Below are 144,179 nucleotides of genomic sequence, written 5' to 3'. Positions count from 1 at the left end.
TCTTCTCAGCATCTTCACCAGGAGTAGATTCCATCTCAAGAAATCACCCTCAGGCTTCCCTGGTGGCTAAGTGGTAAAAAGAAAAAAATCCGCTTGCCAATGCACGTAACACGGATTTGATCCCTGATTCCAGGAAGATCCCACATGCCTTGGAGCAACTAAGCCCATGTACTACAACTATTGAGTCTGTGCTCTAGAGCCTGTGAGCTGCAACTACTGAGCCCACATGTCACAACTACCTAAGCCTTCACGTCCTGGAGCCCAGGCTCTGCAACAAGAGAAGCCACTGCAGTGAGGAACCCGAGCACCACAACTAGAGAAAACCCTTGGGCAGCGATGAAGACCCAGCGCAGCCAAAAATAAAATAAATAATGAATTAAAATTGTTTTAAAAAGAAATCGCTTTCTTCCCTCATTCATAAGAAGCAACTCTTTATCCACTAAAATTTTAAATTGATGTTCCAGCAATTTAGTCACATCGTCAGGCTCGATTTCTAATTCTGCTTCTCTTGCAGATTTCATCACATCTGCAATTACTTCCTCCACGGAAGTCTTGAACTCCTCAAAGTCATCCATGAGGGCTGGAATCAACTTCTTCTAAACTCCTGTTAATGCTGATATTTTGACCTTTTCTCATGAATCACAAATATTCTTAATGGCATCTAGAATACTGAATTCTTTCCAGAAGGTTTTCAATTGACTTTGCCCAGATCCATCAGAGGAATACTATTTATGGCATCTATAGCCTTATGAAATGCATTTCTTAATAAAACTTGGAAGCAGAATTACTGTACTCCTTGAGCTATAGACTGTAGGGTGGATGTTAGCAGGCATGAAAACATTTATCTCATTGAATGTTTCCATCAGAGCTCTGGGTGACCAGGTGCATTGTTAATAAATATTAATATTCTGAAAGGAATCTTTTTTTTTCTGAGCCATAGGTCTTAAGAGTAGGTCTCAACCCTGGGCTTAAAATATTCAGTAAATCATTTTGTCAGCAGGTGTGCTATCATCCAGGTTTTGTTGTTCCATTGATAGAGCCCAGGAAGAGTAGATTTAGCATGGTTCTTAAGGACCCTCAGATTTTCAGAATGGTAAATAAACATTGGCTTCAACTTAAAGTCACCAACTACATCAGCCCCTAATAACAAGTGTCTTTGAAACTTTGAAGCCAAACATTGACTTCTTCTCACTAACCCTGAAAGTCCTGGGTGGTATCTTTTCCCTAGAGAAGGCTGTTTTGTCTGCGTTAAAAATCTATTGTTTAGTGTGGTGGTGGTTTAGTCACTAAGTTGTGTCCGACTCTTGTGACCCCATGGACTGTAGTTTGCCAGGTTCCTCTGTGGGATTCTCCAGGCAAGAATACTGTAGTGGATTGCCATTTCCTTCTCCAGGGGATCTTCCCGAACCAAGAATTGAACCCAGGTTTCTTGCATTACAGGCAGATTCTTTACCAACTGAACTACAAAGGAAGCCCAGATTGTTTAGTGTATCTACTTTCATTAATTATTTTAGCTGGATCTTCTACATAACTTGCTGCAGCTTCTGAGCCTCAGCACTTCCTGCTTCCCTTTGCACTTTTATGTTATGGAGATGGCTTCTTTCCTTCAACTTCATGGACCAACCTCTGCTAACTTCAAACATTCCTTCTGCAGCTTCCTCACCTCTCTCAGCCTTCATAGAATCAAACAGAGTTGGGGCTTTGCTCTGGATTAGGCTTTGACTTAAAGGGATGTTGACCACTGAAACTTTTTCCATATCAGCAATAAGGATGTTTTGCTTTCTTATGATTTCTGTGTTTGTTGCAGTGGCACTTTTAACTTCCTTCAAGTACCTTTCCTTTGCATTCACAACTTGGCCAACTGTTTGATGCAAGAGGCCTAGTTTTCAGCCATTCTCAGGTTTCAACATGCCCTCCTCATTAAACTTAATCATTGCTAGCTTTTAGTCTAAAGTGAGAAATATATGACTCTTCCTTATCACCGTAGGGTTATTAATTGGCCTAATTTCAATATTGTTGTGTCCCAGGGAATAGGGAGTCCTAAGATGAGAAAGAGAAATAGAGGAAAAGCTGGTCAGTGGAGTCTCAGAGCACATATGTTTATTAAGTTTGCCATCCTATATAGGCACAGTTCATGGTGCCCCAAGACAGTTACAACAGTAACATCGAAGATCACTGATCACAGGTCACCATAACAGATATAGTAATAATGACAAAACTTGAAATATTGCAAGAATTACTAAAATGTGACACAGAGAGATGAAATGAGAAAATGCTGTTGGAAAAAAATGGTGCTGATAGACTTGCTTGACACAGAGTTGCCACAAATCTTTAATTGTAAAAAATGCAGTATTGGAACTTCCCTGGTTGTCCAGTAGTTAGGATGCATACTTCCACTGCAGAGGGCACAGGCTTTATCCCTGGTCAGAGACTAGATCCTACATGCTGCAGTTAAGATTGATAATCCCACGTGCAGCAACTAAGATCTGGCACAGTCAAACAAATTTAAAAAAAGAAAAAGAAAATCAACATGCAATTAAAAAAATACAGGACATGCAAAGTGCAGTAAAATGAGATAATCTTGTACTTTCTTTTATCAATCATCTACATATGTAACTATATAGTATCTATCTCCGTATCTCTTACCTACCTATAGCTCTACCTCACTTTCTGTCATCTATTTATCTATCTCTGTATCTATTCATCCATCTATCTATCTGTCTATCAGTTGAAGAATGATCTGTTTCATACAACTAGAATATAAGCCCCCAAATAGTAAGTACTTTGCCCTTAATGTTGATTATCTTATTGCCACAGCACTTACCTGGCACAAAAAAGACCAAAAAGTATTTACTAGAAGAATAATGAATAACTAGAATATGATTTTAAGGTCTTTGCCATCCCAGTCACGCTTTTCTGCTTGTTTTCCTGTTTACTGATTTTCTCTTTCTAACTTCTACCAAGACAAAGAAGATCCCCACCCGCCATAAGATTAATACTGCTTGCTAGACCATATACTTCTGGTCTCCTATGAGGCCTTCTGAGGGTGTAAGCAGGAGAGCGCAAGGCAAATTTTATCAGAGTTATGCAGAGCTATGCAGGTGTTGCAGTGGTGGGCCCAAAAGTGTGTCTTAAAGACACAATAACTTTCTGTTTTGTTTTGTTTAAAACAGGCTTATTTAGTTTAATTTAGATGCTGTAAAATCCACCCATTCTATTGTAAATCTTGTTGAGTTTTAGGGAGTTCATACAATTATTCGGCCATTGCCACAGTTCAATTTTAGAACACTTTCATCACCAGAAAAAATTCCCTTGTTCCTATTTGCAATCCATCTTGCTCCCACCCTCAGTCTTAGGCAATCACTGATCTTTTTGTTTCTATAGTTTTGCATTTTCTAGAATTTTCATATAAATGGAATCATACAATATGTAGTCTTTTGGGTCTGCCTCCTTGCATTTAGCATAATGCTTTTATTGTGTGTAGTACACTACCCTATAGATGTACAACATCTTACTTACTGACTGGCCATTTGGTAAACACTGTTTCCAGTTTGAGGGCTACTGTGAATAATACTCTTTTGTGACCCCATGGACTGTAGCCCGCCAGGTTCCTCTGTCCATGGCATTTCCCAGGCAAGAATACTGGAGTGGGTTGCCATTTCCTTCTCCAGGAGGTCTTCCTCACTAAGGTATCAAACCTGTGTTTCCTGTATCTCATGCATTGGCAGGTGGGTCCTTTACCCCTGAGCCACCAGGCTATAAATTGTTTTCCTGGTGGTTCAGTGGTAAAGAATCCTCCTGCTAATGCAGGAGATACAGGTTTGATCCCTTGTCCAGAAAGATCCCATATGCCGTGGAGCAAATAGGTCTGTGTGCACAGCTACTGAACCTGTGCTCTAGAGCCTGAGAGCCACAACTTCTGGTTTCATGCTGCAACTACTGAAGCTTGCCTACCTAAAGCCCATGCTCCACAACAAGAGAAGCCACTGCAATGAGAAGCCTGCACAACGCAACTAGAGAATAGCCCACACAGCAACGAAGACCCAGCACAGCCATAAATAAATAAATAAATTAAAATCTCGTGGCTCAGCTGGTAAAGAATCCGCCTGCAATGCGGGAGTGAAGTGAAGTGAAGTCGCTCAGTCGTGTCCGACTCTTTGCGACCCCATGGACTGTAACCTACCAGGCTCCTCCGTCCATGGGATTCCCCAAGCAAGAATACTGGAGTGGGTTGCCATTTCCTTCTCCAGAGGATCTTCCCGACCCAAAGATCGAACCCAGGTCTCCCGCATTGCAGACAGATGCTTTAACCTCTGAGCCACCAGGGAAGCCAACGCAGGAGACCTGGGTTTAATCCCTGGGTTGGGAAGATACCCTGGAGAAGGGAAAGGCTACCAGTATTCTGGCCTGGAGAATTCCATGGAATGTACAGTCCATGGGGGTCACAAAGAGTCGGACACGACTGAGCAACTTTCACACACAAATCTTAAAATACTGCTATAAATATTTGCATACAGGTGTTTTTGTGGACATGCATTTTCGTTTCTCAGGGGTAGATACTTAGAAGTTGAGTTGTTAGGTCAAATGATTAGCACAAGTTTAACTTTTTAAAAGTGCCAGATAGTTTTCCAAAGTGGATGTCTTAGTTTATAAACCCATTAGCAGTGTGTGTGTTTCTTCGAATCTTCACCAATGTTTGGTCAAACTTTTTAACTTTAACCATCCCAGTAGGTATGTAGTGTCATATCCTTTTGGTTTTAATTTGTATTTCTCTAAAAAGAGAGAGAGAGACTTAATAAGAATGTATTTAAGATTCCAAATGAACCAGCACCAATTACATGAAAGCTTAAAGTTATAAAACAGTTTAATTTTTATTTTCTATTATTATAAAGTGATCAAAGATTTGAAGAGAATATACAAAGATGTTAAACAGTATTTTATAAAAGTCCACAAAGTACAATAAGAGAAATGTTTCAAATCACTTTTTTTTCCTGTTTTGGACATGTCAGAAAGTGTATCTTCAGGTTCTAGGTCTTCTAATTCAGCGTTTCATCTTCCTAAGAGAATCTTAGTAGAAGAGTAGAAAGAGAAGAGCAAGAAATTTAGTGGCGCTTGGTAAATCCTTAAACTTTTTAAAAGATATAATCTTGAAACATATGAAGCTAGAGAAAAAGTAAAATAAGCAATTTAAAATATAATCTTCCTTCTTTGCAGGGACTGAATTATAAATGGAATCAAACAGTATGTACTCATTTGTGTCCTGCTCAGTATAGTTTTGAGATTCATCAGTGTTAATATGAGTATCAATTTCTTGTTATTCTGATTCTTATTGTGCTTTTAAAAACAAAAAAAAAAAATCACAATTTGTTTATCCATTCTCCTATTGGCAACATTTTGTTTCCAGGTTTAATTATTATGAATAAAGATGCCATAAACGTTACTATAATGACTTTTTGTGTACATATATTTTCATTTCTCTTGGGTGCTTGAAAGGGGAATTCCTGGACACAGAGTGGGTATATTCTTTACTGTAAACTCCCGAACAGTTTACCAAAGTAGTTGTACCATTTTATCCCCAACTAGCAACGTACACAAGTTCTAGGGGCTCCATCTTACTGCTAACACTTGATATTTGTCATTGCCTTAATATGTAGCCATTCTAGTGGATGAGAAATGGTATCTCATGGTTTAAATTTGCATTTCTCTAATGAATAATGAGGTGTTCATACAAATTTACATGGTATTAACATGAACACTGATAAAAACTGTTTTGTTTGTACTCAGTTCAGTTCAGTCATCAGTCGTGTCCGACTCTTTGCGACCTCATGAACTGCAGCATGCCAGGCCTCCCTGTCCATCACCAACTCCTGGAGTCCACCCAAACCCATATCCATTGAGTTGGTGATGCCATCCAGCCATCTCACCCTCTGTCATCCCCTTCTCCTCCTGCCCCCAATCCTTCCCAGCATCAGGGTCTTTTCCAACAAGTCAACTCTTTGCATAAGGTGGCCAAAGTATTGGAGTTTCAGCTTCAACATCAGTCCTTCCAATGAACACCCAGGACTGATCTCCTTTAGGATGGACTGGTTGGATCTCCTTGTAGTCTAAGGGACTCTCAAGAGTCTTCTCCAACACCACAGTTCAAAAGCATCAATTCTTCAGCACTCAGCTTTCTTCACTGTTCAATTCTCACATCCATACATAACTACTGGAAAAACCATAACCTTGACTAGACGGACCTTTGTTGGCAAAGTAAAGTCTCTGCTTTTAACTACTGATTCATATATTTTCTTTTTTGAACTGTTTGTTTTGAAATCAAGTCTTTTCTTCATTTTTAAAAACTGGATTTTCTTTTTTTATTGACTTGGAGGAGTTCTTTAGTTGACTTCTGTTTGAGCTACGCTATACCTGCTTCTGTTATTCTTATACAGTCAGTAAGAACTTGTAACTTATAACTGCCCAGTGTTAGTATTGCTATGAAGAATGAGGGGAGAGAGAATACTGGTATGCAGGGGTGCAGAGGGGCAGAGAGAGAGCTTTCTCTGGAGGCTTGAGAGTACACTGGATGGTCAAGAGGAGCCAAGCTGGTAGCAGGCAGGCTGAGTGAGTCATGGAAAGAGACCTACAGCCACTCTCTTGGAAGGAGTTCCCTAAAATGGGGACTTCTTCATTTTGGGGAGGTGCTGGACTTTCATGTAGCTCCAAGAACAGGGACTCAGATTAAACATATATGTATATGTATGTGTACATATCTGTGTATGTATCTCTATTATACATGTATATGTATTAGATATATAAAATAGCCAGAATAAATATACATATATATATATATATCGCCAGAGGCTGGTGTACTTGGATTCTTATGTTTTAAAGACACAATTCAAGCACTTAAAAAAGATTTTTTTTTGCTTTATTAAAGTATAGATGATTTACAATGGTATGTTAATTTCTGCTGTACAAAGTGATTCAGCTATTCATATATATATATAGTATATGTATTATTTTTCCTATTCTTTTCTATTATGGTTTATTACAAGATATTGACTATAGTTCTTTGCGCTATACAGTAGGAACTTGTTTTTTATCAGGCCTTTTTATAAATGACCTAGAAAACTAATATGTGACCCAACTTCTGCCTCTGTGAACTCCCCAAGGAGGGCAACAAATTCTTTCCAGAGTTTTTTAGAATAGAGAAAATTTAACTGTGATGCTATAGAACATTGGCACCTCTGTTATGTTCTCAACTCTCCTCTCAAAAGTTGCTTGCTTAGGTTACAAGTACAATTAGCAAACTATGTTTTTCATGTATGGGTGGATATAAAGCTAGTGGACGTGATGGAATTCTATTTGAGCTATTTCAAATCCTAAAAGATGATGCTGTGAAAGTGCTACACTCAATATGCCAGCAAATTTGGAAAACTCAACAGTGGCCACAGAACTGGAAAAGGTCAGTTTTCATTCCAATCCTAAAGAAAGGCAGTGCCAAAGAATGCTCAAACTACCACACAATTACACTCATCTCACACACTAGCAAAGTAATGCTCAAAATTCTCCAAGCCAGGCTTCAACAGTACATGAACCTTGAACTTCCAGATGTTCAAGCTGGTTTTAGAAAAGGCAGAGGAACCAGAGGTAAATTGCCAACATCCATTGGATCATCGAAAAAGCAAGAGAGTTCCCAAAAACATCTATTACTGCTTTATTGACTATGCCAAAGCCTTTGACTGTGTGGATCACAACAAACTGTGGAAAATTCTTCAAGAGATGGGAATACCAGACCCCCTGACCTGCCTCTTGAGAAATCTGTATGCAGGTCAGGAAGCAACAGTTAGAGCTGGACATGGAACAATAGACTGGTTCCAGATCAGGAAAGGAGTACGTCAAGGCTGTATATTGTCACCCTGTTTATTTAACTTATATGCAGAGTACATCATGAAAAATGCTGGACTGGATGAAGCACAAGCCGGAATCAAGATTGCTGGGAGAAATACCAATAACCTCAGATATGCAGATGACACCACACTTATGGCAAAAAGTGAAGAACTAAAGAGCCTCTTGATGGAAGTGAAAGAGGAGAATGAAAAACTTAAAACTCAACATTCAGAAAAGTAAGATCATGGCATCTGGTCCCATCTCTTCATGGCAAATAGATGGGAAAACAATGGAGACAGTGAGAGACTTTATTTTAGGGGGCTCCAAAATCACTGCAGAGGGTGACTGCAGCCATGAAATTAAAAGACACTTGCTCCTTGGAAGAAAAGTTATGACCAAACTAAACAGCATATTAAGAAGCAGAGACATTACTTTGCCACCAAAGGTCCATCTAGTCAAAGCTTTGGTTTTTCCAGTAGTAGTGTCTGGATATAAGAGTTGGACTATAAAGAAATCTGAGCGCCGAAGAACTGATGCTTTTGAACTGTGGTGTTGGAGAAGACTCTTGAGAGTCCCTTGGACAGCAAGGAGATCCAACCAGTCCATCATAGAGGAAATCAGTCCTTAATATTCATTGGAAGGACTGATGCTCAAGCTGAAACTCCAATACTTTGGCCACCTTAAGCGAAGAACTGACTCATTGGAAAAGACCCTGATGCTGGAAATGATTGAAGGCGGGAGGAGAAGGGGACAGGGGATGAGAGGGTTGGATGACATCACCAACTCAATGGACATGAGTTTGAGTAAACTCCAGGAATTGGTGATGGACAGGAAAGGTTGGCATACTGCAGACCGTGGGGTCGCAAAGAGTCAGACACGACTGAGTGACTGAACTGAACTGAACTTAGAGACTTATTATTATTACCGGCTTTAATGTGACTGTGGCTTAAGTCTTATTATTTTTGGACTTCAGTCTTTACTGTCATTATTAGATCTGCTGATCATCAGTCATTTCAGAGCCAAGACCAATAAAACACCAGAAACTGAAATACAAAGGACTGTATAATCAACTCTGTTATTCAGGGATTCAGTAATCCAAGTCCCCAATTTAGAATTTATTAGAATTTCCCCATTGTATATGCATTCGAGTTTAACTCTGTTGTGTCAGTAGCAAAAGATTTGGCAAAGCAAAACGATAAGGTTGCAAGAGGAATGTTCACTCAACTAAAGTAAATAGTAGAATGAGAACATTGGGAACTCATCAGAGGTTTCTATGTACTTGAACAACTAGAAGCATGCATGTATTACACAGATACCACAATCTATTTTGTCGATTTAGCTTCCTCTCTGTCTCCTTCATTAGACAGTGCTTGGTTGAGGGCAGGAACAATGCTCGAGCACAGAGTAGATACTTAGCAGGTATTAGCAGGTTCTTCCATGTGGCATGGATGGCTCATGTGTTATTCAGATTCAGGGATCCCTATATATGTTTATGTGTGTGTGTGTGTGTGTGTGTGTATAAAACTGTCTCTGTAGGGTTCATTGATCTGTAGTCAGGAGTGCAAGAGGTTTGTTGGAGATAACATTTGTAAAAGATAACAGAGGGGAAGAAGCAGAACTGTGCAGGAAAAACCTCAGAGCCTGATCTGAAAGTGTGTCGGAGGACCGGCTGGGAAGCTGTAGAACCAAGACTGTCCCTCAGAAGAAGTCCCCATAGGGCAAAAACTACCAGGCTCAGTCTCCCACCATGCTGAAGTTGTTGGCCAGGGTCTGCTGAAAAGGAGCAGCATGTCCTTAGCTCACAAGATTATCCTTAGGCAGATCCTGGAGGCTGTCAGCTAACAGAACTCCGGGCAACCGAGGAGCATCTTTTTTCTTGAAGGGAGATCTGAGTGATACACCTCTGTGCTTGCCACAACTTACCAAGATCATGACTCCCCACCAACTATGCAAATTCAGATGTGAGGCAACTGACCCTGTCTACCACTTCTCAGAACATCTCCCCATTTCTCTTCTGACGAGGTGTGTAGGAGACAGGGAACTCCGTTTTGCAAGGGTGCCCAGTGTCCCCAGTGTTGAGTTTATGTTATGATGGTCAGTCAACCAGTTGGAAGAATCTATGAATTGCCACTGTAGTCCACCACCAGTAGGAAGTGCCAAACCCAGCCAGGGCAGAGAAAGATTTGAATGGCATCAGCTGACCCCCCAAATCCCCTGACTGACTGATCTGGTTTGCCCTGGTCATTTCAGTAACCTCAGAATACCAAGGCCTCACATTTTACACAAGTGAATTTTATGGTCACACCAAGATGGAATTTTATTGTATCTTTATTTTCAATTATAAAAGTCAAATGTGGCTTTTGTAGAAAATTTACACAACCTATTCTAGGGACTAAAGCAAAAATCATTCATAAGATCACCTCCCAAAGGCAATTATTAGCAATTTTGTGTTTTCTCTTTCAGTCACAAACATAAAATATTCCCCATCCCCTTGTTTGTCAAATGTCATGTACATTTCACAAAGACAGACCATTCTTGCACATTTTTTACCACATCCTGAGGCTGGGTTGAGAAGTTCCCAGCACTAGAGACAGATGGCAGAGTGGCTTAGAGGAAAGAGTGTGGGCTGAAGGCGGTGGAGCAGTCAACTTCCAAAGCTGTATTTTACTTCGAGCACTCTTTGAGGGTAGAACTGAGGGTCCAGGGGCCTCATCACGAAAGGACTTCTTCCCTCTCTTTGGCTTGGAGTCAGGTTGGGCTTATGAATGTTTTACAGGTTTTGGAAAAACATGGGGCTAAGGCAAACTCACGCTTTAGGTTCATGCATGTGTATGACCGTCAGCCATGCCGTCACACAGAGTGGCAGACTCACTCATCTAGCTAGCTTTTAATAAGTGCTTACTGTGTGATTGAACACGTTTCTTGCCCTCAAAGAGTATAAAGTCTAGTGATGGAAACAGAAAAACTGACCTTAAAAATATATCCTGTTAACCTCTAATTAGTGAGAGGTACATGGTACCATGAGAAAGTAAAGGAGGGAGTGTTTATCTGCACATAAATGTCAGGTCTCCATGACTGATAGAAAGGGGCAGTCCAGGATGAGACAAGACCATGTAAAGCACAAGAGTGAGAGGTGTTCTTGGGGAAGATACTGATGCTTAGTGAGATAAAAAACTGCCTGCCAAAGGGATGGGGGTCTGCTCTATTAATTTCATTGAATTAATAAAGCAATGACTAGGAAGCATTTTTTTTTTTGCTCAACGAGGCCCAGCAGTGGGACAGCCAGGGCACCAGGCATGTCATCCAGTTATATTGAGTGGCTGAAGGGCATGTCCTTGCTAGTTAGGGCATATCCCTGCTAGTTAGGGCCTGACAAAATGTGGTCCACTGGAGAAGGGAATAGCAAACCACTTCAGTGTTCTTGCCTTGAGAACCCTACAGACAGTATGAAAAGACAAAAAGATATGACACTGAAAGATGAACCCCTCAGGTGGGTAGGTGCCCAATATTCTACTGGGGTAGAGTGGAGAAATAGCTACAGAAAGAATGAAGAGACTGAGCCAAAGATGGCATCACTGACTCATAGGATGTGAGTTTGAGCAAACTCAGGGAGAAAGTGACGGACAGAGAAGCCTGGTGTGCTGCAGTTCATGGGTTTGCAAAGAGTCGGACACAACTTAGCGACTGACCAACAGTAAAAGCAAGAAACTTCACTGGTGGTCCAATGGCTAAGACTCAGGCTCCCAATGCAGGGGGCTCAGGTTCACTTCCTGGTTAGGCAGCTAGATCCCACATATCACAGTTAAAGATCCAGCATGGCACAACAAAGATTGAGGATCCCATGTACTACAGCTAAGACCTGGCACAGCCACATAAATAAATTAAAAAATTTAAAAAACACGACAATGACTGATTGCTTGTTAGGTGTTGGGCTGGGGGTACAAATTAAATAAGATGGAATTTTAAGTCAAATCTTATTGAAAATGAGCCAGGAGACATTGATTGAGACCTAGCAGAATCCATAATTCTGGGAGTTCCACTATGGCAGCTTCAAAGTCCAACTCAAGCCAGTTATAATAGTTTCAGTAATACCAAATTCTTGGTCTTCCTGTCCAAGAGAAGTTACATCTGAAATATAAAAATTAACCAAATAATTTAGCTTTTAATACCTTTTAAACAAACTCTTTCAAGGTGTAGTTTTAAAACATATCTAATGCACATATACTGTTGCAGGCTGAATTGTGTTCCTCCCCAAGTTCATATATGGAATCTTTAACCCTCAGTACCCCCAGAATGTGACTAGAATTGGAAATAGGGCCTTTAAAGAGGTGATTGGGAGAAAAAAAAAAAATAAAAGATGACTAAGTTAAAATAAGCTGTTAAAGTGGACCTTAATCTGATCTGACATATGGCCTTTTTTTCAGTTTTCTTTTTGCTGTGCTGGTTCTTCACTGATACTTGTGGTGGATTTTGTCTAGTTGCGATGCTCAGGCTTCTCATTGCAGTGGCTTCTCTTGTCGCTGAGCACAGGCTCTAGGATGCTCTGGCTTCAGTACCTGCAGCACGCGGGCTCAGTAGTTGTGGCTCTCAGGCTCTAGAGCTCAGGTTCAGGAGTCGCGGCACCCAAGCTTGGTTGTTCTGCAGCTTGTAGGATCTTCCTGGACCAGGAATCAAACCCATGTCGCCTACATTGGCAGATGGATTCTTAACCACTGAACCACTAAGGAAGTCCCAACATGTGTCCTTTTAGTGTTGGAAATTTGGACACAAAAAGAAAGAATAGAAACATGACCACACAGAGGAAGGACCACGTGGAGATCACAGCTTGAAGGCAGTCATCTGTAGACCAAGGCGGGGGTGGGGGGGGGTGCCTCAGGAGAAACCAACACCTTGATCTTGAATTTCCAGCTTCTGTTAAGTCACTCGGTCTTTGGCATCTGGTAGAGCAGCCCTGGAAAACTATATTAGTATATATGTGTGTATATGTATATGATCTGGCAGATGTGTACCTGCATTTTAAAGTATACTTTTGCTTTTTTTGTGGTTAAGAGTACTTCATCCTGTACAAATCAGGAAACTTGCAGAATTTTTGAGCAGAGTAGTGACAAGATCAGATCTCTGTTCTAGAAAGAGAATTCTGATGTCGGACAGGAGACTGGAGGGAAGGTGCTGGAAATCTAATGAGGAGGTTGTGGTTCTAAACCACCACCATGAGAACCCTGAACACCGTAACTTGAAAACAGCCCCTGCTTGCCACAACTAAAGATAAGCCCTTGCAGCAACAAAGATCCAACACAATAAAAAATAAATAAAAGACAAAATTATATTTTAAAAAAAGGCTGGTGATTTGCTTAGGGCCTTTTCTTCCTTTGGGTCTTGATTTACCCATCTGTAAAACAGAGAGGGGAAGAAAACTAATATTAAGAGTAACTCTGTCCTGTTAGGTACCAGACACTATATACTCATATACTCATTATCCTATTCAATCCTCTGAATAAATCTGTGAAATGTTACTCCACATGTTTGATAGATGAGAAAAACTTAGTTTATCCAAGAAGGCAGGGTTTAAACTTGAGTCTAAAGTTTCATAGCCCATGATTTCTAAGGTGCCTTCCAAGAACAAAATGCTGTAATTCATGTGTCTGAAACATTTGTCTGAATCAACACTGATGACTTATCAAGCTGCACTAGTTAAGACAATAGATTTTCCAGTGATTACCAAGCGGCTCCGGAAGAACCACTCACCCTTTAGGGAAATGTGGTTTCTCGCTGGAAGAGAATGTAGCACATAAAGGGTGGCCAACAATCAGTTTCTGCACAGCAGATGGCATTTTCTTAGGTTGAAATTATAGAAATCTTGAATTTGGCAAATGCTCTAGGCATTGTGAATAATGAATGCTCTGAATCTTCGATTGCTTTAGGAGTGGAACAGGCATGTTAGACCCCCAGCTAAAGGGGCATCTTTCTTTATCGCTAATTTTTAAAATATTTATTTTTTATTTATTTAACTGCATCAGGTCTTAGGTGCAGCATGCGAGATCTTCAGTCTTCGTGTGACATGCAGAATCTTTAGCTGCAGCTTGCAACTGTTCCCTGACCAGGGATTGAATCTAAGTCCCCTGCATTGGGAGCGCAGAGTCTTAAGCTACTAGACCACCAGGGAAGTGCCAAAGGGGCATCTTTTGATGTTGCTGCTGAAAAGATCGCCTTCTATATTGACACAAAGCAAAGAAGAATAATCCAGGTGCCCCAATCCCAAGGCTAGTGTCCTTTCATTGTTCTCAAGTAGTTTATGTGCTGGTTGGAAAAATATGTACAGTACATACCTGTTCATTCGTTCACTCAGTGACTCAAAAGCACTTTGGGGGCCCTTTTGATGTGTCAGCCCTAGAGATATAAAAGTAAGGTTTCTTATGAGTTCATTGCGTGCCTCCCAATTCATATGTTGAAGCCCTAATCCCCGCACCTCAGAATGTAACTGTATTTGGACATAGAATCTTTAAGGAGGTGATTATGTTAAAATGGGGTCCTTGGGAACATATATGACTGTTGTCCTACAAAGAAAGAAATTAGGACACAGACACATAACAGACAGAGGGATGACCATGTGAAGATGCAAGACGGTGGCCAACTGCAAACCAGGGAGAGAAGAAACCAACGTTGCTGACAGCTTCATCTTGGCCTCCAGACTGGTGAGAAAGTTAACTTCTGTTGTTTAAGCCCTCCCGTGTGTGGTATTTTGTTGCAGCCACCCTGGTAGACTAATAGTCTTCCTACTTTGAGGAACGTTCAAGGAAACAAAGAAAGCATTAAGCCACAGAGGGGTGCCCAGGAGGCAGGGCGCCCAGAGGTGGGACTTCAGCTTCAGACTGCAGAGGGCGGGGGTCAGGAGACAGTGTCTAGACAAGCATCACAGCAGCAGAGTCCTCAAAGATTTGCAGGAGGTAACCAGGAGTCAGTGTGAGCAGAAGCAGAGGGAACTGCTGGAGACAAGAAAGAACGCGGCACCTGTAGGCAACAGCAGGTCCTTCAAGATGGAACGATGGGAGAATTCGTGAGTGTGGCTGGTTGGTTCTGACACAAGCGCAGTAGGAGTTCAGAGACAGGAGGCATTATTAAGGACAACAAGGATGATATTTTTATAAGCACTTTACAGTCTGTAACATGCTTTCTCAGACCTTCTTTCTCAGTGGCAACAGGAGAGCTGAACCATCTTATACTCCTGGCAAATGAGGCTCAAGAGGCTGAATGGCTTGGCTACAGCCTTACAGGAAGTTAGCGGCAGAGTCGAGTCTAAAGTTCAGGGCCTCTTCCTCCCAAGTCCAGGTGGGATGGGGGTGTCAGAGGGCCAAGCTGAGCTGTTTGCTTGCCTCTGACTTTGCTCATAGGGCTGCACACAGAGCAGCCTGGGGAAAGAGACACCCAGGTTCGGTGGGACCTACAGCATGGGAAGAAACTGGAGCGGAACCCCGCAACACTTAACATACCACCATCGGGGGCAGAGAAGAGATCGCTGGCCTGTGCTTATCTTCTCACTCATCCTGTCCCTCCTGAAAGGGTGTCTAAGGTCCAGTGGAGGCAAGAGTAATGACATGCCCCTCACCTCTCCCTGCCCTGCTTGGCTCTCAAGCAGGACATTTTGTAACTCCAGGAACCCTATCTAGAGATGGACATTGTGCAATATGGCAGGAGAATCCCCTTAGGACTGATGTGATAGGTGAAAGGAGACTCAAGAAGTACTAGGTGTTTTACAAATACAAGGGAATATTTTTATCTGTTTGGGATGGCTTGCATTTAGGCCCCTGAGAAAGGGAAAAGGAAAGGATCTGAGCACTCATTTCTCCCCTACTCCTTGTCTGCTTCCCTGGAGCAATGCTGTAGGCATTCACCCCCACCCCTACCTCCCCCATCTCTTGGCTTTAACTGCTTTCCTGGTTCTGGCCTGAATATCAACTGCCAGTGCCTGGGTTTCTTTGGCAGAGGGCGCTCTCCAGAGGGCTTCCCAGGTGGCTCAGTGGTAAACAATCTGCCTGCCAGAACAGGAGACTCGGGTTCAATCCCTGGGTCAGGAAGATCCCCTGGAGGAGGGCATGGCAACCCACTCCAATATTCTTGGCTGGAGAATCCCATGGACAGAGGAGCCTGGTGGGCCACAGTCCATGGGGTCGCAAAGAGTCAGACCCGACTGAGCATACAAGCACAGGTTTCTCCAGACTCTGGTGACCGTCGTGCCCTCACCCGCGCAGACTGGGACTTCCAGGGAGTTCATGCCCCCTGGGAACAGCTCTCTACTGTCCTCTAATGGGATTTGGTGGATAAGCACCCCAGCTCCTTCCTCTCTTGTAGGGTAACTACACTGACTCCCAGAGTTCTCCAGCCAGATGAAGCACTGTTTGTCCATAGTGGTGACTTAATATCACAACAGTTGTGGGCGTCTGCTCCTTCCCTGTCTCACTTCCCATTCCTCTGCCAGTGTCTCCCAGAGTCACCTTTCAAACAGGCCGCTTGCAGTCCCATCTGTGTCTCCCGGTCTGCCTCTGAGGAAACCCAAATGAGGACAACCCCCCCCCGTCAGACAAGTTTTTTGCTGCTTTGGACATTGTGAAAGGGGATGGAGAAGCAAAAAAGGCAGAGATACCGACAAATCGTTCATTTATTCAACGTTCTTCACTTAGCATATACTTATCAAGCCTTGATCTCATGCCAAGCACCATGCTGGGGCCAGCTGGAAACCTCATCTCCTCAAGCTCTGAGGAACTGTCCTTTACTCACGTCCTAGTCCGCACACCCAGGCCAGCCCTATCTGCACTGGAGGTGGGAGTGGTACCAGGAGAGGCTTCATGGGAAGGAGGTGGGGGCTCAAAAGTGGGAGGAGAACTTCTCCGGTGTTCCAGTGGCTAAGACTGCTCTCCCAAAGCAGGGGGCCCAGGGTCCGTTGCTGGTCAAAGAAACAGATCCTGCATGCCACAACTAATAAATGAAAACAAATACATCTTTTTTTTTTTTTTTTGATTGGGAGGAGGAGAAGACAGAGATTCTGGGAGCCTGTGTTGTAAGGAAGAGATGATATGAGTAAATGAAGACCAGTGGGTGGGAATTAAACTCACTTCCCCAGGGGGCAAAGGCTCTAGGTGAGTACGTATGTGTGGGCTTGGTGAGCACCCGATTCTTGGGGTCATGAACTGCCAGGGCCGGGAAGGGCCTTAGGGGTCACAAGTTGATCTTCCTCATTTTAACCCCCTGCCAACTGAGGACCAAAGAGGAGAAAAGAGTTTCCTCCGTCCTTTATGCTGTGAGTGTTCTTTCTGTGGTGAGAAACGGGCTAGATCAATGTTTCTTTTTTTCATTATAGCCCAGGAACCTTTTCAGACATTTTTCCTAATCACCCCCTCCAATGAAATCTCAATACCACAGATATTTGGTTATCTGCTATATACTATAAGTCTGTTTATATGTTATATACATACAAAGAGCAACATTGTTTGGATCCCCAAGAACCAATATTTGCCCCCATGGGGGCGATATTGCCCTTGCTGAGAATGCATGAGCCAGAGAGACCAAATGTGGCCAGGTTACTGGGTCTGGAATTCAAGCTGAGATACTGGATTTGGTGCAGTAAGCAATAGGGAGTCATAGTAGCTTCTTGAGCTGGGGAGATGGAGTGAGGAAAGAGGTGGAGAACTTACCCTATGTGATAGTATCCATTAGACACTCCGTGCCTGGTGGTTTGCCAGTATTGCAAATACTATGAAGAAAAAGGCCAGGATTGACCTACACATACTACTATTTATAAAATAAATTTTCCCTGGTGGCTCAGATGGTAAAGAATCTGCCTGCAATGTAGGATACCCGGGTTCAATCCCTGGCTTGGAAAGAGCCCCTGGAGAAGATAATGGCTACCTGCTTCATTATTCTTGCCTGGAGAATTCCATGGACAGGGGAGCCTGGTGGGCTATAGTCCATAGGGTCACAGAGTTGGACACAAATGAACAACTAACTTCTAACGTCTATATGTAACATAGTTGACTAATAAGGACCTACTGTATAGTGCAGGGAAATCTATTCAATACTCTGTAATGGCCAATATGGGAAAAGAATCTAAAAAAGAGTGGACACATGTGTATGTATAACTGATTCACTTTGTTTTGCACCTGAAACTAGCACAACATTGTAAATCAACTATACCCCAATAAAAATTTAAAAAAGAGAAAAAAAGCCATCATGGCCCTCATATGCCCTCAAAAACTAGAGAAAGACAGTGTTAAATATAAACACAATAATTAATTTATTAGAATTGTAATAAATATTACAATCAGCTGTATTTTTGTTTTGTTTAACCAACATCGATATACTCCTTGTTGTGTCCCAGAAATGATGCTAAGCACTATATTAATATTAGCTCATTTAGTCCTATGCGAGAGGTATAGTTATTATACCCATTTTACAAATGGGAAAACTGAAGCAGAGAACGTGCCTTGCCTCAAGACACATGGCTTGTAAAGGTAGAGCTGAGATTCAAACCCAGCCTGGCTCCAGACTGTAGTTATAAATGACTACACTATAATCTGAAAAATATGGTACATATGTCTACATATGTGTAACTATAATTCAGGTCAAACCAGACATCTTATGATGTCAATATAGATCGAAAGACCTCTAATGGAGCCAAAGGCTGAAAGGTGGAGATGGGTGGACTGGAAGATATTTAATATCTGCTTGACTCTAAAGTTCATTATCCCAATAGAATTTGAAAAACAGGGTGAGAGTTAAGACTCTCCCAACTTGGCTTGTGTAACCAGAACAAGTCAGTTGACCTCTGGCTCCCTTCTCAGCAGTGAGTAGAAGAGGCACACACCTCTGCACCATATGCAGAAGAAAGATAACACAGGGGCTGTAACTAAGTCACACACACGCGTCTTCAGTGAAGGACACATGTGCCCTTGGACTTAAAACTGGTGAGGCAATGAAGCCAAAAACATGTGCCTATGCTTTACTATTCAACCACCTCTAAAACTCTTCCTCCACTCTTTTGGCCATTTTAATAAGATTTTTAAATGAATAATTTTAGCTTACATAGGACTCGTATACCTCCCATAGCCTGTAGTTTCTTCCTTAATTAAAAGAAACTGTTTTCCCTAATAGTCTTATCCTATTGCTCTAGAAGGGAGTCCAAGATACCAGTTTGAAGGACAATGAGCTAAACCCAGAAGAAATCCCTCTCTAAACCTATCTTCTTGTTGCTGTCCTATCTTACTTATTGAACGCCTACTACATGCCAGGCATTGTGCTGAGGGCTGGAAATACAGAGGTCAACAATTCGTAGTCCTACTCTTTGGGCATTCACAAATGTGTAGGGGAGACGGATAAGAATAGAAGTCATTGCAATGTAGGGGATGTGTTAACATATATATACATATACCACAGGCTCACAATGGTTTTTAAAATTTTATTTATTTATTTTTCGTTTGTGCAGCTTGTCATGTGGGATCTTAGCTCCCTGACCTGGGATTGAACCTGTGTCCCTGCAGTGAAAGCATGGAGTCTTTTTTTTGTTTAGCATGGAGTCTTAATCACAGACCACCAGGGAAGTTCCTCCATGATGTTTTTATCCCATAGATTTTGCATTTGTTGTTCCCAGGGCTGGGAGTGTTTTCTGGGCATTTTGGCAGGCTTATTCCTGTTGGGATAGAGCATAGAGCAAGAGTCCCTAACCTAATAGAGACATATCAGAGAAGGCTTCCTGGAGAAGAAAGCGTGTGTAGGTTGAGACTTACAGGACTGGCATTCAGACTGGATGCCATCATCTCTGATTAGTCTTCCTAACCTCATTGGCTCAGTGAGGTGTTCCTCTTTTGTACTCCTTAAACTCTGGCTTATTCCAGCAAACATATTTGTAACTGCTGAGTAGATAGCACTTATCAATATCTTGTGGGCTTCCTAGGTGACTCAGTGGTGAAGAATCTTCCTGCCAATGAAGGAGACTTGGATTCAATCCCTGGGTCAAGAAGATCCCCTGGAGGAGGAAATGGTAACCCATCCAGTATTCTTGCCTAGGAAATCCCAAGGACAGAGGAACCTGGTGGGCTACAGTCCATGGAGTCATAAAGAGTCGGACATGACTGAGCATGCACACAATGGGGCAATGGCAATATCTTGTAATTGCCTGTGGACTAGTTATCGTCTCTGTAGGACTGTGATCTCTCTGATAGAAAGGGACATGTAGATTTACTTTTATCTCCATCAGTGAGGAGAGGTCTTGCCATGGTAAGCCCTTAGTAAATGTTTGCAGATTCCAAGATGCATGGAGGTGTGGATGGATGGATGACCAGTAGGTAGATGGGAGCATGGAGGAGGGAGTGAATAACAGTGCTTGTATAGAGGTAAGTGAATAAGTTGGATGGAAGGATCAGTAACATTCTCATAGAAGTGATGACTTTGAGTTAAGCCCTAAGAATAATCTAGTGCAGTGCTTTTCAAAATGTAGTGCATTTATGAATCACCTGGGGACATTATTAGATGCAGTAACTAATTCAGCAGGTCTGGGGTGGGGGCACCTCATTCTGCATTCCTGACAAGTTCCAGGTGATACTGCTGCTGGCCCTCAGACTGAACTCTGAGTACCAAGGATGCTTGGGGAGTATGAGTTTGGGGATGGAAAGAAGACAGGAAGAGGGGAAGATGATCCAAGCAGGTATGACTGTTGGGAACTATGCTGGCTCTGCTGTGGTGGAAGCAGGGACCCTAGTGCACAGGCTGGGGAGGATAGTGGGGTAAAAGGGATAGCATAGTGGACACCCAGAACTGTTTTCAAGGGTATTGTTACCAAAAACTGGGTTCACCTCTTGATGGGTGTTGACCCAATAGACACAGCTGAACCAAGAGGGAAGGGGGGAGGGCACAACTTTTAAAAGAGTGACATAGCCCAAGGACACAACATAAACTGGTCTACAACAGTGGAGAATGACAAATAGGTCCAAGATGGCAGACAAGTCAGTTTCCACTAAACCTTAAGCCTCAGTATATACTCATTGCCCATTGGAACACATCAGTACACTAAAGAACATACCCACAAGTGCTGTGACAGTTCCAAGCCTAACCATAAACATCAAAAAGTGTGCAGAGGCCCGATTCCTGGCAATTGTTATCCCTTCCCCAAAATATCTGGAATACTCCTACCACTCATTAACCTATAAAATTGTTGTTGCTGTTCAGTTGCTTAGTTGTGTCCATCTCTTGTGACTCTATGGACTTCAGCACACCAGGCTTCCCTGTCCTTCACTGTCTCCCAGAGTTTGCTCAAATTCACTTCCATTGAGTCCTTAATGCTAACTATCTTTTCCTTTGCAGCCCCCTTCTCCTTTTGCCTTCAATCTTCTCCAGCATCAAAGATTACCCACCCCTATAGAAACTAACACCCCATACCCTGGGGCCACTCTCGCCTTCTGAGATGGCCCATACTCAGTCTGTGGAGTGTGTCTTTCTCTGAATAAATCCACCTCTTACTTATCACCGTGTCTTTCATGGAATTTCTTTCTTCGACAAGACCTCAAGAATCTGAAATTCATTAAGTCCTGAGACCAGGTATAATCTCAATTAAAAGACTGTGGGTTCAAGTCCCAGTCTGAATTACAAGGTTTCACAACCAAGCCAAAGATTAGGAGCATGAAGGACCTATTATAACTTACAGGGAGTAAGAGAAAACCAGGGATCTTCCCCTAGGTATTGTTGCCCCAACAGCAAAATGGAGGTTTAAGCATATTCATGAAGGGGTTTGCACAGAGGAGAATTCAGAATAGAAGTGGGGCAAAAGTCAACAGAATCCATGCTTTAGTTGATTAAAGTCAGGAGGGTCAACATCATTCCATCTTCCACCTGGGTCGTGGCCTTAGTTCCTGTTCCAAAATATTTGTCCCTTAAAGATCCAGAACCCTGCCCCAAGGTCACACTATTGTTTTTTGACTGCTCCTCCCTTGTTGCAGCATTCCCTTGCTTCTCTTAGGATCGCTACTTACTGAGACCTGTTCAAGGGTGAGCATTATGGTCAGGCTTAGATCCAAAATGGCTTAGGCCAAAATGGGTTCTCTCTCTTTATAAAAGTTTTTTAAAATAATTAATTCAGTTCAGTTCAGTTGCTCAGTGGTGTCCGACTCTTTGAGACCCCGTGGACTGCAGCACACCAAGCTTCCCTGTCCATCACCAGCTCCTGGAGCTTGCTCAAACTCATGTCCATAGAGTTGGTAATACCATCCTACCATCTCATTCTCTTTCATCCCCTTCTTCTCCTGCCTTCAATCTTTCCCATCATCAGGGTCTTTTGCAATGAGTCAGTTCTTCACATCAGGTGGCCAAAGTATTAGAGTTTCAGCTTCAGCATCAGTCCTTCCAATGAATACTCAGGACTGATTTCCTTTAGGATTGACTGGTTGGATCTCCTTGCAGTCCAGGGGACTCTCAAGAGTTTTCTCCAACACTACAGTTAAAAAGCATCAATTCTTCGGCGCTCAGTTTTCTTTATAGTCCAACTCTCACATCCATACATGACTACTGGAAAAACAATAGATTTGACTAGACAGATCTTTGTCAGCAAAGTGATGCCTCTGCTTTTTAATATGCTGTTTAGGTTTGTAGTAGCTTTTCTTCCAACGAGCAAGCATCTTTTAATTAATTAGTTAATTTTTGGGTCTTTGTTGCTGCACACTGGCTTTCTTTAGTTGTGGTGAGCAGGGGCTAATCTTCATTTCAGTGTGCAGCTTCTCATTGTGGTGGCTTCTCTTGTTCCAGGGCATGGGCTCTAGGCATGCAGGCTTGAGTCATTGCAGCACACAGGCTCAGTGATTGTGGCTCATGGGCTCTAGAGCACAGGATCGGAAGTTGTGACACGTGGGTTTAGTTGCTCTGGGGCATGTGGAATCTTCCTGGACCAGGGATTAAACCCATGTGCCCTGCACTGGCAGGCCGATTTCTATCTGCTGCTTCACCAGGGAAGTCCCAAGATGGGTTCTCTTATGTCAAGAAAGTGATGTCTGGTTCTCTTTCTTCTGAGATCCCCTAACCTACCTGCTTACAGTATGGGAAAGTCATGCTTTCATGGAGACACAAGGAGGTTGGAAGCAATGAACATGACACCCAAAGCTGAGATGAGGGAAAGGCAGGCAGAGAAGGGAACTAGCGTTTCATAAATACCTCTGCATCTTTATCTGTATCCTGATCTATAGCCATACCCGCATCTATCAATCATACTCATTTTGTCCTCACGTCCATCTTGAGAAATGCAGAAAATGGTGACTCTTTTTCTTCCTTCCTTTCTTTCTCTTTCTTTCTTCCTCCCTCTTCCCCCCATCCCTCTCTCTTCCTTTCTTTGTTCCTCTCTCCCTGACTCCTCTTTCTCTCTTACCTTTGCTCTCTCTTCTTTATTGTTCTTTGTGTTTAAGCTGGTTATTCACTATAGCTGCTGCTGCTGCTGCTAAGTCGCTTTAGTCGTGTCCAACTCTGTGCGACCCCAGAGACGGCAGCCCACCAAGCTGCTCCATCCCTGGGATCCTCCAGGCAAGAACACTGGAGTGGGTTGCCATTTCCTTCTCCAATGTATGCATGCATGCTAAGTCGCTTCAGTCGTGTCTGACTCCATGTGACCCCACGGACAGCAGCCTACCAGGCCACTCTGTCCATAGAATTCCCTAGGCAAGAATACTAGAGTGGGTTGCCATTTCCTTCTCCAATTCACTATAGCATCTTTCTCTTAGTGAAGCATAGGTTGCAGATAAAATTCCCATTGTAAGTCACACAGAAAATCTATCTTTTTATTATCTCAGTTTATTCTATTGATCACAGGGGAAGAGAAGCATGAATCTTAAGCATTGAAAATAAATATTATAATATTTGAAAAAATATTGAATTAAACAAAAGAAAAGAGAATGGAGATTCAGAAAGCTTAGGTTACTTCTTCAGATTTCACAACGAGTGACAGAGTTGGGATCCCAGCAAGGGCTAAGTAAGATGTGAAGACCCAAACAAGGAGACGGAAGTTAAGAGATGGGCTCTCAGCCCAGAGGGGAATTCACATATAAATAAGAAATCTACAGTCCTCTCACAGTGGCAGAGGCTACATTAGTAAATCAGAAGACATAAAGTCTGGGATCTGAGGATGGTGAGGGCAGGAGCCCAGAGCTCTTAGTAGATTCAGGGAGTCGTGCAATTCCAGATTGCCTGACTCCGGCAAAGCAAGAGCTGAAGTTGGAGGAGCCTCTGCTGTCCAGATGGCTAGAGGATTCCACAGCAAAACCTACGAGAGAAGAGGCCACGGTGGAAATTGGGAGGCCTGGTGAAGACAAGGGAGACGGAATGAGGACTATTTTATTAATGTGGTTAACGCAAGGATGGGAGAATCTAGAAGGGAAGAAAGAGCCTTATTTAACTTTTTTTTTTTTTTTTTGGCTGTACTGCTTGGCATCCGAATCTTAGTTCTCTGACTAGGGATCGAACCTGTGCCCCCTTCAGTGGAATTCTGGAGTCTTAACCACTAAATTGCCAGGGAAGTTCCCCCAACTTAACTTCTAACAGTGTTCCTTTATTTTGTCAAAATTGTTGAGTCCTGCCCCAAGGCCCCAGGTGCAAGACCTTGTATCAAGGCCACAAAAGCGGAGTCCAGAACCAAGGTCACCTCCGAAGCAGACTGAGCCCCTTTGTCACTGTTGCCGAAAGCCCTCTGCTCATCAGTAACAAGCTTCCTGACTCCAAATTAGGCAAAGATGCCCACTCCAGTACTCACCCTACAGTGCCCTCACCAGTCACCTAACACCAACCTTCCAGCAGGAATTTTCTTTGTCGTGAGGCTATAAAAATTGGCCACTGACCCACAAAAAGCACTGGCTCTTCCCTGGTCTGTCAGGAGGTCAGGCCCCTGTGCTCACAGTGCCCACATTATCTCTGCTCTTTGTTCTTAATAAAATCACTCCCTTCTGAAATGTTCTATATCTGGAAGTTCTTTTCTAGCCTATGCTTGGACTGCCTCAATAATAGTAAAATCACAACCTTCTTAAGATGTGTATAGATTCTTTTCAAGCTGCACAGTGCAAGGCTCTCTCCACCCATTCATTCATTTAATGTTAAATAAACACTACCCATTGGAATAGGAAATGGCAACCCACTCCAGTATTCTTGCCTGAAAATTCTATAGACAGAGGAGCCTGACGGGCTACAGTTCATGGGGGTTGCAAACGGTCAAACATCACCAAGTGCGCGTACACACACACACACACACACACAGGCGCTACCTGTGTGTTATCTGTAAAGTTACAGGCAACTTTAAACTAAGAAACATCTAAAATATGTTTATTTAGGAATGAAATGGATTCACTTTATTTGTAATGTGAACTCTGTTATCCCAACCCACTGTTATGACCCATTTAGAACCTTTATCAGAAAAACAGAAGACATATTCAGAAATCAATATTTTTTACATAGTTCTGTATATATTAGGAACAAGTAGGAACTTCTGAAGTGAACATAAAAATAAACTACATCCCATCAAACATCAAAATGACAGTGTTTAGAGTGTGACCCATGCACATGGGCCCTCCCAAGTAGGATATAGAACATGAGAAGTCATGGATGAAGAGACCAGGATGCTGGAGGAATCATATATGTGTATAAATCACAAGAATAATGATGGGAACAGTGTTGGAGAGGGTCACAGAGAATCAGGAGTTAAGGCAGGGACCCAGTGTTGGTAGATGACTGCAATCAGAAGGGTATTAGGCAGCGCAGTCTGATGATATGAGATTCACTGCTGGGGATTATAGGGTTCTTTCACTCAGAGGCTGAAAATAGGAATCTGATGACAAACAATTGGTGGCTCAGACTGTAAAGAGTCTGCCAACAGTTCGGGAGACCTGGGTTTGATCCCTGGGTCGGGAAGATCCCCTGGAGAAGCAAATGGCAACCCACTCTAGTACTCTTGCCTGGAAAATCCCATGGACAGAGGATCCTGGTAGGCTAAGAGTGGCAAAGAGTTGGACACGACCGAGCGACTTCACTTAACCTTAACCTTATTTTATTTAACAGGTGTATAATGCTTATTATTATTATTTAGAAAGTTAACAGCTTTTAAAAAATGTATATGTATTTGTCTATGGCCAGTCTTAGTTGTGGCACATGGGATCTTTAGTTTTGACATTCAAACTCTTAGTTGCTGCATGTAGAATCTAGTTCCCTGACCAGGGATCGAACTTGTGTCTCCTGCATTGGGAGCACAGAATCTTAGCCTGTGGACCACCAGAAAAGTCCCTACAGTGCTCATTATGAATCAGGCATTGTTCTGAGAACTTTTACAAATATCAAACCAGTCCTCTGAGACAGGTATTATATACTATTTTACAGACGAGAAAACTTAGACATACAGAGCTTTTATGTCACTACTTGAACCTTAAGAAACATGTAAACCATTCAACTAAGCCCAAAGAAGTGAAAATATTTGTGCAAAGCCAAAGAGTTACAGGAAAGGATTAGAACTCCTCTCTTCTGAGCATCAGCGTGCCGCTTTTTAAGTACAGCATCTTGTCCCCTGTTCACATGTAAGATTTGAGGAACAGTTGTGTCATTTCTTTGACAGCCTCGACAGGCCTTTGTGGCTCCACCAACCTTTCAAATACCATTTGTGCACATACCCCATTGTACTACGGATATTCATTTTCTTGTCTTTTCCTACCAGACTGAGCTGCCGGTGGGCAGCAACTGTGTCTTTCTCCTTTCTGAATGGGCAGCACTGAGAGTAGCAACCAGCTAGTGTGAGATGCTCTGTAATATTTATTGAGTAAGTGAAAGGATTAAAATCTCAGAAAACCCATCTAATTATTTCCTGCTGTCTTGCACTGGATTTATCTTTCTGACTCTGCGGGAACCTGGAAGCCTTAGGCTGTCACCTGCCTTACAGGATGGTTCTCTATCCCGTCGATGTTTCATAACTGCAGATTGTGTGTGGTGTGTTCTTCTAGGCCTGGCACTACGCCAGGGAGGTAGCTCCCTGGTCTTTTGCAGAGCAGTCTTGATCGTCTGTTTTCCAGATGTCTTGGTTCTTGGGTCTTGTTTCCTTCACAGAAGCACCAGGAGTGTCTCATATTTGTCTTGGCCTCAGCTTTTCAGACTTTGTCATGTCCTTAAGTGATGAAGTTACATATGTAAATGTAAAAATTAAGATAGAAAATAAATTAAATTTAAAAATTAAATTTAAATTATATTTATTTTAAGTAAATTAACAATCTATCAGGCTTTGTTTTATGTCTTAGGTACTTTGCATCCATTTTTCATTTAATCCTCAGAAAATTTCTATGGATAAGGTGTTGTCATCCTCATTTTGCAGGTGTTGAAAATGGAGGTTCCAGGGACTTCCCTGGAAGTCCATTGGTTAAAAGGAAGCATTTTCCTGAAGGGGGTGTGGGTTTGATCCCTGGTCAGGAAATTAAGATCCTGCACACCTCACAGGGGAGGAAAAAAATAGGAAAAAAAAAAGGAGGTTCCAAAGTGACGGATCCAAGATTATAAATTCAGTAAATGGTGAAGCCCAGATATGTATGTGGCCAAAAATTATGTTCTTTTTTCTATATTGTCTCAGGTGGCATATTGTCTCAGTGGTAAAGAATTCACCTGCCAATGCAGGAGACATAAGAGGTACAGGACATGGGTTTGATTCCTGGGTCGGGAAGATCCTCCAGAGGAGGGCATGGCCACCCACTCCAGAATTATTGCCTGGAAAATGTCATGGACAGAGGAGACTGGTGGGCTACAGTCCATGGGGTTGTAAACAGTCGGACATGATTTAGTGACTGAGCACAGAAATGGTAAAGCCCAGATATATACATGTGGCCAAAAACTATGTTCTTTCAGCTATAGCATATTGCCTCAAGAGGCAAAAAGTTAAAGCCTATGTCACAAAAACTGTTTGGGGAAGACCTGCCTGGCTATGTGCCTGTATTTTTTAACCTCTGTTTCTGGCTGCACCCTGCGGCATACGGGATCTTCCCTGAACCCGCGCCCTCTGCTGTGGAAGCCCAGAGTCTTAACCACTGAACTGGTACAGGGAAGTCTGTACCAGTCTTTCTTTCAGAAAGCCTCAGTGATGTGAGGGACAGTGAACTCTGGCTGAGTTGTCAGGTTTGGGGTAGGGGGACTGCTAGTGAAGCTAGCAGTGAGCTGGACCGCATTAGCCAACGTTGACAGCATACAGCGTGAGTGTGCTCAGTCACGTCTGACTCCTTGCAACCCATTGGACAGTAGCCTGCCAGGGTCCTCTATCCAGTTCATGGGATTTTCCAGGCAAGAATACTGCAATGGTTTGCCATGCGCTCCTCCATGGGATCTTCCCAACCCAGGGATCGAACCCAGGTCTCTCACGTTACAGGTGGATTCTTTGTCGTCTGAGCCATCAGGGAAGCCCATACAGCATGAGAGTCTTGCTCTATTTGGTGAACAAGACAGATACATTCTCTGCCATCTGGAGTTCTCAATTGGGTAGTTTTCTTTGTTTATTTTCTCATTTGCTTGTTTTTCAGCTCTGGCTGTGACAATTAAATTAGGAAACTAACAAGCAAGAGAATATATAGAGAAGTAAGACCAGAATAGTAAGAGACTTTCCTGTTGAATAGTTAAAAGCACTAAGAAGAGATAACAGAGAAGACCTAAAGATTAGATATATCCTGAGTATGGCCAGCATGAATGAAGACAGCCAGAATTAAAAAAAAAAAAAGAACGTCCTCATAATTAGCAATGGACTATCTCTAAAAATAACAAGCCTCCCATTACTGGAGGTGTCCAAGTAGAGATCATAATCGTGTTTCAGTGACATCTTTTTAAAAAGATTACAATCTCTACTTGAACACCTCCAGTAATATTTATCTAGTTATTTATTTTATTTGGCTACACCAGGTCTTATTGGGACATGTGGGAGCTTTGATCTTAGTTGCGGCATATGAGATCTTTAAGTTGTGGCATGTGGGATCTAGTTCTTTGACCAGGGATTGAATCCAGGCCCCCTGAATTGGGAGCATGGAGTCTTAGCCATTGAACCACCAGGGAAGTCCCAAGTAAGCAGTGTATCTGGGGCAAAGAGCATGGAATCGGGAGGTTGATAGCCTGGTCATAGTAATTTATTGGCAGTGTGATTTGGAAAGTTCATTAGCCTATTTCTACTTCTGTGAGCTGGAACAATGAAGCCCCTTCTTCCTAGGGATATTGTGGGGATTATATCCAATGACAGAGCACATAGCTGATCATAAACCCTCAGAAAATGGTGTAAAGTGGTATTAGTGGTAAGTGTATTGGTAGCGGTGGTAGTAGATGGCCATTAAGCACCTTCCAAGTGTATTGATTCTGTGGTTCCATGTTTATTCCAAGTGAAATTTTACAAAAATGATTTCTGAAGGTTCATGATCCCATCCAAGCCCCGTGGCTAGGAGAGAGCAGAAGAGGTAAGGGGCCAGAACCTCCTGTTGTGGGCTCTCAAGTCCCCACAAAGCTGCTGACACAGTTCCTTCAGTGAGGTAACAGAGAAAAATGTCTGGTTCTTTGGGAGGATGTATGTTCCCTTGCTGAACCAATAATCCTTTTGCACTTTATCTATCAATGGTCACATGTGGCAGTTCTCTATGACATTTGCTTTTTAGGGAGAAACACCTTCAAAGTTGGAAGCAAAAAGAGAAGAGAAAGAAAGAGAGAAAGAGAAAAAGAAAGAAAAAGGAAAGAAAAAAAAGAAAAGATTTCTAATTGTGAAAATCAAAGTATAACCCAATGAACACACTCCTGTTATGAACAGCAAGGGCCCCAAGATCTTCCTGAATAAATAGGGCTCTCCCTGTAGGAAATGTGATCTGATTTTTCCTCTTCCTTTGCCATGAAAAAATTCCACTCCCACTGCTAGCAGCTCCTTTGGCTAAGAGCCAAGAGGCAATCAGTCTGCCTTTTTCTACTTTTCTCCTTCCCTATAACACAGAGTTCTGATGGATGATTCCAGAGCTTGGACTTCCACAGTCCTCAGTCCTGTCGCTCAGCAGGCTGGTCAATTAAAAAAAAAAGATTTATGCAGCCTAGCCAGAGGGTTTCAGTGTCTTTTTTCTTTCTTCTCCAGGTGTACTGCTTTAACAAGCTAACCAGAGAGACTTTAGGAAAAGTCAAAGGGATCCTGCTTGTTAAACTGTGTTTTTAGATTTAAAGCACCAGTTGAGTGCTTTAATGTGTGTGTATGTGTGTGTGCTGGTAAATTTGGGGTTTTCACTTTGAAGTACAAGTAATGCCAACTTGAGGCAACAAATCAAACAGTACCACTGTGTAAAAGAGTCAACAATATCCCCTTCTGCTTAATCTGCCTTTCCCCCACCTCCCATCATAACAAATATGAACACTTTGGTATGGATCTCTTCACATCCTTATCTATGCATATTATACACACACACTTATATATATATAAGTAGTGAAAAAGTGTTAGTCACTCAGCTGTGTCTGAGTCTTTTCGACCCCATGGACTGTAGTCCATGGAATTCTCCAGGCAAGAATACTGGGGTGGGTAGTTAGTCCCAGCCCAGGGATCAAACTTGGGTCTCCTGCATTGCAGGCAGATTCTTTACTGTCTGAGCTACCAGGGAAAACTATATATGTATGTGTGCCTATATATAAATATATATCCACATATTTAGAGATTTTTGTCATACTCTTTAAAAATGAGACTTATAAACTCATAAGACTCACTTGTTTTTTCTCACCTCTATTTCATTCAAACCCCTCCAGGAAATACATATAGACTTAACATTATTTTTATACATAATATCCATAGTTTGGATAAACCATATTTTATTTATATATTCTCCTATAATAAATGCCCAAGTGGTTTCTAGTGTTTTTGCCTTATGCCACTTCAAATAACATTTTGTGTAAAAGATTCGTGTATCTATCTTCTTACTTATTCATCCCAAAAGTAGAAGAGACTTTGAGTTTCTGGGTTCACCTGAGGATTTTAGATATTACCAGACAGAAGAATTCAGTGCCTAGCAAAACACATAGCCCTTTGGCGACAGCTTTTTCCTCTTTGTTGGGAAAGAAGCCTGGAAAAATAATGTCCCTTTCTCTTCCTTCCCCACACCATTATTCTCCTGCAGTAGAATGGGCAGGGATAATATGTCCTTTGTAATTCAGCAAGGAATAAGAATTACCCGTTTGCAGGGCTATTAGAGGATACAAGAGAAGCCCAAATTAAACAACCGCATATTCCTCTAGTAAGTCTTTTGTTCCTTTTTTCTCCTTCATGAAAAAGCAGATCATATGAAAGAGGAGGCAGGGAAAGATTGTGCATTTCTGGGCTTTAATAGGCAAATAGTTAAACGATGGCACCTGCAAAACCATTGGGTTATTCCTCATTCAGTGTCTGAATATGTCTTTCTTCTCTTTGCAGACCAGAGGAGAGAGGGGCTGAGATGAATGAGATGAATCACAATCAAAGTCCTCTTTCACTATTATTTTTGAGTTTTCTCATCTCAGACACATTAGAGCTCAAGGTTGGAAGGGGCTTTAGGTTATCTGCTCTGTTCTTCCCATTGTATCTGGACTCATCTTTTCCTAGTTTCTGCATTTCTCCTTAACACGATTGTGATCTTTCTTTCTTCCTCCCTCGGCCCTTCAACAGTATACTTATTGAAAGCTTCCTGTGGGCTAGACCCCAAGCTAGGCTCTGGGGACAAAGATGAAGGCAGTGACCCTGGCTTCAAAGAGCTCACAAATAAGGAGAAGAAAAATCAATAGGCTTAAAGTTGTAAAGGAATGACAGAGATAGGTGCAAGTAGGGCAACGCAGAGTACAGAGGAGAAGCACCTCACATGGTTGTATCGAGATGGGTGCAAGTTAAGGCAACACAGAACGCAGAGAAGCACTTAGCATAGCTGTAATAGCTCGGAAGATGGGCAGTGACAAGAGGTTGGTAAGATTAAGTTTATGGAATAGAAGTTTGCCAGTGTAAGCAGATAGGAATGACATTCTTGACATAAGAGAATCAATTTTGACCTAAGACATTTGGTGATCTAAGCCTAACCTTAATGCTTGCTCTTGAACAGGTCTCAGTAATCAAAGATCTTAAGGGAACAAAAGCATGGAGGAACAGAGAAAAGGCCATCAAACAATGCAATGATAAAGCGGAGTCCTGGAAACTGCCTGGCAGTGTAGTGGTTAAGACTCTATGCTTTCAATGCAGGGGTTGTGTGTTCAATCCCTGGTGAGGGAAATAAGATCCCTCATGTGGCATATACATGTGGCATAGCCAAAAAAAAAAAAAAAAAAGCAGAGTCCTAGTTTTGTTGCAGGAAAGGGGACCCCTTCCAGGGCCCGAAACTGGGCTCTTGTCTAACACTCGGAAATGAATTGCCTGAGGAGACACATCTGCTGACAGAGCAAGAGATTTTATTGGGAAAGGGCACCCGGGTGGAGAGCAGTAGGGTAGGGGAACCCAGGAGAGCAGCTCTGTCACGTGACTTGCAGTCTAGGGTTTTATGGTGATGGTATTAGTTTCCGGGTTGTCCTTAGCCAATCATTCTGACTCAGAGTCCTTCCTGGTGGTGCATGCCTTGTTCAGCCAAGATGGATGCCAGAGAGAAGGATTCTGGGAGTTGGTCAGACAGGTGGTGTCTCCTTTTGACCTTGCCCAAACTCTGCTTGTCGGTGGAGGCTTATTAGTTCCCTGTTCCTTACCAGGACCTCCTGTCGTAAAACAACTCATGCAAATGCTTACTATGGTGCCTGGCCCGGGTGGGTGGTTTCAATCAGTGTTCTTCCCCTAACAGTTTCTCCTTAAAGAAGGGCTATACAAAATAATATATCTTTGAGTTCTGCAGGAACTGAGGCCCCTCTTCCTTTTCTTAAAAGGAACTTTTAAGAAAATTAAATGTACATTAATTTTTAAAAACATCATCCTTGTAAAGAAGGGGGACAAAAAGAAGCAAATGTAGAAAAATATGAGAAACCTATTGAAAATGTGTCCATTTCCTCAGTATCCCTTGACTCCCCCATCCTGCAACACAAAATTAGTGCAGCTCACATTTTCATCAAAATTCTGCTGTAACTCAAAAAGCAATATGGCTGGAAGATGGAGGAGGAAATGATGATGTTGACCCTCTTAACTTCAATCCACTAAAGACTTGGTCTTTGTGGACCTTTGCCCCAGTTCTATGCTGATCTTTCCTCTGCTCAAGTCCCTTAATATGCAGGTACCTTTAGCTTAAAACTTCCCCAGTTCTGCTATGTGGGGAGGCACTCCTTTGGGAAAGATACCTGATGTTTTCACCTTACTTGCTGCAAGTAATAATAAATTCTTCCTTGAGCCTCCCCTGGTGGTCCAGTGGTTAAGAACCTGCCTGCCAGTGCAGGGGAAATGGGTTTGATTCCTGGTCTGGGGAGATTCCACATGCTGTGGAGCAACCAAAACCTGTGTGCCACAACTACTGAGCTTGCACTCTAAAGCCTATGCTCCGCAAAAAGAGAAGTCACAGCAATGAGAAGCCCTCACACCAGAATTAGAGAGTAGCCCCTGCTCCCCAAGACTAGAGAAAGCCCGAGTGCAGCAACAAAGACGCAGGGCAGCCAAAAATAAATTTAAAAATATAAACAGATAAATCTTTGAGGTAAAAATTCCTTCCTTCTGGATATTTGGCCTGGTTGTTTCTATTGGCTTGACACTCACCAAGAGGCCAACCCAGTTTCCAGGTAATATTTCCACTTCAAGAAAAGAAAGATGTGCATCTCACCCATCTCAGTTTACTTTGGTGCATTTACAATGGGGTGTAAAAATATCCAAGCAATGGGTCAGTTTAAAATATCGGTGAAGGTGACTCTGCCGACTGGATATCACTTCCTTTTCAAATCAGATGATTTCTAATATTTGTTTTCAGCAAAACTGAAGGAGAACTTAATCAAGTTGATAGTCAATAGGTCATTAACATTTTTTGATGAAATATAACTACGTGATTCTTGATATGAAACCAAGCAGGACGCTGTGGTCTTCTCCTGGGTACAAATATTTTTCATGTCCCCCATTTCTTGTTTGTAGGAAATAGGCTTCATTCAGACTCCTTGACCTTCCCTGAGTTCCAAAGGGCAGATTCAAACAGTTGCTAATCAGGAAAGGAAGTGACTACAGAAACAAGGGAGGAGCAACCAAGAAATAATAGCATATCCTTGGTACAGAACTCTGGTTCTTCTTCTCTATATCTTTGCTATATCCTCAAATATATATAACAACATTCAGAGCTCTTCTGCAGTAACTAAGGCCCTCACCCAGGTTGAGGACCATAACTTCAGGCTGAGTACAAGATTCCTAGAACACTGCCCTGTTACCTCACCACCAGCCGATTAGAAGAAGAAAGTCTGCATACAGTGGAAGATAACACCCTCCCCCAGATGAAAGTGAAAGTGTTAGTCACTCAGTCGTGTTGACTCTTTGTGACCCCGTGAACTGTTGCCCACCAGGCTCCTCTGTCCATGGGATTCTCCAGGCAAGAATACCAGAGTGGCTTCCCATTACCTCCTCCAGGGGATCTTCCTGACCCAGGGATCAAACCCAGGTCTCCTGCGTTGCAGGCAGATTCTTTACCATTTGAGCCACTAGAGAAGCCTCCTAGATGATTCTCCCTTTAAAAACTTTCATGGTTGGGCTTCTTTGGTGGCTCAGTGGTAAAGAAATAGATGGGTTCCATCTCTAGCGCAGGAAGATTCCACATGCTGAGGAGCAACTGAGTCTGTGCACCAGAATCATTGAGCCTGTGCTCTAGAGTCCGGGAACCACAACTGTTGAAGCCCACTTACTCTAGAGCCGGTGTTGCTGTGAGAAGTCCTTGCTTTGCAACTTAGAGTAACACCTGCTTGCTGCAACTAGAGAAAATCCCAAGCAAAGCAATGCTCAGTGACATCCACTCCTATCTACCTATTTATCTATCTATATTTTAATATTTATTGGGCTGTGCCAGGTGTTAGTTGTAGCACGTGGGATCTTCTGTCTTAGTTGCAACATGTGGGATCTAGTTTCCTGATCAGAGATTGAACTCAGGTCTCCCACATTGGGAGCCTGAAGTCTTAGCTACTGAACCACCAGAAAAGTACCCCCATCTCTATCAGGAATGAAACTGGAATGCAGCCTTTACTCTACCAATAGTTTGTATTAATCCCTGGATTTACGAACTAAATGAAAACACAAAAATTGAACTAGCTCAATGAAAGATGAATTTCTAATACAATTTGCTTTCAATATGTAATGATTGTTTATCAAAATTTCAACACACTTTTTTTGTCAGTGAAATTGGCTTGTTTTTGCTTAACAAGATATTTATGGTTTTTCTTGAACTGGTTATTTTTATTAAGACAGAACATCAGACATGAAAACTTTTTAAAAGACCCGTGTGGAAGGGTGATCAACAAATGGCTTTGACGCCTAAAATAAATCACAGTAGAATACAATTTTGAGGGAGAAATGAAAAAGAGAAATGAGTCCAAGGACAGAAGGGAATAAAGCAGAATTTCTAGCCATGATAGACCTGTTCATGTATTTTTTTAAAGCAGATAATCTAGATACAAACTCACTTTTGGTTTTAAATTCTATGGGCTATATCTTCAAAAGTGATTCAGCCCTTCCTCTCAGTCTCTCTTCCTCTAACTTGGGTCAGAAGAGGCCAGTTAGGTCTCAAAATAGAAGTAAACCTTCTGCCCAGGGGCCCCGCCTAGACTCCATCTGCTGCTAGAGGGACAGGACCTGTTAGATGCTGGAAAACCTGGCACCCAGCTAACAGTAAAGAAAAAAGTGTGTTGGTAGTATTAAAGAAGAATAAATTTTGAGAAACTATTTTGAAAAGAATGGTAAGATTGAAACCACAGAAGTTATGGAAGACAAGCAGAGTGAAAGAGAGGATGTGGCGACTTCATGGGTCCTGGAGGGAACTTGAGCCATAGTGGTAACTTCACTGGAGTCAACTAATAGAGGTGGTGGCAGCAAGGTAGCTATGAAGGGCATAATGGTAGATACATAGATTTGCAGCTGACGGTGGCAACTATGGCAGATGGTAGTAGAGGGGACTATGGACCAGGATGTGGAAACCAAGGTGGAGGATAGAATGTGGCAAAGAAAGAGAAAATTTTGGCAATGTTAGCTATTGTGGTGGTGGGAACTATGATTTGGGAAATTATAATGGACAATGGCAATGAAATTATAGACCAACGAAGGGGGGCAGCCTCGATGGCAGTGGATGTGGATCTGGATGTGGGGGTAGAAGTAGTGGATATGGTAGTAAAGTTTCTAAAAATTTGGCATAAAAGAGCTACATTTTAGCAGGAGAGAGAACAAGGAGTTGTTAAGAAATTTGCAGAGTACTCTGAGACAATGTACTAGAGGAACTACAAAAATCTGTCATAAAAGGAAAGATGAATGATGGTCTTCCATAGTCACAAAAGTTACTCCAGCTTAAACAGGAGACACTGCTTGTTTAGGGATGTCATAGTCAGTTGGCAAAAAGGGCGCTTAATGATTAATGTAATGTAGTGTCAATTAGATGTACATTCTTGAGCTCTTTTAACAGTCACAGCTTTTCCCTTTTCTTTTTATTGCATCAGGCACATGGCCCTGATTTCCAAATTGTGGTAGCAGTACCAGAAAGTTTTTTTTTTAATTTAAGGAAATTTTAACTACATCCCTACCAAAGAAAGGTGATGCAATGTTTTTAAAATGTCAATATTTATAATACTGAGGAAATTATAGCCTTTGTAGTTATTTCAACTAATGGCAAACCATTCTAGATGTCAACATGGAAAGGTACAAGGGGAACAAAAATATTTAAAGACCACAGGTACAGAGATAGGAGTACACAGGCTTTGCTGGGAGGAGGCATAGAGACTGTCTGGTGTGTGTCCTTGGGCAAGTTACTTTACCTCTGTTCAGATTCCTCCTCTATGTAGGCAAGCATAACAGGGATTTGATAACAGCACACTTATAGGAAGATTAAGTGAGAAAAGATACATAAAAGAGCATAAAATGTGGTAGATAATAAATAGTACCTCCTTCTTCCTCACAACAGAGCTGCAGGATGGTATTGATTGATTCATTCAACAGCTATTTTCAGCACCCACGTGTCAGTCACTATTCTAGGTATTCTAGGACCTGCAGACACTAAGGTAAACAAAGTCCCTTGGACATGGATAAGAGTGGGCTCTTGGAGCCAGATTGTCTGGATTTGAATCTACTCTTTACCAGCTGTATAATCATTGACAACTTAATTTGTCTTGGTTTCATGACCTGCAAAACATGGATCTATAATCGTACCTCAAAGGGTCATTGTAAAGAGCTGACAGTATGCCTGTCAGACGGTGAACCCCTCAGTAAATGTTAGCTGTTAATGTGATTCTCCACAAAATTTGCAGGCTCATGTGGAGAGAAGAGGGGAAAGAATACTGGTCTGCGTTTTATAGATAAAGAGCCTGAGGGTCAGAGAGGTTAAGTAAACTGCCTAAGTCAAATAGATAGCAGGGTGGAGGTGAGACTTCCTCCTCTGTCCATCAGGCTTCAAAGCCTACAGTACTCAGCTATTTCTATCTGACTGAGTGAACTCTTTCATGGCCTGTCTCCTCTGGGACATTCCCCTTTGCAAATTCCATTGGTGGGGGCAGGAGTTTTAAAGCGTTGTCAATGGAGGACTTAGAAAAATCCAAGAAAACAACTTGTAAGCCTCCAGAGCTCTTCGTTATCAAGTCTGTCCACTACAAAGTCTAGTTTCTGTCCCTTTGGATAAAAGAGCGTCAAACAAGTCCTAAGGAAGAAACTCAGTGTAAGTGTTAGGAAACATGCCATTCATGGGGGTGGTGACTGCCTGAGATGTGATACTGGTCTCAACTGGTCTTCTGCTTGTCTGTTTTAAATTTAAAATGGTGCCATGTTCCAGGCACTTTCCAACATAATGAGGATATCAAGTCACATACAACAGTCTCTGCCTCTTCACAGTACTTGGAGCACTGCAGGGGAAACCAGAAATCCTTGCACGAAGTGCTGTCTCCTATGATAATGATGATGGGAAAAGCCAGCAGCAGGACTCCTGAGAAGGAGTGAACTATAGGGCCAGGTGAGACTCCAGAGCAGGCATCATGTAAACTGGATCTCGAGGCATGATTAGGAATAGAATCCTATTATATTATAGAATATAGAATTATATTATAGAATATTCTGGGATCTGAACAAAGATCTGAAGAGAAGGAAGGAGAGTTAGATGAAAGGGGATGAGACACACGGTGCAGGAAGGAATTTGGTTGCAAGGTAAGAGGATGCAGCATCATGATGGCAGGGACTGCTCTGATGTCTCAAATGGTGCTTGATACATAGCTCAGTTCAGTTCAGTTGCTCAGTCGTGTCCGACTCTTTGCAACCCCATGGACTGCAGCACACCAGGCGTCCCTGTCCATCACCAGCTCCCAAAGCTTGCTCAAACTCATGTCCATCAAATTGGTGATGCTATCCAACCATCTCATTCTCTGTCATCCCCTTCTCCTCCTGCCTTCAATCTTTCCCAGCATCAGGGTCTTTTCCAAGGAGTCAGCTCTTTGCATCAGGTGGCCAAAGTATTGGAGTTTGAGCTTCAACATCAGTCCTTCCAATGAACATTCAGGATTGATTTTCTTTAAGATGGACCGATTAGATCTCCTTGCAGTCCAAGGGACTCTCAAGAGTTCTAACCAATACCACAGTTCAAAAGCATCAATTCTTCGGTGCTCAGCTTTCTTTATAGTCTAACTCTCACATTCATATATAACCACTGGAAAAACCATAGCTTTGACTAGATGGACCTTTGTTGGCCAAATAACGTCTCTGCGTTTTAATACGCTGTCTAGGTTGGTCATAGCTTTTCTTCCAAGGAGCAGAGTCTTTTAATTTCATGGCTGCAGTCACCATCTGCAGTGATTTTGGAGCCCCGAAAAATAAAGTCTCTCACTGTTTACTTTGTTTCCCCATCTATTTGCCATGAAGTGATGGGACTGGATGCCATGATTTTAGTTTTCTGAATGTTGAGTTTTAAGCCAACTTTTTCACTCTCCTCTTTCACTTTGGTCAGGAGGCTCTTTAATTTTTCTTCACTTTCTGCCATAACTATAGTGTCATCTGCATATCTGAGTTTTTTGGTATTTCTCCCAGCAATCTTGATTCCAGCTTGTGTTTCACAGCCTGGCATTTCCCATGATGTATTCTGCATATAAGTTAAATAAGCAGGGTGACAGTACACAGCCTTGACATACTCCTTTCCCTATTTGGTACCAGCCTATTGTTCCATGTCCAGTTCTAACTGTTGCTTCTTGACCTGCATACAGATTTCTCAAGAAGCAGGTGAGGGGGTCTGATATTCCCATCTCTTGAAGAATTTTCCACAGTTTGTTGTGATCTACACAGTCAAAGGCTTTGGCATAGTCAATAAAGCAGAAATAGATGTTTTTATGGAATTCTCTTGCTTTTTTGATGATCCAATGGATGTTGGCAATTTGATCTCTAGTTCCTCTGCTTTTTCTAAATTCACCTTGAATAACTGGAAGTTCACCGTTTATGTACTGTTGAAGCCTGGCTTGGAGAATTTTGAGCATTACTTTGCTAGCATGTAAGATGATTGCAATTGGAATGGAAAGAAAATTGACCTTTTTCAGTACTGTGGCCACTGCTGAGTTTTCCAAATTTGCTGGCATATTGAGTGTAGCACTTTCACAGCATCATCTTTTAGGATTTGAAATAGCTCAACTGGAATTCCATCACCTCCACTAGTTTTGTTCATAGTGATGTTTCCTAAGGCCCGCTTGACTTCACATTCCAGGATGTCTCGCTTTGGTGAGTGATCACATCATTGTGGTTATCTGGGTCATGAAGATATTTTTTTGTATAGTTCTTCTGTGTATTCTTGCCACCTCTTCTTAATGTCTTCTATTTCTGTTAGGTCCATAGCATTTCTGTCCTTTATTGAGCCTATCTTTGCGTGAAAAATTCCCTTGGTATCTCTAATTTTCTTAAAGAGATTTCTATTCTTTCCCATTCTGTTATTTTCCTCTATTTCTTTGCATTTATCACTGAGGAAGGTTTTCTTATCTTTCCTTGCTACTCTTTGAAACTCTGCATTCAAATGGGTAAATGTTTCCTTTTCTCCTTTGCCTTTAGCTTCTCTTCTTTTCTCAGCTATTTGTAAGGCCTCCTCAGACAGCCATTTTGCCTTTTTGCATTTCTTTTTCTTGGGGATGGTCTTGATCACTCCTGTACAGTGTCATGAACCTCTGTCCATAGTTCTTCAGACACTCTGTTTATTAGATTTAATCTCTTGAATCTATTTGTCACTCCCACTGTACAATCATAAGGGATTTAATTTAGGTCATACCTGAATGGTCTAGTGGTTTCCCCAACTTTCTTCAATTTAAGTCTGAATTTGGCAATAAGGAATTCATGATCTGAGCCACAGTCAGCTCCTGGTCTTGTTTTTGCTGACTGTATAGAGCTTCTCCTTCTTTGGCTGCAAAGAATATAATCAATCTGATTTTGGTATTGACCATCTGGTATGTCCATGTGTAGAGTCTTCTCTTGTATTGTTGGAAGAGGGTGTTTACTATGACCAGTACGTTCTCTTGGCAAAACTCTGTTAGGCTTTGCCCTACTTCATTTTGAACTCCAAGGCCAAATTTGCCTGTTATTCCAGGTATCTCTTGACTTCTTACTTTTGCATTCCAGCCCCCTATAATGAAAGACACTTTTTGGGGTGTTAGTTATAGAAGGTCTTGTAGGTCTTCATAGAACCATTCAACATCTGCTTCCTCAGCATTACTGGTTGGGGCATGGACTTGTATTACTGTGAAACTCAATGGTTTGCCTTGGAAAGGAACAGAGATCATTCTGTTGATTTTGAGATTGCATCCAAGTACTGCATTTCAGACTCTCATTGACTATGATGGCTATTCCATTTCTTCTAAGGAATCTTGCCCACAGTAGTACATATAATGGTCATCCGAGTTAAATTTGCCCATCCCAGTCCATTTTAGCTCATTGATTCCTAAAATGTTGATGTTTACTCTTGCCATCTCCTGTTTGACCACTTCCAATTTGCCTTGATTCATGGACCTAACATTCCAGGTTCCTATGCAATATCATTCTTTACAGTATTGGACTTTACTTCTATCATCAGTCACATCCACAACTGGGTGTTGTTTTTTGCTTTGGCTTTGTCTCTTCATTCTTTCTGGAGTTATTTCTCTACTCTTCCCTAGTAGTGTATTGGGTACCTACAGACCTAGGGAGTTAATCTTTCAGTGTCTTTTTGCCTTTTCATACTGTTCATGGGGTTCTCAAGGCAAGAATACTGAAGTGGTTTGCCATTCCCTTCTCCAGTGGACCACATTCTGTCAGAACTCTCCACCATGACCTGTCTTATCTTCGGTGGCTCTGCATGGCATAACTCATAGTTGTGCTGAGCTAGACAAGGCTATGGTCCATGTGATAAGTTTGATTAGTTTTCTGTGATTGTGGTCTTCATTCTGTCTGCTCTCTGAGGGATGAGGATAAGAGGCTTATGGAAGCTTCCTGATGGCAGAGACTGACTATTGGGGAAACTGGGTCTTGTTCTGTTGGATGGGGCCATGCTCAGTAAATCTTTAATCCAGTTTTCTGTTGATGGGCAGGGCTGTGTTCCCTCCCTGTTGTTTGACCTGAGACCAAACTATGGTGGCGGTAATGAAGAAAATGGTGACTGCCTTCAAAGGGTCCCATGCACGCATTGCTGCTCAGTGCCCGCGACCCTGCAGCCGGCCACTGCTGACCCACGCCTCCACCAGAAACTCCTGGACACTCACAGGCAAGTCTGGGTCTGTCTCTTGTGGGGCCACTGCTCCTTCAACCTGGGTCCTGGTGCACACAAGGTTTTGTTTGTGCCCGCTAAGAGTCTGTTTTTCCAATCCTGTGTAAGTTCTGGCAATGCTATGGTTGGGTTAATGGCGACCTCCTCCAAGAGGGCTTATGCCACACCCAGGTCTATTGCACCTAGCGCCCCTGCCCCTGTGGCAGGCCACTGCTGACCCGTACCTTCGCAGGAGACACTCAGTCAAAGGCATGTCCGGTACTCCATCTCTGTGGGGTCTCCTGGTGCACACAAGGTTTTTTTTTTTGAGCCTTCTGAGCCTCTCTAGTATTTGGGGTTTGATTCTATATGCTATTTTGCCCCTCCTACTGTCTTGCTGGGGCTTCGCCTTTGCCCTTGGATGTCAGGTATCTTTTTTTGGTGGGATCCAACATTCTGTTGTCGATGGTTTTTCTGCAGTGAGTTGTAATTTTGGAGTTTTCACTGGAGAAGATGAGCGCACATCTTTCTAATCTGCCATCTTGGAGTGGTATTACATGGCTGCTGCTGCTGCTAAGTCGCTTCAGTCATGTCCGACTCTGTGTGACCCCATAGACGACAGCCCACCAGGCTCCCCCATCCCTGGGATTCTCCAGGCAACTAGTGCTCATTAATTACCTATTAGTTAACTGAATGCTAAACACTGTACCTACCTACTTCAGGAGATTCTGACTCAGCTGATCAGGGGAGAACCAGGACAATAGTATGTTTTAAAAATTCCCCTGATGATTCTGGTGTACTTTCCAGTTTAGTAACAAACTGAATGAATGACCTGAACCAGTGGAGATGAGAAAATTTGTGTTTGTAGTTTTCTGTGGGTCAGAAATCTTACTCCTTGAAAACACCCTGGGTGAAGGTACAATGATATTTTTCTATCTTATAGAAGGGGGAAATGTAAGCTTCCAAAGGTTTGTTTAAAAAAATAAGCCTGACTGACTATTAAGCCTGTACTCTAGAGCCTGGGAAATGAAACTACATGAACCACAAATACTGAAGCCTGCATGCCCTAGAGTCCGTGCTCTATAGCAAGAGAAGCCACCACAATGGAAAGTCCATGCACCACAACTAGAGAAAAGACCCATCACAGCCAAAAATAAATAAATGAAATAAAATTATTAAAAACAAAAAAAGTCTAGCTGATATGGTAAAACATTGATGGAGTCTAGATATGTAGCTGGGTTTATATGATTTTTTCAATTAAATGTTTTCAATTTTTTTCTTAATAAAATATTGGAAAAATTAGCCTGAACCAGAGTAAAAAAGCATGCTAATTGAGTGAGCGTCACTCAGTCCAGCATTTTATGAGGAGGCAGAGAAGCCTCCCAGGTAGGAAAACAGTGGTGCTGGGTTAGAGTGTTGGTCCACTTGGCTGAAGCAGAAGCAGGGAGCTTTGCTAAATGAACTCAGGGATGTTGATTTGACTGGTTTCAAGTGACTTTAGGTAATTGATGTGATGTCTCTGTACCTCATCTGCTAAATGAGAGTCATTTTAATAGCTCTTGTATGTACCAAACTCACAGAGCTGTTATGAGGAACAAATGATGTATAATGGTGTAAATCTTGTGGTTTTCAAAGACAGATACAAAGACTTTCCAAGGGATCTGATGGGCACAGGGAATGATAAGGGAATCAGTTTCCAGATCTTGATTTCCATCTGTAAACCAGCAGAAAGGATTTCTCTGAGGAAATGACAAGTGTTATGTTAGTTTTCTGTTCCCAACTCTCCTTTCATAATCACAGTTATCCCATTTATAAAATAAAAAGATATTGCTGTCCCCAGCTTATTATGGTACCTTACACTGGGTATTGAAAACCTCCCGGGCTCCAAAGAGACTATTTAAATGACTAGGGTAGCCTAAAAGTGAAAGTGTTAATTGTTCAGTCATGTTCAACTCTTTGTGACCCCATGGACTATAGCCTTCTAGGCTCCTCTGTCCATGGGATTTCTTGTCCAGGCAAGAATACTGGAGTGGGCAGCCATTCGCTTTTCCAAGGAGTACTTCCTGACCCAGGGATTGAACCTGGGTCTCCTACATTACAGGCAGATTCTTTACTATCTCAGCCACCAGGGAGCGGTGGCTTAAGGACGGGTTAAAGTGAAAGTGAAGTCATTCAGTCGTGTCCGACTCTGCGACCCCAGGTTCCTCCGTCCACGGGATTTTCCAGGCAAGAATACTGGAGTGGGTTGCCATTTCCTTAGGCTTCTTCTAATCTAGATTGCCTACACACAAAGTAGGCGCCACATTTTTCCTCAGTTGATACACACTCTGTGGAGAAGGAAAGGTGGCTTCTGGAATGGGCTATTTTGGTCCCTGTTGGAAGTTTGAATCCAATTACACTGTAGAGTAGGAACATGATGGCAATTATTATTTAATAACCTCAGCCTTCCTATCCCCTGACTATTGTTAAAGAATTTATCACTTCTGACAGAGTCTTGTGACAACGAATAAATGGGGGAGGAGGGTAGAGGAGCATTGATAAAAAAAAAATCAACATTAAACAGGATTTTTTTTTTAAACAAGTTATTTTTAATTGAAGTTTAGTTGATTTGCAATGTATTAATTACTACTGTACAGCAAAGTAATTCAGTTGTACATATATATATTCTTTTTTAATATTCTTTTCCATTATGGTTTGTCATATTTTTTATATTTATTTTTTAACTGGAGTATAATTGCTTTACAATATTGTGTTCGTTTCTGTTACAACAACATGAATCAACTATTTGTATACATATATCCCCTCTCTCTTGAGCCTCCCTCCCACTACCCCATCTCACCCCTCCAGGTGGATTATTTCATTCAAGAACAAATTCTCAGCAAGATTGCCTCTCTCTCATTTTGAGTTCAGAAGAGAGATGGTTGCCATGAGGATGCGTTCCAATATGTTTATTTGGATAGAAAAATGTAGTCAGATCTTTACTGACTGGAAAAAAAAAGTCTTATTTGGCTGGTTGGTTTGACTGAGAGGGCTGACTTTGCCAGGTAGCTGTTAGGCAGATATTTCCATAAATCGAATGAGCTGAAAATACAGCAATTACTTTATTTAAGAGAGAAAAGTTCCTTGTAAATTTTATTCCTAATAAAATTCAAAAATTTAATTGCCTAAGATATTTTGAAATTAATAGTACTTTCATTTTCTAAACCTTTCTGAACATACCAGGTTAATCAGAATACTTCTAGGTGGAGAAGTAACAGGCCTGATTTAATAATTGCTTGATAATTCTTGAGAAAACCTTTTTGACAAACTTCCCAGAAATCTAGAAAGTGAATGGCTTGCCAAACTGGATAGCAAACACTTTTGCAAGTCAGATATTCTCTAATTTTTTCTTGCAACAAAATTTAGAGAATAATTGAATTTCAGCTAACAGACAACTAAAAAATGCATTTCAATGATAGATAATTCTGTGGTTTTTGAAATATAATTTGGAAGGAGTTCAAAGGATTAAATGATAATTGCTGCAACAAAACTTTTATTTCCATCCACTGATACATGTGGAAAGCTTTTTTAACGCTTGTATCTATAAATTGGAAAATAGAGTGGAATTAATGCTGAGCGTTATCCCAGTCTAGCAATAATATTTATATGAGCTAATTTTTAAAAGTATAATTTATCTTAGTAAGAGAGGCTTTATAATAAAATATTAATTTTATTAGTATAGCAGGGTTGTTGTTCCTCACTCATAGCCCCTTAACCCTCCCATGACATGACCTGCAGACAATTCCTATGCATGCAGGTGGCTGTGTTTTTCTGCTGGAGAGACACCTCAGGAGTGACCTTCTACCTATGAAAACAAGTTGGTGAACTAATACCCCAGAACAATTCTGAGGTGTGTCTACATAGTCATTCAAAAACTCCCTGCGAGAATGAGCTCCAGTTGCCCCTCGAGGCGACCCACTAATTCACATACACTCTGTCGACTTTTTTCTTTTTCACTTTTCTCCCTCACCATACTTTATAGGGCCACCTTTCAAAAGAAAGACTTATACCTAATTCCTTTACTCAGGAGATCTGAGAGAATCCCAAGTTAATAAGTCAGATTCTAAGAATGTAACAGTGAGCTTTCATTATATGCAGTTCATTGTTTGTATTAAATTGTATGAAAATAGTAATGTAAGCTATACAAGGACAGACATTTTGTCAATTTTATTCAATGATGTATCACAAACATTTAGAACAGTGCTTGAATCATAGTGTTAAATGAATAGTAATAGTAGTAGCTAATATTAACCGACTGCTTGCTATATACTTAAGGTGATACATAATTTTTTTCAGAAAGCATTTAATCACCAAAAAAATCTTATGATATAGGTATTATTATTATTTCTCTTTTGATTTAAAGGAATTCAGTTCAGTTCAGTTCAGTCCAGTCGCTCAGTCAAGTCCAACTCTTTGTGACACCATGGACTGCAGCATGCCAGGCTTCCCTGTCCATCACCAACTCCTGGAACCTGCTCAAACTCATGTCCATCAAGTCGATGATGCCATCCAGCCATCTCATCCTCTGGCGTCCCCTTCTCCTCCTGCCCCTAATCCCTCCCAGCATCAGGGTCTTTTCCAGTGAGTCAACTCTTCGCATGAGGTGGCCAAAGTACTGGAGTTTCAGCTTCAGCATCAGTCCTTCCAATGAACACCCAGGGCTGATCTCCTTTAGGATGGACTGGTTGGATCTCCTTGTAGTCCAAGGGACTCTCAAGAGTCTTCTCCAACACCACAGTTCAAAAGCATCAATTCTTCAGTGCTCAGCTTTCTTTATTGTCCAACTCTCACATCCATACATGACCACTGGAAAAACCATAGCTTGACTATACAGACCTTTGTTGGCAAAGTAACGTCTCTGCTTTTTAATATGCTGTCTCATTTGGTCATAGCTTTTCTTCCAAGGAGCAAGCATCTTCTAATTTCATGGCTGCAGTCACCATCTGCAGTGATTTTGGAGCCCCCAAAATAAAGTTTGCCACTGTTTCCATTGTTTCCCCATCTATTTGCCATGAAGTGATGGGACTGGATGCCATGATCTTCGTTTTTTGAATGTTGAGTTTTAAGCCAGCTTTTCACTCTCCTCTTTTACTTTCATCAAGAGGCTCTTCAGTTCCTCTTTACTTCCTGCCATAAGGGTGGTGTCATCTGCATATCTGAGGTTATTGATATTTCTCCTGGCAGTCTTGATTCCAGCTTGTGCTTCATCCAGCCCGGCATTTCTCATGATGTACTCTGCATATAAGTTAAATATACAGGATGACAATATACAGCCTTGACGTACTCCTTTCCCAATTTCGAACCGCTCTGTTTTTCCATGTCTGGTTCTAACTGTTGCTTCTTGACCTGCACACAGATTTCTCAGGAGGCAGGTAAGGTAGTCTGGTATTCCCAACTCTTTAAGAATTTTTCATAGTTTGCTGTGATCCACACAGTCAAAGACTTCAGCCTAGTTAATGAAGCAGAAGTAGGTGTTTTTCTGGAATTCTCTTGCTTTTTTGATGATCCAATGGATGTTGGCAATTTGTTCTCTAGTTCCTCTACCTTTTCTAAATTCAGCAGAACTTCTGGAAATTCACATTTCACATACTGTTGAAGCCTAGCTTGGAGAATTTTGAGCATTACTTTGCTAGCATGTGAGATGAGTGCAATTGTGCGGTAGTTTGAACATTCTTTGACATTACCTTTCTTTGGTATTGGAATGAAAACTGACATTTTCCAGTCCTATGGCCACTGCTGAGTTCTCCAAATTTGCTGACATATTGAGTGCAGCACTTTCATAGCCTCTTTTCAGATTTGAAATAGTTTAGCTGGAATTCCATCGCCTCCACTAACTTTGTTCGTAGTGCTGCTTCCCAAGGCCCACTTGACTTTGCACTCCAGGATGTCTGACTCTAGGTGAGTGATCACACCATCGTGGTTATCTGGGTCATGTAGATCTTTTTTGTACAGTTCTTCTGTGTTATAGTTCTTCTATTCTTACCATCTCTTCTTAATCTCTTCGACTTCTGTTAGGTCCATATAATTTCTGTTCTTAATTGTGCCCATCTTTGCATGAAAAGATCCTTTGGTTTCTTGAAGAGAAAATAAAGGAATCAAGGTTAGACAAATGGATCCATATCACCCCGATTGTAAACTGTGGATCTTGGTGTCTTTTTAAGGTCCCTTTGATCCTGAACCTCTTTCTTTCCAATTTTTTATTTTGGTTTTGTTTTATTTTGTTGTTGTTGCTGTTATATGCCTGGCTTCTTCATTAGTGGTAAATTGTATTAAAGGTAGCAACCATATTCAACTCTGTAGCCCCATCACCTAGCCTAGAAGATGGAATAAGTAGGAACTCAGTTATGTTTGTTGAATGAATAAAGTAAATCGTGACTTATTTATACCTATCTATGGTGAGGAAGAAAGGAAAAGGATGTTTTCTGGATCCAACTGGAGAAAAACCTTGAGTATAACCTGAGATATGGTCTATTTTAAGACAAGGCATTTTTAGGATGCTGCCATTTAAAGCACCCCTCACATTTTTTTTTGAGGGGAAGTCACACCCCACGGCATGGGGAACTTCTTCAACAAGGGATGGAACCTGCCCCCTGCAGTGGAAGCAAGGAGTCTTAACCATTGGATCATTGGGAAAGTCCTGCCCTGAGATTATTGACTCTACCACCAATTCAACTTGGACTCTATTTTGGCTAGTATTTTAAGATATCTTCCTTGGTGAATTTCCATTCATCTAAGAATTTACCTCATATCTCTTTCTTTCATTTATAAGTTTCCTGGCAGAGGTATTTAAACCATTTCTGAATCTGAATTCCTTGTATCTGATAAACTATAATCAGTGAGAAGGGGACTCTTGACCATCATTGTATTGAGTGACTGGCATGCAGTTGGCACTCAATAAATGCTTGTTACATGAATGAATGAGGCAGAAGTAGAGAGTGGAAATCATCTTGTTTCCAGTAATCATTCATGAACAATTGAAAAAAATATATCTTCAAGGCTTTATGTAAACACCGGGTTTGTGAAAAAAGTAACTTCAGTTTTAGATAATATGAAATTTTAGCAAAATGAATCATAATTCTTCAATTACAATGTGAAAATTGTAACTTCTAAAATTTTTCTATGACTAAAATTGATATTGATTATGTGTCTGTCAGGGTGCTTTAACTGCAGACAATAGAAAATACAACTCAAGTTGACCTAAACAATGAAGAATTTATTGGCTAATGTAAGAGGACATCCAAAGTAGGGAAGAATTTAGGGTTGCTCTAGAGGCTAAATTATATCATCAAGGACCAAGTTCTTTTCATCCTTCTGCTCTGCCATTCATGCTGTCGGCTTTAAACTAATGCTGGTCCATCACATGACTGTAGGGTGGCTCTCCACAATAGTTGGCTTACAAAGAAATCTTGTTTTGAAGAAAGATAGACTGGCTCCCATTGCTGACTCTGAACCAGAAACTTCCATAAAACACTCACTCATAGTTGCTCAGAATCAGCTGCTTATTATTCTATTTCTTTATTTGTGTGTACCGGGTCTTAGTTGTGGTATGTGGGACCTTTGGTTCCCACATGGACTCCCTAGTTGTGGCAAAGGGGTTCCAGAAGTGCATGGGCTCAGTAGTTCAGTGTGAAGGCTTAGTTTCTCCCTGGCATGTGGGATCTTAGTTACCCAACCAGGGACAGAACCTGCATCTGCTGCATTGCAAGGCAGATTCTTAACCACTGGACCACCAGGGAAGTCCCTATTCTTGAATCAATTAATGGTGGGGGCAATTGAAATGTCCTTGGATCAATCAGTTACGTCACTTGAGTCAGGGTCAGTTTCCCTAGCTTCACTGCTAGTCCTCAGTTAGACAGGGCATAGCTACAAGGGAGTCAAACATAATGTCCAACCACAAAACATCTGTCACTATGCTTTGCCTTCAATTTTTTTGCAGAGTGGGAATTTGGAAGTGCCATGACTTTGAGGAAGCATCCTGGTCTGGTTGTCACCCCTCCACATCAGCATTCACTGAGATACTGTTGTTTACATCTGGTTTTCAATCACAGCTGACCTGCCCATTCTCTATTCCTCTTGCACAACCCTCTTGTGAGTAAATAGAACTACTTTGTTGAGGCATATTGGGAACTGTGTGAAGCACTAATATTTTCTTGTCTGTTTGTCTAGTTAGGGATTTTACATTTAGTGCCTTTAGGGGAAAGTCAGTACAGTAGACCAAATATAAGATCATAGATAGTGAGGACTGGAGAACCCAGAAAGGGCATGCTCCACTCAAAGTCATTCAGAATCAAATTGTTTAAAAATCTTATCCTTGGGACTTTCTTGGTGGTCCAGTGGCTGAATCCATGCTTCCAATGCAGGGGGCCTGGGTCCCATCCCTGATCAGAAACTAGATCCCACATACTGCAACTAAAGATCCGGGGTATGCCACAGTTAAGACCCAGCGCTGCCAAGTAGTTCAGGGCTGGGGCACTGGGATGACCCAGAGGGATGGGATGCAGAGGGAGGTGGGAGGGGGGTTCAGAATGTGGAACACATGTACACCCGTGACTGATTCATGTCAATATATGGCAAAACCACTACAGTATTGTAAAGTAGTTAGCCTCCAATTAAAATGAATAAATTTATAAAAATAAAATAAATAAATAAAATAATAAAATAAAAACTTGGCACTAACCAAACAGAACATGCTTGTGGACCAGATTCATTCTGTGATGCACTTCACTGTGAAGTTTTGTCACTTCTGTAGGTCCTACCTGGGGCTTCTCAAGTGGCTCAGTTGCAAAGAATCTTCCTGCAAATTCAGGACATGCAGTTTTGATCCCTGGATTGGGAAGATCCCCTGGCAGAAGAAATGGCAATCCTCTCCAGTATTCTTGCCTGGAGAATCCCATGGACAGAGGAGCCAGGCAGGCTACAGTCCGTGGGGTTGCAAAGGGTTGGACACAACTGAGCAACTGAGCACGCACACATGAACGCAGGTCCTACTTGGGGAAGGGGAGACACACTTCCCTGCATTTGGGTCTTCTCCATCTCTTTTTTCTTACATCCTCCCTGCTGGGCTCAGTCCTAGGAAGTAAACAGATAGGCAGTTTCCCTTCTTTCCAGGAAATCATTTTCACTTAAATTCTCCTCTGACTCTCATCTTCCTAACCCAGGGGATTTTTCCTAGTTTAGAATATAGAATATAGTAGAAAGCTTTCAACCATTGGCAGACTCCCAAATCAACTGCATTTTTTCCCACTTCTTCTGAGATCCCTGCCCCAAACTCAAAGCCAAGAAAAGACTCTTGATTTCTCTCTTTCTGCTACATCACCTTTCTTTCTTTTTTGTCTTAAATTTTATTTATTTTTGGCTGCACCGGGTCTTCATTGGTGTGCACAAACTTTCTCTAGTTGCGGTGGGCAGGGGCTACTGTCTGGTTGCAGTGTTCGGGCTTCTCATTGCAGTGGCTTCTCTTGTTGCAGAGCACAGGCTCCAGGGCGGGCAGGCTCAGTAGCTGTGAAGCGCAGGCTCTAGAGCGTGGACTCAGTGGTTGTGGCGCACAGGCATAATTGCCCCACTGCGTATGGGGTCTTCCCATGCCAGAGATCGAACCCATGTCCCCTGCTTTGGCAGGTGGATCTTAACCATTGGGCAAACATAGAAGTCCTACATTACCTTTCTTAAGGTGATGGGCATAACATTCCTCAGCTGTTGCATGAAGAAGGAAAGGGATCATGGTAAAATGTTCTCCTGCTATGGAAGAAACACAGTGGACAGAACAAGAGAGTGTTCATCAGACTACATGCAGAATGTCTTATATATTGCTGTGTATCTCATTTTAGAATATATCCATCCACAGAAGATGCCAAGCGTGCAGGGATTCTGAATCACATTATGTAAGTATAATCAATAACACTTTCTATACAGCATCCAGCATCCAAGGTTGAAGATGTAGCAGTCAAGATAGATTAGCTTGTGTGTGTGCGAGTGTGCTCATTATGGTAGCTTCTCTTGTTGCAGAGCTTGGGCTCTAGGGCACATGGTCTTTGATAGTTGTGGCTCCTGGGCTTACAGGATACAAAATAATAGACTACCTATGGCATAGGGCTGTGGCAAAAATTTATATTGTATATAACATAATATTATATTAACAATTTTTATATATTATATATATAACACACACATATATATATATATTATATATAAATATATAAGACTGAAGGCAAAAGGAGAAGGGGGAGGCGAAGATGAAGTGGTTAAACAGCATCACTGACTCAATAGACGTGAATCTGAGCAAACTCTGGGAGACAGTAGAGGACAGAAGAACCTGGTGTGCTGCAGTCCATGAGGTTGCAAAGAGTCGGACATGACTTACCAACTGAACGACAACAACAAAATATATTTATATATACACACATGAAGAGAGAGAAAGAATCAGTGCTACGTAGCAAATACTCAATAAATGTTTATTATGGTCTGTACTGCCCATATCAGAAGACCAAACTTAGAAGGCTCCCACAGGTGGGATCCCCTTTCCCTATCCAGCCTTGATGAGTAAGACTTGGGTAGAATAAACTCAGTGTTCAGTTCCAGTCCCTTCATCCAGCTGGAGCAGGAAAAAAGTTGTACTCCCCCTGGCAGTTAACTTTGCACAGAGAAAAGACAGGGTCAAAGGCATCTGGAGTATAGAGACTTGCCTCAGAGACAACTCAGAGGCAACTCAGAGACAGAGTTCTGCTTTTCATTGTGGTTGGAAAGGTGGTGTGAAGAGGGGAATGACACAGTCTTGTCCATCTCCACTACCAGATGTGTACATCAGAGCTGAGTTCTGAGCAAGACATCATCCTTGTGTCATTATATTTGGAGGATAGGGCTTAACAGATTGTTACTTTGCTTTTTAGTGTTTCACAATGAAAAGACCAGGGGCGGGAGTTCAACACCTTCATCTCCTGAGGAAGCACCTCTATCACAGACTCTTACCCCAGCATCAATTTGTCAGTGGTTTGGTGTTGGTGGAGAATGATGGCTTATACCAGGTAAATATGAAGAATGTTGATTTATTTCCTTCCTGTTATTTTTTAAAATTAATTAACTTGGCTGTACTGGCATTTCTCTAGTTGTGGAGGGCAGGGGCTACTCTTCATTGTGGTGCTCGGGCTTCTCATTGTGGTGGCTTCTCTTACTGCAGCTCCCAGGCCCTAGAGCCCAGGCTCAGTAGCTGGGGCACACAGGCTTAGCTGCTCTGAGGCATGTGGGGTTATCCCAGGCCAGTTTGGGAACACTTTTTTTTTTTTAATCTGAGAGCAACCTTGTAAAACAGATAATGCTGCCTCTTTTCAATAACTGTTTAAGATGTTAGAGTTTAATAACCATGTGAACTAGTAAAATTTGGAAATGACTCGCTTGTAACAATGTGCTGCTGTTATGCATAATGCCATGTTAGTCCTCCCTATTTATTCTTCTCTCAATACAACCTTTTGGTGTCCTAAGTTTTTCATGAGTGCCTGCAGGGAGGAAGGAGCCAGGCAATCTGGGGCTAATATCTTATTCCTTCTTCCATTATTTTACATCTTTCTTTTCTGAAACTTTCTGTATCCAAGTTGCTAGTATTCCTTCTTTCTGTCCCTCTGGACTTTACCCACTCTGCATTCAGCCATGAGTCAGTCATTTGATAATATTTGCCCTCCAAGTCTGGACTCTATACCTAACTGTGTGGAGGCCCTGACATACAAGATGAAGTCACTATGTAAACAGATATACTGGGCCCTGGAGAAAGAGAACTTCTCTTGACATAAGAGAAGCCATTTTGACCTGAGCCAGTTTTTGATCTAAGCCTAGACACAAAGCTCATCCCTGAACAAGTCGTGGTGAAACTGATAATCTTAAGGAGACAAAGGAATGCAGGAACAGAGAAAAAGCAGTCAAACAATAGTGCAGGGATAAAGTAGAGTCCTAGTTCCTCCTTAAGGGCTACACATAATAATGTCTGAGTTCTGGAGGAACTAAGGCCCCCCCAGCCAGGTTCAGGACAGAATGATGCTGACCCTCCTGACTTCAATCAACTAATACTTGCACTCCGTGGACCTTTGCATAATTTCTCCTCTACTCAGGCCTCTTCTTAATATGCATGTAGCCTTAGCTTAAAACTTCTCCATTTTGTTGTATGGAGAGACACTCCTTTGGGGAAGATCCCTAGTGTTCTTCCTTGCTGCAAGCTATAAATTCTTCCTTTTCCTGATCTCTGACTTGGTTATACCTACTGGTTTGACACCCTCCAAGAGGCAAACTCAGTTTTCAGGTAACAACTATGTTCAAGGAGGCTACAGTCTTCATCAAACACAACAGAAGGAATGCTGAATGATGATAGAAAGACAGTGAAGGAGAGTGACAGTGTGAAGAACAGGGGGTGGGGTGGGGACATTGGGGTTAACGTTTGAAGTGGGATTGGCATCATATCTGTGAACTATGGTTGAGGTCACATCATTAAAAAAATCCTGGTGAGTTATGCTAAATTACATTTCAAGGGTGCACTTTGAACTATGTGAAAGCATTCCTGATGAAGTTAGAGATAATTGGATGTGGAGATGGAGCTGATTCTAGGTGGTACATGGACCTGGCTTTTGATAATAATAAATTAAAGGTTAAGGACGTGTTCCCTTTCTAATTCTATTTTGAGCTGTATGTTTGTAGACAAACAGTCTCATTTAGATGCTCCATGCCTTTTTATCTTTTGACATCTTTTTTTCTTTAAACAAAGATTTTTTTTTTTAAAGCAAAGATTAAGCTCAGAAACTCAACAAGTAGATTTGAGGAATTTGGTAACTTACTTTTATTTTTCTTGCATTTATTTTAGTGTATCCTTTGTATTTATGGTTAGTGAGTTATATATAGTTTCTTTTTCAGATAAATTATTTAAACAAATTGAGTCGATATAAAGAAACATGATAAGCAGATTAGAGCCAAGATGTTAGAAGATTATGGCAAAATTGTGAAAGTAGTGTGGAAATGACTGAAGTTTAGCACTATGCCTGGAATGAGAAAATCTGGGTTTGGACCCCACCATGTCACTAGCTAGTTCTGTGATCTTGGGCAGTTCACCTCACCTCTCAGAACCTTGATTTTCTCATTTGTAAAATAGGGATGAGAATCTCTGCTCAATCTTTTTTGCAAGCTTGTGAGAATCTGATGAAGGAAGTGTAAAGTATGAACAAACGTAGTCTTTATATTATGGAAAGTTGCAGAGAGGCCACGCAGCTTGATGGTGAGTGTGTTAGGATGGGGGTGGTGGTGGTGGTGAGATTTGCCAACTTTTACAGATTACTTACTATGGGCAAAGGACTATCTATCTATCTGTATCTTTTTTGGGGGCTGTGCCATGTAGCATGCAGGATCCTCCCACACGAGGGATCGAACTTGTGCCTCCTGCAGTGGAAGCATGGAAGTCCAGGGAAGTCCACCAGGGAAGTCCAGTGCTGTACATTTTTGAAAGTAGAAAAATGAATTCAATTTGGCTTCAGTCCTCAGAGTTTACAGTTTTCTACAGACTAACACATAGATGTGAATTATTTATAGACTGTCATACATATTACAAATGGACTTAAAGATGAAGTCAATTACATGAGTGTTTGTGTTAAGAACAGCTACCATTACAGAACAGCTTGCCAGGGCCAGGAAGCCTGCTAAGTACTTTGTCATCAGTTCAGTTCTGTTCAGTTGCTCAGTTTTGTCCAACTCTTTGTGACCCCATGAACTGCTGCACTCCAGGCTTCCCTGGCCATCACCAAGTCCCAGAGCTTGCTCAAACTCATATATATAGAGTCAGTGATGCCATCCAACCATCTCATCCTCTGTAGTCCCTTCTCCTATATTCAATCTTTCTCAGCATCAGGATATTTTTCAATGCTGCTGCTGCTGCTGCATTGCTTCAGTCATGTCCGACTCTGTGTGACCCCAGAGACGAGAGCCCACCAGGCTCCCCCGTCCCTGGGATTCTCCAGGCAAGAACACTGGAGTTGGTTGTCATTTCCTTCTCCAAAGCATGAAAGTGAAAAGTGAAAGAGAAGTCGCTCAGTCCTATGTGACTCTTAGCGACCCCATGGACTGCAGCCCACCAGGCTCCTCCATCCATAGGATTTTCCAGGCAAGAATACTGGAGTGGGGTGCCATTGCCTTCGCCGATTTTCCAATGAGTCAGTTCTTTCCATCAGGTGGCCAAAGTATTGGAGCTTCAGCTTCAGCATCAGTCCTTCCAGTGAATATTCAGACTGATTTCCTTTAGGATTGACTGGTTTGATCTCTTTGCTGTCCGAGGGACTCTCAAGAGTCTTCTCCAACACCACAGTTCAAAAGCATCAATTCTTCGACGCTCAGCTTTCTTTATGGTCCAACTCTCACTCCATACATGACTATGGGAAAAACCATAGCTTTGACTATATGGACCTTTGTTGGCAACATAATGTCTCTGCTTTTTAATATGTTGTCTAGGTTGGTCATAGCTTTTCTTCCAAGGAGCAAGTGTCTTTTAATTTCATGGGTGCAGTTACCATCTGCAGTGATTTTGGAGCCCAAGAAATAAAATCTGTCACTGTTTCCATTGTTTCCCCATCTATCTGCTATGAAGTGATGGGACTGGGTGCCATGATCTTCATTTTTTGAATGTTGAAATTTAAGTCAGCTTTTATAGTAGCTCATAATCCGGGAACTGAGATCAGAGAGGCTATATAATTCTTCCATGGTTAATCATGATGATGTTCAATAATAAATACTTATTATATGCCCAGTTCAGTTCAGTTCAGTTGCTCAGTCGTGTCCGACTCTTTGCGACCCCATGAATTGCAGCACGCCAGGCCTCCCTGTCCATCACAAACTCCCGGAGTTTACTCAAACTTATGCCCATCGAGTCGGTGATGCCATCCAGCCATCTCATCCTCCGTTGTCCCCTTCTCCTCCTGCCCCCAATCCCTCCCAGCATCAGGGTCTTTTCCAATGAGTCAACTCTTCGCATGAGGTGGCCAAAGTATTGGAGTTTCAGCTTCAGCATCAGTCCTTCCAATGAACACCCAGGACTTATCTCCTTCAGGATGGACTGGTTGGATCTCCTTGCAGTCCAAGGGACTCTCAAGAGTCTTCTCCAACACCACAGTTCAAAAGCATCAATTCTTCGGCACTCAGCTTTCTTAACAGTCCAACTCTCACATCCATAGATGACCACTGGAAAAACCATAGCCTTCACCAGATGGACCTTTGCTGGCAAAGTAATGTCTCTGTTTTTTAATATGCTATCTAGGTTGGTCATAACTTTCCTTCCAAGGAGTAAGCATCTTTTAATTTCATGGCTGTAGTCACCATCTGCAGTGATTTTGGAGCCCCCCAAAATAAAGTCTGCCACTGTTTCCACTGTCTCCCCATCTATTTCCCATGAGGTGATGGGACCAGATGCCATATCTTAGTTTTCTGAATGGTGAGCTTTAAGCCAACTTTTTCACTCTCCTCTTTCACTTTCATTAAGAGGCTCTTCAGTTCCTCTTCACTTTCTGCCATAAGGGTGGTGTCATCTGCATATCTGAGGTTATTGATATTTCTCCTGGCAATCTTGATTCCAGCTTGTGCTTCTTCCAGCCCAACATTTCTCATGATGTACTCTGCAAAGAAGTTAAATAAGCAGGGTGACAATATACAGCCTTGACGTACTCATATGCCCAGTCCTGTGCTAAATTCTCACATACATTATCTCATTTAAGCCTTATTACCCCCTGTGAGATAAGTACTATTTCCCTTTTACAGATGAGCAAACTAAGGCTCACAGACATCAAGAGCTTGAAGAGTTGGTGAATGGTGCTGCTGCAAATGAATCCTAGGGTATTTGACTCCCAAGCCCATTTTTTCCAGTTCTACTGCTTTCAATCAGCAGCTGAGTTGTGGGACCCTGAGGGTGGCTGTATACATGAAAGGTCCATTAGGGCTCTTGTGAAATGTTAGGTTCTCATCTCAGCCAGGCTTCTCTTAAGCTTACCTATGTCACAACTCCTTTTTTGCTTCATAATATATGTTCCTAAACTCTTAAAACATCAAGTCCTAGGGCTATGGGGTTGGCTAACAGAGCTGCCTGACACCATAAGGTGATGTTGGTGAAGACATTTCAAAACTAGGCAAAAGAACTGGGTGAGATGGCAAGGTAAGCTATCTACATCTAGTTTGTGGGGGTTAGAAGTTGCCTTTCCTGTGGCAACTTATAGAATCAATTCTTGGTAAATACAAAGGGACCTTTGGCTCCAGCTAAATCCAATCTCATTTATCTCATTTTAGAAAGAGGTTAAGGGCCAAAGATCCCACAGCAGGTGGGGGAATCCAGACCACATGTGTCTGAATACTGATTTCCCAAGAGCAGTGGTTTTCAAAGTGAGCTCTCGAGATAGGCAGCCCCAGCTCTACTTGGGAACTTGTTAGAAATGTCCAGAATCAGAGACTTTGAGGGTAAGGATCAGCAGTCGGTTTTGACAAGCCTTCCACAACATTCTGATGCATGCTCAGGTTGGAGAAGGACTGCAGAGTGTCTGCTACATATTATAGGGCACATGGCAGGAAGAAGAGGGGAGATTTGTCATCCCTCCCGAAGCCCGAGAGGCTCTTTCCCCTCTTTGCTTCCAGGAGAAGGGCTAAAAGGGCTCTATGTAACAACTCCCTGAGGTCCACAGAACACTGAGCTAGTTTTTAATTTTTAATTTATTTTTGGCTGCACTGGGTCTCCATTGCCTTGCTGGGGCTTTCTTTAGTTGCAGGGAGCAGAAGTTACTCAGGTGCAGTGCTGGGCTCAGTACTTGTGGTACATGGGCTTAGTTTCTCCAGGGCATGTGGCATCTTCCCCCATCCGGGATCGAACCTGTGACTCCCTGCATTAGGCGGATTCTTAAACACTGGACCACCAGGGAAATTACTGAGATAGTTTTGACAAGGGAAGGGGACTTTGGAACAAATACTGGCCTGGGGTTGGCGGCGGGGGATTGGCAACCTGGGGGTGCTCCTGGGTAGCGGGAAACCAGGCTCTGTCTGGCTATCAGTGTGTGGAGGAGAAGGGCTGGGGCCTGGGATCACACGCCAGTCTCTCTCACCCCCCTCCCCAGCCCCCCAACACAGACAGAGCAGCCAGGAGGCTAGAGAAGGCTCTTCTCCACACTGTCCCTCCGGAATCGGGGAGCCACGTGTGCGAGGGTGCTCAGAATCCTGCAGGGCATTCCGCAATGGCAGGAGACAGAAGGCCTGGGGAAGGATGGCAGAGGTGTGCGGAAGGCACCTGTGTGCCCCTGCTGACGAGTTTTTTCCCCTTTATGCTGAAAGGTCGATAATATCTGAGGTGAGGAAATAATGGAAATTGATTCGCACTTTAGCAGTACCTCTGGTAGTTGCATCACAGATGGACGACCGGAAGCTGGAGACTTGTGGGCAGGCGATTATCACTCTAAGTCCGAGTGGGATATGAAGGCTGTGTGGGGGGCGGGAACAGATTTAAAGAGAATATGGATTGGGATATTGGGATGCGAGGAGAGGGGAGGCGAGGAAGAAGATAGCATCCATTGGGACTGAATTGTTAATTTAGTGCCAACGCCCTGGCTTCTTAAGTTCTGGAACCAGTCTGAGATCCTGAGCGCTGGATCATTCCTAACTCCTCCCCCCCTCCCCCCGCCCTTTTCTTCTAACTCAAGAAGCCTGCGCTTTGACGTCGTGCAAATGAGAGTTCAAAAGTCCCGCTGAAATTTAACTTCCACAGGGTAGGAGTCCATCTCTGGTTCGCAGCTATATGCTGAGGGACTAAGAGTGTCTCGCACATAGTAGGCGCTCAATAAACCTTTGTTGAATGAATGACTCAATGAATGAAGGGTCGTACTCCAAGCCTCCTTTTTCCTCCGTTGTGCATGCCCTACCTGGAATGGTTGCTGCTTCAAGGAAATAGTCTACTGACGCACAGTAGGCACTCAACAAGTTGTATTTTTCCTTCCTTTCCAGAGGAGACCGGCTTCCTAACCTACCGCAAAAGAGGGGTTTCTGGCGCGTGCGTCTTCTCCACGTTCCTTCTGCCCCACGGGGTCTCGGGGGGCAAGAGCGCGGAGGAGACGGGTGGGAGCGGAGCGGCAGGGCTGGGGCTGGGTGGCGAGCGCAGGCGGGCGGCTAGCGCGGAGCCGGTCTCCCGGCTTACGTAAGGCGCGAGCCCCGCGCGGCCGGCCGGGGCTCCGAGTGGGGGCGGGCGGAGGCGGCGCCGCCCAGCGGGATCCGGGCTAGGAGCCTAGCGGAGGGCCGCGTCCCGGCCAAGGTGTGTGTTTACTTGACTTCTCGGGGTGGGGAGGCGCCGCACTCTGGCTCCTCACGGCGAGGAGAGCATCCCTCAGACCTCTGCGGAGGCGGCCGCTGCGACTCCCAGGGATGTGACAGCCGCCGGGGAGAGGCGGAGGCGTGGACCAAACGCTGCCCACGTGCGGGGACTCGGGTTGGGGCTCAGCCCCCAGTTCGCCGCGGCGTGGGGCTACTGGAGGCGCGCTTGGAGTCACCGCCTGTTCCGGCTGTCTCACTCCGTGGAGACTGGCGTGGGGATGCCCGACCCCTTTCTCGGACTGGGCGTGGGGCGCGAGATCTAGGAAAGGATTGAGGTGGGCCTGGCCGGGCTGACCCCGCTCCGAGCTCCCGAGGGCTACCCCCGCCAGGCGCGGGCGCTCGGGAGTTCTCCGGGATCGCAGAGTGGGGGCGTAGAGGGCGGGGAGGTGTAGCGTGGCGCTTACTCCGCCCTCGAGCCGCCCAGGCGCGGGGCGGAGGGGAGGGGTTGTCTCAAAAAGTCTCTCCTTCCCCTGCAGGGGCGGCGGCGAATCCCTGCGCGAGCCCAGGGTGTCAGAGGCAGGGGCAGAAGAAACAAAGTTCCCGGGGCTTCTCCGAGGCCGCTGTCCCGGTCGTCAGTTCGGCCTCCCCCTCCTCGCCGAGGCAATGGCTTCCAAACTCCTGCGTGCGGTCATCCTTGGGCCGCCGGGCTCAGGCAAGGGCACCGTGTGCCAGAGGATAGCCCAGAACTTTGGCCTCCAGCATCTCTCCAGCGGCCACTTCTTGCGGGAGAACATCAAGGCCGACACGGGTGAGAGGGAGCGGGGGCGAGTGAGCGGACGCGGGATCGGGTGAGGCTGGGAGGCGAAGGGCCAGCCAGGGGCTGAGTCTCTTCGGTCCCCGGGCGCCCTTCCCCCGCCCCCATGTGGTCTTGCAGGCTCCTACGTGCCGGGGCGCATGCAGCTGGTGGCCCGCGGCCGTGCGGCTTAACCGCGCCCGGGAGGAGGCCGAGGCTTGCTGGGCGGAGGGTGGGAGGGGTGCGAGACCCCCCCCCCCCCCGGGGTTTGCTCTTGCCTTGGCGAAAAGCGGGTCACCACCCAGCAGATCGCGGCAGCCGAGCTTCCCTCTCGCCCGGCTTCCTTAAGGCCAAGCCATCCCACCGCTTGGCCGTCTCCCACCGGTTCACCGCGTCCCTGGTGACCCGTAGCATCCCCTCCTCTCCCCCCGAGCCCCCCGGGCCGAGCGCCGCCCACCTGTGGAAGTCGGGCCCGGCCGCGCGCTGGGGAACCTGTGGCGCCGCGGGGCTCGCAGCCGCGCGCCGCTCCAGCCCCTCCACGCCTCCCGGGGCCTCTGGGCAGAGCCCTGGGTGGCTTTGAAAGGTCCGTCTGTTCCCTGCCGCCTTCTAAGGTAAACTCTCACCACTAACTCCCCCTCCTCCTCAAGCCGGGGCCTGAGCATTAGGAGACAAGGAGACTCGATCTGACAAATTACAGTTTGAATCCAACCTCCCTGGAAATGGCTTCTTGAGAATGCCTCGCTTGGCTTGCGTGGTGAATTTGGGGCTACAGGTCGCCTGCTCTCCTTAGCCTGTTGGTGCGGGCCTTCTCCCCTCTCCTCCCACCCCGCGTTCACACGAGTTCATCATGAATTGGCGTTAAAAGGCGAGAGAAGGTAGTTGGCCCTTCTGGGATGCAGATGCTCACAATTAGCAACTCATTTATGAAAACTTGTTATTGCGAACGGGCTGCTTCACTGTCTTTCTGTTCTCATCTGGTCCTAGGTGGTTATAGCCTGTTACAGGTATCTTCATTACAGAAGCACAGATTAGTTTGACAGAGGTGGGTGGAGGACTGTGCTTGGAAAACAGAAAGCCTGAAAGCGGCGGGGAATTAAGAAGTATCTCAAAGGCAGAGTTTTACTCCTTATTTCTTAAAGCAGGTTTTAAGAGCAAACTTTTCTTTTGATATTCAATAATCCTGTTCCCCACCCTTCAGCATTCGGAAGGCTGCGCCCTGTGTACCTGATTTCTCCTGGAATTTTCTCTTGCAGGTATTGTTACCACAACTGGGTCTATTTTAATTTGAATACCACATTCAAATGCATTTTATTTCCCTGCTTGGAATGCAGTTTGGGTGGGGGGAGAACTTGAGAATGTAAACTGGCTCAAGGCAAGGTTTTTGTGGTCAGGTGGGGCTTCTCAGTGGGTGTAATGAGGTGAGGAAACTGCTGGGTGGCATTGAGCCCATGTTTCTGCCTTTTCTGTGCCTGACACGCTAACTTGCCTCCTTCTGGCATGAAGGCTTTGCACCATCCATCCTGGGACTGGATTAGTGGCTCTTTCCTTTTAAAAAAGATGATTTACTTTATTTTTTTGGCTCTACTGGTTCTTCCTTGCTGCTTGGGCTTTTCTCTGGTTGCAGAGGGTGGGGTCTACTCTAGTTGTGGCACTCAGCCTTCTCCTCTGGGTGTCTTCTCAAGCACTGGCTGTAGGGCACCCGGGCTTCAGGTAGCTGCCATTCCCTGGCTCTAGAGCGCTGGCTCAATAGTTGTGGTATATGGGTTTGGTTGCTCCTTGCCTTTTAGAATTCTCCCGGATCAGGAATTGAACCCATGTCTCCTGCACAGGCAGGAGAATTCTCCATCACTGAGCCACCAGAGAAGCCCACTCTGCTTTTTTGAAGAGAATGTGATGGGAAGTCGCCTGTTTCTGCACTTTTTTAGGGGGTTTGAAAACTTTTTCGCTTGCTGTTTTCCCTTATTTTGTTCATTTTATCTTTCCTTTGTTCAGAATTTTAGTCTCAGTTCTCTTTCAAGTGCCTTCATTTCCCTGCCAGTGTTTTCTCCCTGGAGTAAAAAGTGACTCTGCAATGTTTAAATTATCTTTTTCTGTTTGGAATCAAGTAGTTTATGCATGAATCAATTAAAAAAACTTAATCAAGAATGGACTTCCCTGGCGGTCCAATGGTTAAGACTCCGTGCCTCCAGTGTAGGGGATGCAAGTTCGGTCCCTGTTCAGGGAACTGGGATCCACTGTGCTGTGGGACCAAAAAACCCCAAAAAACAAAAGCACTATCAGAGAAAGAAGAGGACAAATAAAGGACAATGATTGTTTTGAAAGTGGCCTGTTTCTAGTGAACTTGGAGGGTGTTCTTGGGTTATTTTTCTCAGAAGGTATAAGAGTCTTAACAGGTTCGTTGCCTGGTAAATAAGAAAACATTCCGCAGCATTTATTTTTCTGTTACTTGCTGTTTGCTTTTCACTAATTTCCTGGCAGAGAATCACAATGACCACTCTGTAGGCACCCCTTTATAGTTGAAGATTTGAAGGAGATGCTGAAGTGCAGCAAAATCCCAGGAAGTAAAACCTTGGTAAGAATTTGAATTGGAAAGTAGCTCAGGCATCTGCGGCAGCCTGCAGGATTGGGGCATACTCGTCCACATGGTGTTCCTGCAGTTACTGCCTGGTGAAAAGCTGCTCTTCCAGGAAAGGACTGGCTACTCATTGCATTTGGGCAAGTTTCCCTCACCTACCCTGGCAAAATGCATCTCTTTCCTCTGCACATAGCTTGTGAATTCTATTGCTGCTGTCACATACACTTCTGATGCAGTGCAGCAAATGTATTCTGATTTATCCAGTAGATACTTACGGAATACCTGCTATATGTCAGTGTTTTAGGTGCCGGGGGCTACAGCAGTATTTTTTTCTACCTTCACCATATTCCAGTTGCCACTGAGAGACTTAAAGGATAGATCTGACAAATTGCCTAATGAATAAAAGGAGTTCAACAAGTCTGATGAAGACACGGTCATAAATTCTATCTATATCTTTCCCAGAAGAGACAAACAGCCTTTAGCGATTAAGTCCATTCTGCTTAATTAACTCTGATTTGTGATAAAAGTTTGTGTTTACCATGGATCTCAGATGAGCTTTGTGATATCTGTCACCCGTTGGCTCTGCCTGAAGCTCTGCAGGCTGAGACTTATCAAATATCTTATTTGAAGACCCACCCCCAAATTTTTGGCTTTTTTTTTTTTTTTTTTAGCATACTGAATGAGTAAATAGATGGGAGAGTTCTCTTAAGTTGCCAGAAACTGGGATACTGTCATAAAAAATATTAGCTTGTGCGTGTGTGTTTGCATACATATGCATGAATGTGTGTGTGTGTGCGTGTGCATGTGCGCGCGTGCGCACATACCCACAAACACACACACACACAGCTGGCACTCAGTAGAGAGTTCTATTAAAATTTGGGACTTCCCTGATAGTCCAGTGGCTAATGTTAATGCAAGTTCATGTGCCAAATTGTGCAGTGAGGCCAAACCGAAACATCAGAGTTTGGAGCGAAGAAAGGTGTATTGCGAGTCCTTGCAAGTAGGTGGCTTATGCCCTGAAAATCCTGGGACTTCCTAAAGGGTTTTTGCAAAGCATTTTTTAAGGGCAGCTGAGAGTCTCAGGGTACAGGATCAGCCAGTGCACAATTCTCTGATTGGCTGATGGTGAGGCAGCAGAGTGGTGTCACAGGGGTTAACCTTTATTTGTCCTTAGGCTCCAGGAGGCCTGGGCCTATGTGCTCATGGTCCCCAAGTAGTTCTTCCATTTGGTGGAGTGGGATTTCATATCTGCGAAGTAACTCAGGAAATTTGCATCAAATACTATTATCTAGGTACTTCAGAGAGGAGCTAAAGCAGAGGATGAAGGAGAAGGCCTGTGGTTACACTAAGACTGTGATCTCATCGCAGAGAGCCTGGGTTTGAACCCTGATCAGGGAATTAGAGCATGAATGTGTGTTAGTAACTCAGTTGTGTCCGACTCTTTGTGACCCCGTGGGCTATAGCCCACCAGGCTCTTCTGTCCATGGAATTCTCTAGGCAAAAATACTGAAGAGGATTGCCATTCCCTTCCACAGGGCATCTTCCCGACCCAGGATCGAACCCGAGTCTCCTGCACTGTGGGCAGACTGCTTATGGTGTGAGCCACAAGAGTCCGAATGCTGAAACAAAAAAAAAGAAAAAAATCCCACATGCCTCAACTAAAAAGCCTCAATGAAGACCTGGCACAACCAAATAAGTAAAGAAAATAAATACCAAAAACCACTATCCCCAAACCTTGGGACTTCCCTGGCAGTTCAGTGCTTCAAACTCCAAGCTCCCACTTCCACTGCAGGGGGTGCAGTTTCAATCCCTGGTCGGCAATGAAAATCCCTCATGCAGCATGGTGTGGCCCAAAACAAACACTCCTCCATTTATATTTAGTGGTACCTTCATTTGTTGAGTGATCAGTTACTGAAACCTCCCTATGAAAGGTGTGAGAACCCTGTTTTAAGGTTTGTACTGGATCTACTATCTCAAGTATAGGGAAATTGGAAAGTTTCCATTTGGAAGCATCCTGGACTTGAGAGAAAAGATGTTCAAGAACAAACCTGTTTCTGCTCTTAATTAATATTAACTGCAGCTCTTGCTGAGGTTTGCAGATGGGATTGGCATTTCAAGTTAGTCTATGGGCTGAGCCTCTCCTGAAAAGATGATCTAGTTCAAAAGGTTTAGGTTTTTTTTTTTTTTTTTAAACGCTCATTAAGTATAAATGTGTGTCTTTTCTTACGTAAGAATGAAAACGTCTGACAATTGGAGAAGTTGTATGAAAGAGACTAATGTTCACCAATGTATTTAGAACAACATTAAATATTAATAGTTCATGTTTTTGGAGATCATACAAAGTCTTAGCTTAGTCTGCTAGTTCTAGAGTATGGTATATTCTGTATTTTTCCCTCATTTGGTAAGACTCAGGATGTAGCCTAGGTCAAGGACCTGACAAGTTTGGAGGCATCTCTCCTCTCTGCAGGTCCACTATACATCCCCCTGTTTTTTCTCGTTTCTTTGAGGGTTTTCACACATACTTCAAGAGAACTGTTTGACTTGAATAAGGTCCCATGACAATAAGACTGACACATGCGTAGCTGAATCTGAGCTTCTTTTCAGTGTGGTCATTTCTTAATGGAAATCTACTTTTAAAAAATTATTTATTTGGCTGTGCCAGGTCTTATTTGCAGCATGCAAGATCTTCAGTCTTCATTGCGGCATTCAGGATCTAGTTCCCTGACCAGGGATTGAAGCTGGACACCCTCCATTGGGAGCATGGAGCGTTAGCCATTGGACCATCAGGGAAGTCCTGGTCATTTTTTAAAAGTAGTTTTTTCTGACCAAAGTCATGACTTGTAGAAAATTTGAAAAATGTGAAGCTATGAAAGAAACTGAAAAGGCAAGTGAAAATTACCCACTATTCCACACTGACATTAGGATATTCTAACAAGTTATTATTTTCCTGTATATTTGCCCCACTGTTTCCAACAAACTAACTTGGCATCCCACTTGGATGTTGTGAGCATTTTCCTGTGTTCTTACCACTTTTCCAAAACCATGTAAAGTTTCTATATTATAGTCCATTCAGCAGATAAAAGTGAAGGTGTTAGTCGCTCAGTCATGTCCGACTCTTTGTGACCCTGTGTACTGTAGCCTGCCAGGCTCCTCTGTCCATGGGATTCTCCAGGCAAGATTGCTGGAGTGGGTTGCCATTCCATTCTCCAGGGCATCTTCCCAACCCAGCATTTGAATCTGCATCTCCTGCATTGGCAGGGGGACTCTACTGTTGTGCCACCCTGGTGCTGCTTTATTCATGTAATTTTTTGCTTACTAAATATTTTATTTAATATAGACATAGATACACGTACTTTTGTGTATATTTTTGTTTTTCAACATCCCCATCCCCGCCCCTGCCTCATTTGCACTGCTACACTTGCAGGATCTTAGTTCCCTGGCTAGGGATTGAATCCAGGCTCTCAACGGTGAAAGTGTGAAGTACTAACCACTGGACTGCCAGAGAATTCCCTATTGTTGTGTATTTAAACGCTTTCTTTGTTTTTCTTTTTTCTTTTCTTTCTTTCTTTTTTTTTTTTTTTTCAGCTTGAAAGCAGTCTCTGTTAAGTGAACAGATTACGAAAATAATGGTAAATACCTTAATTCATCCTTCTAATAAGCCTGTTGATCTGATCTTCCTTGTTGCCAGCGTCTCTACCTTTTACAAAATGGGTGGTCCTTTTCTTCATTCCACCTCATGGAGAAGACAATCTGAAGGGCCATAGGAAGTTGTTTGCTTCTTTGAAACATTTTCCAGCAGTATAGATCTTATGAATCAGATTCTGCATGTAGATGATGCCATATTTGCCAAGAGATTGAGCATCATGTTACCTGTCAGGGCAATTCTCTTTTTGCTGATTTTGCCATAACTATACTTGTAGATCAGTTCATTTATTGACTTTAGGTTTGGCTAACACCTCATGCAATGTATGGTTCCACAATTCTCAGCATGTTAGTTGAAGCCTTGCTGAGCTTTACAAAGTTGCCTTGGAAGATCTGATGGAGATGAAGAATCTGCAACACCTTTTGAACCTTTGGGCTTACACCATTGATATCTCTGATCCTGATGACAAATGCCAATTTGGGTTCCTCAGCACAGAGAAGTTGCCAGCTTTTCTTGCCATCATAGCCATTCAAATTTCAGTTCTGTACATCTGCCTGTATTCCTTGTGATACTGCTTAGCTTTTTCATAGATTAACTTCCTCCTTACCTTTTAAAGCATCTTTTGGGCAAAGTTCTTTCTCAGGCATTTTATCTTAAGCTTTGCCAAATTCTTTTGCTTTTTTCTTAAGGATTTCTGGCACAGCAGGAACCTTCTTTTTCTTCTTTTCTGCACCCTCCATGGTTCCATCCAGGAAAGAGTCCTTTCATTATTTTCTAATTGCAGAAATAGTTCATGTTAAGTTATCATAGGTTTAGAAATGTAAGAAAGATGAGGAAGTAAAAAATTGGTATTTGCACTAACACTAACTAGGAGGAAATAATAACTGTTAATACTTTTTATGTGCAGAATGTCTTCCTGACAGTTTTTCAAGAATACATTATGTATTACTGTTTTGAAAATTGCTTGTTTTATTTCACAATGTATTATTGCTTGTTTTATTTCACAATGTATCATTTAATATTTTTCAGTGTCATTACAGTCTGTTCTTCAATGTGAGTTTAATGCTTTGTACTATTTCAAAATAATTTTTATTACGCTCTTGATTTTTTGAAAAAGGTGATACATGCAGAGGGCTTCCTAGGTGGTGCAGTGGTAAAGAATCTGTTGCCAATACAGGAGATGCAAGAGACCTGCGTTCGATCCTTGGGTTGGGAAGATCTCCTGAAGTAGGAAATGGCAACCCATTCCAGTACTCCTGCCTGGAAAATCCCTTGGACAGAGGAGCCTGGAGGGCTGCAGTCCATGGGGTTGCAAAGAGGTGGACATGACTGAGTGACTGAACACACACATAATACATGCAGGTGGTAAAATTTTCAGATATGCTAGGAGTGGTGTGGGAAATCTCTCCCATCCCTGACCTCTGGTCCCCAGTTACTTTCCACAGTTTACTTCTACTGTTTACTTTTCTTGAATATTCATCCTAAAAATATGTGTATACATACATCATATTGTATGTATAGTGGTACCTCTTTAAAAAATGTACACATATATCAATACTTTGTTTTGCCCTTCTTTCTTTCTTTTTAAAATATTTATTTATTTGATGTGCCATGTCACCCTGGGCTTCTGTGGTAGCTCAGTCAGTGAAGAATCCTCCTGCAATGCAGGAGACCTGGCTTTGATTCCTGGTTTGGGAAGATCCCCTGGGGGAAGGCATGGGAATCCACTCCAGTATTCTTGCCTGGAGAATCCCTTGGACAGAGGAGCCTGGTGAGCTACAGTCCATGGTGTCTCGAAGAGTCAGACGTGATTGAGTGACTAACATACACAAGAGTAATAAACCCATGTTAACTTATTGCTATTAAAAAAGAACTGTTTTCTAGTACAAACTCCAAAGAAGAGTAGCATATTTGCAAACCTCTTTAATGTCTGGTTTAATAGAAGAAACCTAGATTCTCACATCTGGTTTCTTACTCAGTTTGCCATGTTATCCGGTAAAGTATTGGAAGAGAATCTGGCTTTATGCAAATACATGGTTAGAGAAAGGGGGGGATTCACAGACCCTGGGAAAGGTCTCATGGACCCTCAGGGATCCTTGGACCACACTTTGAGAATGGTGATTTAACCAGTTGCCTATGGATTATTTGCAGTCTTTCAGTATACAAAAATGCGCTTTGCTGACTGTCCCTTGGTTATATCTTTCAACAAAGGCTTGAGTGCCAGGCAGTATTGGCTTATGGGATACAAAGAGGTGAGTCAAGGTCTGTTCCCTTCAGGAGCTGTAAATTTGTTGGGAGAGGCAGTCAGGCAAGCAAGTATGCAGTTGATGAAAGGCTGCAAGGTGTGCATTTGCAGGTCCTGGGCACATAGGGAAGAGGCAGCCTACCCAGCATTTAGGAGGAAATAAGGTTAAGGAAGAGGCTTCCTAGGTGGCACTAGTGGTAAAGAACCTGCCTGCCAATGCAGGAGACATGAGACTCGCGTTCAGCCATAAGAGCTTTATAGTATCTGGTCTGACATTTAGTTCTTTAATCCATTTTGAGTTTATTTTTGTGTATGGTGTTAAAGTGGAGAAGGAAATGGCAACCCACTCCAGCACTCTTTCCTGGAAAATCACATGGATGGAGGAGCCTGGTGGGCAACACCCCATGGGGTCGCAAAGAGTCAGACACAACTGAGCAACTAACACACACACATATGGTGTTAAAGTGGGCTTCCTTGGTGGCTCAGATGGTAAAGAATCTGCCTGCCGTGCTGAAGACCTGGGTTCAATCCCTGGTTGGGTCAGGAATATCCTCTGGAGGAAGAAATGGCAACCCACTCCACTGTCCTTGCCTGGAGAACTCCATGGACAGAGGAGCCTGGCAAGCTATAGTCCATGTAATTGTAGAGAGTCAGACATGACTGAATCAATTTAGAATGCTTGCATGGAGTTAAGGAAAGCTTTTCAGAGGATATTTCTGAGCTGAATTTTGACAAGTCAGCTCAACTAAGAGGTGAGGAAAGGTGGATGTTTACATGGCATACCTAGAATTCCTCCAGGGCTTATTTGAGGTCCATACGATCATTGCTTTTGTGACTTGATCACACCTTGTATATTAGCATTTTAGACCTCATTCACCCTTTAAATATTGTTGTTGTTCAGCCTCTAAGTCGTGTCCAACTCTTTGTGACCCCATGGACTGCAGCACACCAGGCTTCCTTGTCTGTCCTTCACTATCTCCTGCAGTTTGCTCAAATTCATGTTCATTGAGTTGGTGATGCTATCTAACCATCTCATCCTCTGCTGCCCCCTTCTCCTTTCAGTCTTGCTTTCAATCCTTTCTTGCTTTCAATCTTTCCCAGTTCAGGGTCTTTTCCAGCGAGTCTACTCTTCACATCAGGTGGTCAAAGTATTGAAGCTTCAGCATCAGTTCTTACAGTGAATATTCAGGATTGATTTCCTATAAGATTAACTGGTTTGATCTTGCAGTCCAAGAGACTCTCAAGAGTCTTCTCCAACACCACAATTTGAAAGCACCAATTCTTCAGCGCTCAGCCTTCTTTATGGTCGAACTCTCACATCCGTTCATGATTACTGGAAAAACCACAGCTTTGACTATACGGACCTTTGTCGGCAAAGTGATATCTCTGCTTTTTAATACACTGTTTGTCCTAACTTTCCTTCCAAGGAGCAAGCATCTTTTCATTTCAAGCCTGTAGTCACTGTTCACAGTGATTTTGGAGCCCAAGAAAAGAAAATCTGTCATTTCTTCCACTTTTTCCACTTCTGTTTGCCAGGAAGTAATGAGACTAGATGCCATGATCTTTGTTTTTTTGAATGTTGAGTTTCAAGCCAGCTTTTTCAATCTCCTGTTTTACCCTTTTTATCATGCATATTATCATTCTATTATACATATTCTTTTAATTACACATATTATCAAAGGAAAGGATTATTATTCTTACTTCATATCACCTTTTCCCGTTTCTATTACTGTGCTTACCTTTAAGATCCATACACATGTGGTATCAGGAAACTTTTAATCCTCTGTTTCTAACTTCCTGGAACTCAATTCCTGGGTCAGTGATGGCAGCTGATCTTGAAACTAGAGTAAATTGGCTCTAGACGATTAGCTATAAATACAGTCATTATGAAGGGCATGAAGAATTGCATATTTAACAGTCTATCAAGTAAATTGTTAAATTGTTTTATATTATGCTAGTCTTCTCTTTAGCATTCTGTGTGGTCCATGTTGTGAGAAGACTTAAGACTTGGAAATTTTTTTTTTTTTTTAAGTTTTAGACAGTGTACTTTCACAGTGAATGAGGTATATCAACTGTGTATTGTCTTTTTAGTGAACTAGATACATGTACAAATATATATATTTTAAATATATTTTAAATCAGGTAATAGAGGCTTTAGATTACTCTGCCTTTTCCCCTCCGTCACTTGATGTTTGGTTCTGATTGGCCTTTAAGACATAGTACAAAAGGTCTCATTTGTAGAGCTTCATGCAGTCCCAATTAGATGACTGATGTTATATTTTAACAGTCTCAATTCCAAGTTCCAAGGGTTCTTGTACTGGTTAAACGACAGGTCTGGCAGCAAGCATCTCTTTCTTGGCCAGAGACTGATAGTATTGAAATAATGCGAAGTCACTCCTGCTCATCAAATTCCCAAGAAGCTAGAAATCAACTGTTTTCTAAAGCATTTTTTAATTGGCCAGCAACCTCTGGCCCTGGCACTTTGTAATTCTTGTGACTTGATCATTGTAACTGACCCATTGTAACTTGACCCATTGCAGTGGGTCAAGCACGTGCTAGACTAGCCAATGTAGGCACATTCTCTGTGCTGCGCTTAATTGCTCAGTCACGTCCGACTCTTTGTGACCCCATGGACTGTAGCCTGCCAGGCTTCTCCGTCCATGGGATTCTCCAGGCAAGAATGCTGGAGTGGGTTGCCCTGCCCTCCTCCAGGGGATCTTCCCAATCCAGGGATCGAACCTAGGTCCTGAATTGCAGGCGGTTTCTTTACTGTCTGAGCCACCAGGGCAGCCCACGCATGTTGTCTAGTCCCCACACAAATCTGGAGCAATTGTAAGTAATATCTCATTTTACAAATAAAGAAATGGCTTCAGATAGGTTGAGCTACTTGCCTTAGATCAGAAGTCAAATAGAGAAGTTAGCATGCAAACTTGAGACTGCATGGCTGGGATTGAACTTCCCATTGTGTCCTGCTGCCTTGTAGGTGCTCCAGTAGCTAGTGAATATCTACTTTATATCTTAGAAATGTCACATTGGGAAGGAGTGGCAGGGAATCTGCAGCTTAGCTCTCCACAAGGCCACTGAGAGTGAGCAGACCCTTTAATGGTGAGCTGGAGATACATGGTTTGTTGTTACCATTCTGTCCCTAAAACATTAAAAAAAAAAATTCTAAAATAGGAAACACTGACTTCCTCTTTTCTCCCATAAAAATGGGCCAAAAGAGGTCTAAAATAGAAGCCATATGTTTTTGTGAGAAGGCAGAAATTGTTTCTCATCATAATGGTAAGACTTCTGGAATAATACCTGTACTTTTTTTTACTTATTAGTCACTTAACAAATGTTTCTGTGCCTGCATTAGGTAGGGGGAGGTATGCACATGTGTCCTTGAGGCATTTATGGTTGAGGATTCAAGTTCAAGGTTCCATGTTACATTCTCATGAGTCATGGTGGGGTGTGTGTGGGTGAAGTGTTGAGGTCATGAACATCGTTGAGGGAAGGTGTTATTCAGATATAATTTTCTCCCTTTCTTCCGTAATGCCTTTCACACTTCGGTTAATCTCTCATAGCCTGTTTGCAGTCCCATCATTTCTATGAAGCTTTTCCACAGCTGTTGTAGCTACATGTCGTTTTCTAATCTGGAATTTCTCCCATACCCATCTGTACCTCTAACATGGCATTCATTATCGCCTCCATGTAAGATGATCCATTTCATAACTTAAGTTACAGTCTTTGACCATCTGAAGAGTAAATTCATTAGCTTTAGTTTAGCTCAACAGAAGTTTTGATAGCCTACTAGGGCAGGATGGAAAAATAAGGGAAAAACAACTGAGATAACTTTGTACACCTTATTCGTTATATAAGTACTATGAAGAAAATATAATAGTGCAGTGACAGAGTGACTGGGAAGACGACTTCAGAATGTGAAGTTGGAGGAGGCCTGTCTGAACAGATGATGTATAAGCTGAGCTCTGAACATGAGTGTGGCAGCCAGGTATGTGAAGACTTGGGCAGAGGGATGAACATGTGACAAGATTGTAATATAGGAGTGAGCTTTCCATCAGTGGAGAAGAGAGGAGACAGGTGTCTTGGGAGCATCCTGAGTGCAGAGGAGATGGCAGAACTGGCTGAAAAGGTGTAGGGTGTCCAGAAATTAGGACTTCATTATAACTGGATGCAAGGCAGTGGAGTTTTTCTTTTTTTTTTTTTTAACTAGCTTTACTGAGATATAGCTTTCATATAATAAAGTTTATCCTTTTAGAGTGCACAAGTCAGTGCTTTTTTTTATAGAGTTGTGCAACCATCATGCGTGTGTGTGTGTCTGACTCTTTGCGACCCCATGGACTGTAGCCTGCCAGGATCCTCTGTCCCTGGGATTATCCAGACAAGAATACTGGAGTGGGTTGCCATTTCCCCCTCCAGGGGATCTTTCTGACCCAGGGATCAAACCCAGTGTCCTGCATCTTCCTGCTTTGGCAGGTGGATTCTATACCACTGAGCCACCTAGGAGGCCCTGTGCAACCACTATATAATTACAGAACATTTTCATTACCCCAGAAAGAAACCCTGGACCTTTTATCAGTCATTCCCCATTCCCCTCCTCCCTCTAGCTCCTAGTAGTCACTAACCTGCTTTTTGTTTATATGGATTTGCCTTTTTTGATCGTTCATGTAAGTTGACTCATAATAATACATAATTTTCTTTTGCAGCTGACTTCCTTAACTTTGCATGTTTTTGAGATTCAACTATGTGGTAATATGTGTCAGTACTTCATTCCTTCTTATTGCCTAATAATACTCTCTATTCTTTCATTCTTTGATGGACACTTGGGTCATTTCCTGCTGTGAACGTCAGTATACACATTTTTGTGTGGACATGTTTTCATCTCCCTTGGGTGTATACCTAGAAGTGGAATTGCTAGATCATGTGGTAACACTAGGTTTAACATTTAGAGGAACTGCCAAACTATTTTCTAAAGCAGCTTCATCATCTACACATTCCTGTCACCAATGAATGAGTTTTCCAATGTCTTCGTTTCCTTGTCAAGTTTTGTTACTGTCTTTTTCTTTTAGCCTCCCCAGTGGGTGTGCAGTGGTATCTCATTGTGGTTTTGAATTGCATTTCCCTAAGGACTAATGATGTTGAACATTTTTTTCCGTGTCCTTTTGACCGTTTGTATGTTTTCTTTGGAGAGAAGTATCTATTTAAATCCTTTGCCTGTTTTTAAGATTGGCTCATTTGTCCTTTATTGTTGAATTCTTTATATATTTTGGATGTAAGTCCCTTATTAGATATATGATTTGCATATATTGTCTCCCATTCTGTGAGTTGTCTTTTTATTTGTTTATATTTTTTTGACCATGTTGTACGGCTTGTGGACTTTATTTCCTCAACCAGGGATTGAACCTGGGCCCTTGGCAGTGAAAGTGCCAGTGGGCCACTAGGGAATTCCCTGTGAATTGTCTTTTTACTTTTTTAATGGTGTCCATGGAAAGTTTTTAATTTTGATGAAGTCCAGTTTTTGTGGGTTTTTTTTTTTCTTCTTTTGCTATTTGTGAGTTTAGTGATGTGGCTAAGACACCATCACCTAATCTAAGGTGAAGTCATTGTTTTTAAATATGAAATTGACAGTTTGATTCACATTTTTAATAGGTCATTCAGGCTGTTTGTAAACTGGATTGGATGGTTCTAGAGTGAAACTTCCAAGGTCAGTGAAGAGGTTGTTATAGTATCCACAGACAAATGGTTAGACTTTAAACTTCAGGAAGCACTTGTTAAATCAAGATATTCCAATGGCATCTTGTTATTAGGAATAAAAAAATGGTCTCAACCTTTAAGAAATTCACAAGGTAAAACATACAGCCAATTAATTGTTTTATCAGGGAGATTGTACTGAATACTATAAACAGGCATGAAAATTTTATTATAAGAACATTGGAGGGAGTTCATTTTGTATCATCAATATCTAACACAGGCAGTGTGTAATAGTTTGTTATACTTTGAGATGACAGAGTAACTGAAAGCTCTGGGAGAGATGGTGTTAGAGCTGGGCCTTTACAGATGGGTTAGGTACTGGCAGGTGGAAAAATGGGAGCAGGGTGTTTTGTTTCTTTTAACTTCTGAGTTTTTTGGTCACACCATGCAGCATGTGGGATGTCAGTTCCCTGACAGGGAATTGAACCCATATCCCCTCCATTGGAAGTGCAGAGTCTTAGCCACTAGACCTCCAGGGAAGTCCTGAGAAGGGTGTTTTTTGAAGGATCATGTCTGGGAGTAGGTGATTAAAATTAAGGGTAAAAAAAAAAAAATTAAGGGTATTTTGATTAAAACCTAGAGCTGGGGATTATAGGCAATAGGCTGGAAATGTTCTTGGCGGGGGCAGGAGAGGGGCTGTCTGTGTAATCCCAGATGGAGTTTGTAAATAGGAAAACTATGGGGAGTGCCTTCCTTAGATTCCTTTAGCGGTGTGACTGTTACTGGTGGACTGGTGGGAAGGAAGTGGAGCACAGCTAGGGTCGTGTCACGATTGTTTAGATCATAGTGGGAAGTTTAGAAGTAGTTTAGAAGTAGTGGGAAGAAGTGTTTGGGAGAAGCTGAGGTGGTGACATCAGGTGTGACTGTATGGGAAAGGTGGGCAAGGGTAGGTCCAGCTGCAGCCCTTTGACGTGTGAAACGTCAGTGATTGTCAGGGAAAGTGGTCCCATTTAGCAGAGGGGTGCAGTCCATACCTGTGGGAAGTTCCAGTTGACAAGAACCCCTGTGGGTTTGGCGTAGCAAGTGACTGGCACTGAAGCTGGCCCCATGGCATAGTGTACATACTGTTGAGCTTTGGAGTCATGCATACCTCGGGCTCAACGTCTTATTGACTTTGTAAATTTGGGGGAAGTTAATGAACTTGATTTCCTCCTCTGTAAGAATCCCTATATCATAGGGCTTTGGAGAGAGTCAGAGGAGGTCATTTATGTCAAACACCTGGCAAGTAAGAGGATTCTCCGGTTTGTTCTCCTCTCTGGAGTTATATATTTTCATTTATTTCATTTAAAATCTTCCTCAGTGAATTTGGTGCTTTGAATAGAATCAGTGATAGAATCTAGTGGTGTTTAGGGGATGTGTCTGGGTATGTGTGTGTGTGTGTTTGTGTGTGTGTGTGTGTGTTCACCACTCAACCATTCTCTGTTCTGCAGAGGTTATAAGCATTTGCTCATTGTTTTAATTGTGTTGTCCTATTTTCTTTTAAATTTGTCTTATTTCCGTTTTTAAAAAAAATTTATTTACTTGGCTGAGTTGGGTCTTTGTTGCGGTACTCAGGAGCTTTTGTTGTGGCGTCTAATTGTGTGACAGGGGCTCCCCAGCTCTTGGACTAAAGTAGTTACGGCCCGCGGGCTTAGTTGCTTTGAGATGTGCTGGATCTTAGTTCCTGGACCAGGGATCAAACCCACGTCCCTCGCATTGCAAGGGCAGATTCTTAACCACTGGACCATCAGGGAAACCCCTTGTTTCCACTCTTATCCAAACAAAGCTACTTACATGTGTGCCTCTTTTGGAAGGCAGGGAAAATTGCTTTTTAAAAATTGTGTCATCATTAAAAGGACAGTTTTCTTTCTTTCTTTTTTTTTTTAAGGCAGAATAAAGTTTGTTTTTATTGAATGTGTGATATATGCAATTGCTGAGGCTACTACATACAGAGAAGAGGGGGAGAACTTTATTTCTTGGTCGCTTCCTCCTTGGACAGAATCTTGATGATTTCCTCCCTCTTGGCCTGAAGCTGCTCTTCATGATGCTTGAGGGCTTCCTCGGTCTTAGACCTGCAGGCCTTAGCCTGGTCCGCCAGAAGCTTCTTGTGAGCCTTGTCTGCCTTCAGCTTGTGGATATATTCCATGATATATATATATTCCATGGATATATCCAGCTTGTGGATATAATCCACTTGTTTTTGAACATGTTACCCTTCACCTTCAGGTACACGCTGTGATACACGTGGTGATCAGTCTTCCTAGATTCAAGGTATCTTCTGAGCAGCCAGCGCAGCTCTCATCCTCTGCTTTCAGGTTACCTTTTAGAACGTTCGAGCATTGGCAGTACCCTTTCACTTATCTATGCCCATATGCCTGCCCTTCCAGCGAGCAAGGTGTTTTTCCACCACTGAGTCCAAGAAGTCATAGGCTTCCAGGTGATCAGCCCATCTTTGGCTTCCGGATCTGCTGATGGGAATTGGCCTTGGCGATTTCATTAGTCTCCTTGAGGTCCAACCAGACCGTTTTGCCACAGCAGGGGGACCCTGGAGGCAAGCCTTTTCTGAAGCCTGAGCATACTCATGGCTGTGGCCACAGCAGTGCAAAGAAAAGGACAGTTTTCTTACCTTTACCTCTTTAGCTGATGGGTTAGATTTTCTCAAAGTCTTTTCATAAACAGAGTAGCTGACATAACTGAAATTCAACTTTTGCTTTGCTTGGTTTTCCTAAATTTTAACACTGCTGCTGTATTTTTCTTCTACATGACCTCTGTAGGTCTTGGGAAAAATAGCCAATGTAATTTGTAGGAGAGCTATAAAATATTGATTGTATGTATGAGTAGTTTCCCAGTTTTCTTAAATAGTAACTATAAATACCATCTCAGGACATAATTTAGTTTTTCAAAGAGAGAGATTGACTTTCAACTTGCATTACTTCATTGGCTTAGCTTTTAAAAAAAATCAAGAATGCAGCTTGGAATAAGATGAAAGTGCAAAACCTTTTCATTGCACTCAGTTTTGTTTCAGTTTTCTAGGGTTCTTAGGAGCTAAACACTATGCATAACAATGACTGTGTTAAGTTTAATTATTTATTCCATTCCTTAACATCTTAGAATTGGAAGGGATTTTAAGTCCTTCTGTCCAAGCGACCATTCTGTGTTAGATCCCTTCTACAGCAGCTGACAGCCAACTTGCCTCCTCTGGAGGCAGGCTCTTTCATTGCTGGACAGGTCTAATTGTTGGAAGATTTTTTTTCCCCCCTCATACTGAGATGAAAGCCAACTCCTTGAAACTGTCATCCATGAACTGTCATCCACTTATCCAACTTCAGTCTTTTGTTGTCACATAAATTAAATCCACTAGCTCTTCAGATAATTGAAAATAGTTGCTAGGCACCACTTCTCTGACTTAAGTTGTCTTTTTTTTCCCCCCAAGAAAAATAGCCCTTGTTCCCCCAGCCATTCTTCCCATGATATCTTTTCTAGGTTCTTTTGCAGCCTGATTTCACTATGGCCCTTTTAATCTGCAGTGGCCATCCCCCCTGACAGCTAGCTAAATGTGGCAGGATCATTGCTGCTAAGTTACCGGAAAGCTGGGTTCACCTCTTAGTGGATGTTGAGCCAGTAGACCCAACCAAGCCAAAGTACGGCAGAATGAAGGACTTATTACTTGCAGCAAGTACTTTGTGATCTTTCTCAAAGCAGCATACCCAATCAGCAAAATCAGGGAAGTTTAAGCTAAGGCTACATGCATATTCATGAAGGGGCTTGAGCCAGGAGAGTTCAGCCTAGAATTGGGGCAAAGGTCAACAATCTAAGTCTTGGTTGATTGAAGTCTGGAGGGCAGCATCCTTATCCTATCTTCCACCTGGGTTGGGGTCCTAGTTTCTACAGAACTCAAAGATATATTATTATGTATATCCTTTGAGGAGTAACTAGGACTCTTGCTTTATCACTGAACTGATGTTTGACTGCCTTTTCTCTATTCCAGCATTCCTTTGTTCCCTTAAGATCATTATTATTGAGACCTGTTCAAGGGCAGGCATCCTGATCAGGGTTAAATCACAAAATGTCTTGGGCCAAAATGAGTTCTCTCATGCCAGGAAAGCCATTCCTGGTTCTCTTTCTCCAGGGACCGCCTACCCTATCTGCTTACAGTTATAGTGGATCTACTTCTATATTCTACTTCCTAAATGAATACATTATTTGGGAGTATTTCTGAACATGTCCTGCAATTCAGTGTAGCTCATGTAGCCTCATAAAACTGACAGTATTTGAAGATTAGTGTGAAATCCTAAGTTCAGACACCAGCTACTCCAGACTATTCAGCTCTGTAGTGCTGTCCTTGAGTGAGGGTTCAGAGATCTTGCTTTCTTGGTTCCCTCTGAGAATTAGGGACAAATTAGAAAGATTCCAGGAGAAATTCCGGATGGAATTAATCAGCCTAAATATTGCAGGACACAGATCAGCAGTGAACAACTCATGACCGAATTTACCCAGATTGTCATTAATTATAGCTTATTTGGACTGTTTCCCACATATTATTTTATGAAACCCAGGATTGTAGCGACTTAGGTTACCAAAGAAGAGATGAGGCCAAATCAATTGAAAAATCTGAGCTTGGAGCAAAGTGTTATTGCAGGGTCAAGCAAGGAGACCGGTGGCTTGTGCTCCAAACCCCATGAATTCCCTGATGGCTTTTGTGGAAGAGTTTCTATAAACAAAATTTGGGGTGAGGGCTACAGGATGTGTGACTTTTCTTCTGATTTATTGGTGGTGAGGTGACAGAGTGGTGCTCCCAAATTACCAACCCCCACCTGGGTGGAGTCTTAGTTCCTGCAGAAGAACTCAAAGATTCTGTTATGTAGTCCCTTGAGGAGGAATCAGGATGCTGCTTTAATCACTGTACTATAGTTTCTTGTTTGTTCCTCCTTTGTTTCTGCATCCCTTATTTCCCTGATTGGTAGCTGTTTGAATCTGTCCTTTGGATCTCTGGGAGGGTTTAGGAAGGAGGCTGAAGCCTTTATCCTTTAAATAAGAAATGGAGGTGACTTCATTGGGCTTCCCTGTGGCTCAGCAGGTAAAGAATCTGCCTTCTATGCAGGAGACCTGGGTTCAATCCCTGGGTTGATAAGATCCCCTGGAAAAGGGAAAGGCTACCCACTCCAATATGCTGGCCTGGAGAATTCCATGGACTGTACAGTTCAAGGGGTTGGAAAGAATTGGACATGACTCAGCGACTTTCACTTTCATTTTTCACTTTCACTGGTGGTTTAGTGGCTAAGACTCTGAGCTCCTAATGCAGGGTGCCCAGGTTTGATCCTGGTAAAGGAACTAGATCCCACATGCTGCAACTAAAGATCCCACAGGATGCAATGAAGATCAAATATTCTGTGTGCTGCAACTAACCAAATAAATAAAAGAAATAGGGGACCCAGAAAGACTTTGTGTCCATTGGGACCCCACAGTATCCTGATCAGTTTCACCCATGCCAGATACGTTAGTGACGCAAAGCTCTGAGAGTTGCCTTTAATAAGAGTTTGTGCTATGACCCACATAGCTGGGTTTGGAGTCTGACTTGGCCACCCTAGCTGTAGGAATTTGGGCAAAGCATCAATGGCTAACCTTTTTGTGTTTATTCATTTATAAATGAGAGTCATGATAGAGCTGCCTCATCAAGTTTCCCTGTGTGAAATAAGTTAATATGTTTTGGCAGGGCTGAGGCTAGGTTTAAAAAGAGCGAGCAAGGCACCCTCCTTAAGTAAAAAATTTAAAGGGCTGCCAAAAAAAATCAGTCATCAAGATAAAGAGTTTAATGGAGTAAAATAAGGCACATGTCAACATTTGAAAAGTTATTGTTTTAAAGATTTATTTTTATTTATTAATGGCTGGTGCTGGGTCTTCATTGTTGCATGTGGGCTTTCTTTAGTTGCATCGAGCAGGGGGCTACTCTCCAGTTGTGGTGCTCAGGCTTATTGCGGTGGCATCTCTTGTTGTGGAGCATGGGCTCTAGGGCTCATGGCCTTTGGTAGTTTTGGCACGTGGGCTCAGTCGTCGTGGCTCCCGGGCTCTGGAACACAGACTCAGTAGTTGTGTTGGTTGGGCCCAGTTGCTCCTTGTCATGTGGGATCCTCCTGGATCAGGGATTGAACCTGTGACCCCCCGTATTGGCAGGCAAATTCTTCACCATTGAGCTACCAGGGAAGTGCCAAAATACCAACATTTTAAATAGAGACCAAATCTGAAAGGACTGAGATTGGGGTGAAGTGAGTGACAGTGAGTTGTACAAGTGCAGGATTGGATCCTGTCTTTATTTAAAAATTTCGTAATTTTTCATCATGAATTTTTTTGCCTTGAGAAATGAAATATTTCCTGCCGTATCAGTAAACAAAGGATGTCATAGTCATCAGCAATTGCAGACACCACGGATGGTGAGCTGGTGAGCCCTGGGGAACTCAGGAAGAAAAAAATACCTGCCATCTAGCAGCCATCAGACTGTAGCCGCTCCCTATGTTGAGCCCTGAAGAAACTCAGGATGTGATGACACAGGATACAGACCCCAGATAGATTCCTTCATATCAAAGGAGTGATTTCAGTGAGCTAGGACTTTTGTATTTTTCTATACATAGAAAAATGCAAAATTCCTTAACTTGGGATATCTGGTTTTCTTTAACCAACAATAATCTTTTGATATTCAAACTACCTGCCCTTTGTTGTAAAACTCTACCTGGCTCCTCTCCTCACCTCCTTAGTGGTTCTCCAGGGTTACTTGAGATGCTGTCTCCTAGGCTTGAAATACTAAAAATTCTCTTAAATTTTAAGTTGTGAATATCTTTTAAATCCATAGCCTTAATTTTGGTATTTTAAAACATTGAATAATATTTTAAAATATTATTTATCTTGGTTACTAGAGCTTGTTTTTTTAATATCCTCTCCAATTTTTGGCCCAAATTGAGTGCCTCACTAATCTCACCCCGGTTGCAGACAGATGTGTTGTGTGTTGTTTGTAGTTATCACGGGGATGTTAGTCTTGGTGAGGAAATGTGTTCTAAAAGCCTCATGTAAGGATTTCTTTCCCCAGCATAGATGTTTCTGTTAGGTTATCTCAGAGTGCCAGTCCAAATCTCATCAAGGTCAACTTTAGGTTTTGAAATGTCGTGTTTCAAATACTGCTAAAGTTCACAGCCAGAGAATTAAAAATGCATGCACTGAGCTTATGTCTAGAGGAATCTAGCCAAACCAAATAGCACTGCAACATTGCTTCTCCTTGATGGTGGGGACTGTGAAAGATGGACACAGATGGTGGCTGAGCCGGAGCTGGAACTACTGTTAGTTGGCGAGGGATATTCTAAGTGACAGAAACCAGACCCCACTGGGGATTAGGAAGTGGTGTTTCTAGAAGTTAAATTATGATTGTAGAATCTTTCTTTAGTTCTGGTTCTTCTCCAGTTTACCTTTAGTTATACAGACCTGATTATAAGCATGTCTTGGAAATCTTTTTCATAGTTAGTGACCAGTGAAAGGCAAAAAACAAACAAAAAGCTACAGAATCAGATGTTTTAAAACTTTCTTCTTGAAAGTCCAGTTGTCACACTTGCAAGGCCAACTGTTAGGGCACACTCTGATGCAGTGATCTTTCCCTCTTTCCTTTATTCCTTTCTACTACAGATTCATCCAGTGTTGCTTTCTGAACAAAGTAAGAGACATAGTCCTTCCTAAAAGGTGGTCCAGTGGTTAAGAATCTGCCTGCCTATGTAGGGGACATGGGTTTGATCCCTGGTCTGGGAAGATTCCACATGCCTCAACTGCTGTGCCCGAGTGCCCTTGAGCCCGTGCTCTGCAACAAGAGAAGCCAACGAAGTGGTGCCATCTGCTGCAACTAGAGAAAGCCCGTGCACAGCAATGAAGACCTTGTGTACCTCCCCCTCAAAAAAAAAGTCGCAGAAACTGGATGTTGTTGATGCGTTGCATAAAATATGTAAAGCTAAATAAACTAGTAATCACCGTCGCAGTTGTCATTGGCTTCCATTAGGTTTACATTTACCTGCAGGTTTTATCATTTTGTTTTTAGTTTCCAAAGAGGTGGAATCCAATTGTTTACTTGTAGTAGAATGAATTAAAAACATAACTTCATTTTGTTGACTGCTACCAGACAATGCTGCCTTGCCATGGCAAGGTGGATCTACTGCATGAATTTGATCATTTGTAGAGACTCCAGGTGTTTTTTGGCTTAGTGTTAAAAAAAGAAAAAAGGAATGGGAAATTCTTGTCTTGAGTGTATGTCACCTTCTTTGTACCATTTTTAGAGAACAGCTGTGGCAGCTGCTTAACTATACATGTCTGCTTTGTTTTCCTTCTTTCATTTGGCAGGTGGAAAAAGTGTGAAAGTTTAAAATTGAGTGTAAAATTGTATATCTGGCGGAGCATTCAAATTTCATGTATATGCATATCTAGCAGAAAAAGATGTAGAGACTTGAGTGTAGAATAAGTGTAGAGGTTGAAATCACTAGTATACTAATGGCACTTTGATTTATAAGGCGATATATATCCTCAGATATCCAGGAACTCTTCTTGAAATAGAGGCAACTGTGAGAATAATTATCTTAGCCTGAAAGCCATCCCTTGGTTTAATGGGCAAAGTTTAATGTTTCCCATTGGGTAATTTATCAGCTCGTCTTCAAATTAGTTAGTGAGGTTAAGACTTCTAGAGTCAGAGAATGAAATCCAATGCTTTCTTCTCCTGATTACTTCTGCTTCTGGGCAAGTTCGGACTGAGTTCTAAACAGATTTTCAAATTGCAAATCCTGGTGGGTAGCATTGAGTCATTGTGATATGTGACCTGGGAGAGTGACTATTCTCAGGAATAGACACGCTGTCACAGTCAGGGTGATGGGTGACACTGGAGAACAGTCTGTGGCTCTTGACCAGTACTCCAGGATTATCTGTTGAATTTGGAAGACTCAGGTTCCCATTCTGTGTGCTTGATAGCTCAGTTGGTAAAGAATCCACCTGCAATGCATGAGACCCCGGTTTGATCCCTGGGTTGGGAAAATCTGCTGGGTTCGATTCCTGGGTTGGGAAGATCCCCTGGAGAAGGGAAAGGCTACCCACTCCAGTATTCTGGCCTAGAGAATTCTATGGACTGTACAGTTCATGGGGTCACAAAGAGTCAGACACGACTGAGCGACTTTCACTTTTAGATTCCCATCACCTGCTCAGTGGGTACACAGCACTTCACTCCACCATCTACAGTTCTGACCACTCTCCAATCGCTCTTTCTTTAAGATTAAACTTAGTTTTTTTTTTTTTTTTTTTAAATTTATCTGGCTGCTGCAAGTGTTAGTTGCAGCAGGGACCTTCTGTGTTCTTTGTAGCATGCAGGATCTTTAGTTGCAGCATGTGAACCCTTATTTGGAACATACGGGATCTAGTTCCCTGACCAGGGATTGAACCCAGGTCCCCTGAATTGGTAGCATGATGTCTTAGCCACTGGACCTCCAGCGAAGTCCCAATATTTCATTCTTTTTAATGGCTTGGTAATATTCTCTCTCTGTATATGTGTGTGTGTGTCTGTGTGTGTATCACTCATTTTCTTTACTCATTCATCTACTGATGGATGTTTAGGTTGTTTCCATACCGTGGCTATTGAACTGCAGTGAACATTGTTGTTGTTGTCTGGTTGCTGAGTCATCTCCTACTTTTTTTGCAACCCCATGGACTATAGCCTGACAGGCTTCTCTGTCCATGGCATTTTTCAAGCAAGAATACTGGGAGTGGGTTGCTATTTCCTTCTCCAGGGGATCTTCTCAACCCAGGGATCAAACCCGCGTATCTTGTGTCTCCCACATTGGCAGGCAGATTCTTTACCACCAAGCCAACTGGGAAGTCCCACAGTGTATGCAAGGCTACATAAATCTTTTCAAGTTGGTGTTTTCATTTTCTTTGGATAAATACCCTGAGTGGAATTGCTGGATCATATGGTAATTCTTTTTATTTTTATTTTTGGCTGCACTGAGTCTTCATTGCTGAGCACTGGCTTTCTTTAGTTGGGAAAGCAGGGGCTACTTTATAGTTGCCGTGTGGGGGCTTCTCCTTGTGCTGGCTTCTCATGTTGTGGAGCATGGAATTAGCTGCTCTGTGGCATGTAGAATCTTCCCAGACCAGGTTTCGAACCTGTGTTCCCTGCATTAGCAGATGGATTCTCTACCATTGGACTACCCAAAGAAGTCCCAGGTGATTCTATTTTTGATTTTTTTGCAGAACCTCTGTACTGTTTTTTATATGGTTGCCCTCCGGTATTATTATTGTTGTCCTTGCTGGTGTTAAAGGATGACGGCACGTTGGCCTTCGCAGTGGACCATATATCCCATGGGGAGGCCTAGAGGAAAAGTGTTTCCCTCCTGCTCTTTTCCTTTGTTTGCAGGGCTGCCTGCTGCCAGCCCTGGGAGACTGGTGAACGTGCACATCTTCGGCGTTCTTGGAGTAGTTCTCCATCCGAGTATTGCCAGAAAGCTATGGCAGAGGGAGGGAGACAAGGGAGAGAGAGAGGACCCTTCCCCCCACCCCCACCGTGGGCAGCAGTAGCAATCCATCCTGTTTGAGCAGATGGCTCTGGAGGAAACAGCAGCTTCCCTTATGCAGATCTGCAGCCAAAATCCTGCACAGAGAGGCAGCTGACAAGATGCCTGGCACAGCCAGATCCATACCCAGGCCTTCTGCAATGGGAAGGAATTCCTTTTATCTTGCTTTAAAAGTGAAAATCCCCTCTGTCCTCTGCATGGGTCTAGTAGTTGGGTTTGGTCAGGTCACAAGGGAGGCAGAGAAAATCTAGAGAGCTTGTGATCGTAAAGTATGATCCTGCCCCTTGGGGCTGGAAGTGCCTGTATCGTGGGTGCCAAAGCAAACTTGTGGCACTTGAGCTTGAGGAGATGGCTGAACACTCTGGGTCTAAAACTCAGCCTTGATTTTGGCAAACCTTACGGATTACTTGCCTTTTCCCATTTGTTCCCTTGCCCAGATTCTGTTGCCTTCATCCCAGTCTGCTTTTTCTCCTGCTGCTTATGTAAGGCAGCATGTGGTCCTTCACCAGATGTTCATGGTGCGTCTATAAATGCATGTGTTCCTATTCTGGGCCAAGAAAATATTCCAAAATTTTTTTGGCTTAATGAAATTTATAGTATCTTTTTCCTTTCATGATTTATTTAAAAGTCTTAAAATGAAGTCACTGTGCAATTTTATTCTTTGAATCAGTATGTGGGGGGGGGTCACGTAATTGATCTGCTAATGGGATGAGAAAGCTTAAGGATATTCTTTGTGCTTAGACATTCAATCACCTTCTTTCTCAGTAATGTGAGCCCCTCCCCTACCCAAAGTCGTGGCTTTTGTCCATGCATATTTTTATCTTGGCTATTATAGAAAACACACCCACTGCCAACACATTTCTGGACCTAGGGTACAAAATTAGACTAAGTGAATGTAAATATCCAGTCTGGCTAGAGAGGTAAAAAGCAAAGAGGCCAAACAAAGCATTGCCCTTATTCCCAGGCACATGGGTCAGGCCTGAGTTCTGGTCCAGACCCCGCTTGTCATGTCTAGAATGGATATAGTGGTCAGCACCTTAGTGGTGCGTGAAGGCAGGGAGACGCTCCTTGGTCTCACCTGTGCTTACTTCAGAGGTAGAGTCTAGGTGGGTGAAAGGATCCTGCTGTGGTTTCAGACTTGCTAAGCAGCCTGAAAGCCCAAGTCCAAAGCCAGGTATATTAGTACCTATACCTGCACTCATCTCACATGCTAGCCAAGTAATGCTCAAAATTCCCTAAGCCAGGCTTTAACAGTACGTGAACCCAGAACTACCAGATATTCAAACTGGATTTAGAAAAGGCAGAGGAACCAGAGATCAAATTGACAACTTCCGCTGGATCATAGAAAAGCAAGAGAGTTCCAGAAAAAACATCTAATTCTGCTTCATTGACTATGCTAAAGCCTTTGACTGTGTGGATCACAGCAAACTGGAAAATTCTTAAAAGAGATGGGAATACCAGACCACCTTACCTGTCTCCTGAGAAATCTGTATGCAGGTCAAGAAACAATAGTTACAACCTGACATGGAACAATGGACTGCTTCCAAATTGGGAAAGGAGTATTAAAGGCTGTATATTGTCACCTTGTTTGTTGAACTTATATGCAGAGTACATCATGCGAAATGCCAGGCTATGCTGGGCTTCGTGAAGCACAAGCTGAAATCAAGATTGCTGGGAGAAATATCAATAACCTCAGATATGCAGATGACACCACCTTTATGGCAGAAAGCCATATGCTTTTCTGCTTTTATGGCAGAAAGCGAAGAGGAACTAAAGACCCTCTTGATGAAAGTGAAAGAGGAGAGTGAAAAAGCAGGCTTAAAACTCAACATTCAAAAAACGAAGATCATGGCATCCAGTCCCATCACTTCATGGCAAATAAATGGGGAAATAATTTAAACAGTGGCAGACTTTATTTTTTTGGGCTCCAAAATCACTGCAGATGGTGACCGCAGCCATGAAATTAAAAGACACTTGCTCCTTGAAACAAAAGCTATAACCAACCTAGACAACATATTAAAAAGCAGAGACATTACTTTGCTGACAGAGGTCCATCTAGTTAAAGCTATGTGGATGTGAGAGTTGGACCATAGAGAAAGAGAGCTGAGTGCCAAAGAATTGATGGTTTTGAACTGTGGTGTTGGAGAAGACTCTTGAGAGTCCCTTGGACTGCAAGGAGATCAATCCAGTCAGTCCTAAAGGAAATCAACTCTGAACATTCACTGGAAGGACTGATTGAAGCCCCAATACTTTGGCTACCTGATGTGAAGAATTGACTCATTGGAAAAGACCCTGATGCTGGGAAAGATTGAAGGCTGGAGGAGAAGGGGACAATAGAGGATGAGATGGTTGGATGGCACCACCGACTCAATGGACATGAGTTTGAGCAAGCTCCAGGAGTTGGTGATGGACAGAAGCCTGGCGTGCTGTAGTCCTTGGGGTCGCAAAGAGTTGGACACGACTGAGCGAATGAACTGAACAGAGGTATAGGAAATTGAAATTCTGCCTCTGAGATTACAGAGGAAGAAGAGTTCACCTCCCTCACTCAAATGAGGAAACTTGAGGCTGCAATCAGTGAAGGACATTGATGTGTTCAGGCCATGGGCAGTGACTTGGGGGCAAACTTAAAAGAGTCAAGACTCCAGATTCCCACTCTTGTAGTAATTCATTGTATCATGTTGACTCTTTGCTTCGTTAGGAAGGCAGTTCTATGTTTTTAAAAGGATATTGTTACTTGATTAAAAATATAGATATTAGTAATAAATCAACTGAATGATCTCATTTAAATGTGGAATCTCAGAAACAAACAAAACAAAAAAACCTTGAGCTCATAGATACAGAGAACAGATTGGTGATTGCCAGAGGTGGGGGTTTAGCCTGTCAAAAAGTCCAAACTAAAGTATAAGAGCCCTTGGGATGCACATATAGTGTGGGTTATAGTTAATAATATTTTATTACATATTTGAAATTTGCCAAGAGAATATATCTTTTTTCCCCCCCCTCAAAAGTAATTCATTTGTTTATTGGATTTCTGTTTTATCTTCTTTTTTTATGGTCATGTTTTCCAGCATGTGGGATTTAGCTACCCAAGCAGGGATTGAACCCGTGCCCCCTGCATTGAGAGCACAGAGTCTTAACCACTGGACCACCAGGGAGGTCCCTGGTTTTCTACTTTGAATATAGAAATATTTATGTATGTACACACTAATGAGAATAGATCTTAAATGTTCTCTTCATAAGAAAAAAGTTTGTGGCTATGAATGTTGACGGATGTTAACTGGCTTTATTGTGGTGATCATTTTTCAATATATACAAATATCAAGTCATTATGTTGTAGATCAGAAACTAATGTTATGTGAATTAGAACTCAATAGAAAAAAAGAAATCACACTATAAATTCTTTCATTTTAACCTCAGAATTAGTGGTAAAGAGAAACATTTGTACTTTACATTTGGGTTCAAATCTAAAAAGAAAAAATAATTTTTTTTGCTATTAACCTCCTTTTAACCTTGGGAATAGTGATTGATCATATAGATCACAAGTAGTTTTCAAATATTTATTCATAGCCAGGACATGGAAGCAACCTAGATGCCCATCAGCAGATGAATGGATAAGGAAGCTGTGGTACATATACATCATGGAATATTACTCAGCCATTAAAAAGAATTCATTTGAATCAGTTCTAATGAGATGGATGAAACGAGCCCATTATACAGAGTGAAGTAAGCCAGAAAGATAAAGAACATTACAGCATACTAACACATATATATGGGATTTAGAAAGATGGTAATGATAACCCTATATGCAAAACAGAAAAAGAGACACAGAAGTACAGAACAGACTTTTGAACTCTGTGGGAGAAGGTGAGGGTGGGATGTTTCGAAAGAACAGCATGTATATTATCTATGGTGAAACAGATCACCAGCCCAGGTGGGATGCATGAGGCAAGTGCTCGGGCCTGGTGCACTGGGAGGACCCAGAGGGAGAGGGAGGTGGGAGGGGGGATTGGGATGGGGAATACGTGTAACTCTATGGCTGATTAATATCAATGTATGACAAAACCCACTGAAATGTTGTGAAGTAATTAGCCTCCAACTAATAAAATTAAAAAAAATATTTATTCAAATAATTTTCACCACAATTTCCTTTGGTTAAGACACCAGTAATAATAATAACCTCGTGCCATGCTAAGTTGCAGCCTGCCAGGCTTCTCTGTCCGTGAAATTCTTCAGGCAAGAATACTGAAATGGGTATTGAGCCATGTCCTCTCCAGGAGATCTTCCCAACCCAGGGATTGAACCCATGCCTCCTGCAGCTTCCACTTTGTAGGCATATTCTTACTGCTGAGTCACTGGGGAAGCCCCAGTTATGACCCCATGATGAGGTAAACATTTTATCTGGAGACTAAATGGCAGAGGAAAGGTTTTGAAGACAGGAGTGCTTTGTGTGAAGTTAGGAGAGATGTGGTCAATGATTTGATCCTAGGGGGAACTTAGTGTGATGATGTCCAAAGAAAGGAACAAAGAGTGGATAGAATCAAGTCTTTATAGTTTCAAAATGTTGCCTTGTTTTACGTTAAGTAGGTTATACATTTATCTCTGGTACTGTTCCTTTCTTTTTTTTTTTCTTGCTGTGTCGCTTGTGCGATCTTAGTTCCCTGACCAGGGATTGAACCTGAGGCCTCAGCAGTGAAAGTGTGGAGTTCTAACCACTGAACCACCAGGGAATTTCCTCTGGTCTTCTTTGGTCTTGGTTTACAATTCCTAGTATCTTGTGATTTATCAGGAAACCACTGGGTAGAACCTAATTTGTGACACATAGACACCCAGAAGAGGAGATAGCTCAGAGAGGCAGCAGGTTTTTGACAGGTGAGCCTAGTACAAGCTCTGACTTGGGGTGACTTCCAAGCAAGCACCTGCATGTTAGTTTGGAAATGATAAGTTGTTTCCTTCACACTAAACTCTTCGCTTATTCTGTTAGATAATATTTTGGAGTTGCACTCTCAGAATGTTTAAGAGGTGACTCATGCACCTCTTGTGGGTGTTGGAGGATGTCAGGTGGCTTCGGGAGGGGCAGGCATCCACTTGCAGGAACAGATCCTTTCTTGTGAAGAGCTCCAGTTTGGGATCCAAAGACAACCTGTGGTGATGCTTTCTGCACCAGCCTGAATAGACTGAAGCAATCATCATGAGACCCATTAACAAACTACACTGTGTCTGTTTATAATGGTTTGCTTATTAATCCAGTAATTTATTTTACTCAATTATTCAAGGCTTACCAAAGAATTAGAAAAAATAACATTTAAAGGAAATATTTCTGTACATAATTCTTACTGTGATTAAGAAGGTCTTTCTAAGTCTTAATTGCCTTAAATTGTTGACTTTATCAGGACTGCTGAAAAATACAATAGATATAAGATATTGTGGGTGTAGTGATAATAAAGTTCATCTAATCTGTAGGACCTTAGCAATGGAAGGATGGAGATTTTAAAGATAGGGTAGCTCTTGATCTCAAGTAGAGCGGTTCTTGCTGTTGTTAAGTCGCTAAGTTGTGTCCGACTCTGCGATCCCATGGACTGTAACCTGCCAGGCTCCTCTGCCCATGACATTTTTCCCGGTGAGAATACTGGAGTGGGTTACCATTTCCTTCTCCAAGGTATCTTCCCGACCCAAGGAGTGAACCTGTGTCTCCTGCATTGCCAGGCAGATTGTTTACTACTGAGCCACCTGGGAATCCCATAATATGTGGCCTCAAGGAGATTATAATCTGGTGTGGAGGATTTCTGAACAGCCTCCATTGAGCACGATGAATGACGTGTAGGTAGATGTGCAACCACATGTGGTTGCGCAGGCTGTGACCCTGCATAGGGAGTGGCGGGTGCTTGGCTGGGGGGTGTTGGGGGTGGGCTTGCAGTCCAGCTTGGGTTCTGTCCAGCGAGCTGTGTGCCCTGGCTTACAGCTGAGTCAGCTTTGAGAAACGGGCATCTTCCAAGGGCAATATCTTTTTTCTCATGTCTGAAGACACATCATGTACTAACTTCAGCCCAGGTGCTGGTGGAGTGCAGGAGAGAGGATTACTCCTCTGAAGGGAGTAGGAAATATATGGCTGTGAGTGGCTGGTACATGAAGTCCTTGAAAGGTGATTCTTCCAGGCAACCTCTGTCAGCCTTTCAAAGCCCAGTTCGAGGGAGGCAAGTATTCTCGGACCTGAGGTCAGATGGCGGCGACCACCTGTGGGTCCCTGTGTGTCTCAGGCACATGTCCGTCAGCACTGTCTTTCTCTCCTGGCTTGCCCTTTCCTCCCTGAGTCTGTGGACTGCTCGAGGGAAGAGGCCTTGAGGGAAAGATCTGTGTGGGAGGTCAGGGGTGAGGAATAGTTCCAGGTGGATCAGAAAGATTTTGATTGCCATCCTGAGGAGTTTCCACATCATCCTGTAGGCCAGGGAATGCATTCTTGGTGTTGGAGGAGGAAGCGACTTGTGCCAACTGTATTTTCTTTTTTTTTTGGAAAGCCTCTCAGAGTTGTATAGACATGGATCAGAGGAGAGAAGGGGCCATGTGGAGAGTTTGGAGGTGTAGGGTTGCAGGGTGCTTAAGAGCTTGGTAGGAAGCAGCTGCACAGAAATAGTTGCTGTAAGTTTTTATTTAGTTGAAGACATGTATTTCCCACAGGGCATACTATCACCATTAATGCATATATATACTGCACACACACATTCTTCCAGGTGCCGCTAGTGGTAAAGAACCTGCCTGCCTAAAGCAGGAGACATAAGAGGCATGGGTTCAATCCCTGGGTCAGGAAGATCCCCTGGAGGAGGGCATGGCAACCATCTCCAGTACTCTTGCCTGGAGAATCCCATGGACAGAGGAACTGGCAGGCTACAGTCCATAGGGTCTCAAAGAGTCAGACAAGACTGAAGTGACTTAGCGTGCATACATATATGACAGAAATGTATGGTCCTGTCCCTTTTGTTAGGGATTTGCTTCACCCTTCCAGGAGAATGGACTCTAACATCCGAAGTGCCATTATTCAAGGAAATGCTCTCAAACACCGAGAGACAGTGTAGTAAAGTGGTTAAGGAAATGGAGACTACTTGAGTGTGATTCCCGGCTCTGTTACTTATTATTAGTTGAGTTACTTTTGGAGAATTACTTACTCTTTCTGTATTTCAGTGTACTTGTTTGCGAAATGGGGAAAATACTAGCATTGACCTCATAGATATTTATGAGGATTGATGGGTTCGTATGTATAAACTGCTTCGGACAACACCTGGCATATAGGAACATATTAGAAAAGGCAGAGGAACCAAGGATCAAATTGCCAACATCCGCAGGATCGAAAAAGCAAGAGAGTTCCAGAAAAACATCTATTTCTGCTTTATTGACTGTGCCAAAGCCTTTGACTGTGTGGATCACAATAAACCGTGGAAAATTCTGAAAGAGATGGGAATACCAGACCACCTGACCTGCCTCTTGAAAAATCTGTATGCAGATCACGAAGCAACAGTTAGAGCTGGACATGAAACAACAGACTGGTTCTGAATAGGAAAAGGAGTACGTCAAGGCTGTATATTGTCACCCTACTTATTTAACTTATATGCAGAGCACATCATGAGAAATGCTGGGCTGAATGAAGCACAAGCTGGAATCAAGATTGCCGGGAGAAATATCAGTAATCTCAAATATGCAGATGACACCACCCTTATGGCAGAAAGTGAAAAAGAACTAAAGAACCTCATGATGAAAGTGAAAGAGGAGAGTGAAAAAGTTGACTTAAAGCTCAACATTCCGAAAACTAAGATTATGACATCCGGTCCCATCACTTCAAGGCAGATAGATGGGAAAACAGTGGAAACAGTGGCTGACTTTATTTTTGAGGGCTCCAAAATCATTGCAGATGGTGATTGCAGCCATGAAATTAAAAGACACTTACTCCTTGGAAAGTTATGACCAACCTAGATAGCATATTAAAAAGCAGAGACATTGTCACCAAAGGTCCATCTAGTCAAGGCTATGGATTTTTCAGTGGTCATGTATGGATGTGAGAGTGGACTATAAAGAAGCGCTTCTGAGTGCAGAAGAATTGATGCTTTTGAACTGTGGTGTTGGAGAAGACTCTTGAGGGTCCCTTGGACTGCAAGGAGATCCAACCAGTCCATCCTAAAGGAGATCAGTCCTGGGTGTTCATTGGAAGGATGAAGTTGAAACTCCAATACTTTGGCCACCTGATGTGAAGAGCTGACTCATTGGAAAAGACCCTGATGCTGGAAAAGATTGAGGGCAGGAGGGGAAGGGGACAACAGAGGATAAGATGTTTGGATGGCATTGCCGACTCAATGGACATGAGTTTGGGTAAACTCCGGGAGTTGGTGATAAGTCAGGGAGGCCTGGAGTGCTGCGGTTCATGGGGTCCGGAAGAGTCAGACACGACTGAGCGACTGAACTGAACTGTAATGTGTGTTTGTGGGGGAGAGTGAGAGACAGAGAAAGTTGGCCTTCTTGGTGGTGTCCTGAGGGATCACTGTGAAGGGATGATACTGAGAGCAGGCAATGGTTTATCCTACTTTAGGCATCCTTAAGCAGGTATCAGGCTCTTTTACAGTGATCTCTTTCACTGTTTTCTAACTTGAACAATGAAGAGAACACGGAGTTGTTATGTGTTTCTGGTGATTTAGCCAGGCATCTTGGCAATTTGCTGCTTTTTGGACATTTGCCCAGCTCTGTCTTCTGTATTTAGTTTGCCATCACTTTATAGGCAGTCAGACAAAAACAAGATAAGCACGGTGTGTGTAATGTAAAGGATAACAGTTGTGTATCCACCACTCAACCTAAGGCATAAAATGTCACAAGTACCTTGGAAGCCCCTATATGTTCTTTCTCTATGACCCCAGTGGCTACCCTGCCTCTTGTAATTATCCTCTTGGTTTCCAGTACACTTTTACCATAGTTGTGTGGGTCCCTCAATACATCTATGGCAAAAGTGTATGACAAAACAAGAGGATAATTACAAGATGCAGGGTCCCTCAATGGGGCTTCCTTGGTGGCTTAGGCAGTAAAGAATCTGCCTGAAATGTGGGAGACTAGGGTTTGATCCCTGGGTAGGAAGATCCCTTGGAGAAGGAAATGGCAGCCCAGTCCAGTATTCTTGCCTGGGAAATCTCATGGACAGAGGAGCCTGGTGGGCTACAGTCCATGGAGTTGCAAAGAGTCAGACATGATTTGGCGACTAACACACACACACATGGGTCCTTCAGTAGTACTTTGAATAATACAGTGTAATTTAATCTGTTTTAGACTTTTATATAAATGGGAGATTTTAGGACAACAAAAAATTTTTTTATCTCTTGGTCGTGCCAGTGAAAAATAGGAGGCTATTCTTATAACTTGACTTTGTTTTGAAGTAGGCTGAGTTGTCAACTTGATCCCTGACCAAACCATCAGTGGCCTATAACAAACAGTGTGGTCCTTGTGGCTCCTGTAACAAACAGTGGTCCTTTCATTGTTTCCCTGACATGTAGTGAAATGAGCCATGCCTGGCACAGACTAGTTGCTCAGTAAAATTTCTAAATGAATGAATTGTAGTAGCAAGGTCAGTGAACTTCACATGTTACAACTTCCATGTAGTTTGTTTTTGACATCTCTTTGCAACTGAACTGAATGTGGGCGTCCTAGCTGGGAAAGCTGTATCCCAATGTAAATTCATAATCTAGCATACAGATTAGTGGTTGAAATGTTTACACACCTGTCTGGTTCTGTCAGAAGTAGCTACACCTGTTATGAAAGGTGCAGTTAGCCCTGATCCTCTAGGGACTGAAAAGAGTTGGAGGGACTAGTTGGTCTTCAAGTGTGTATCAAACATCTGCTTTGGATCAGGTGCTGTTCATGGGGCATTCGAGACAGTGGTGTACCAGACAGACACGATCCTCTGTTGTGTGCTGGGGAGGACTGACATGAGAAATAAAATGCAGGTGTGGCGAGTGCTGTAAGGAGGGAGGAAGGATGCCATGGGACCATATACTGGGGGCCTCGCTTGTTTTGGAGAAAGGACCTGGGACTGGAGAGTAGAGATGGCATGGGATGGCCACATGTGGGTGATGGGAGAAAATCTTCGAGGCCACTGAAGTAGGCAGGGGCCAGATCTTGGAGGGACTTGAAAGCCACTGCAGTAGAATTCCTTTGAAGTGTTTTGGCTTTTTTTTCACACATTTAAAAAATTTTATTTATTTATTTTTGATTGCTCTGGGTCTTCATTCCTTTGCGAGGGCTTTTCTCTGCCTGCAGTGAGCGAGGGTTACTCTTCGTTGAGGTGCTCAGGCTTCTCATGGTGTGGACTTCTCTTGTTGTGGAGCGTGCGTTCTAGGGCAGGGGGGCTCAGTAGCTGCGGCTCCTGGGCTCTAGGGCACAGGCACTCCGGCTTAGCTGTCCACAGCATGTGGAAACTTCCCGGACCAGTGATGGACCTTGTGTCCCCTGCATTGGCCGATGGAGTCTCATCCGCTATACCACCAGGGAAGCCTTGGCGTGTTTGTAACAAGGATATGACATGCGCAGATACGCAGTTTGTACCACTCCAGCTGTAGGGTAGAAAACAGTGGCATGAGATGGTGGGATGTGGAGGAGCTTAGTGTTACGAGGAAGCTACTGAATATTAAATCCTATCTTTTGAAGCCTAGCTGTAAAGGGGAAATAAAATCGGTTTGAGATTTGTAACCAGGGCAAGATGATAATTTGCAACTTTATTAGTATAATTATGAGCCTTGTGTTCAAAACTGTTTATTTTCTGAGGTGAGATTTAAGGTTAAATGTAGCATCCTGCTTTGGTGAAACCACCCCCTTTCATCTCCATGTGCTTGGAATTGCTAAGAAGAACCAAGTGCTCTGGTTATTTTTAAATGGTTCCCTTTCCCCTCACCCTGCCAGAAGCCTGAGGGGATTTTTCTCTGATAATTACTGTGGCAACCGGGTAGAGTGTCTGGAGGAAAATCTCATAATGTTATGGGCTTCCCCCTTTGATGGGGCCCTCCCTGAGTTTCTGTCCACATAGAGCCTTCAGCAGTTTGTCAGTTACAGTTCACGTTTTCCTTCCTGGCACTGGCTGTGGGTTTATGTCCAGTTGAGCTGTGGCCCCTTGTATTTATCCAGCCGTCTCTCCATCCTTGGGGACAGTGGTTTGCCAGGTGTCCTCCCTTCTCTTATGGACTCAAGAAGAATTATTGATTTTTCAGTCTGTGCAGTTTTCCACTTGTTAGGACATAGTGGCAACTTTCATGCTCCTTCCAAGTGGATTCAGAGAATACAGTTTTCAATAATTATATTTGTTCATGAGTCTGTCCCTCTCCTCTCATTCTTTGAGGTAGCCTCATATTTGTAACTCTTGTGCTTGTGTGGTACCTGGCATGTAGTAGTGGTTGTGTTTAGTCACTAAGTTTTTTCCGACTCTTGCGACCCCATGGACTGTAGCCCTTTAGGCTCCTCTGTCCATGGAATTTCCCAGGCAAGAATACTGGTTTGGGTTGCCATTTCCTTCTCCAAGGGATCTTCCTGACCCAGTGATTGAACCTGCATCTCCTGCATTGGCAGGCAGATTCTTTACCACTGAGCCACCAAGGAAGCCCAGAGTGATGATTGCTGACTATTGTTTTTTTTTGCCTGACAGTGTAAAATTCCATGAAATTTTGCTATTGAACACTTTTGGGGGGCTAGGACCTGATACCAGTGTTGAGGTTCTAAGCTGTGGTACAGGCCTCCTCTGAAGTTGGTACAGAGCCTGGTACATAGTAGGTTCTGAATAAATATGGACTGAGTGAATATTAAGTGGATTCAGAGAGTATTTAAGCCCACAAAACCAGCCACATTGCATATTCTACAATTTTCCCTTAGTGAACAGTGTTTACCACCCCCTCCCCCATCTCAGTACTCTTTCTTTCACGTTTTGGATCTTTATGCATTTGTTTGTTTTTGGAAGTCATTTAGTCTCTGGAATGTTTGAGCTGGCAGTCGTGAATGTTTAGGGTGTCTATAGAATGGATTTTGTGCTGACTACACACCTGTATGTGTGTTCTTATGGTTTTTCTAAAGAAATCTTACTTCCTTAGTAGCTCTCCTAGTTATTTAGACTAAGATATTTTCTTTTTAATTAAGATAATTCACAATGTGTGTCCAAAATCCCCCTTTTAGCAGTGGACAGGGTTTTGCCATATTTGCTGCCCTGAATACAATGATCTATGTGAATATGAACAACTTTAATGTGAAAGAATTGAAGCCAATAAAAAATCTTCCATATCTTGGAAGCATGAATTTTGGAGAACTGCCCAATTTAATAGGTACGCTAAGTTCTGTGTTATCTTAAATTTCTAAACTTGATATTATCCTAAATATATAACCTAATGCACATGTGCTCAGTCACTCAGTCATGTTCGACTTGTTGTGCCCTCATGGACTGAAATCCACCAGACTCCTCTTTCCATGGAATTTTCCAGGCAAGAATATTGGAGTGGGTTTGCTCTTTCCTGCTCCAGGGATCTTCCTGACCCAGGGATCGAACCTCTGTCTCCTGCGTCTCCTGCATTGGCAGGCATATTCTTTACCACTGAACCACCTGGGAAGCCCCATACAGCTTAATAGATAACTTTAAATTCTGAAAATGTATTTGTTGTCTGACTGGATCAGAAATTGAAAAAATATATTTCTCAAGGTCACCAAGGCCATGTATGTTTTAATTTATATTTCATAGTAATTAAATGAAATAGGTTTTTTAGCTGCATTGCCACAAATTTTTTATTTTTAAGAGTGGAGTGTTGTTTTCTTATAATACATTTAACATTGAGGATGGTGATATATGTCCATGCATATACATGCGTAATTTTATAATACATTCCATTTTGTATTCTGACACTCAATCTTTCCCTTTCTGAAGACAGTTTTTCCAAATGTGGCCTTAAGCAGTGTTGTTGTTGCAGGAAGGGGGACCCCTTCCAGGGCCCAAAACTAGGGTCTTGTCTAACACTCGGAAATGAATTGTCTGAGGAGACACATGTGCTGAAAGAGCAAGAGATTTTATTGGGAAAGGGCACCCGGGTGGAGAGCAGTAGGGTAGGGGAACCCAGGAGAGCAGCTCTGTCACATGGCTTGCAGTCTCAGGTTTAATGGTGATGGGGTTGGTTTCCGGGTTGTCTTTAGCCAGTCTTTCTGACTCAGAGTCCTTCCTGGTGGTGTACGCCTTGTACAACCAAGATGGACGCCAGACAGAAGGATTCTGGGAGATGGTTGGACATGTGGTGTCTCCTTTTGACCTTTCCCTAACTCTTCCAGTTGGTGGAGGCTTATTGGTTCAGGGTTCCTTACCAGGACCTCCTGTCCTAAAACAACTCATGCAAATGGTTACTATGGTGCCTGGCCAGGGTGGGGGATTTCAGTCAGTGTGCTTCCCTTAATAAATGCCCCCTGAGAGACTTCATACTCAAGATACTTCTTGGGAATTGGGGCCGAGGTCTTTTTCTTCTATAACTTCTTCCTGCTGTACATGGGCATAGGTCTGCCTAGCAGAGCAGAAGTCTCTCTCTACCTGATCTAAGTCAAGGTATTTTTTTGCCTGAAACCAGTATTCACCCTTGTAATAACAGCACTTTAGTTTGAAACTAACTGTTGGCTCCTCTCAGAGATGAAATAGACAGGGGTCAAACAGGAGACCTAACAGATGGTCATCACTGGTCCCCAGAAACAGGAGACAACATTTGGGGTGAGGGCTGCAGGGTTTGTGACTTTTTTTTTTATTGGTTGGTCGTGAAGCAACAGAGCTGTGCTCCAGGAGTCTTGTGTTAAGTCTGAAATCACCATCCTCCACCTGGGTGGGGGCTCCAGTTCTGTAGAGGAACTCAAAGACATTGTTATGCATATTTCTTTGAGTAGGAACCGGGACCTTGTATGGAGGCTGTACCACCGTTTGATTGTTCCTCCTCTGTTTCTGTATCCCCTCCCTGCCCTGATTAGCAATTGTTTGAATCCACCTTTTGGAACTCAGGGAAGGTCAAGGAGGCTGAATGAAGCCTGTATCCTACAGACAAGAAATGGAGAACAGAGAACAGATCTGTACTCCAGAGCCCCACAGAGTTCTGCTCAGTTTTAATTTAGGGAACTAGACAACTATGACTCTGATAACTTCCTGTCACAATGGGGCATAGGACTGCCTCAGCTTGGAGGATAGACACTGAATTGGAAATATTACTGAGTTCCAAGTTCTGGATCTGAGTCTTGTATGATTAAAAACTCAACCCCTTGGTCTGCCATTTTGGTGTTAACAGACCCAATTAGAAGTAGTTGGAGGAATTTTAATAGACAAAATAAATCTCATTTCTTTTTAGAAGAATAGGCCTGAAACCCAGTCTGGACCTGGCACTTCAGGGAGACTTGTAGCCAGTTAGCCCGTTGCCTAGTTTTAAAAAAAGTAAGGTTGCAGTTACTAACTTCCAGCAGACATTGTTTTGAGAATGGTGGCATCCAAGCCTGACACGACTCAGAAAATACTCAAAAAGGTGTTTAGCAATACAAGGTCTAGTCTGAAAGTACACACATAGCGTCACCTGGTTATTTTCCAGGATGTCTGACTTTTAACTGTAAAATTTTCCTTAATAGCCAAGGCAGATGTCACCATTAATGACATCAATGTTTCTCTAGGTATGAGAAGATATAAGAATTGAAACTCATAATCTTCTCCTGAAAAGATCTAAACTATCTGAAGTTCTGTTCTGTCAGTTTTTCCCAGAGCACAGAGTGCCTCATTCCTGATTTTCACCCTGAACTTCTTTCAGGGGAGTTGAAGGTCATCAGTTGCAGTGGCCATGATTTAATCTTTGTAGACGTAGATGGCAAGTGTCAGTTTTCAGTTGGCAGAGCCCCTTTTTGCTCATAAACTTGACCATGATTTTGAGGGGGGCATTTCATGACCATTTTATCCCATGGTGCTGAGAATGTCCATTCTCAGGTTTGGCAAAGATTTTGTTGACAGGCCACTCAATGTGCTGTTACTGGACTAGGCCATAAAACAGTATCCAAAATTCTCTGGACCACCTGTCTTACTAGCCTCTTGGTCCAGGAAAACATTCCCTCTTGTTGCCTCTTCCCATATCTAGAGTTACACTGTTAGCATCATCAATCTCATATGGAACTATATATTATTCTATCAGAGGCCTCAGTCACACATTTGGCAGTGTAAGAGACAGCAATTTTGTAAAACAGGTGAAATACAAATAACATAGCCAGCAGTATTAGTAAAGTCACAAGTAAGACTTAAGAACTTCCATGAGATGTACCCCAGTATATCCCAGGTCATCTGACTTAGTCTACTCTGTAGAATCTTTATCTCCAGGGAAATTATATATTGGCACTATCTATGAGGCATATAGCCCAGTTTTCTAGTGTTACTAGACTGATTATCCTTAGTATGATTTAACTGTTTCCATCACAGAGGAGACTGTTAAACCTAAATTACCGTAGCCTGGTGTTATCTATATAAATCCATCCCATAATTGTGCGAGATTTTTTTCCTCCTTTGCTGAAACTTTGCTTGTTGCTCTGATTGAACTTGAGTAATAGAAGAAAGCTCAAATTTATGGCCAGAGTCAGAGCAGGCATTATTAATTGGCCCAGTGAGGGGATCCCATCTAGTAATATCACAGTGACCTGAATATGACTATATATTTTTTTTTTAAGTAAATTTTCTCAGGGCCAACCAGTTAGAGCCTTGTAGTAGAGAAATTTACCAAGATAACCCAAAACTAGACACAGGTAATTGGCCACAAATCCAATTGGTTTGATTTCTAAAACTAGCATAGGATCATAGGCCTATGATAGAAAAGCATTTGATTTATATGCAGAGGTCTAAGAAATCAAGAAAACTTTATAAATGATCATAAGAATCAGGTCCAGCATCTTGGGCAAGCTGTCTACCTCTGATGTCGTTGTCTTCTCATCCTGGTGTAGTGTAGTTTCTTCTCTGTTTGAACATCATTTTAAGGTGAGATCAGTTCAGCTGTCTTCTCTATAGACCAATCCAATGTAGGGGCCTTTGGAAGTGGGAATTAATCTAAGAGTTAATTTCCCTTCAGTTTCATTGTGCATGAACTAGCTAGTTAAGAGTACTTGATAAAAAAGTCCTTCCATTCAGGTTGGAGACAGTCCCTTAAATTATGTCTTTTTCCAGTTCTGGTGGCAGGTCATGAGGCATCTGATATTCATCCAAAGATAGATCACTGAGATAAGCTTCAGAAACAAACTTAGGGTGTTCTTTAAGAATTCAGTTAAATTTTACATTAATATCACGTAACAGCAAAGAACTATCCAAGAAATGAGTCTTACTAGATGCAGACCTCCATTAACAAACTGGGATTTAACATTTATTGAAACATCTTTTTCTCCCTAAAATTACCCTCAATTTTTTAATCAAATATAACCAAATTAAGGCTAGTTTGTTTGCAAAATAGATCTGTTCTCACTAATTTTGGTCTGATGATATAATCATAATTGGTCATAGACTTTATTTTGCTGAAACATATATAAAGTCTCAGACTGAACTTTTGAATTAAAACAGGGCTGGGAAACTCGCTCCAAAGACTGATCACAGATTTTGCCTAACAAATTTAGGTAAATTCTTCCCTTTTTAAGGTCTCCAAAATTCCTTGAGATTTTTGTACCTGTTAGTGAGATAACCTTCCTAACTCATTTGATAAACTTACTGGAAACCTAAGAGTTTCCAATTTCTGGAGGAGTCAGATAGAGAGAAAATATAATTGTTTTGTTTATAATGTATAATTTTACCAAAGTATTGTCATAATTAGTTTGAGAGGAAGCTTTTTCCTACTCCCGGAAAACATAAGATTCAAACCCATTTGAATCTTAGAAATCGTAAAAGATAGAAACCATAAAAGCTGTAAGCATATTCACTGGTTCATTCAGTCCTTTGTTAGCTTTTGTGAAGTCATCAGGTTTTTCATTAGAATACCAGGACATATAAGAATGTTAAGAGTTCCACATAATTTCTAGGATATCTATATTAGTAATATTTACCATACATTATAGCATGAGAGAATTTATTACTCATTTGATAATATTTTTCATGTAATTTAACCAACCAAATAAACTCAGTTTAATATCTCTCTTTGGGATGTTTCAGGGGCCCTCTGAAGCACCACAAAGTTAGCTAAAGGTCACAGGAACTTCAAAAGAATTTGATTAGGGAAGTTTTGTCAAAAAAATCAGTTAAAAGGGTTTAGGACATTTGGTCAGATTTAGTTAGTGTTGATGGGTGTATCTTCATGGCAAATAGATGGGGAAACAGTGGAAACAGTGGCTGACTTTATTTCTCTGGGGTCCAAGATTGCTTCAGATGGTGATTACAGCCATGAGATTAATAGATGCTTACTCCTTGGAAGGAAAGTTATGACCACCCTAGACAGCATATTAAAAAGCAGAGACATTACTTTGCCAACAAAGGTCTGTCTAGTCAAGGCTATGGTTTTTCCAGTGGTCATGTATGGATGTGAGAGTTGGACTATACAGAAAGCTGAGTGCTGAAGAATTGATGCTTTTGAACTGTGGTGTTGGAAAAGACTCTTGAGAGTCCCTTGGACTGCAAGGAGATCCAACCAGTCCATCCTAAATGAGATCAGTCCTGAATATTCATTGGAAGGACTGATGTTGAAGCTGAAACTCCAATACTTTGGCCACCTGATGTGAAGAGCTGACTCATTGGAAAAGACCCTGATGCTGGGAAAGATTGAGGGCAGGAGGAGAAGGGGACGACAGAGGATGAGATGGTTGGATGGCATCACTGACTTGATGGACATGGGTTTGGGTAGACTCCGGGAGTTGTTGATGGACAGAGAGGCCTGGTGTGCTATGGTTCATGGGGTCACAAAGAGTCAGACATGACTAAGCAACTTTATTGAACTGAGCATAAATACCAGTGATAATTTTTAAAACCCTTGAGTTCTTAAAACATTTTTGGATGGCACCAAACATTATTCATTTGTCGTTCCAATTTCTTTAGTTTTTCTGTAAAAGGAAATCAGTGTTTAGTAGTAAATGTTTCAAAATCTTATTTTATTTGAAGTGACCTAACTATTCAATAGACTTCCAACACTTAGTTTAGTGCAACCCTTAGAAATTCAAGTTACCCCAATCTGGAGAGACTATTTTAAACAGATATTCCTATAGCATAATTATTCTTTTTTTTTTTTTAATATTATTTTATTAGTTGGAGGCCAATCACTTCACAACATTTCAGTGGGTTTTGTCATACATTGACATGAATAGCATAATTATTCTTAATAGAGCTTATCTAAAAGCTCATGTCTCATTTTTTTTAGAAGTTTCTTCACTCGAGGTAATTTCCTTGTTGACAAACTTGTAACAGATACAATAATATTTAACTTATATTAAACCTAGGTACAATGAAAACATTCTACTTAATGTTAATTATTCTAAGACATGTCTATATTAGATAGGCCAACAAACAAACGTTAATATCAGGTATTTAATACTGAATATTTACCAGTTCACATGAACTTGGAATTTATTGTTTAATTTAGAATTATTTGATTTGTAAGTTCTTACCTTTCTTTAAGCCATTAAAAAGAGCTCATTTATAAGTTAATCTCAAAAATATTATCCAGAGACAAAGACATACTGAGACATATTTAGACAGACACAACACAAGATCTAGCTTCATTTTCTAAGTTTGGTCATGAATTGGATATTACAATATAAAATTTTCTAGTTCATAAAAAACAGTTGGAGTAAATAAAAGTTTAAAAGGTTTTTTCCCATTTTTTCTCAGTCTGAGGAGTTAGAGATGGTCTAGATAAGTGCCTGAGAGCCCTGGTCTCAAGGCACAGGGAAAGAAAATCAGCTTCTAACAAAATGGCAGCAGGCCTAAACCAAATGGTGGCCAGACAAAGCAAAATGGCCATCAGAAATCACAACACAGCACACAGAGTTAAAACACACATATAAACCTGGCAGTCCTCGTCAGACACTGCCTTAAATACAAGAATACAGTCTCTCAGAAAACCTCCATAACACAGAACTTCAGATCCAAATACTGATAGAATAAAGGAAAATATCTCAGGTCTTCAAAGATTTCAAAGGGAGGAAAGGAAGCCAGGTTGAAAGAAGAAGGGGGAGGAGGCAGGAGAGGGGGGGCCAAAGGGGTGGCCTTACAGACATCTCCTGCCATCTGCAGATAACCCAGGTGTTACGGGACTTTACCCTGGGCCTCCAGGGAATGGAGGACTGAAACTCAGCCCTGCCAGAAACCAGACAGACCTGAACCAGAATTCGAGTTCTCTGCCAAGAGGAGGTGATCCGTCTCCAATCCTCAGCTCAGGCTGAGGCCCTTTGACCAGATTCCTGCTCCAGGACTAGGGGACTAGAAAAAAGAGGAAGGATAGGAAAGGTTAAGGAGAGGAAAGAGAGAGGGAAGGGGAGGGAGGTCAATCAAGTCTCTTGCTCTTTACCTGTCGGGGTACTCTGGCCAGTTGTCCATGTCAGGAGGAGACCAGGGACAAAAGGGTCCCAGTTGTGGCCGCTGGGTCTGGTCCATTGGCAGGCAAACTGGCCCCTGAGTACCCCGAGAGTCAGGATGTTAGTCGCAGTGAAGAAGAGTCCCACCAGAGTCGCCATTTGCTGCAGGAAGGGGGACCCCTTCCAGGGCCCAAAACTGGGTTCTTGTCTAACACTCGGAAACGAATTGTCCCAGGAGACACATGTGCTGACAGAGCAAGAGATTTTATTGGGAAAGAGCAGTAGGGTAGGGGAACCCAGGAGAGCACCTCTGTCACCTGGCTTGCAGTCTCAGGTTTATGGTGATGAATAGTAATTAGTTTCCGGGTTGTCTTTAGCCAGTCTTTCTGACTCAGAGTCCTTCCTGGTGGTGTACGCCTTGTACAACCAAGATGGACGCCAGACAGAAGGATTCTGGGAGATGGTTGGACATGTGGTGTCTCCTTTTGACCTTTCCCTAACTCTTCCAGTTGGTGGAGGCTTATTAGTTCCCTGTTCCTTACCAGGACCTCCTGTCCTAAAACAACTCATGCAAATGGTTACTATGGTGCCTGGTTTCAGTGTGCGTCCCTTAACAGTGATATGGTCAATCTCATAAACACATAATTAGGTGTTCTTTCTTTTTTGGTTGTTGTGTCACTTAAAAAATGCAAAGCTGTTGGCCTTCATTTGTAAAGTTCATTTTTAAAAGCTTCCTGGTGGTTTATGGTTTATTTTAGTGAGCATGTGTGTGCATGTGTATGCACAAAGGATGCAAAAACTGTAAGAGAGCATATGTGTATCTACAGCTTTTCTTTGAAATACTGCTTGAGAAATTGGCTCAGGTCTATGTTTTAGCCAAACATGCTGCATTAGCGTTTAATGATACTGCTTTCTCTTCCAAGGGAACTGACAAGGGCAGATGAAGGTCCTGTTTTCTGGAATGGGCCTGTCTTCTGACCAGCGTTTCATTTCAGATTGCTGTTGTAGGGAGGTATTCATTCAAATGCAAATTCGTTGTTAAATTCATTTTGCTCTGGCTGCTGTTGGCTTTTCCTGATTTTTCACGCGGCGGGGGAGGGGTATTGAGAAACTCAGAGGAAGTTTGATTTTGTAACAGATTAGAGGGCATGTTGTCCGTCCTGCTCCAGGGGAGAGCCAAGGATGCCAAAAATACTTGGGAAGGGATGCTGCCCTTAGAGCTTTCTCTTCATTAGTAAATTGGATTAAGATGGTTCTGGAAGCCTTCCACAGAGTTATTTTGAACTTGAGTTGCACAGTTGATGATGGGTCAGCTCAAGGTACTCTCTCAAGGGCCAGAATGTCATCTAATGTTGCTTCTGCAGGCCTGTCTGTGCTGGGATTATTGTCACAGCCTCCTTTGCTTTCATCACGCCAACCCCATCCAAATTTCACATTGCCGTGGGCACGTGACTTGTGTCACGTGACAAAAGGCCCTGCACTTAGTGCAATGTTCTGCTGTCACCATCTTGAAATTTTAAATTTTTGAACCAGGAGGCTCCGTATTTTCATTTTGTCCCGGGCCCTTGGTAATCGCTTTTAGCTATGAGAATGCCATTTCTGAAGCTACCTGTTTCCTTTAATCCTTCAAAGCCCATGCTGCTTTTCTGGCCTGTCTAGTGCTCTCTGTCTCATGATGTGCTTATTTTCAGATGTTACTAATTGAAGTTCCTCCAGGTATGCCAAGCAGCTCCATGCCTCTGCAACATTGGCTCCTAGTATTTCCTTCTCCTCATTTTTCCTCCCCTACGTGGCTCTTCTCTATTCATAGTTTGAAATGCTGAGGAAATGAGACTGAGCTGTGAAACCCTATGTGGTCATCTCACCTAGTTAGTACTGATCCCACTTTGTCCATATCTCCCTTGAAAAGCTGATACCTGGCAAGGTTGGGCTATATTTGACATTGGGGTAATGGTTTTGTAATAACTTTAAGGCTGGTCAGATTGATTCTTGCCTGGGGAAAAGAATTCTCTATAATCTTCAATGTATTCATTCATTCATGCAACAAATTTTAATGGAGCTTCTATGCATGCCAGACCATATTGTAAGCACTCAAGACATGGCAGTGAGCAAAGTATTATTATTTTTCCCAATGAGCTAATTATATTCTAGTCTGGGGGAGCAGAAAGTGAATTCACTAATATATCAGTATATAATATGTAAAGCCTGTAGTTTTGGAAAAGAATGCACTGTAGGATGAGAGTAGAGGGGGATTGGGACTTGTGTGTCTGTGCTTCTGCTGTTTGGATAGGGTGGGAGGCCTCTCTGAGGTGATACTCAATCAGAGACCTGAATGCTGAGAGGACTTGACCTTTTGAAATTTTGGGGGAGTCTTCCTGGCAGAGGGAAGACCAAATGCAGAGGTCCTGCAGTGGACACATGCTTGTGATCTTCAGGAAAGTGCAAGGATACTGTTGTGTCCATCTGGATTAGGATGGGTAGTGAAGAGAGAAGTGGGAGATGGGGTCAGAGAACTTGGAGACCAAGGGGAGGACTTGGCTTATACTCTCAATGAGATGGGAAGTCATAGGAGGGGCATAATGGGCTTTAAAGGGGTCACTCTGTATTTATGCAGAGGAGTCAGGTCACATGCTGCTGAGAAGTCAAGTAAGCAAAGAATTGAGAATTGACTGCTTAGGTAGTCTAATTATTCTTTTGATTGACTCATATGTGCAAGAACCCAAAAGCACTCTTGTTTTGTAGCCAGTCAAGGATTGGTATGGGTAGAGGACTCGCTTTGATCTTAGCTATGGGATTCTTTATCAGCTCTCTCCTCTTCACTGTATAAAGATTTCTAACTTAGGCTTTGGAGTTTGTCTCATTGCTTCCTTCCTTTTCCTCCACTTTCTGATAAGCTGCGGGCTCTTGTTAACTACCAGGGCAGTCCAGGGCCTTCAGTGTGTTTCACAGTGGCGCAGACTATTCTGCAGGACCACAACTTGTTCTAGTTTGTTCAGCAGTTACTGTGGTGCTGTTGTGTTTTGATCGATTGTCCTGGATATGAGAGACACGTGGAAGTATAATATTAAGATTTCCGTGTTCAGCTAGGTGTAGAGAATGGGAGAGGAACTTCCTTGGTGGTCCAGCAACTGACCCCACACTCCCAATGCAGGGAGCCCAGGTTCGAACCCTGGTCAGGGAACTAGATCCCACTATTTGGCACAGCCAAATAAATAAATATTTTTAAAAAACCACCAACAACAAGAGAAATCAAGAAAATCAAGACAAGTGGTGCTTAATCTTAGATGATATCTGAGGAGAGTACAGTAGTGCCCCCCTGTCTGTGGGGAATGCATTCCAGGATCCCCATTTGATGTGTAAAACCAAAGTACTGAACCCTATAGATGCTATGTTTTTTCTCTATACATACATACATACATACTTACCTAGGATAAAGTAATTTTGATAAAGTAATTTAATGGTAATTAATAAATTAGGCACAGTAGGAGATTAACTGCAATAACTAATAATAAAATATCAAACCAGTCAATCCTAAAAGAAATCAGTCCTGAATATTCGTTGGAAGGACTGATGCTGAAATTGAAACTCCAATACTTTGGCCACCTAATGTGATGAACTGACTCATTAGAAAAGATCCTGATGTTGGCAAAGATTGAAGGCAAGAGGAGAAGGGGATGACAATTAGATGATTGGATGGCATCACCGACTCGATGGACATGAGTTTGAGCAAGCTCCGGGAATTGGTGATGGACAGGGAAGCCTGATGTGCTGCAATCCATGGAGTCGTAAAGAGTCAGATGTGATTGAGCAACTGAACTGAACTGAATAAGATAGAACAGTTATAACAACATACTCTAGTAAAAGTTAGGTGAATGTGGCTCCTCAGATTTAGTGCTTTTTTCATCTTAACTAAACCCTTAGGCACTGTGTTCATTACTTCTGAAGTTTGAGGTGCAGCAGCAAAACTGAGCAGGAATTTCCTTTTTCTTCACAGCTTCATGGATAGATTTGCTCTTACCATGTACCTTAGCAGCCTCAGCATACAATATTTTTCTTTCCTCAAGTTGAACTTTTACCTTTTTACTTAAAAGAAACTCTGTTTATGGTTTCTCTTTGGCACATCTGAATGGCCAGCATCACTGTTCTTGCACTTTGAGTTATTATTATGTGAAATAAGGTCAGTGCACAACAGTGTGTACCAAGATAGCTACTAAGTGACTAACAGGTGGGATACTGTAGATGAAGGGATGATTTGCATCCCAGGCAGGATGGAGCAGAATGGCAAGAGATGTCATCGTTCTGCTCAGAACGGTGCCCAATTTAAAACTTATCAGTTGCTTATTTCTGGAATTTTCCATTCAATATTTTTCAGACCATGATTGACTTTGGATAATTGAATCCAGGGAATCTGTTGATAGGGGAGGACTCTGTTACTGATGAGGCAGGAAGCTTCCAAGACAAGAACAGAGTGGGAGAGTAATAAGTTTGAGGTGTCAGCGGAGGTACATTTTGAGCCATTTAGGAGATAACCAGAGGTCTTAGAGGTATCATTTTGGACAGTGTTCTTCATTAAATTACTGAATTCAAATGTACTGCAGTACCATAACTCTTCCGTCTGTAGGGGCCTGAAACATGAATTAAGCCCAATCCAGTTTTCAAAATCCCTCTATAATATCCCTTCTCTGAGTCTCCATTCAAATATTTCCTCAGGCAACTTTTCCTGCCCATTTGCAATTCCCACTAGTACTAATTCTAAGCCCTGGGGATTAAATAAGATAATGCCTTTTCCATCTGTCCAGAATCAGGTTATGGGTCAGTTGTTATCATGTCCTTCTCTGGGTCTTCTCTTTTCTGTACAAGATAATTCCTCCTCATTAACCGTTTTCTCATGGGATGTTTTAAACCAGTTCACATCTTGGTCTCTCACCTTGGACGACGTATATTTGTTGTTTGCTTGTACCTTAATGTTTGGTGGATGAGACTGAGAACAGGACTCTGGGACTGGCCTGACCATCACAGAGTAAGCTTCTCAGTTGCTCTGAGCATTCTGTCTGACAGTGATTTTTCAGATGTAAACGTGTTTCTTACAGGTATTACCCAAGAAAACTGAAAGCGTATATTCACACAGAAACTTGCACATGAATGTATGTTGCAGCATTATTCAAAATAGCCCCAAAGTGAAAACAACCCCAATGCCTGATAACTGATGTATATATAAACAACATGTGGTATGTCCACACAATAGAATCATAATATTCAGCCTTGAAAATGAAGTACTGATATGGTACAACATGGATGAACCTTGAAAACATGCTAAGTAAAGGAACCAGACACAAAAAAACTACACTGTGTATACTTCCATTTATGTGAAATGTGCAGTATAGGCAAACTATAAAGACCAAAAGTAGATTAGTAGTTGCCAGTACCTAGAGGGAGGAAGGGAATGGGAGTGACCGCTAGTGGGTATGGGGTTTCTTCCTGGGGTAATATAAATGTTCTGAAATTGGGTAGTGGTGATGCTTGCACACCATGGGGAAGGTATTAAAAGCCACTCAATTGCACACTTTAAAATGGTGAATGTTACAGTGTGTGACTTGTAATGATATGGTGTGTGACTTGTATCTCAATAAAGCTGTCCTAAAAAAAATACAAGTTTTACCTCCTGTCTGAAGGTGAGGATCTTATGAAGAATCAATGAAATAACACAAATAAAATGTTTAAAGCACAGCACCTCCTAGTTTGTACTCCAGTTAAAGATTCTTATTGTTGCTCTCAGGTAAAGTCATACTGCTTAAATATTGATTGGTAAGCCGCAACTTTCAGCCACTGCTACATTTGTAGACTATTACCTGTTAAGTAGTATGCAGTCAATAAATCCTTATCGAATGAATGTGTTTTGTGCACATTCATATTTAGCCACTCATATGTTCTTTTTCTTGCAGTGCATTTCTGAATCCATATCATTGGGCCTAACGTTGGGCTCTTTGCCCAGTGGTAGTAATCGAGTTGATAGGGAACTCGTCACAGCCCATTTTTCAGTGTGGAAGGTGAAGTTGGAAGTATAGATTCAGTCTGGGAAAGGAAGGTCTCTAGCTTATTAAATATAAGCAGATGGTTGGGACAAAATGATTTTTAACCTTTTTTCCCCCAGTAATATAATTCTGCTCTGTGTTTTTATAAGAACTTAATTGGCCTGTCAAGGATGCGTTTCTAATGGTTCATTATCAGATTGCTAGAGAGCTGAGGACTTCATCTGGATTAAAAAAAAATTCAGTTCCTAGAAATTTAACAGATGTTCTCCTGAACCCAACTGACAATTGCCATGTATAACAAATTGTTATTTTAAATTATGATAGAAGCATTTTTTTCTTGGGAAAAAAAATTGAAATTCACGTCTTTTCTTGAACTTGGCATTCCTCTAAAACCACTGAGTTGCTTCTACAACTGCGTCAGCAAGGTGCCATCTGCTTAACCGAGGCTCGTGAGAAGAAAGAAACCCATTGTTGTTTGTATCATCCAGCACTTTTTCTAGGAGAATAGTGGAAATTTTCCCCTTTGGATTCTGAGGAACGCTTGACTCTCTCAGCTTCCTTTAGTCTTCCTGTACCGTGAATTGTGAAGTCCATCCTATTTCCTTGTTACCGGAAACTGGTGGGAGGCTTGGGTCCAGCGTGTGGCTCTCTGCTCACAAGCAGAGTGGACTTCGCTCCTCTCCTGGCCTTTATTGTATTCCGCTCTCCCTCTAGACTCCAGCCCTATTTCCTGCTCTGAGTTTCTCTTTGCCCTAATTTATATTTCCTTTCATTTTTATTTCTGTCTGTGTATATCTTCAAGAGATGCTCTTCTAATTCTTTGGCAGACAACTGGGAGACAGTGTCAACCATTATTGAAGCCAATTTTAAAAATACTACTCTTTAAAAACCTTTCCCCCCAGGACATCAGGCAGGAATGGAAGGAAAAGCAAAACTGTCGGGAGAGAGTTGGTAAGCATTTTTTTTTCTCCCAGAAGCTTATTTTGAACGTTTCTTTTTCCTGTCTTTTTAATAGAAGTTGGTGATATGGCAAAGCAATACATAGAGAAAGGCCTTTTGGTTCCCGATCATGTGATCACACGCCTCATGCTGTCGGAGCTGGAGAACAGGCGCGCCGAGCACTGGCTGCTTGATGGTGAGTTGAATCTAGGGGTCCACCCGGCTTCTGCTAGTAGTGGGTCATGGTCTCCTTGAACACTTCCATAATTTCTTAGAGATTGCAAAGTGCCTTTTTTTCCCCAGTCATTTCTTTAGACATATTCCAATTTGGCAACATAATTAAAAAACCCATGTGGTGAAGCCTTTTAATTCCTTTGTCTGCAGACTACCATCCCTAAAGCCATCAACTTGAAGCAAACCTTAATTGAATTCCCATTATTGTTCCAGTTTTGATGGTGCTTTTTGTTTCCATGACTAAGTCGTCATAAGTATGACTCATCTTAAATCAGGGGTTCTTTCATTCAAAATAAGCCACATGAATTAAAAGCATTTGTTATCATTTTTTTTACCTGTCAGATTTAAAAAAGAGAAAATCTGAAAATCTTTTTTTATTGAGGGTGTAAGAAATAAGTATTCTTGAGAATAAAATGGGTAACCTTTGGAGGGCAATTTAGTAGTATTTAGCAATTCCCTGCTTCATTTCTTGCCTAAAAATATATATTCAAGGATGTTTATTTTCAGCAATCTTTGCAAGACACTGGTTGTTGTTCAGTCCCTCATCTCTTTGTAATCCCATGGACCGCAGCACGCCAGGCTTTCTGGTCCTTCACCATCTCCCGGAGTTTGCTCAAACTCATGTCCTTTGAGTTGGTGATGCCATCCAACCATCTTGTCCTCCATCGTCCCCTTCTCCTCCTGCCTTCAGTCTTTCCCAACATCAGGGTCTTTTCTAATGAGTCAGCTCTTTGAACAGGTGGCCAAAGTATTGGAGCTTCAACTTCAGCATCAGTCCTTCCAGTGACTATAAAGGGTTGATTTCCTTTAAGATTAAGTGGTTTGATCTTGCTGTCCAAGGGACTCTCCCAAGAGTCTTCTCCAGCACCACAGTTCAAAAGCCATCAATTCTATGGTGCTCAGCCCTTTTTATGGTCCAACTGTCACATCCATACATGACTATTGGAAAAACAACAGCTTTGACCTTTGTTACAAGACACTGGTAACAACCTAAGTATTTATCTTGTGCTCAGTCCCTCAGTCACGTCCAACTCTTTGCAGCCCCATGTACTGTACCCACCAGGCTCCTTTGTCCATGGGATTTCTCAGGCAAGAATACTGGAGTAGGTTGCCATTTCCTTCTCCAGGGGATCTTCCTGACCCAGGGACTGAACCCGAGTCTCTTGTATCTCCTGTATTGGCAGGCAGATTCTTTACCACTAGCGCCACCTGGGAAGCCACCTATCTTATCATAGGGTTGCTTTAAATTTTGGTATGTGTATTAACCAAATATCTATATCTATGTATTGATATAGATAGAGCTTTAAGATAAACTGCCAAGTGAAAAAAACTAGTTGCAATATAGTATATATTATATACTATTATCTCTGTAAAAATGGAGAGATGGTATAATATTACTGTATGTACTTATACACACATATATAAGCTGTCTTCGGAAGGATATAAAAAACTGATAACAGTGGTCGACTCTGGATAAGGATTAGGGTTGGGAGAGCGATTTACCTTTCATTGTATATACCCTTTGCTACTGTTTGATTTTTAATATCTAAATAATACATAGGCTTAATTTTTCAAAAAACTCAGACAAATATCATATGACATCACTTATATATGGACTCTTAAAAAATGATACAAAATCAACCTTATTTATAAAACAGAAATAGATTCACAGACATAGAAAACAAGCTTATGGTTACCAAAGGGGCTAACAGTTGGGAGGAGGTAAAGTAGGAGTTTAGGATTAACATATACACATTATTATATATAAAATGGGCTTCCCAGGTGGCCCAGTGATAAAGAATCCACCTGCCAAAGCAGGAAATGCAGGAGACATGGATGTGATCCCTGGACCAGGAAGCTCCTCTGAAGTAGGAAGGAAATGGCAACTCACTCTAATATTCTTGCCTGGAAATTCTATGGACAGAGGAGCCTGGTGAGCTATAATCCATGGGGTCACAAAGACTTGGATGTGACTGAGCATATATATTAATATATATAAAATAGGTAAACAACATAGATGTACTGTGTAACATTGGGAACTATATTCAATATCTTAGACCTATAATGGAAAAGAATGTGAAAAATAATATATATATTCAATTATGTATATATACAACTGATTCACTTTATGCTTGAAACAGCATGGTAAATTAACTGTACTTCAATTTTATAAAAATGGTTTGAAAAAAACAGCTCAGTGGTTCCTATGATATGTTACCTAGGAAAATGCATACAGATGCTCACACATGAGCTACTGCAGTTTTGTACTTAAGAAGGAATTAAGAATCATCTACTTTAAGTAGATGATTCTTCAAGCCCAGTATAAATCTTTTGATTTATTAATTGAAAAAAAAAAGGACTGTGTGGATTATTTGTCTTACTCTTAAATATCAAGATTCCTTGGCAGTGAAAATAGAAACTTGATGAATAGACTGCTTTCTAGGAATGAAAGGATAGTGAGATTTATATATAAGAACGTTCTTTCCGTTGCAGAGTAGTTTTCCTTTAGTTCACCCAGTGTACTCTTTCCTGTCTTACTTTGGAGAACCAAAGCCTCAGCAAGTTGTGGCAATGTGAACTTTAACGTTTGTCAGCCACAGAGAAGCCAGGGTGAACTGTCCTACATTTTAACTATCAGATTGTCTATTTCTCCTAAAGTCTGGAGCTGTGACTCTCCAAAATGACTAATATGTTGTAGAGTAGTTCTTCTGTATCAAGTGTGTAGTGTTAGTAATGGCTTGATGAGAAAACAGACTGTAGTTTAGAAAATCTTAGTTTAAATATTAAAGATTGCTTGAATTTATTGAGCACTCACTATGTGCCAAGTAGTGATCTGAGCTTTAGATATTTATTATCTCATCCAGTCCCTACAGTGACCATATGAAGGTAGAGATTGTTATTTCCATTTAATAGATGAGAAAATGGAGACAAGGTAGGATTCACTTACCTATTCAAAGTTAGTAAATCCAAAGTTAACCAACTTCTTAGGACTTTAATGGAACTTTACTATGATAGTGTGATTTAACTCTTCATAGAAGGCAATATCATGAGGCATTTTCTGAATTTATTTGACCCTGGAATCTCCTACCCTATTGAGAACCTGTGTGTTTGGTGCTATGAACCATTCTTTGTGAAGTCTACTGTTCAACATCTATTCTTCAATGTGGAGGTGTTCTGAAATGTTGCCTATAGAGTAGATCATATCTTTCTAGAATGCCTTCCATTAAAAATATTGGGAACTGTGTTCTCATGCGGCTGCAGGGAACCAGCAGACTGAACTGAAAACTTCTGCCGAGAGAGGCTATAATGGCCTGTGGAAAGTATATGTTTATTTATTAGTAATGAATAAAGCTCCTACTGTGAGTCCGGAACTATTAGGTGCTGTTGATAAAATGACAAGACACTTTCTCTATTAAGGGGGAATCAGGTGTGTAAAAAATCATGACAGTATAATCAAATCAATACCCATGTGGGTACACTGAGGACCCAAAGGAGAAAATTATCTCTTCTCGCAGTAGAAAGTGGGATTGGCAACTTTATGGTAAAAGAGATGAATAGAGTGAGGTCCTGCAGGTTGATGAATGGGGTTGGAAGGAGGATTTTTTCATCAAAGGGGTAATGTGAATGGGATAAGAGAGGAATGACTTAGCCTAGTGTTTTCCTGGGCCTGCAGACAGAGGCAGAGGAAATCCTGGGGTGATAGATTCTATACAGAGGTGGTGGAACTGGAAATTGTTGGTGATATGGACCACTGAAGTCTTGTGTGTGCATTCTCAGTTGCTTCAGTCCTGTCTGACTCTTTGCGACCCCATGGACTGTAACCCACCAGAGTGGGTTGCCATGCCCTCCTCCAGGGGATCTTCCCAACCCAGGGATTGAACTCGCTTCTCTTGCATCTCCTGCATTGGCAGATGGGTTCTTTACCACTAGTGCCAGCTGGGAAGCTCACTGAAGACTTATGAATGGGTGGCATGATCAAATCTGTTGGTGTTTCAGAAAGACTATTCTGTTAGCAGCAGGACAATTAGATGTTGGGGTAGGGGAGGAGATGGTGACCTGAAGCTGGGGAAGAGATTGTTAGCACAACTGGACCAAGAGATGTTGAAGGCCTGAGTTTAAGCATTAACAGTGACATGGCCAGGAGGCACCATGCCTGAAAAATTGCCTTGATGAGCAAAAATTGACAGGAGTGTTGACTGATGTTAGGTACTGTAGACCTGGGGTTCTCTATGATTGATTGCCTTCCCAGCTTTTGGAGTTTCTTGGCTATTAGTACCTTACCTGTACTTCTCCAGTTCTGTTAATTTCTCCAGATTCTAAATATTTAACTCACAAAAATTAACCCCCCACTACTTCTTTCTTATGTTGGTATTTTCCATGACTGACAACTTGAGCTTTCCCACCACCTAACAGTAATTTACATTTCTCTAGTTTAAATTCTTTAATTGTAAGTTTTCTCACCTTATAAAATGAACTCGTATAGTTTTAAGTAAACTTAGCTGTTAAAAAAGGATCATGTGTCTTAAACTCCTTTGGGAAGGTGGTTAGTGTAATCATCACTAATCCCAGTAGTACCAGTGATTTCAATCCCAGCTCTGCCATTTACCGGCAATGTCAGTGACCGTGGGCAAAGTACCTTATTAGCTCTCTGCATTTTATTCCTCATGGAAAACAGGGATTTCAGAAGGGATGAAGTAAATGAATATACGTAAAGGGCTTAGAAGAATTCTTGCCGTTATAGGAAGTACTATATGAGATTTTGTGATTTGTTGTACATGAGGTGCAGGTCGTGAATTTTTTTTTTTTTTTTTTTGGTGATTATGTGAAGCATTAAGTTAAAAAATAGTTTAAAACATCTTCAGCTACACGACGTTAAAAAGTCAGTTTCAGTTGTGAAATGTTTTATGTATCTTTTCACTGCTTTGCTTTTGCCATAACTTTTCCTCTCCGTGAATGAATAACTGAAATTCTTTTACATCATAGGCCTGTTTTTAGTAAAGGACGTCAGTCTCCTCACTGATTTAGTTTATATCTTTCTCCTTGAAAACCCATCTGGTCACGGTTTTGGTTGTGATTTTCCTTTAAAGCTCTGGGAGAAATCCAGAGCAAAGTGGATTTGGCAAAGTGGGGACCGTCAGGAATGCTAAGTTCTATGTTCAGCTTGAAACCCCTTATGTTCCAGGGCATGTGCTCTGCGGAGGACGTGCTGGTTGAGTGTGCTAAAGGTGATTGAATGTGGAAAGGTCAGGAGGAGAATTCTGGATGACAGATGACTCATCATCTTGGTCCATATGGCTGTGGAGAAGCATCCTGCACACGGCGGGTGGAAAACGAGCAGCGTGGCTCCATGCCAAGGAGGCTCCCGGGGCGGCTGTGAATGGGCCTGGTGAGCGCTCGGTGGCTTGGTCAGCCATGGACTTGTTAAAAACAGTCCAGTACCACCTGTCTTCACAGTGTGCTTTTTAGTTGGATAAGAAACACTCTTTTTTGTATTAATATGTGTATACAGATGTGGCTTTTCCCCTCTTTTCTTTTTCTTTCTTTAATTTTCTTAGACGTTCCATGAGTGAGAGCAGTTTTATAAAAACAATTTTCATGTTTTCTAAGATATTCAGCCAGTAGAATGTCATATATAAGTCTTCTAATTTTGCTATGAAACTCTGGTTTCATTTTTTGCCTTTTTCTTTAAGATGTTTACTGCTTACTAGGTGATATTGAGGTGAAATAGTAACTAAAGCACAGTAACCAACTCTTAAAAATAACCAGCTTAAATACAAATTCTTCATTTAAAAAAAAAGCTGGTGTGACATGGGGCCTGTCGGGAGGTGTGTTAGGTAATAGATTTCTCTTCCCCTATTTCTAAACATGGCTGCCAAAACCTGTGCATTTAAACAGCAACATGCAAGTTCTCAGGCTCAGTCCTAATTTATCTCAAGTTGTAACAGAATTATCTGCTGGTGACTTTAGGTGTAGGTATCGAAATATTTTGTATTTGCTGTCAAAGTTTGGTTTCATGGAAAGCAATCTTAAATTTTGGAATTATACGTGGAATATAATTTAAACCTTTTTATTGGAGATAAAGATAACTTTACAAGGAGAGTCATCGTTCAGTCATGTTCCATTTGTATACTCCATTTGATTTTGTTCTGAACACTAGCGGGTGCTCTCTGTGGGTAATTCTGGGATTTTTCTTTTTTTTTTTTTTTTGCAGAAGTCAGAGCCACTTGAATGTGTGCAGTGTTTGTATGTGTTTGCTCTGACCTTATCCCAACTTTATATTTTTCTTTCTGAATCAGACCTTTGAAGGGTGTGACATCCCACTGGGCAACATATGCCTACAGAGAAAAAGCCAACAATCACATATCTTCTGAATCACATCTTTTAAGAAAATGCCAAGGGCAGGTTTTTTTTTTCTGTTGCCCTTGGGAATGTAGGGTATGTCAAAAATAAAACATGTAGTACGTTTTTGGGAAGGTCACTGAAGACATTCTCTTTGGAGAAAAAAGAATCAGTCTTTCTCCTTATATGTGTATGAGCGCATGTGTTCAAGAGGGTAATATCCATTTACCTTCAGATGTTTAGTCCTTGGGCTTCCCTGATAGCTCACTTGGTAAAGAATCCACCTACAATGCAGGAGACCCTGGTTCGATTCCTGGGTTGGGAGGATCCCCTGCAGAAGGGATAGGCTACCCACTCCAGTGTTCTTGGGCTTCCCTTGTGGATCAGCTGGTAGAGAATAATTGCCTGCAATGTGAGAGACCTGGGTTCAATCCCTGGGTTGGGAAGATCTCTAGAGAAGGGAAAGGCTACCCACTCCAGTATTCTGGCCTGGAGAATTCCATGGACTGTATAGTCCATGGGGTCGCAAAGAACCTCTTTGTATCTTCAATCACTGTTAAGGCAGTATGTATACTCTCCTCACCTTGAAGAAGGTGTGAAGCAGTGGAGTGACTGCTGAAGAGTGGAGAGTCACAGACTTGAAGGAACTCTGCCGGGCACGGTGGTAGTTCTCAGGTCTGCCAAGCATGGACTGAACAGTCATAATCTCTGGCATCTCACCAGGCTCATCCTTCTTGACATACTTGTGTATAGGAATGAATAGGAAAATGAAAAAGATACATGTATATGTACAGAAATCAATATAGTTGTTAGACATTAGCATTTCAGTAATAAACTGCAGAGAAACCTAAAGTGTTAAGTCTTTGTGAGGGTCTTTGGTTTAATTCACAGTGTAAGAACTTGGGTTCTTTTTTTTTCTTTTTATTTTATATTGGAGTATAGTTGGTTAGCAATGTTGTGTTAGCTTTGGGTATACAGCAAAGTGATTCAGTTATACATATACATGTATCTTTTTCAAATTTTCTTATTTAAGTTGTTACATAAAATACTGAGCAGAGTTCTCTATACAGTAGGACCATGTTGGTTATCTATTTTAAATATAGCAATGTGTATGTGTCTGTAAACTCCCTAGCTATCCCTTCCCCGTTGGTAACCATAAATCAAAGAACTTGATTTTTATTCCACAACCCTCCCTTGTTTGGAGCCTTTGGTGTCTGCATGAGCTCAGAGTATCTGACTGAAAAACACTATAAAACTCTGGATCTCTTCTTCATTTTGTTGGATTCTCTCCTGAGATTCTGTCCCTGTGTCTGTTTCTGGTGTGTTTCTTCTAATTGATCTGACTGTTGCCTTAGGATGAGGAACAATCTTAATATAGTAGGCAATCCTGACTTTGTTTATTCCATTTGTGTTTTCAGGGAATGACTAGATTTTAACATGGAAGCATTAAGGACCATATGGAAAGCAAACATTTGAACATATCCTAGAAAAACTTGGTTCAGAGATCAAGAAACAAGTTGCGTATGCATGATTTGTGTTTCCTGTCAATCCATCTGAGGAAGGAATAGCATTACTTCCTGACCTTATAGTCCAGGAGGAGCAAATGCTACTTGAATAATCATAGTGTAGGATCTTGAGAATACCAGTGAACTGGGTAGAAGGGGAGAGCTAGCACAGAGGAGAAAGTGACTGGCCCTCTTGAGGGCGAGGGAGACCTCCAGGAGGGAGGGGACGCAACATTTTGAAATTGGGAGTAAAGTACAATGTAGACAGAGAAGATCAGGCGCAAAAGGTATAAGAGGTGTGAAACAACATGTGTGTTCTGAAAGCTACAAGCAGTTGGATAATTTGAGAGCCAAAAATTATAAGCAGATGAGGCTGTAAAAGTGGTTGGGGGCAAAAGTTAAACACTGCTTGAAAGGTAAAACAAGGACTTGAATAAGTGTCGAAGTTAATATTAAAAATGAGTTGGAAGGAAGTTAAAAATAAAAATTTAAACCTGAGTTTGGAAGAGTGAATAATTTATTTTTAACTTTCCTTCCAACTAACATTTAAAAATTAGCTAAATTAAACAATTTTCAGGGGGGGCGTTCAAAAGGGAGGTTCTCTCTCTCTCTCTCTCTCTCTCTCTATATATATATATATATATGTATTTATAGCTGATTTGCATTGTTGTACAGCAGAAAACAACATAACATTGTAAAGCAGTTGTTGTTGGTCCAACTCCTATGGACCTCTGCAGGCCAGGCCTCCCTGTCTCTCACCATCTCTCAGAGTTTGCCAAAGTTCGTGTCCATTGAGTTGGTGATGCTATCCAACCGTCTCATCCTCCGCTGCCCTCTTCTCCTTTTGTCTTCAGTCTTTCCCAGCATCAGGGTCTTTACTAGTGAGTCCACTCTTCACATCAGGTGGCCAAAGTATTGCAGCTTCAGCATCAATCCTTCCAATGAATATTAAGGGTTGATTTCCTTTAGGATTGACTGGTCTGATCTTCTTGCTGTCCAAGGGACTCTCAGGAGTCTTCTCTAGGACCACAATTTGAAAGTAATTATCCTCCAATTAAAATTTTTTTAAAATTCAGACATACTTTAAACATTAAGGCATGATTTCTCTATATTTGTGCCTATCTTCTCATGTACTTTCAGATGTACTTATCTCATTTGTTTATGCTACTTACTTAAAAGTCTATAAAGTAAGGCTAATTTTAGATGTTAGAGAAGCTTGCTTCACTCATTTATGAACTAGGCATCTTGGGAATTTGGTGAACTAAGACAGTTCATTGTAAAACTCCATCCAAAGCATATGAGTTATAGTTTGCTAGTTTAATTAATAATAAAACAATTATTGTACACTTACTTTGAACGTGGAAGAAGCATGGACTTGAGAGTCAGGTTTGAATAAGTCTTCAGTAAGGAAAGTTACCTTTCCTGGATTCTTTTTTCTTATCTGTACAATAAAGTATGTATGGCATAGGTTTGCAAGGATTGATTAACAAATGTAAAACTTGTGGTAGAGTTCTGGAACATAGTAGGTGGTCAGATGGTAGATATGTGTTCTTATTTTCAGTGTGAAGATAATTTAATTGATTATTATTAATGTAAATATACATAGGCAAACACTGATATAGATGTTAGAACTTAAAGTGTTGAGAAAATTAACAAAAATATTGTCATTCTATTAAGGATCAGCATATTTACCCCTCATTAAGTACACCTGGGGAAAGCCTAAGTAGATAAAATCACTCATCATCCATTAAACCATATCTAGTAATCTAAAACAAAACAGTATAAAAAGCTGTTGATTTGCCTATTACTAACAAGAAAGCTCGGATTTTGGAAAGATGAACAAGTTGATTAGGGTTAAAAATAGCAGGTGGTGTTGGAAAAAGCAATTATTTTATTATTTTTTCTTGGGGCTGCACCGTGCATCTTACAGGATCTTAGTTCCCCAAAGAGGCCCTCAGTAGTGAAAGCACCAAGTCCCAACTACCAGACCAACAGGCAATTCCCACAGATGATTTAATTTTACCTTTTTCATATTGTTCTTGTAGAAATTATTCATGACCACTATAAAACATTCAGGCCATGTGAAAAAATGCAAAGTAAAAGCAACAAATTTTGCCTGAAATCCCATTAGCCAGAAATAGCAAGGGTTAGCAATTGCAGACCATCATTCTAGATACCTCTCCACACACATAATGCAGGTAAAACTCTGTAAGAATAACACCATACTTTACATACTTTTTAAAAAAGGCATTTAATTTTACTCAAATTGAACTATAGCTAAAGCTAAAGTGAACCCTAAGGAATTAATACTGAATTTCAGATAGAACCTTCTTCATCACCAGGGATATTAATTCCCATGGAAGCCTCTTAAGATTATGAAAAGATGAGATTGACATATTTTGTTTTCTTTTTTTATCTCACATTTCAAATTTAAACAATATACTTTCATTTTCTCCCGTCTCCTCTTCCCTTCCTCCCAATTTTGTTAGCATTTAATGTGAAAATTTATTATAAACTTCTCTAACTTCCCATTTTTCGGTCTTACAGTTAAGAAATTTTAATGAATTCTGTGCACTCATTTTTCCCCCATACCACTCCTCTGTTTATTTTATTTTGATTAATCTTAGTTATATCACTGAATATACTAGAAACTATTGAATTGTACACTTTAAACAAGTGACTCGTATATGATTTTTATATGAATAAAGCTGAACTACTTTTTAAAAATTTTTATTGGCATATATAGTTGATTTAAGATGTTTCTGCTATGCAGCAAAGTGAATCAGTTATACATATGTCCACTTTTTGGAAAATTCTTTTCCCACATAGGTCATTACACAGTATTGAGTAGAGTTCCCTGTGCTATATAGTAGGTCATTATTAGTTATCTATTTTATATATAGTAGTGTCTATATGTCAATCCCAATCTCCCAATTTATTCCTTTCCTGCTACACCTCCGCCTGGTAACCATGTTTGTTTTCTACATCTGTGACTCTATTTCTGTTTTGTAAATAAGTTTATTTGCATTGTTTTTAACACAGCTTTCCCATTCATCACGTGGTTTACTAGATTTTATTGAATGCCTTTCTTCTCTCCCTCTGTTCCCTTCTCTGCTGCCCTCCTGGCAGAACAGCCCCTGAGGTGCTATATTCCGTGAATTTTCATGTTTGAAAACATCTCCTTATTGTTCAGTGGTTCAGCTGACTGTGCTATTCTCAAGTGGTAGTAGTCGTGTTCCATTGTCTTCTGGCCTGGATTATTGCTCTGTAGAAGCCCAAGGCCAGTTTGACTTTTCTCCCTTTTGTGAATATGGTTCCTTTTCTTGTATAGACTTTCTGAATAATTATTTCTTCATATTTTAAGTAAATAGAATCTCTCAATATTGATTTTGTTTTTCCTCTTATATATAGTGTGTCCTTTTGATCTCCAGTTCAGTTCTTTCCTTTCTGGAAAACTCTCCTATATAATGGGCGTCCCTGGTGACTCGGCGATAAAGAATCTACCTGCCAAACAGGAGACATGGGTTTGATCCCTGGATCCGGAAGATCCCCTGGAGAAGGCAATGGCAACCCACTCCAGTACTCTGGCCTGAGAAACCTCATGGACAGAGGAGCCTGGTGGGCGACAGTCCATGGGGTCGCAAAGAGTTGGATACGACTTAGCAACTAAACAGCACAATTCTGGTATTAGATCTTTTTGTTGGTCCATATGTTCAGTTTTTCTATTATTGGATGCTATATTCTTTGCTGTATGTGTCTTTATTGTATTTTGTTTAAGTTTTTCTTGCTGCCGTGTTTCCTTTTGCCTTCATACCTGTTCAGGGGAGAAAAAATCTGCTTGTTTTCCATAACTATCCTATAATCTCTCTGCCTTTTGGTTCCGTGCATGCTATGCTCCAGGGACTTTGTATTATTCACTCTGCACTCCCCTGCCCCCCACCCTCCCCATCCATGTGCATCACTGCCTTCACATCTCTACTCAGGTATCCCCTCCTGGATGAATTCTTCGTGTCCCACCCTCTCTATCCACGTCACTCTTCCTTCTTACCTTGTAATCATGTGATGTGAGTTATATATCTGTATTTTGGTGCTTCGTACTTCCTCATGCCCCCACCCTAGGTGTACGGCTCAGAAAGCAGAGATCATATTTGTGTCATTCATGGTTGTACTGCCAGTGCCACCCATTGTGTGTGCCTATAGGAAAGGTTAATAAGTATCTGTCCAATTATGGAAAGTCTGGCCTGCAGCCTACAGCTAAGCCTGTGTAGGGGATGCTTGGGGCAGAAAATGTGAGCTGTGGTGAAATAATTTACAAGTTCCTTTTGTTTCGACTGAGACACAATGGGACCAATTTTTCCCTAATTTCTTCTAGAGACTAATGTTGAGAGAATGAGAAAGCAGAATTCTTAAACAGAAGAGCCTTTAAGCAAAAGTTTTGCAGATGCAGCGCCTTCCTCAGTGCAATATACATCTTCCCTTACTGGGAAGAGGGCTTCGTGCTTTTAGAATAGCTTGTTTAAGAACAGGGATTTCAAGTTAGTTGTTGTCAGCTACATCCTTAAACAGGATAGATCCTTTCACTGATGCCACAAGATGTCCATACCATCTGGGAATTTCCCTACGAATGCCTGCCTACTAGGAATTCTTTAATTTCAATGAGCCATTTCCAAGATCCAAACTTGTGATTCAAAACCAAATTTTCTGTATCCTGTATTTATCAGTAGATCACTCAGTAATGATTATAGCCTATCTAGGTTTTTAAATCATTTACTACTAACCTATAAGCTCTTTGAAAGCAGTACTCACTTCTTACAAATTTCTAAAACTCGAGGATATATAACAAGAGTCCAAGTGTCCCTGGAAGATCTCAATGAGCAGGAAGCATGCCCTCGAGCACTCCTGGCGCAGAGGGAACTATGAGCTCACACAGTGATAGGAGGTAGCATAAGCCCCCTTTGCCAACATCTGGAGCACAGCTGCTTCTTAATCTTTTCACCATCTGTTAATACAAATTGGCTGAAATAGAATATGGAGGTCTCAGATATGCATACAAATAAATATTGTGTAAACAGATAAGATACGAGAGAGAAAACTCCTTCACAAAACAGATTTTGATGGTGATTAGTTTTAAGTTAATACTAAGTGGGTGGTGTGAATGCCCCACTGGGTTAGGGGAAACTGGAAGAATGACTGCTTTCAGCTTTAATCCTTCAGTGATTAATTGTAATGAACAATCTGTAACCTGATTCTTATTTGCCCACAACTGGGAAGAGATGGGTGGTCAGAAGCCTCCATGTTGGCCCCAGATCTTACTGGAGGTAGGAAGGCACCCTGAGGTTGCTTGACCTTTTTGCAAGCTGCTGACCCCAGGCGGATGTTGGAAGTTGCCCTTCAGAAGTGCCCTTTTATTTCCATCAAGTGGAGGGCTTTCTTTTCTGCCTGGGAATGTAGTGGTGGACTCTGGCTCTGTGCCCTTCCTCTGGAGTGAATGCACTCCAAATTAGAAAAACAGAAATGTCCTAGTTCCTCTAGCCCTCCGCTGCCTTGGCATGTTGCCGTGACCCCTCCTTCTCCAGCTGCCCTCCCCCAGGCTCTTGGCGTGGCTGAGAGGGGCTGGGGTCAAGGCCCAGTGGCCAGCACTGCTGGGAACATATTACCAGTCCCGAATTTAGTGACATCTCCCTGCACCTAGTACATCTTTTGGGGAGGTCTAAGAAACAACCTGTGAAGCACTGTAACCAGTGATGAAACACGATTGCTTCTGAGAGACATTTAACTTCATAATATTACTGCTTTCAGCATGGGCGGGCTGTTTGAACAGGACAGAGCAGCTTTTCCAGGTCAGGTTTTGAGATGAGATAATCCCACTGGGTTTCCTGGATGGTGCAGTGGTGAAGAATCCACCTGCCAATGCAGCAGACGCAAGAGATGGGGGTTAGATCCCTGGTTTGGAAAGATCTCCTGCAGAAGGAAATGGCAATCTACTCTAGTATTCTTCCCTGGAGAATCCCATGGACAGAGGAGCCTGGTGGGCTACCGTCCATGGGCTCACAAAGAGTTAAATGACTGAATGACTAAGGACGCACTCAGGGATCCCAGGGATCCCATGAGGTAGGTGTTTCGTTCTCCTGATCAGAAACCATGCAGCAGAACAGTCTCATGTGTAGTTAGAGGGAGGAAAATGAGCTTTCTGTGCCTAAATATGATGCTTATTTTATTTGATCTGTTGGACTTTCTGGTTTCCTCAACAGTGGAATATCTTCACTTGGAATAGCCTGATACTGCTAGTCATTTAAAAGCATGTCTTTGAGGATTACTTTTAGTAAAAAATAAAAGCATACCACAGTTGCTGTTCTAAGTGGAAAAATTATTAATGCTGCCACCTGTTGACAGAACTTGAGTGTGCATCAGTCCACTTGGTCAGTAATTCCTGCCTGCCTGGAATACCATATCCATGTGGGACCGTATCCTGGGCGTTTCGGGAATAAACACAGCCTCAGGGATCTTGTAATTTTAGTAGGCACCATGAGCCAGCATGTTTAAAGAATAGTGGATATCCATAGCTAGAGTGGCAAGCTCTCCTTGGGCCTGCCTAGTCTAAATCACTTAATTATGTGTTTAAGGACTTTATGTATGCATTGAAATACTTTCACGTTCAGAATAACTATTCCTATTTATATTCAGCTTTTCTCTTACAAGACTTCCCAGGGATCATGGTTTAACATTCCCTACGTTTGTTCTTTGTTTCCTTTCAAATCCCAATATCTTAGCAATTCAAAATACTGAGTTGAATCTCATATGAAGAGTGGCTTTCTAGAAGAGAATTTGGATGAGTGGATATCAAATGATAACTAGATGTATTCTAAAGTAAGTGCCCACATTTACCCCACCTCCCAAGTAAACATGACCATCTCGTGTTCTGATACAGGGACATCCTGCTTGACAAGTTTCAGATAGTCTGCATTCTATCCCTCTGACTTCATGTTCTTTTTAAAAAATATATATGGATGGATAATGATGTCCTTTTTAAAATGGCTTGAAATGTTCTGGTCACGTTGCACCTCTTCTGACATTCTCTGCTGAGAATTACAAATGAATTACTTTGAGGATTTGCTCAGCCCACCTTGGAGACACTGATGTAAATCAGTTCAGGGGATTCTGGAGCTACCATGCTGCCTTTTAGAATACTGCTTTCTATTTTGTGGCCTGAAGTCTTTTATTTATTTATCCAATCCATTGATTTACGTATTTGGCTGCACGGGGCCTTCTAAGTTGCAGCATGTGGGATCTTTTGTTGCGGCATGCAGGCTTCCCTATAGTTGTGGCATGGGGGCTCCAGAGTGTGTCTTCTCCGTAGTTGCCCTGTGGCGTGTGGGATCTAGTTCCCCGATCAGGGATCAGACCTGCATAGCCCAGAAAAACAGGCTGAGAAGGCTCAAGTTTGACAGTGACCTAAAGGTGGAGAGAATTGTAACCAGGCATGTTGACTGTTCTCATTGTTGCCATTGGACTAAATCTCAGGAACTTGAGTGATGGAGCCATTGTTACACAAAGATGCTCAGGACCATGTAATATTAAGGCTTCGTTTCAATGCTCCCCAAAGTATTAAGTGCATATATTTAAATTTTTCACTTATCACAGGGAAATTTAAAATTGATTCATAAAAAAATCACCTTTTTCAATATTTCAAAGGATATGGAAATTTGTAAAGTATAACATTTTACTTCTTAAATGCCATTTTTCCTTAATGAAATTTTGTGCGCTTCCTGTTGGGTTTTTTGATCATCTAATACTCGAGTCATTTTTGGGGTCTGTATATACTAGCCACAGATTTTCTATGCAGTAAACATGGCTTATATATAAATTATAAATTTATAAAACAACAACAACAACCATGCATTCACTGCACTGGGAGGCAGATCCTTAACCACTGGACCACCAGGGAAGTCCTTGTCCTGAAGCCTTAAAGTTAGGATCTGTAGATTGAAGGATATTCATATTTTAATTGTCTCATAGACAGATGAACACCGTTCCCCTACTCCATGGAGCGTTTGTTCTTTTGGCTAACTAGAGTGACAGACAGGACCTGTGACCTGGGCTGTCAGCTGTGGCTGAGCTGAGCTCCCTGGTGCCTGGGTGGGGACCAGAATGTGGAGTGTGTGTGCTGAGCTGTAATTACGGCAGAGTGCAAAGAGCAACCAGCGACCCCCCCAAAGTGTTAGAAAATCTCAGAAGAGAATTTAAATATGGGTCTGAATGTGAGAGCCCAGTAGGTTGGCACTATCCAACATGTTTTTGAAATCTGTTCCTGATGAATCGAACTTATTTTGTACATGATTCCATTTTCCACCAATTCCTCCAGAGGCCCTCAAAAAACTCAGAAACAGTTCTAGGGGAAATGAGCAGACTGCCTTCAACCCTTATTAGACAAGGAAAGTTTAACCAACAAGATGTGAGCTTTTATTTGTTGGGGGAACTGGTCTTTCTTAGAGCTGCCTCTTCTTTCCTAGGGCTCTTTTGAGCTCTACCCAAAGGATAAAGAACAATGTTTTCTTGTCAGGGTAGCAGCTAAGTGATGCTGGAAAATGAGGCCCCAGGAACTGTGACTGAGAATTCAGGTCTTTAAGTGATCTCTAAAATTCTGTACACACTCATCAATTAAAATGTTGCTTACATCTTCAGTATGTGGGTGTGCGTGTGTGTGCTCAGTTGTGTCTGACTCTTTGCAACCCCATGGACTAGTAGCCAGCCCAGGCGCCTCTGTCCATGGGATTTTCCAAGCAAGAATACTGGAGTGGGTTGCCATTCCTACTCCAGGGGATCTTCCCAACCCAGGGACTGAACGTGTGTCTCTTGTGTCTCCTGAATTGGCAGACAAATTCTTTACCGTCTGAGCCACCAGCGAAGTCCACAGTCACATGCTATGAAACCCCAATTCAGAAAGTCGGTTTGTTTTTGAACTAAATCAAAAGAGAAGTTGCTTAATGAATTGATTTTAAAGTCATCAAACCATTCCATAATGGAAAGAGGGCTACATATTTAGTTTACAGAGCTCAAGAGAGTCATATAATTTCATGGAATTATTTACAAATAAGGAAGACTAATCAAAGAAGTATGTTCACTGAATAGAAAACTAGAAGACAACTACCCAAGTGTTTGCCCACTGTGCGCCAGGCAGTGCTAAGGCCAAGGTGTCCACATTGTACTTGGTCTTAGGCAGATATGATTTGATATTTTACTTCCTCAAATACCAGGTAGTCATAATCTGATCTAACAGAAATTATGAGAGGCGAAAACTAGTTAACAGTTTATTTAAAGGCAATATATATTTTTTCTGTTTTGAAAACACTTTATCTCAGTTCCCATTGCAGAAGCACCATGAACATACTTCCAGTCATAATTTCCCAACAGGTGGGTGCCTTTATGTGAAGGGGATGCTTAGCCGGAGAGTTAGTGTGGGAGGATGGAGAGGATATAGCTGGGTGGCTGTTGGCACAGGAGCCTAGACTGCAAGATTAGAAGTACCTATTTCTCTGCTGAAGCCAGCCTGAATACCAGACGACAAGAGGACAGCAAATGAGGATGGGAAAGCAGTCTCTGTTGATGCTATCTCTTGTGTTGGAAAGGCTCTGGTGCCTGGTAGGAGCATGTGTTTACACTGGGTTAGGCTCATGATAGCCGATGCGCTAACTGAGATGTGCTCTGCAAGGTAAGTCTGTCCTCACCTCTGCTTGAACTTACGCTTTCCTTGTCATAAGAATAGAGTTGAAATGTGCCCTGGGTTTGGGTCTCTCTGTTCCTGTGTCCCTTTGCAAAGCGATACCACTTAATCTCTTAAGAGGTTCTGTAATAAACAACATCAAATTTAACAAAAGAAAGTTGGGCCATTGGATAATTTCCTTTACTGGAGAAATTAGAAAAGAAGCCCCAGGGAAAGTCTAGAATAAACTCTCTGTAGCGAAACTCCAGTTTTGTTTTTCCAATCCACTGCAGAACACTTCTCTTGCCAAATACAATAGAAACAAATTACTAGAAAAATTGAAAAAACCACCAAATTCAAGCTCAAATTTTAGATTCAACAGCCTTAAAATTACTCTGTGGAAGTCCTATAAAATTCCTATATGTTCTTTTCTCATTTCTGTACTTACTGTGACCAAGGCTTACACTGGACTGCAGACCAGATGTTCAGTTTAGTAAGGTGTAGGTAATGGATAATTTTTCATGGAACTGGCAAAATACTGTAAGCAAGTTCATCAGGGCATAAACTTTGGAAATAACTCAAGGCCCTGTACTAAGTTGTTCATCAGTGTTAATTTCTTAGGAGCAAAAGGGTACAGCAGTGATCAAGACAGAAAAGTCCCGTTTCTCAGAGAGTGAGTGAGAAAGGGATAGAAAATAAACATGAATACTTGGCAATTATTCATAGTACTAAGAAAAAAATTGAAGAGAATAGATAGATAATGAGAAGGAAGTGGGGCTATTTTAAGTATACTAGTGTAAGAAGTCTCCCTGAGGAAGTTTTTATTTATGCAAATATCTCAAATGATAAACAGTCATGTTCAGAGATCTGTAGGAAGAACATTCTAGGCAGAGGACAGCCAGTGCAAAGGCCCTTAGGCAGAGGTATCTTTGACACAAAGGTAGTGAGGCCTGAGGTGAGCAATACTGAATGCAACTTGATGTGGCCAAAGTCAACTGTAGGGAAGTGTGTAGATAAGGAAAATGCTGTCATGGGCAGCCCAGAGGTGAAGCTGTGCAAACAGGTGAGGTGGATTGCAGCTGGGGAACATGCAAGGAGAGGAATCAGGAATCTCATCCATGACTTAGCTCAGACTCCTGGTAATGGAATATGCAAAAGATGATGGATGAGGAGCCTGGGAGGAATGGGCTTTGGAGAAAAGGGCCTGGCCTTATAGATGGACAATAAGGAAGGCTTTGGAGCATTGGAGAGAGTTATCTGCAGAGGTTGTTAACTGGAGCGAGGGCATAGAGACAACTTTGGGTGGGTTTTGTCATATTCAACTGAACAAACACTGATATCACCTTGGCATTCATACAACTTGGGAATTGTAACACAGGATGTAGCATGCTCATGTTTGAATAACTGACTTGCTATAATAGGAAAAGGAGTTCTTTGATTGTTGAGTGTTTTAGGGCCATGAAGACCCATCTTTACAAAGTTATCTTATTACTTCTAATGATAAAAGGGTGAAGATGGGCTGGTGTCCTTTTTGATGGGATTTAAAAGTTTCTCTTCTGAATGTTGCATTTTCTATTATACTTTCTTTCCTGTTCTTCATCCATCTGGCTCTTTTACCTAAGTAAGACTTAAAGGACATTTTTTTTAAGTGATATTGGATGCAGTCAGGTTTTTAACAACAGATCAACCTGACAAACTGTTTAGAAACAAGATACTACTGTGTAGTTCTATCCCAGCCAAACCTGGAGTGAAATTTAAAGCAGGTCAACCCCTGGAGGGGGAATTGTTTAGTGGCTAAGTCATGTCCAACCCTTTGCAACCCCATGGACACACCAGGCTTCTCTATCCTTCACTATCTCCTGGAGTTTGCTCAAATTCATGTCCATTAAATCAATGATGTTATCTAACATTTCATCCTCTGCCACCCCCTTCTCCTTTTGCCTTCAGTCTGAACCAGCATTAGGGTCTTTTCCAATAAGTCAGCTCTTCATTTCAGGTGGCCAAAGTGTTGGAGCTTCATCATCAGTCCTTCCAGTGAATATTCAGGGTTGATTTCCTTTAGGATTGACTGGTTTATTCTCCTTGCAGTCCAAGGGACTCTCAAGAGTCTTCTCTAGTATCACAATTCAAGAGCATCTATTCTTTAGCACTCAGCCTTCTTTGAGAGTAGTCCAACTCTCATATCCGTACATCACTGCTGGAAAAAACATAGCTTTGACTAGATGGACCTTTGTTGGCAAAATGATGTCTATGCTTTTTAATACACTGTCTAGGTTTGTCATAGCTTTCATTCCAAGGAAAAAGTATCTTTTAATTTCATGGCTGCACTCACCATTTGCAGTGATTTTGGAGCCCAAGAAAATAAAATCTGTCATTGAGGGTAAAAGAGGAGAGTAAAAAAGCTGACTTAAAATTCAACATTAAAAACACTAAGATCATGGCATCTGGTCCCATCACTTCATGACAAATAGGAGGGGAAAAGTGGATGGGGAAAATATATATATATATATATATATATATATGTAAAATTTGGGATCAGCTAACTGCAAAAAAGGAAGTAATACCCATGAGTCCAAATTTCAATTGCAGTTTATTTCCCTACATTTAGCAAAGTAGGGTGAATTTATAAGTTTTGCAGTATCCATATGGTTTCAAAAGCATCAATTCTTTTTGAGACTGGAATTTTGCCCATCTTACTGTTAAGGTGCAGGCTCAAATGAAGGTCTGAGTGAAAGGTTGTACTTTATTTGATTTGGATTTTAAAAATGTGTGTGTGTGTGCGCGCATTTAGTGGTAACCTATGAATAATACACTCACAAGCTATTACAAGGGCTTCCCAGGTGGCGCTAATGGTAAAGGGCCTGCCAGCCAATGCAGAGGATGTAAGGGATCTGGGTTCAGTCCCTGGGTCAGGATGATCCCCTGGAGGAGGGCATGGCAACTCACTCCAGTGTTCTTGCCTAGAGAATCCCATGGACAGAGGAGTCTGGCGGACTACGGTTCATAGGGTTGCAAAGTTGGACACAACTGAAGCTACTTGGTGCATACACGCACACACACAAGCTATTACAACTAAAAGGACACAAGAATAAATTTGTCCCTTGGGTTCTTTAACAGAACAGGAAATGGAGGTGTTACAACTTGCCCAGGGTCACACAGGTAGTTAAGAGCAGAGCTTACACCAGAGCTGGGACTAGTCTAATTTTTAGTACTTATTGCTTTTATCATGTGACTCCTTAACCTTTTATATTCCAAATGCTGAAGCTAGGTTATAAAGTAGCATATTTTCTTCTAGTATTTAATTCATGGAAGTCAATATAAATTCCTGATTTTTTTTTTTTTTTAATTCCTGATTTTTAAAGTTCCTTTCTGGGTAGTATTTGTGCAGATTTGATTATTTTGTCTCTGAAAATAATTCAACAGCTATTTAGAATTGGGAAGTGTCTTGCATTTGATATATTTTGTTTTGGCATTTAGGTTTTCCTCGAACATTAGTTCAGGCTGAAGCCTTGGACAGAATATGTGACCTGGATCTAGTGATCACTTTGAATATTCCATTTGAAACGCTCAAAGATCGTCTCAGTCGACGTTGGATTCACCCTCCCAGTGGAAGGGTATATAACCTGGACTTCAACCCACCTCATGTACATGTAAGAATATACAATGTACTTTCACACATTGAAAAGAAGGTAAAACATTTCAGTTGAAAAGTGGGGGAACAATTTGAATAGGCTATTCCAAAAAGAGCAAATATACATAGCCAACAGATATTTTAAAATTAATCATTCACTTGTAATGAAGGAATGTAAATTAACACTTTTATTTCTGTAGTTAGGATCTGGGAACATGTTACTGTTATCTGTATTAGGTATATGAAATGTTAATCATCTTTTAGAGAAGCAACCTAGCAACGTACATTAAAAATTTTAAATACATATTTCATTCAACCCATTTCTGGGAGTACAGTCTATGAAAATGTAAGCATTAGCATGTAAGGTCATGTACACAGTGAGGCTTATTTCAGTGCTGTTTGTAGTGGGAAAAATAAAATTTGAAAACAATACAAATGTTAATTTCTAGGGATGGCTAAATAAATTTGGCAGTAATCACATTTTGGAATATTATGTAGTCAGTAAAAAGAAAATTGAGTTAGTACTATATTCATTGGGAAGATTTCCCAGAGAAGGAAATGGCAACCCACTCTAGTATTCTTGCCTGGAGAATTCCATGGACAGAGGAGCCTGGTGGGCTATAGTCCATAGTGTTGGATGCAACTGAGTGACTAGTGCTTTACTTATTATATTCTTTGGCCTAGAGTAATATTTTTCCCTGAGTGTTGTTAAGTGACAAATGCAAACAGCAGAGTGACTCAATTTTTGTAAAACCACGACCACCCTTATTTATACATATCTGTTTACATGATTATAAGTGCTCTCTAGCTTCATAAAAGTAGGGATAAAGATATAAAGGATCTAACCTGGGCTGCCAGTGTTTGGGGTTGGGACAGAGTAAGGCATAGGGTTAGAGTGAGTGGGGTCTTCTGAGTAGTGAGCATGAGGATGTACAGAGACGAGAGAGAGCCAAAGGCATAGAAGATTGCCCTTTAAAAGAAGTTCACAGTATAATAACTATGTGTCTGCATAAAATTAAGTATATGTAAAGGTATATGGTTAAAGAAATTTTTGGTAAACTCATTTAAAGAGTTACTGTTCCTGGTAAAGGCATGAATTAGTTCAATCTGATCATTCTTATTTGCCAATAGATAGTATTACTTGTTCCTATCTAAGTGTGAAAGGTGTGGCCATTGTGTCTTACTGGTTTAATGTTTATGGACTAGGATAGACTTGAATATAGTCAGTAACAACTACAGAAAACTACTTCAAGGGGTTATGTATGTATGGATGCCATCTAGTTCTTTAAGTCATCATTAGGTTCTTATAAGTCCTTTTCATTTAGGTTAAGCAGAAGTCTAACCTTTTGAAGTCTTCTTTTAAAAATGTACGTTATTCTGGAATTCCTTTGTAGAGCTCTTCCATCATTCCATCCCAAAAAACAAGTACGGGGGAAAAATGGAAAAGGAGGAAAAGAGGGTTCTGAGTTGGCATTGGAGTCTAACACAAATGCATCATATTTTGGCCCTCTGTAGACTTGCTGATGTGGAGATTCTTGTAGAATTTGAGCTGTTTTCCAAAGCCTGGGTACCCCTAAAAGAGCACCTGCTGTTCAATGCTATTTCCAAAGACAGCAGTGGAAGTGCCAGTTTGGGCCAAGTCACCCAGCTGCTGTGACCAAGCTCCCTGGGAGAGACGCTGTTGTCCTTGCATCCTCCTGCTCTTTCTGGAAACAGTGTTGTATTTCTGGGTGCTATAAAGTCCTGGAAATGATTCCTGAGCTTTGCAGCAATAAGTAAAATAAAGGAGAGGAATGAGTGATGGATCTCCTTCTCCCACCCCTCATGTCTCCCGTTCCATCAGGGTAACAGCCCTGTAGTACACACATGATAATTATGTGGCTCACCAGTAAGTTCTAAGTGTAAGTTATATACTTAAGGCTTTGTGCTGTATTAGAATTTTAGTGCATTTCGAACTTAGAGCCAATTTTGGATTATCCAGTTGAATGACTGAGCCTTCTGCTCTATGCCTGAGTTCTGCTCTATTCTGCCTTTTGACAGATTGATTTCCTATGACTATCTGCCTTGGTAGTCCAATAGCCATGGACTTGGCAGGTGAAATTCTGAGGTGTCCTTTTTGCTTTTTGTATGCAGATATAGCTCCTGGGGAAGTTAAAGTACACAAAAAAATCAGATTTTCTAAAATTACAGTTTTTCAGTTGCAGAATGTTTGTTCGTAGTTATCCTGGGTACATGATTCATGCCTATTTTGTTCTAACTTTAGATGTCATTAATTGATTTGCTAAAATAACCTGAGTAAGTTTAATCTTAGAAGAACTACGTGATAGAATTTGAAAGTAGCAAAAACAGGACTGACATACCTTTTCTTTGATTAGTGTTTTTCCTAAGGAGGCCATTTGGTTCTTTGAGACATTTGTTTTCCATTTTAAGAACTCAAGCTTTAGAAAGAAGCTAGTTTTAGGATTATTTAGAGGACCAGAGTGACATTGTTGAGGATTTCTCTGGTATTTGTAGGGGATTGATGATGTCACTGGTGAACCATTGGTCCAGCAGGAGGATGACAAGCCTGAAGCAGTTGCTGCCAGACTAAGACAGTACAAGGATGTGGCAAAGCCAGTCATCGAGTTATACAAGTGAGTGTGCTTCAGTGTTCCCGTGCCCCTTGGCCAACTGAAAAGGTGTGGCTCCTCGTGGGAGGGACAGTGGGTTGCCGTGGGCTGGTGTTTCTTCAAGCTTGATAAACCTGAAAGGCCAAATACCTCTTGGATGAAATGCTGGTGTGTACATGGGAAAGAATGCCTGGTATTTTTATGCTTAAACTCTGATAAGGACCACAGCCTGATCATCTCTGTGTGATGATAAATTTGCATCTAGACATTTTCATTTTTTTAAGGGACTGAAATAATGGTTTGCATTTTGATACTCCCACGTGTAAATATATGACTTGGATAGATTAGAAGGGACTTTTTGGCTTAGATATGTCTGGAGGGAGTTTAATAAAGAAAAGCTAAAGCCATAAACTACAGGTTGCAAATTCAGATAACTTACAGGGGCCAGGCAGGTGATGGAAATGAGTGTCAAACCTGGTGGGGGACATGTCAAGCTGGGCAGTTGACTGACAGTTGAATTAGACAGCTCCTCTGTTGCTCTAGCCAATTATCACCATGGAAGCACTCAGGCTAAGTGTGGCCAGTGAGCCTGTTTTTCCAAAGAAGCAGAAGTCAAGCTTTCTCTGCAGAAGAAAATCCCTTATTTTATAATATATTGGCAAAAAATTAAAAAAAATTTTTCATGGCTATGCCGCAGTTTGCGGTATCTCATTTCCCCATCCAAGGATTGAATCTGGGTCCCTGGCAGTAAAAGCACCGAGTCCTAACCACTGGACCCCCAGGCAATTCCCTAAAAAATTATTAATAGCTTGGATGCCAAACAAAGTCCGTGTATGGACTGCATTCAAGACAGCAGCGTACAGCCTCTGCTCTAATCATTGTCTGATCTTGTAGCCCCCAAACAATTTAGCCAGCCTTTAGAAATGAAGTTCTTGACCATTTATTAGGATACATCTTGTGTTTCATGATCTATAACAAGGGTTTTAGAGTAGCAATGTTTGTCACTGATTTGCTTTTCACTGTGTGTATTGAGGCAGATTTGAGGTCATCCCTATAATGTTATCATGTTTTTAAAGGGGAGAAGAAAAGTTGGCATGACAGCAAACTTGTGAGAATTGCTGAGGCTGGGCTTTATTTAGTTATACCGAACTGGGGGTGTTGATACATTGGTTTTGGCACTCAGTGATGTGTGATGTAGACCAGGAGATCGTGTTTATATTATACCCAGGATCTTCATCCGCGCTGATACCATGTCAAAAGGAAACCTAAAATGCCCTGTATGTCGGACTTTGTTTTTCAGGAGCCGAGGAGTGCTCCACCAATTTTCGGGAACCGAGACTAACAAAATCTGGCCCTATGTTTACACACTTTTCTCGAACAAGATCACCCCTGTTCAGTCCAAAGAAGCCTACTGAGCCTGCGCAGTGGAAGAACCGGGAAGATATGGTCATTCATTCAATTGTGTGTGTAGTATTGGTGCCATGTCCCAGTTAGCAGCTAGCCGAGATAGCTTGCAGTGTCTTTTCTAGTTTAAATGGTGAACAGACATGAAAACTAATGAATAGAATGAGTTAATGATGAGGCTCTTCTCTGCCTTTCTAAAAGAGGGGCCACCTACACGTGTTTAAGATGTCCCTGCACGTGTCTCAAGTTCTTTATAAGAAAGGAAGCAGCACAGGCTGGATTCCAACGGTGTATCGCCCAAGCTCTAGCTGATTTTCCACGGCCAGGTTGTTGCCATAGTAGCTTTTTCACATGTGATGGTGGTACTCCCTGGTTCTCCCCAGCCCCTAAAGGCTGTTGAAACATAGCACCAGGAGGCCTGAGAATGCCAGGGGCTATAGCTGCCTTTGTCCTGGTTCTCTGGCATCTGCCCTCCTGGTGACAGTGGGATTGAAACAGTAGCTCTCAGTGATTGCTTCTCTGGCCTTGAGTGACTGTCCACAGTTCATTTTTTTTCTGTTAGGAATGACGCCTTCTCTGCATCCGTACTCCATTGAATCTTTTTCAGACATCCCAGAATGAAAGGACTTGGCTTCTACTACTTTTATTAGACGTCTGCGTTCTCCCTCCCTAGACTATTAAGTAATATTGTTCCTGCTTTTATCCCTCTCAAATTCCTGTCTGAGAGCTGAGAGCTGGGGGGCGATGTTCGGTCTCTTTATGCACCAGGAACTGAACTGTGTGGAGGGTCTACTTTAAACTGTTGGTCTGACTCTTCGTGAATTGACACCGCTCCTTTCTTTTATTGTGGCAAAATAAAACCCTAAGAGTCTTTGGGAAACTCTCAAAAACTGGGAAATACTCACCTCCATAAATGTTAAAAGATTGTGTCTTATGTATAGAAGTAAATAAGACCATATGGAATTACTGGACTGAAAGAATAGTTTAGCTTATAGTGAAGACAAAAAAATATATATTTTGAAAATGCTGCTAAATATTGATGCTGACAGTGTTTTTCTCTTGTGAGTGACCCAAGCATATTATAAATAGTTGGTAAAGGGAATGGAGCCTATGGGGTCAAGGAAAATGTTGCACTAGCTGTGCCTAGACTCGTGATGACAGCTTTATGATTATGCGATTTGGTAAAATTGTAATTTTTTATTCTATTCCAAAGATGCTTTCTATAGGGTGGCCATTAAGTCTAGAAATATAGATCATACTATTTTGTCATTCATTAGAATATAGTATCAATAAACCATTTATTAAGGATTTGCCTGGTTTCCAGACTTGGTGGCCACTAATGCTCACCCTCCTCTGGGAAGGACAATGAAATTTATTCCTGTTGCCTTAAAAATATTCCTCTTCATGCATCATGATTGTACCAGCGAGGGTCCTTTACTATTTCCAGGAGTGACTTCTGTGTAACTCCTGATACTGCTGAGAAAACAAAAGCCTTTCAGCATAGGTGATGTTGGAACACATTATTTATTTTCTGAAGATGTCGCAGTGAATTTCTAGCCGTTCACTGACCCGTGAATTCTATTTGGTAGCCATGCAGTTTCTCTCCAAACACTGCCCCCGCTCTGGCCAGTCCCTCTCACTTTGTCTCTTCATGTGAATGTTCTTGGTTCCCTTAGTGGAAACACAGACCAGTTTCCTCCTCGTCCTCTGAACCCAAGTGAAGTAAGATTATTTACTTTCTAGGTTTATGCAGTTAAAATGCCCAGTTCAGATTTGTGAAACATCAGTGCATGGTAGTGACTTTTGAGAAGAGTTGTGTTTAATTGCCAGTTGATGGGGATAGAGTGAAAATCAGACGTGCAGATATAGCTCAGGTTTCCAGGGGAACCAGGCATAGAGAAAAACAAGTCTTATATGAGGAAAATTACACAATTTAGAGTGGTTTTGCCATGGAGACAATTTCCATAAAGTAGGAAAAGTAGAAAGTTAAGGTTATTATAGGGATCATTCAGGAGAGGAAAGTGTGTGCTTTTTTGGAAGCAGAAAAATCTTCAAAACTTTCCTCACTTCTATTGATGTTTAGCAGATGCTCCAATGTATGCTCCAATGTAATCATGGGCTTTGGAGTTTTGGGAAGAGGTATGGGAAATGGCCTCGGTGATCCCTGACTCCATACTCTGCTCCTTCATCCTTCCTTCCATTCTCCCGTCCAGCAAAATAGACACTTAAAGCCAGCATCAGAGTCGCTCAATGCATCTCACTAGTGTGTGCTATTTCTGAGGTTGCCTTGAAGTAGAGGGCAGTCACCTTTGCTAGGTGAGACCATAATGAAAGCCAAATGCTGTTTCCACAGGCTTTTGAAAGATGATGCTTGTTTGATGATGTTTGATAGCCTAAAAAAATGTTTCTGGTTTTCTTCAACAAAGTCTAGCTTTTCCTTCAATGATTTTGCACTAAAATAAAATAAAATTTTCTTGAAAATATTTTGACCAAGATAAAATTAAAGGGATCTCTTAGTTTTCCTTCTACTGCCACACGTGAGGTTCCATCAAAGCAAGGCACAAAGAGTAGTTTGGTTTCTAAAATTCCTACGTATCCCTGCCTTCTCTGATTCTAGCCAGCTCTGCATTCATTTTGCTTTCTCTTATCCCCACCAGCTTCAGCTTTAGAACTTGAAAGCACTGCTGTGTTTCATATATTCTAACACTAAAGCAAGCATATAATAGGTACCACTTATTGAAGGCCTGCTGAGTGTCATGTGTGTACAGTTTTAGGACATTTGCAAACATCTCATTTAATCTTGCCAGCATCTTTTGAGATAGGCACGATCCCCTGTTTATAAACAAAGCGAGGGTCGGCAAAGTAAAGCATCTTGCCCTGGCTTCTGCTGCCAATGCGCAGTGTAGACAGACTTGAACCCAGCTTTCCTGGCTCTGCTCCTGGATGTTAACTCCCTGCGTCCTGTCCCAAGCAACACAGGGCTCTGAGCTTGCTTGTATTTCCAAGTGGCCTCACATCCAGAATGGCGGTGTTCACTCTGGTGACATCCACCTCTGTATGAGAGTGTTCCTTTTCCTTTTTCCCTTTTGCTTAAGCAAAGGAAGCTGCCAGAGGAGAGTCTGAGCCCTTGATCATCCATAACTGCTCACTTGTAAGTAAAAAGAGGGCTTCCCTGGTGGTTCAGCTGGTAAAGAATCTACCTGCAGTGCAGGAGACTTGGGTTTGATCTCTGGGTTGGGAAGATCCCCTGGAGAAGGGAACTGCTACCCACTCCAGTATTCTGGCCTGGAAAATTCCATGGATTGTATAGTCCATGGGGGTCGCAAAGAGTAGGGCATGACTGAGAGGCTCTTAGTTTTGTACGTAAGTGAAATGAAAGGCCGTCTAAGTAGGCCTGGCCTGGGTCCAGGCTACTCTGTGGCAGCGGCAAGCTCATGGTCCTCACTTGTTCTCTCGGTGTCCATGGTTCTGTGGCCCTGAAGGGACCTTGGTGCTTCTGCCACCCCAGCTGTCCAGCCGTGGTGCTCACACACTCCCCTAGACTCCTGGGAGCCCTCCAGACACTACTCAATACTTTGTTTCCCTGACATCAGAACAAATGACTCCCTTGCCTCTACCCCCGGGCATGGCCCCCATAGTAACTGATCTTTCCTGCAGTGCCAGCCGGTGAACGAATGGTGATTGGGCTCCTAATCCAGGGTCATCCTAGACTTTAATACCATCCTCCCTGTGTGACATTGTGCATTAACATGGTCCTGAATGCCAAATCCACATCTTTGCCTGCCCTCTGATGTGGTGGCACTGCTTATCGCTTACAATTCTGGCAGAAATGGCTTCCCATCTCACCTGCCTTCTCCAGGGTGACTCTCAGTACCTTCCAATAGTTCAGCTCACATGAGTTCCAGCTTCATCCAGGGTGTGCCCCTCTCTTTGGTAGGGAAGGGGAAAAGGTAAGAATAGGCACAGGCGATGGAGGATTCTTGGGAGACAGGTGATGCTCTGGCCTCTCCTGCCATTTCTAGGTTGAGTTTTTTTTTCTTTTCTGGCCACACCACGAAGCATGCAGAACTTACCCAACCGGGAATCGAACCTGTGCCCTCTGAAGTGGAAGTGTGGAGTCTTAACCACTGGACTGCCAGGGAAGCCCTATAGGTTCTTGATAAATTCTGATAGAAAGATGCCTATGTAAACCCATAAATAGAGTTTTTATACTTTTTAAATCACTGGAAACTGAGTTCAGTATCTGATTTTGGTTATTTGTTTAAAGAAGTTTTAACCACCTGTTTGTGGTGTGTATGGGGGGCAGGGAGGGGAGGGAGAAGTCTTTGCTTAAATCATAAAGACAGCAAATTTCCAAGTATGTTCAGGTATCAGAAGGGCTTGGTAGTCACTGTTGATTGGTGCTATGTGCACTCCATCCATTATCTAATTAAATCCTCAACAATTAGCCTATGTAATAGTATTATCTCAATTATCTTGCCTCCTTGTGTTTTAAAACTGAAATGCTCCTGTTTACTTAACCTTTTCCTATATGGATAGGAATTAATCAGGAAATTCAAAAAGGCTTTTTTGGTGTTTTTCTAGTTTGAGCTCCCTATTCTCATGAATAGGTAAAACAGTGTATTTGCTCCCACCCGGAATCTTTGCTTTTGGCCCTAGTGCCAAGACTGGAAATGAGCACCAGTGGGTCCTGGTGGTAGCCACACACGTGTCTACAGGGGACGGTGTTTCATCCGTCCTCTGCTGGGTCACGGGATCTCGGGAGGCATTCGTATCTACCTGATGGATTTCGTGTGTTGCTTTTCACTCGATAGACAATATCTTTTCTTGCTGCAGTAATTTTGCCAGAAAGGCAATTCGTAAGACAGAGTCATGTCTATAGTATGAATTGCATTCTATTCCCCTCCATTTTCAGTAATTCCCTCGTCTGTTTGGTGTTTCAGAAGAGGAACCCAGTAACAAACACCTTTTCATGTGGGAATGTGGTCTGGTCATAAGGTTCCTTTCCTTATATAACTGACCCAGTCTGCTTTCCAGATGCAAAGTGTGCAAGACCCAGATGATGGGGGAACCGTGAAGCCGTATTTCAACTGTGAAGAAAATTTGCTTCCTGCGTCTGTTGAGATATAATTACAGTTGCTGATAAATGCCATACCTTATCTTTATTTTAACAAATTGCACGATTCTTGCCAAAATAAATGTCATTATCTGTATGCTTCAGGAAATTCCCTAAATTGGTGTGTGTGTGTGTGAGAGAGAGAGAGAGAGAAAGAGAGGTGATGTGTGTTTTGGCGGCGGGGGGGCGGGGGGGGGCGGGGGGAGTGGTGGATATATTCATTCCTTCTTTGGTGATAATTAGGCTATTCTATAAAGCACAGTGTCATTCTTGAAATAAAAGATTTCCTGTTTAAACACATGTCAAAAGAGCATTGTACCTTGAAGATTCTCACTGGGGTTGATGTGTGTCTAATTTCATTTCATAAAACCTTTCTCTTGAGACAGAAATGTGCTAAATAAAAACAAAGTTTTGTGTTTAATTTAGAGAAGAATAAAGGGAAGAAAAATGAAAACTCAATCTTTGTGTCAGCTCCAAGGTGTCAGGGCATAGAGGGCTTTCCCAGTTTTATGAGAATTTGTACTACTGATTTTTATATATTCTTGAGATGAGTAGATCTTGGGAAATTGTTGCATTACAATGGCATTTCACTGTGATTCCTCTCAAGCTCAAATCAGTTCTCTAACCTAATGACAACTTGCCTCTGGTTTACTCTTCTGTGAAATGTCAGCTCCATTTTCCCAGAAGTCATGTGTTTACAATGAGTCAGTGCTTTTCCTCAGTGTGGAAGTTATCAGTCCTCTTGATTTTGGTGTATGTGCTTAATTCAAAGTATCTAAACCTGTAGTCTAATCTGTACATGCTCTGTTAATTGTGTTATTGATGATTTTATCTTGCTTGAAGATTGACTCATACTTTTTAATTTGATAGAAATAAAGTTTTTTCTGCTTAAAACTAGTGAATTCATTTAACATTTCTATATAGCCTTTTATACTTGGCAGTACACATCTTCACAAATACTCCCATTTATGCCACTCTGCAACCTTCCCATTATCTACAGTGTTTTCTCCACTTTGAAGATGGAGAAAACCGAGAATACAGTGTTCCCTGGATAACGTGATAGTTGGGTGTTAGAGCGAGACCCCAAATCCAAGATTTATGACCCCTCTCCGTCTCATTTTCTTCTATACTTTGTTGCCTCACTTTGTTTACCTTCAAACTCCTTTATTTTCCAGCACTTTATTCTTTACCTATTTCCATGGACATTCTTTATTTTTGAAGCAACTGGATGATGTAAGTAGATTCCATCCTACAGGTAAGGAGACTGGATCAGAGTGCCTGACTCTAAGGTCATGCCTTCCAGGCTTACCCAGCAGAAGCAATAGCTCCAGCACACCTCTCTGGTGGGAGCTTGAGGTGTAGAGGAAACAGAGCCTTTGAAGGAGAATCTTCCTGTGACAGGGATGGGGGCACATGCCCTGGCCTCTCCCAACCTCTCCTATCTCCTGCAGGGACTTTCCGTTAGCTGAAGTCAGATGCCAGCTGACGCAGCAACTTGTTCTCCAGGCTTCCGTGTCCCTGAAAGGTGAACTGGACCTAATG

General features: G+C 42.0%; 1 protein-coding gene, 1 non-coding gene and 2 pseudogenes across 3 annotated transcripts; 1 reads left to right on the top strand and 3 right to left on the bottom strand.

The window, feature by feature from the left end:
• The first annotated feature begins 60,029 nt into the window (after nt 1-60,029).
• Nucleotides 60,030-143,531, top strand: AK4 (adenylate kinase 4). Of its 2 annotated transcripts, none has more exons than XM_065911505.1 (6): nt 60,030-60,048; nt 60,584-60,855; nt 112,176-112,295; nt 133,355-133,527; nt 136,023-136,141; nt 137,418-143,531. In XM_065911505.1, exons 2-6 carry the CDS (start codon nt 60,711-60,713, stop codon nt 137,530-137,532), a joined length of 672 nt encoding a protein of 223 aa, XP_065767577.1. In that variant the 5' UTR covers nt 60,030-60,048; nt 60,584-60,710; the 3' UTR covers nt 137,533-143,531. The 2 variants fall into 2 exon arrangements, with proteins under 2 accessions (XP_065767577.1, XP_065767568.1); XM_065911496.1 differs by lacking the exon at nt 60,030-60,048 and adding an exon at nt 60,198-60,382.
• Nucleotides 67,054-67,886, bottom strand: LOC136163853 (large ribosomal subunit protein uL30 pseudogene; annotated as a pseudogene).
• Nucleotides 77,003-77,616, bottom strand: LOC136163843 (large ribosomal subunit protein eL19-like; annotated as a pseudogene).
• Nucleotides 90,265-90,337, bottom strand: TRNAE-UUC (transfer RNA glutamic acid (anticodon UUC)). Its single transcript has one exon. It is a non-coding gene; the product is annotated as a tRNA-Glu (tRNA).
• Nucleotides 143,532-144,179: the final 648 nt, after the last annotated feature.

The sequence above is a fragment of the Muntiacus reevesi genome, chromosome 1 (assembly GCF_963930625.1).
Source record: "Muntiacus reevesi chromosome 1, mMunRee1.1, whole genome shotgun sequence".
Taxonomy (NCBI): Eukaryota; Metazoa; Chordata; class Mammalia; order Artiodactyla; family Cervidae; genus Muntiacus; species Muntiacus reevesi.
The sequence above is the reverse complement of the archived record's forward strand: the minus strand, read 5'-3'. Positions and strand labels throughout refer to the sequence as shown.

Excerpts from the sequence above, each read along its gene's own strand:
- AK4 (XM_065911505.1), top strand. The coding sequence starts at position 60,711 with ATGGCTTCCAAACTCCTGCGTGCGGTCATCCTTGGGCCGCCGGGCTCA. Across the intron at positions 133,528-136,022 it reads TCAACCCACCTCATGTACAT|GGGATTGATGATGTCACTGG; the intron begins GTAAGAATATAC and ends TGGTATTTGTAG. Across the intron at positions 136,142-137,417 it reads CCAGTCATCGAGTTATACAA|GAGCCGAGGAGTGCTCCACC; the intron begins GTGAGTGTGCTT and ends TTTGTTTTTCAG.